The following is a 132,595-nucleotide window of genomic DNA, read 5'->3' on the forward strand; positions in this document are numbered from 1 at the left end:
CTTATTCATTCAAGGGTCACTTCTATTTGACTCTTGCCTTGAAAACCCTAGAGGATCGCCATAAATCAGCTGTTATTTGACAGCACTTTCTACCACCAATCAGGCCTGATTTTATGGCCAAGACACCCAAGCAACTTCTTGGGACAGCATACCATGGACAGCCAACAAGCACATGGCAGCCAAGATTCTGGTGAGCGCTGTATAAAATGTCCTGGTAGTCTATGTGCTGCACAATGTTTGTGCACAATTCATAACAATGTTCATGCATGTGCACTTATGCCCATGTGTGCTAGAGCCAAGATGCATCCATTCAGCGATTTAAATGCTATAAAGCTTGGAAAAAGAGCTAAATCCTGGAATACCACCATGCTATCACCTCACCCTAGGTAAACCAGATGAGAACAATGGACTCTCATCTGGAGAAACAGGCTTGATTCCCCACTCCTCCACATCAAGACTGATGGGTGATCTTGGGCCAGTTAGAATTCTCTCAGAGTTCTCTTAGCCCCACCAATCTTGCACGGCAACTGCTGTGGAAAGGGAAGGGTGGAGAAAAGCTGGGTATAAAAACCAACTCTTCTTCTTCTATTACTACTTCTTCTTCTCCCTAACAACCTTTTAACAAGGCATTTCAAAAAGGCCAAATGAGAAGGTTCCAGTTTCTTAGCAGAAGGGTTTTATCCAGGGTTGTTGTTTTTTTTAGCAGGAACACAATTCCGGCTGGCTTGGTGTCACGGGGTACAGCCTGATATGCAAATGAGTTCCTGCTGGGCTTTTTCTACCAAAAAAAGCCCTGGTTTTATCTAATTGCAGTCCAGCTCTTGATACATTCATAAACCTTAGTTCTACCCCTTATGGTATCCCCAGCTCTGGCTTGTGGAAGCGATTATGGACAATAATTTTCCAGGAACAGGGATAAGGAGGTAGGGACAGTTGTGCTGTACACCACCAGTTTCAAAACACCACTTTTTTTTCTGTATGTGTTTACTCACATTCACACACACACCTGGCCAAGGCCCTCTACTTTGATTCAGCTGTCCCATGTGATCTATCAGCAGGCAGTATTTCCGCTGCTCCCGATTAACACAAGATAGGCAAAAAATGTCAAATGTATGCTGAATGCAGGGCTCTAGGAAGCTTTTCCCATACTCCGTCTCTGCTTTTGCACTTTTGCAGGATGGTATCATCCTCCTTCCAAGGGCTGATAACAATTGCGCTCACTTGGCATTTAGGTGGGTAATCAGAGAGACACTCAGGCTGGGCTGTGGAATAACAGACAGGCCTTTAGCACAATCTGTTTTCTTACATGCTCTGGTAGCAGCCAGGAAAGATACACCCGTGATTCTCTAAAGAAACCTTCTGCATATTTTCTAGAGGGTTTCTTTTTTAATGGATCCTTTTTCTAAAGCCAGTGAAAGCTGTTATCTCCAAGTTCCTTCCTAGTCTTCCAAGTGGCGTCAATCCCTTTCGAACGTGTTCAGATAGGAAAGGAGATGGGGCCACAGCAAAGATAAAAATACTCATTTTTTTTAAATGGGACGATGCCACAGGCGCTGGCGGGAGACTCAAGTGTTTAAGAAAACCTGAGCTGCAACAAATCTTGGCGAGAGATTCTCGACCAAGAGCAATCTGTGTTAGGTTCCCAGTGTTTCTAATTATTGCGGTTGGTTTTAAGTTCTTTTTTTTGAGATTGCAAATATGTGGCAAGTGAATAATTAGCATTCTGGTTTTATTAGTAATGCCCCGTGGCGCAGAGTGGTAAAGCTGCAGTACTGCAGTCCTAACCCCTGCTCGCGACCTGAGTTCGATCCCGGCAGAAGCTGGGTTCAGGTAGCTGGCTCGAGGTTGACTCAGCCTTCCATCCTTCCGAGGATGGTAAAATGAGGATCCAGCTTGCTGGCGGGAAAGTGTAGATGACTGGGGAAGTCAATGGCAAACCACCCCGTAAAAAAGTCTGCCGTGAAAACGTTGTGAAAGCAACGTCATCCCAGAGTTGGAAACGACTGGTGCTTGCACAGGGTACTACCGTTACCTTTTTACCTTTTTAATGGGACATCAGATTTTGGCCTTCTGAAGCGATTCTCAGCTCTCAAAAGCCCTATTTAAAAGGAACTAAAACTTTTAGTAGTGTGAATTCTGAAATGCTGCCAGATCTTGCATTTTCAAAAGCAGTGGGGCACATCTATTGCAGTCATCTGTGACAGGAATTCCAGATGCCATTGTCGCAGCTTTTAAAATCATCTGACCCTTGCTTTTATTGCAATCTGGATTCCTTTCTGCAAGTAGCAGCCCTCCCAAGCTGTTGGTTTTTAGCCTGAGCTTTACTACTAGTAATATATTTTACTGGGAAAGAACAAGCAGAGATACTTGCGGCTGGAGTCAAGCAAGAGAGTTAAAACAGGTTTAGTAGAAAGGTTTCATTTCCTGTGGTGGATTTCAGTGGACATTGTGCACCTTTTGTTTTGGCTGCACTGTCATCTCTGGCCAAAAAGCCTTGGCTGGTTCTTAAAATCAATATAAAAGCCCATGAAAACCAGTTTATCAGAAGCAAAAGCTGGGATTGGTGCACATATTGTGACCAAGTTCCCTTTGAAAACGCCATTGTCTGCCTCCAAGCCTCACTCACCAAAAGACGCAGGACATGTTGTGCAGGAGTGCAAGCATGCATCAAACACAACACAAAAGTAATTGTGGTGCAGCCCTTATGAAACACCACACAGAGGCTGTTTTCGGGCAGCCTTTTATCAATGTGCTTGTGGGTACTGGGAGCTAATGGGTGATACAGATCTCTGCTCATGACCTGAGTTCAATCCCGGCAGAAGCTGGTTCAGGCAGCCGGCTCGAGGTTGACTCAGCCTTCCAAGGTCAGTAAAATGAGTACCCAGCTTGTTGGGGGGAGGTGTAGATGACTGGGGAAGGCAATGGCAAATCACCCCGTAAAAAGTCTGCCGTGAAAACGTTGTGAAAGCAGTGTCATCTCAGAGTTGGAAACGACTGGTGCTTGCACAGGGGACCTTTCCTTTCCTAAGATTGGAGGAAGAGCCCCGTGGCGCAGAGTGGTAAAGCTGCAGTACTGCAATCGGAGCCCTCTGCTCATGACCTGAGTTCGATCCCAGCAGAAGCTGGTTCAGGTAGCCGGCTCCAGGTTGACTCAGCCTTCCATCCTTCCGAGGTCAGTAAAACGAGTACCCAGCTTGCTGGGGGGGAAGTGTAGATGACTGGGGCAGTCAATGGCAAACCACCCCGTAAAAAGTCTGCCGTGAAAACATTGTGAAAGCAGTGTCACCTCAGAGTCGGAAACGACTGGTGCCTGCACAGGGGACTGCCTTGACCTTTTTTAAAGGCAGCAGCAAGCTGCATCTGCCCCAAACCAGCCTTGTACACATTCTCCTTGTTAAACTAGAATTGCAGAGGCTTCAGAAAAATTCTGGAGCATTAAAGAAATGGATAGAAATCCACTCAACCTTTGACTTTTCTTCAAAGAGCATGGCTGATCATTCAGTAGCAAACATCTCTGGGAGTAGAAAGGAAAGAATCAGTTCTGAAAAGCCTTTGGACGGGGTGTCCCTTTCCATCCCCTTTTCCATTACATGGGTCAGATATGCCATGCTCATTCCAAACTTCTCAATTATTCACTTCATGTGCACAAGGCCAGTGTGCATTCACAACCGAGAACGCCGTTTCCCAATATCCATCGTTCCTTTCCATAGACTGTAGTTTTAACTAAGACCACCAAGAGGAGCCATATGCTTCCTTTCGGTCTCCGAACAAAAGAGCTTTGTGCAAATGCAATCGCTCACAGACTTCTTTCCCCTTAATTTTGTTTTAGTCAATCATTTCGCTCAACAGGATCAGCACAATATCTGAGTGGCAACAAGGATGGACAATTGACAAAATAAACTGCCTAGCCCTAATCTTTTAACATTTTTACACAGAGAATAGGGTTGTAGTAAACAGACCAATTTCGCACTAGACTTTTAATCCTGGTTTAGGCCTGTCCCCGAGCTGACATTCTACACTAAAACCATAGAATTCTAGAATCATAGGATTGGTTTCTCTGATTCTTTGATTCTCGTGTAGAATGTCAGTTTGGGGACAGGCCTAAACCAGGATTAAAAGTCTAGTGTGAAATTGGTCAGAGTTGTTCTGTGCAGTAGTGGGAATGTCATTTATTCCACTGTTTATTATAACCACTGTCTTCTTTATAATGCAATGATTTCTAATGTTTGCAAGCTAATTCTTGTTTTGCTAATGGTGTGCCTTTTGCTGTTATCCTTTATTGCATTGTTTTTTCTAAGTTTGCAATCTGTCTTGAGTCTCAGCAAAAAAGCAGACCATAGGTAAAACGAGCAAACAAACTGGCTTGACGTGCAGGAAAGGGCTTTGAATAGCACGGGGAGAAACATTGCCACCTGCTAATCTCTGCAGAGCAACCTTCTACAGAAAAGCACAGCCACAGAGGCTGGTAAAGACACTGGCAACTCCGGTGGCTACGGACAGGCTTGGTTCATAATCAGCACATTGTAGTGGTTAGAGTGCCAAACAAGGGAGACCCAGGTTTGAATCCCCACTCTGCTATGGAAGTTTGCTGGGTGACCTTGGGCCAATCACTCTGTCTAGCCCAGGGGCATCAAACATACAGCCCAGGGGCCAAATTAGGACCCTGGAGGGCTCCTATCAGGCCCCCGAGCAACTGGCTGTCATTTGCTTCCTTCTCCCTCTCTCTTGCTTCCTTCTGCATCACAGCTTGCTTTCCCAGGCTTGCTCAATCGCACAGGAGCTATAGAGCAAAGCCTCTATTTTCTCCATTGGCCGAGGCTCTTCCCTCTCTTGGTCCCCTGAGGAAGGAAGGAACGAGCCAGAGCTTCCTTTACCCAATTCCCTGGATCCCACTGGAGAAATACAAGGAAGCACCTTTAAGACCAATGAATGCTAAAGTTTTAAGTTTGTTTTTTTTTAAAAAAAGATCTTTAATTATGTTTGTCTGTATTCTTTATAAAGTTTATATCTCTGCTATCTAATCTTAAATAGGTACACACATGGCCCAGCCCAAGGCCCTGCCCGAGAAGGTCTCATTTATGTCAGATCCAGCCCTCATAACAAATAAGTTCAACACCCCTGGTCTAGCCTAATCTACCTCACAGGGTTGTTGCTGTGAGACTAAACTGGTGGAGGGGATAGGGCTCCCATCCTCCCTGGGGGCAGGTGTTCCCTCGATTATGGGTCCTCCAATTCACCGGCACAGGATTGGCTGGTGAGGGAGCTTCTGCAAAGAGCTTCGTTGGTGTGCGACGTGCCCGGCGTGATTACATCACTTCCAGGTAACGTAGACAGTTACCTGGAAGGACAGTTCCCCCACCGGCAGCCAGGTAAGACCCGGCAACCCTAGAAGGGGAGAACAGTGTTGTCAGCCACCTCTGAGTCACTACTGGGGGGGTGGAATATGGGGTTTCGTTATCTAAATAAATAGAGTATGGCCTAAGGCAGCCTATAAATTAAATATTCAGGCAAAACGCAGCTGTTACATGCAGAGGCAATATAAATCAGCTACACCAAACTTCATACACAAAGTTTAGAAATGAAAACAGCATAGGGAATTCTTAATGCATCTCAATTCCGCTTCAGAAGCAAGACCAGAGAATTCAGAATACCAAGATCCAGGGAGAATTTAGAATTCCTGGCCTACAGCAGCCTTTCTCGGCAACTATCCTATTTAAAGAGCCCTTTTAAACAGTTACATGTGGCTAAGCCCGCCCTTTTGTCTGGGTGCAGCTCTGCTCAGGACAGCACTGACAGATTCTTTAAACAGGGCGGCCCTTCCAAGTAGCACCATTCCTAAGCATCATCAGCCTGAAGTCAGCCATTTTTTCTTCCAACCCCTTCCAACCCTCCCAGCAATTAACACAGAACAATGGTCACATTCAACAGCCAGTTTCCTTATCACTACCCTTCCAGGAAGCCCCACCAAACAATGGGCACATCCACAAACCAATTGCCCTTTCATCACACCCCCTCCAGCCTAGAAATAGCAGCTCTCCAGCAGCCCTGGCCCCACTCAATGCACAGCAGCCAAGAAGGTCTGAGCGCCTGCTCCGGCTGCAACGCCACTGAGGATGTTCTCCGCAGCTGAGAACGAAACGTCTGGAAGGAAAACTTTCTCCAGTAGAACACGGCACTTGATCCCGAAAGACTCTACAAACCCTAATCAGCCATTTTTTTGTTTTTATTGTTTTACCACCAAGAATTCAGATTCAGGATTGCAACCAGTTATCCTGCCAGAGAACGGCTTATAAGATGAGACATCAGAAATCCATTTTGATATTTCAACAGACTTATGTTTATTTGATTTATATCCCACCCTCCCCACTGAAGCAGGCTCAGGGCGGCTCACAATGCATAATAAAACAACAATAAAACATTTAAATTAAACATTAAAAGGTAAAGGTGGTCCCCTGTGCAAGCACCAGTCATTTTCGACTCTGGGGTGACGTTGCTTTCGCAACGTTTTCACGGCAGACTTTTTACGGGGTGGTTTGCCATTGCCTTCCCCAGTCATCTACACCTCCCCACAACAAGCTGGGTCCTCATTTTACTGACCTTGGAAGGATGGAAGGCTGAGTCAACCTTAGAGCCGGCTTCCTGAACCCAGCTTCCACCGGGATCCAACTCAGGTCGTGAGCAGGGAGCTCAGACTGCAGTACTGCAGCTTTACCACTCTGCGCCACGGGGCTCTAAATTAAACATTAGGTTAAAACAATTTGGTGCTAATTTCAGTACAGTTTAAGGATGACATTCAGTGATCTTAAACAACCATTTTTATCTAATATCTCAGCAGTGGCGGTCATTTCAGTTAAAGTATCGTCTTGCAGGCCTTGTGGAACTTGACTTCCAAGGAAGGGTAGAAAGGATCACAAACAACTTTCCTTGTAACTAACTGGACAAAGACCTAAAACAGGAGGCCGGCAAAATTACTCAGACTATGTTGGTTATGGCAGCTACAATGCGGTTTCTTTATTACAACGGATGCCTCCTCTCCAGGTGCTGCTGCTAATTCTGTTTATAAAGAGAGGCAAAGATTAGTTTTCCAAGGAAAGCAAAGAGCAAGGCAGAGGGCTTTAACCTTTCCCCTCGGGGCACAAGAAGGCACTCTCTCCTCCACCCAGGGGGATATCTGTGAAGTCAGCTCCAAGCCACCTTGAGTACACAATGGAATGCAGAAGGATGTATTTGCCTTGGGTACCAAATTCCAGAGGCAAAACCCATAAGCTTGTTACGGCTCTGCAGGGAACACACCATCAAACGGAACGGAACGGCTGGCTTCAGACTTAATGGAGCTCTTTGTTTCCAAGCAAGGGGGAAAAACATACATTTGTGGAAGAAAAACTTACACTTGGCAGCCATGCAGAAAAAAACGAGAGGAGAAACTGCTCATTCGATGTGGGGCCTCTCCAGATGGTTCTTTCACGGCAATGGCTGTGAAGATCATTGCAAGTCCTTTTCCCCCCCCCCACTCCTATCAAAGTTGAAAAAGTTGAACGCAAGAAGGCTGCGGTGTCCTCGCTCAAAAACAAACACATCTCGTTGCTGAGAAAACACAATTTCCCCATCGCTTACCAGCACACATCACAGTCGTGAATGGAGCCATCGGCTGGATTAGAACATTATTTACCAGGGCAAAGCTGTGCATTTCAGAGCTCAAATGAGTACTCTGCTTACTGTGGGAGCAATGTTCCCTCTCAGCTAAGTTAGAGTGAGCTAGCTCACAGATTTTTAGCCTCCAGCTCACACATTTTTGTCTTAGCTCAGGAAGGATGACCCCAGAGAGCACACTCATTTATGCATTGGCTCACAACCTTAATGCCAGTAGCTCACAAAGTAGAATTTTTGCCCACAAGACTCTGCTGCTTAGAAGGAACGTTGTGTGGGAGGAGCCATGGCTCAGTGATAGAATACAAGATTTGCAAGCGGGAGGTCCAAGATTTTCCAGTTAAAGGATTCCAGGTAGCAGGTGTTGGAAAGGTCCTTCTCTGCTGGAGAGTTGCTGCTGGTTAAAGTGGACAACATGGAGCTCAGGGTGGGGCCAGCCCCTCCATGGTAGTCCATGCGCTATGCATGCAGGAAGTCCCAGGTTCAATCCTCGACATCTACAGGTATTTCCAGAATCAGGTAGTAAGTGATGTGAAAGACCTCAACCTGAGACCCTGGAGAGCCACTACCAGTCAGAGTAGACAGTGGTGGCTTTGATGGGCCATTGGTTTGATTCAGTGTAAGGGGCTTCATGTGAGTTAGACCAATGGTTTGATTTAAGAAGAAGAATTGCAGATTTATACCCCGCCCTTCTCTCTGAATCAGAGACTCAGAGTGGCTTATAATCTCCTATATCTTCTCCCTGCACAACAGAAACCCTGTGAGGTGGGTGGGGCTGAGAACTCTCACAGCAGCTGCCCTTTCAAGGACAACCTCTGCCAGATCTATGGCTGACCCAAGGCCATTCCAGCAGCTGCAAGTGGAGGAGTGGAAAATCAAACCCGGTTCTCCCAGGTAAGAGTCTGCACACTTAAACACCACACTTAAACACCAGACTGGCTCTTGATTTAGTATGAGGGCCCGGTCACCCTTTTATCACGGACATCTCTGCATGGTGCATCTTTTTTGCTCCTCATGCCCACTGTTGGCAAAGTACTGGATGATGTGCACTAATTTTGGGTGCTCTGTGGGTAAAATATATGGTGGATCTGCCAGAGTTGGCATGCACAGTCCTCAGAGTCATTGTGTCCTCATGAACATATGAAGCTGCTTTATACTGAACCAGACTATTGGTCCATCCAGGTCAGTGCTGTTTATTCTGGCTGGCAGCAGCTTTCCAGGTCTCGGACTGAGGTCTTTCACATCACCTACTATCTGACCCTTTTCTCTGCTGGAGAGTTGCTGCTGGCCAGAGTTTGGCATAGTGGTTAAGTGCACGGGCTCTTATCTGGGGAGAACCGGGTTTGATTTCCCACTCCTCCACTTGCAGCTGCTGGAATGGCCTTGGGTCAGCCATAGCTTTCACAGAGCTGTCCTTCAAAGGGCAACTTCTGGGAGAGCTCTCAGTCCCACCTACCTCACCATTTGTCTGTTGTTGGGCAGGGGGGAGGTAAAGGAGGTTGTAAGTCACTCTGAGACCAACTTTGCACTCATCTTACACCGCTCTCACATTCGTCTTCTCAGCGCGGCTCCCTTCCAATTTCCCACTATCTGCACTGGGGCTGCAGCAAGCATCGGCGTTTTTGCGCAGCAAACTGGTTTTTAGAGGTTTCCGTTTGCTGCACGAAAACGCCGATGCTTGCTGCAGCCCCAGTGCGGATAGTGGGAAATCGGAAGGGAGCCGCGCTGAGAAGACGAACATGAGAGCGGCATAAGGTGAGCGTGAAATCAGTCTGAGATTCAGAGTGAAGGGCAGGGTATAAATCCAATGTCATCTTCTTCATCTTCTTCTTAACTGGACAGCCAGGACCCTTCGGTATGCAAAACAGATGCTGAGCCTCTGTCCTATGGATCTTTGTGTCTCCTATGCTTTGGTGGATTCTTCCCAGCCTGTTTCTCCACTTGAGCCTATTTCTCCACCGGAGACTAGCCCCAAGAAGCAGGGGTTGACTAAGAAGCTGAAATGGTCCAGGAGCAAATCAAACTGAGTGGCCCACATGGCACTACAAGTCACCACTACAGGGGGCCACTCGGCTCAGACCCGGACAGTGGTGCACATGAAGGGTGCTCACGAGTGTTGCCAACTCCAGGTTGGGAAATTCCTGGAGATTTGAGGGTGGAGCCTGGGGAGGGCCAGGTATAATGTCATAGAGTCCACTCTCCAGAGCAGCCATTTCCTCCAGGGTAACTGATCTCCGTTGTCTATAGGTCAGCCGTAATTCTAGAAGATCTCCAGGCCCCATCTGAATGTTAGGGATCCTAGTGCCCACTCAACCATGGCCTCTTCTGGTGCCACTAGCAGCTGGAAGTGGTACATGAAGAGGCAATGGTGTGGATCCGTTGGCTGAAGGACTTTGGCTATAATATAGAATTAGAAGAATGGGAAAAATTATGGAAGCAAAACCTAAGACTGATGAAACCAGCAGAATTGAAAGAAAACCTATATAAGATGATGTATAGATGGTACCTTACACCGGATAGGTTGGCTAAAATCTACCCTACATATTCTAACAAATGTTGGAAGTGCCTAGAAGCTAAAGGGTCCCTGTTTCATATATGGTGGCAATGTAAAGAGGTTAAAAAATACTGGTCACAAGTTAATATTTGGACCCAAAAAATTTTGAAAGTACAAATCAATCATGTACCGGAACTGTACTTGTTAAGCATTTGTAGACAAAACCTGACTCCTTCTAAATTGAAATTGTTATTGTACATAGTTACTACTGCTATAATATCGTATGCCAAGTATTGGAAGAGTGACAAAACCCCCAATAGAGATGAATTTATCAACAAATTGTTGGATGCCGCTGAATCTGACTTAATGTCCACAAGACTAAGAAATGGTAATGTGCAAAAATGTCAAGAGGACTGGGACCCTGTTTATAAATGGGTCAAAAGTAAAGGCTTTGGACTGGAGTAACTATGGTCTTTTATCTTTAGATTAATTAAACCTCTCCTTCTCCCAGTATGTATGACTGGGTTTTGTGGTATTGTATTTCTTGTGTTTCGTTTGGTATGTATGCTTTTGTGTATATGTGTATTATCTTTTCTCTCCTTTTTTGTTTGTGTAATCTTTCTAAATAAAAAAATTTTCTCCCTGAAGAGGCAATGGTGATCCAACACTTGTTGGTCCTGCTGGGCAGGTCTAAGCTGAGTGGGGTCCTCTAAGACAGGAGTGGCCGACGGTAGCTCTCCAGATGCTTTTGCCTACAACTCCCATCAGCCCCAGCCATTGGCCACGCTGGGTGGGGCTGATGGGAGTTGTAGGCAAAAAAATCTGGAGAGCTACCGTTGGCCACCCCTGCTGTAAGACATTGGCCATCTGGGAATGCCCCTGCAAGTTAAGTGGCCAGTTTGTCCCTTCCAGGAAGTCCCTGAATAGTGCATGTGGGGCAGAGTATGCTGGTGAAACAAGCTTTCCTTGCTAGGCTTCCGGCTTTTCCAGCAGAAAGTTTGGTGTGGTAAGAAAGGAAAAGTGAATTGTTGAAACTCCAGGGCTGCGTTAACAATGAACATAGCACAGATTTGTGTATATAGTTTCCTCTTCTTCAAAACAAGCCAGACATTCTTGCCTACTGTTTCGGGGGGAAATATATTTTAAAGATGAAACCAGCGTGTATGTGAGAGAGAGTAACCAATTTCCCACTCACCTTACACCGCTCTCATGTTCCTCTTCTCAGCGGGGCTTCCTTCCAATTTCACACTATCTGCCCCTGGGGTGTTTTCACATGGTAAACAGAAACTGGGTTTGAGCATTTTCTGCTTGCTGCGTGAAAAAGCAGCCCCAGGGCAGATAGTGTGAAATCAGAAGGAAGCCCTGATGAGGAGAGGAACGTGAAAGCGGCATAAGGTGAGTGGGAAATCGGTCAGTGTGTTCAATACATACAGATGGCTCAAAATGAGAGTTTGCACAGAGAAGCAGCTGCTGGAGTGTTGGGCTGGATATAGAATGCCACTATTTCTCAGCTAAGCCTCCCTCGCAGGGTTACTGTGAATATTGCAAGCAAGAACCCCACCTGAGAAAGTGAAAGAACAACTAGGAAGGAAACTTTGGCCCAGCACAGAGACCTTCCAAAATTCTGCAGAGGAATTTTTCAAAAGCACTTTCTGCGCGGAGATGGGACTGGTTTATACCTTGTATTTAAACATTGTGCCAAAAAAAAAATTGAAATCCCAAAGTGGTGATCACTTGTACACTACTTCACGTGGTCTGCTGCACAAGTAGAATTGTTGTAGATTCCACCTGGTGTAGTACTGCATGAACTCTTGTGCAATTGCTGTTTCTCTTCCACTTCTTTCAATACAGACCTTTATGTACATCTTGCTGTCCCAAATGCAAAGCATCTGCCTCTCTGAGGAAAGCTGATTTGGAAGGACTCATCCCTTTTTCTTGCACACACCATCTTCTTGAAGAAGAATGAAGATTTATACCCGCCCTTCTCTCTGAATCAGAGACTCAGAGCAGCTTACAATCTCCTATATCTTCTCCCCCCCACAACGGACACCCTGTGAAGTGGGTGGGACTGAGAGGGCTCTCAAAGCAGCTGCCCTTTCAAGGACAACTCCTGCGATAGCTACTGCTGACCCAAGGCCATTCCAGCAGCTGCAAGTGGAGGAGTGGGGAATCAAACCTGGTTCTCCCAGATAAGAGTCCAGGCACTTAATCACTATACCAAACTGACTCTCTTGGAATGAGATATCCTTTCAAGTTGTCATTCATGCAGGCAACCTCCTTTCCCATTACGGTGGAGAGCCAGTTTGGTGTGGAGAGCCAGTTTGGTGTAGTAGTTAAGTCTACGAACCAGATTTGATTCCCCACTCCTCCACTTGCACCTGCTGGAATGGCCCTGGGTCAGCCATAACTCTGGCAGAGGTTGTCCTTGAAAGGGCAGCTGCTGTGAGAGCCCTCTCAGCCCCACACACCTCACGGGGTGTCTGTTGTAGGGGGAGAAATAGGAGATTGTAAGCCGCTCTGATTCAGAGAGAAGGGCAGGGTATAAATCTGCAATTCTTCTTCTTCCCTCATGACAACATCAAAGTTTTCATGTCTGGAGGTTGCCGTGGATAGCCTCTGGAAGGAAGCTCTCTGTGGTGTAAAGTATTTTTTTTAGAATAACTTACTTTTAAGGAGGAACATGGCGAAGCTGCTCACTTAATCATTTAATTATCTGTGTTGGCTTTGGAGTCTGCCAGCCACAAAAGAGCCTTTGTCTGGGGAAGGTTTTTTTTTTTTCTTGTTTAAAAAAAATCTTTAAAGGATGGACTTTTTCTCATCCCTACAAGCAGATGTCAACATTTCTTGACTTGGTTCCGCAGGTTTCTAATGACATAATTAGGTACAAACAAGGTACATGCTCTCCTAAAAGGAGAGGGGGATGGTGGTTGGGTGGCGTGCCACACCTGGTTTTTCCATCCAAGACTTTTCCAGCAAATTTCAAGGGGAAAGAAGATCTCCCCCCATCTAAGAAATAAAGCAGTGTTTTGGCTACAGAGCAGGCAATGTCTCCTGCCTTTCAACATGAGACTTCCTGTCCTTGGAAGTGACATCAGTCAATCAATTTGATATCTATATAAAAAAAATGTGTCCAGGCTGCACAAAATTATTTGAACATTTTTTCCGTTGAAAGCAAAGTGGATCCTCTGTTAGTACAAGAACAGTCGTAGCATTTTTTTGCCATTGTGATGAGACGGGGAGCTGATCCGTCCACAGTTTTAATTCTGCCCCTTGTCTAAGGAGGTTCAGGGAATGTAGAACACCCTCCGTTTTACTTTCACAACAGCCATGCAGGGTAGGTTAAACTGAGATGGAGTGACTGTCACAAGCTCACCTGGGGAATCTCATGGTTCAGGAAGGATCTGAACCTCTCAGATCTCAGTCAGACGTAATGCATAAGTGGAAGCATAAACAAAATTAGTGCTGTTACTCGTAGACAGGATCTCATGCACACCACCTAGCATTTCTCTCCCTATACAATAGTGTCCAGAAATAAGTTGCACAAGATCTTGTGTTCTTCTCCAGGCCCTCTGAACCTCTTTCAAGGAAAGTTCCAGGAGTTGTCCCCAGCTCTGTCCTTGGGGAGACATGTCAACTGCATGCAAAGCTGCCATGATGTGCAACTCAGCACAAGCAGCTAACACAATCTTTCTCATTGGGCGTTTTCGCACTCACCTTCAAGTGGTGCGACCACCCTCCTCACGCCGGCGGATCTGCAGGGATTTCGCACCAGAAGCGCCGGCGCACCCAAAAGAGCCGGCGACTTCCGTCGCGAAACCAGCTCAAACGTTTTCCTGCTTCTTGGCGGTTTCCGTTTGAGCTGGTTTCGCGACGGAAGTCGCCGGCTCTTTTGGGTGCGCCGGCGCTTCTGGTGCGAAATCCCTGCAGATCCACCGGCGTGAGGAGGGTGGTCGCACCACTTGAAGGTCAGTGCGAAAACGCCCATTGTGTTTCCGCTTGTGCAAAAGCTCTGGTGCGGATGGAAATTTTTACACCAGATTCAGCCCTGTATATGGATTTCCTGGTTGCAGTGAGCTAGTGGATATCAGCATCTTTTTTAAAGAGAGAAATATTAATGTTTTAATTGAAAATTAGCCATCATTCATCTGAATGGGTAAAAAAAAAATGATTTTAAATCCTGGTTTGATTCCAAACTAACCATAGTTAGAGGCCTGGCCTAAATTCAGACAATAACCCTAGCTGTGCTCACAACCTGAGTTCAATCCTGGCAGAAGCTGGGTTCAGGTAGCCGGCCCCAGGTTGACTCAGCCTTCCATCCTTCCGAGGTCGGTGAAATGAGTACCCAGCTTGCTGGGGGGAAAGTGTAGATGACCGGGGAAGGCAATGGCAAACCACCCCGTAAAAAGTCTGCCAAGAAAACGTTGTGAAAGCAACGTCACCCCAGGGTCGGGAACGACTGGTGCTTGCACAGGGGACTACCTTTACTTTTTTTTTTTTTTACAGTTAGTTAGCCATGATTCTGTAATATGTCTGAGTCAACAAATCCCAACTGGAGGGCACAGAAGGAAGAAAAGAAGCTCAGTTGAGAGCATCTATCGTGCAGGAAGTTTCTTGGAGGTTTTAAAACAGAGGCTGGATGGCCATCTGACAGCAATGAAGATCCTGTGAATTTGGGGGTAGGTATTTATGGGTTTCCTGCATTGTGCAGGGGGTTGGTCTAGATCAGGGGTGGCCAATGGTAGCTGTCCAGATGTTTTTTGCCTACAACTCCCAACAGCCCCAGCCACTGGCCATGCTGGCTGGGGCTGATGGGAGTTGTAGGCAAAAAACATCTGGAGAGCTACCATTGGCCACCCCTGGACTAGATGACCCTGGGGGCCCCTTCCAACTCTATGATTCTAGGAAGACTCTGGCATCCACATTCCATCCTGGTTCCATAGTAAGGTGTATCAACTGCTTTCATTTCCATGGGTTTGCATCAACTTGAATATCATCACTGGGGACGCTAATAAGTTCCAGCTACCCGTCACAGCCAGTCACCTTGTGGGGGAAAGAAGTGGGTGGCTTCAAAGTGGCAGATCAGCTCAAACATTCTGCAAATAAAGTTGGCATCCCCCTGAAGCCTCAAGCACTCCTTTCTGTTCCCATTCATGTTCTTCTCCAGGCCCTCTGAACCTCTTTCAAGGAAAGTTCCAGGAGTTGTCCCCAGCTCTGTCCTTGGGGAGATGTGTCAACTGCATGCAAGATCTGCCATGATGTGCACGAGCTGCCAGTTTAGTTATTTCAAATCTGTCTGCTTTTCAGAACCTAGGGGACTTCCTCTTACTGGCATTGTAACTTATTTTTGATGGCAGATGGTATTAAAAAGAAAAAAAAAAGGAATGAGTGGAAATCCAAATAAGAAGAGCAGATGGAACTGCCACTTAACTTTACATGGAAGTTTTCCATATATCCATAAGAAAATAGCAGCTTTGCTGGATTGACCCATTAGCCCATCAAGTCCAACCTCTTCCTTTACAGAGCTACCAATCGGATGCCCACAGAAGGACACAAGCAGAGAGACTAAGGGTTCCCCATATTGTTGCCCCCAAGCCAGCATTCTGTCTCTGAATATGGAAGCTCCATTTAGTCAACATGGCCAACGGTGAACCTACCCTCCATGAATCTATCTAATCCCCCTTTAAAGTCATCACTTCTTATAAAATCAGCAGCCATTGCTATTTCCTATGGCAGTGAGTTCCGCAAGTTAATTGTGCATTGTGTGATGAAGCCGCTCATCGAGGTCACTTGAGAACTTTAATGCTTTATTCAATCTGACTCAGTGGTGATTTTTTTAAAAAATTGTTTTATAAAGCCACCACATACAAGTCTCATTCTTTGTTCTAGCATTGAATTCCAAAGAGGAAAAAGGTGGGTCTCTGCACTGAAAACTGGCAGGAAATGGAGCCATTTCCAATGGGACAATAACAAAATAATTAAGCCGCTAAAAACTTTCTCTCTCTCTCTCTCTAATAACAATGGGAAAATGTAACAATATTCTCTCTCACTAGACAGCAGGCGGTCAGCAATTAAGAACGGTACCTAAAGTTTAAACCTGCTTTCCAAGCCAAGAGAAACGCTGGTAAATTGCCCACAGCAGTATCAGTTAAGATTACGGATGGGCTGGATGCCTACAGCACTGCAGTACACAAGATGATTCTCTGGCCTTTCTTCAGAGCTGTCAACCCAAGAAGGATGGAGCAATAAATAGTAAAATGCCACAGAACTGGAGGAACCAGAGCAGCTGCACAGATACTTCAGTATCAGAACCGTTGCATACATAAGTTAACCCCTGAAAAGTGTCAGACCAACAAATACTTTTTTAGAGAGCTGGCATGAGAAGGGGGCTTTCTAGAGGGGCCTCTAAAACTCTCTTTCGCCCAGGGGTGTCAAGCATGCAGTTGGGGGTGGGGGTGAATCAGGCCCCCAGAGGGCTCCTATCAGGCCCACGAGCAACTGGCTGTCATCTGCTTCCTTCTCCCTCTCTGTCGCTTCCTTCTGCATCACGGCTTGCTTTGCAAGGCTTGCTGAGTTGCACAGGAGCTACAGAGCAAAACCTCTATTTTCTCCATTGGCTGAGGCTCCTCCCTTGGGGAGGAAAGGGGGAGGAATAGCTTGCTTTGCCAGGCTCTCTCAATTGCACAGTGGTGCTACTTAGCCAAGCCTCTCTCCCTTCAATTGGCTGAGGCTCCCCCCCACCGCCAGTACCCCTGGGAGAGGAAGAAAAGAGAAAGCGCTTCCCTTGCCCAGTTCCCTGGATCCCATGGGAGAAATACATAGAAACCATCTTTAAGACTAATGAGTGCTAATGTTTTAAGTTTTTTTAAAAAATATATTTGTGTTTGTCTGTGTTCTTTATAAAATTTGTATCTCTGTTACCTAATCTTAAAGAGGTACACACATGGCCCGGCCTGGCCCAACATGGTCTCATTTATGTCAGATCCGGCCCTCATAACAAATGAGTTCGACACCCCTGCTTTAGCCAATGTGTTTGGGGATTCTGAATTACTTGGGACTTGTTTCCAACATGGAACCCTTTGTGTTAAGTACCCTCCATGGTCTCTGTTATATTTCCAAATTTTACACACAACAACATATGTATGCTCAGTTTGTCAGACTTTCTACTTTCTAAAACAACTTCTGTCTTTTCTGCCCATGTTACCTAAGTACATAACACATTTGTCGACAGTATACAGTTCTTGATAACAACTGTACAAGCTGCTGTGCCATGTTTCTTCAACTGATGCCGAACAGCGCGTCTGCACATCAGTAAAATGTTATCCAAAATGAAAAGAGATGCAGTTATATGTAAGGTAGCTTTGTCTGCTCATTCCTAACTATTTCTAGACGCAGAGAAAAAGAGACAAAACAGGAATCAGGGAATGGGTCGCTTAATCAGTTCTGATACCAGCCAGAAATTGAATCCACTTATTTACTCTAGAGAAATACTGTTCATTTTTGCAATCAATGAGGTTTTGATTTGCAGCCAGAGTACCCTATTGCCTTTTCAGCAGGTAGGAACATATATTCATATCAGTTCTAGAGACTGAGATGATAATGGCGAAAGCAGCAATGGGTCCAATCCATTTTCCTGGGATGGAATGCATGTAAATACCTGCCATATTAGCATGAGTTACTGACCATAGGTTTTGCAAAACCCCTAGAGAAGACACATCTGCCCGGGATAGAGCAATTAAGCATAGCATGAAAATGTTTCCATGTGTAGAAATTTTGAGATTGCTGAGAGGCCCCTTTTTTGGAGGAAATGAAATCTAGGAGTTGGGGGGAGGAGGGGAATCAGATCAGCCAAGCCATCCCTAGGAGCACTGACTGCAAGCAGCAGCTGAGCTGAGAAGCCCTGATCAGATGAGCATAAGTGGGCAGAGAAAGAGACTTCAGGGTATGGGGGTCCCAGATTGCGAAAGATTTAAAAGGTAAGAAGTGGAACCTTAAAGTGTGCTTGGAAACATAGAGGCAACCAATTAAGTCTCTGCAGTGCAAGAGTAACTGTGTCACTAATGCCAGACAGTGAACAGTAGGGTTGCCAATCCCCAGGTGGGGGCAGGAGATCCCCCGGTTTGGAGGCCCTCCCCTCGCTTCAGGGTCGTCAGAAAGCAGGGGGAGGAGAGGGAAATGTCTGCTGGGAACTCTATTATTCCCTATGGACATTTATTCCCATAGAAAATCATGGAGAATTGATCCGCGGGTATCTGGGGCTCTGGGGGGGGGGCAGCTGTTGTTTGAGGTAGAGGCACCAAATTTTCAGTACAGCATCTAGTGCCTCTCCCCAAAATATCTCCCAAGTTTCAAAACGAGTGCCCCTAGCCTCCGTCCCTTTAAATGCGATGGCCAGAACTCCCTTTGGAGTTCAATCATGCTTGTCACAGCCTTGATCTTGGCTCCACCCCTAATGTCTCCTGGCTCCACCCCCAAAGTCCCCAGATATTTCTTCAATTGGACTTGGCAACCCTAGTGAATAGGCAGTTGTAGCTTGTACAAATTGAAGTTTTTGGATTACCTGCAAGACAGTAAAGGGTGCTGCAGTAGTCCAGTCACAAGAATACAGAGGCACAGATCAGCAGGGCCCATCATCTGAGTTTAGAATAAAAGAGAGCTGACAGATGAAATTGATAGAAAAGGGGCTTTTCGCAGTGCCACCAAACTGCTTCTCAAAATTAACACGCAAGACTGGATCCAGAAGCTTCTCCAAGATTTGCAAACGACAGTCCTGCCCCATGAAGGACAATCAGATTAAGGCTCTCCCTGATCTCACCTGCACGAACACTGGGCCAGGACCGGATCTACATGTTTTTTGAGGGGGTGGGCAAAATTAAAAAATGACGCCCCCTTTTGGGCCATTCTATCTTATGGTACCATAGAATACAATGGACTCCATACCCAATTTGGCCCTCCCCCTCCGTCAGCACCCGGGGCAAGCACCCCCCCTGCCCCTCCCCAGATCTGGCCCTGCACTGGGCAGGAAAGCAAGAGTGTGCCTCCTTCATTAAGTTCCTGCTGCACTTGCCCTACCACCACGTGTGTATACCCTTATACATACATAAGATCCAAGGCACACAGGCTCCTATTTTATCCAAAGAATCCATGTATGGATATTATTTGATCATGGAACTTTGGAGGGGGCACAGCAGTGCTTCCCTCACTCAGCATGCGCAGAAGATCAGGGGAGAGTATCATCCATACCCAGCGCGTGTCGCTGGCGGATAGTGATTCACTCAAAAAGAAAAAGATGAACTAGCAGAAGTTGCTGTGGATATCATTACAAAAATCTGCCATTTTGCCCAACTAAGCTCTTTGTAAGTCCTTTGAGGATCAAACAATAATTAGGAAATTGTACAATGCAAGCAAAGTGTTTGATTCTGGACCTTGAACCCTATTGGAACAAGCCACTGTTCCATCCACTCCAGCATCCTGCCTCACATAGCAGCCAAATAGCTACTTCAGAGAGCCAATGAACAGAACATAGTAGAAATTCCCTTTAGTGGAAGTTCCCTTTAGTCAACACGGCGGGTAGTCACTGATGGACTTCTCCTCCGTAAATCTAACCCCTTTTTACAGCTACAAGAGAGTCCATACCTTCAAGAGGAGGGACCTTGGTAAGCAGAAGGTCCCAGCTTTGATCCCCAGCATCTCCAACAAAAAACGGTCCAGGCAAGTAGGCATGAAAAACCTCAGCTTGAAACCCTGGAGAGGTGCTGCCAGTCTGAGTAGACAATACTGACTTTGAAGGACCGAGGGTTTGATTCAGTATAAGGCAGCTTCATATGTTCAGGAACTGGCCTAGGGTTGCCAATCTCAGGGGGCGGGGGGGACGTGGAGATCACCTGGAATTACAACTGATCTCCAGATTACAAGAGATGGCTGCTTTGGAGGCTGAACTGTGTGCCATTGTACCCCATTAAGGTTCCTCCCTCCCCCAAACCCCACCCTCTGTCACTTTTTTAATGGAAAATTTTCAGGATCCAGAACAGTCTAACATAAGATGCACTTATTAACTATTTACGTAGCTTAGAAATCAGTATTAGAAGGAACAGAACAGACTTGCTGCTTCAGCCTTGACTCTACTCATCTGCCCCCAACCTAGGATATGTATCATATTAAGCACCAGGGCTAGCCCTAGGCTGTCTGGCACCCTAGGCAAGGCTAACTTCTGGAGCCCCCTCCTGCACTGATGATGATGAAGAAGAAGAAGATATTGGATTTATATCCCGCCCTCCACTCCGAAGAGTCTCAGAGCGGCTCACATTCTCCTTTACCTTCCTCCCCCACAACAGACACCCTGTGAGGTGGGTGGGGCTGGAGAGGGCTCTCACAGCAGCTGCCCTTTCAAGGACAGAGGCTCAGAGCGGCCTACAATTTCCTTTACCTTCCTCCCCACACAACAGACACCCTGTGAGGTGGGTGGGGCTGAGAGGGCTCTCACAGCAGCTGCCCTTTCAAGGACAACCTCTGCCAGAGCTATGGCTGACCCAAGGCCATGCTAGCAGATGCAAGTGGAGGAGTGGGGAATCAAACCCAGTTCTCTCAGATAAGACTCTGCACACTTAACCACTACACCAAACTGGCTCTCCGCTCTCGCTGATGACATCACCGAGTCACATGGGGAGCACCCAATTCAGTGCCCCAGAAGGCCAGCGCCCTAGGCAATTGCCTAGTTTGCCGAGTGCCAGGCCCGGCCCTGTTAAGCACCACTCACTTAAACTCAGTGTACCCACAAGTTCCACCCCCAAATGTTAAGAAGACGAAGAAGAAGACAACTGCAGATTTATACCCCGCCCTTCTCCCTGAATCAGAGATTCAGAGCTACTTACAATCTCCTATATCTTCTTCCCCCACAACAGACATCCTGTGAGGTGGGTGGGGCTGAGAGGGCTCTCACAGCAGCTGCCCTTTCAAGGACTTCTGCAATAGCTATGGCTGACCCAAGGCCATTCCAGCAGCTGTAAGTGGAGGAGTGGGGGATCAAACCCAGTTCTCCCAGATAAGAGTCCATTACTACACCAAACTACACCAAACTGGCTCTCTTCCCAAGTTCCCAACCCTACCCTAGCCACTAAATCCAGTGCTTGATTCGCCCCCTGCTAAACATTCTCCTACAGCCATTTTTAATGCAGCACATAGGCTGTTTCCTCTTTCCCTGACATATAAAAAGAGTGATGGGTGTCTGGGGAAGCCCAAGCAGTTCCTCAGCAACCTGTTCCGCTCATTACTTCGGCATCCTCTGGACACCTTTCACAAAAGGAAGCTGTAAAGACCAAAGTCATAGGAGCCTCCCAAGTGCTCAGATCACACCTGCCAACCACTGATTAGTTTAATAGACTCTCCAGAGATAGGTCTGCACCTTGCAAATATCAATGAACCCTGCAAAGTAAAAATCCAGGAGAGGAAAGGAAAGATGACTCCCAGCTGGTGCCAGGCAGAAGCCTCTGGTTCCATATGTTTGGCATCCGTTAGGATAGTGAAACCAGAGACACCTCTGCTTCTTCAACAATTCAAAATAACAGTGCTGTAGCCACGGCCAGTGGCACCCTTCCCACAATCCATAGCACATTTTTTCTCCATTTTGGGGAGGGAAAGAACGAGGAAGGCAGCCATAGACCATGTATAATAAAAATAAATAGCAATCTTAGGGCAATTTAAAGACTGCTTTTATTTTAGCATAAGCTTCAATGGACTAGAGCAGCTTGTTGTATTTCTTCTGAAAATCAGAGCGCAATGGTCTTTTCACGTCTCTATCATTTCACACTCACAGCTTCCCTGGCCCTAGCAGTCAGCAGGCCATTGTTAAAACACATTGTTATCCAGGGTTTTTTTTTTAGCAGGAACGCACAGGAATGCAGTTCCGGCTACTTTGGTGTCAGGGAGTGTGGCCTAATAGGCAAATGAGATCCTGCTGGGCTTTTTCCACAAAAAAAAAGCCCTGTGCAAATCATTGGCGATGTCAGGAGGTGTGGCCTAATATGCAAAAAAAAGCCCTGAGCAAAGGGTTGGACTAGACGGCTTGTATGGCCCCTTCCAACTCTGTGGTTCTATGACAGCACACTGCTAAGTGAACTCAAGACCTCAGTCAAGCCTCCAGTTTGACACTGGTGCAGAAAGGGCACGAATTGTCTTCTGTCTCAAGACGCCATTTATCACTTGTATTTCATAACCGAGGACAGACAATCGGCAGAACATTGCTGGAGGCCTCAGCTTCCCTGCATAGCCGGTGCCAGCTGCTGGACCATTTACCCTGAAGCAGGAGTGCCGTTATCGCGGAACTCAATTTGGCTTGATATTGTTCAGAGTAAACACAGTTCAACAACCGCAAAGGAACTCAAGCAATTCTGGAATGCAGAGGGCTTCCAAAGCATTTGAATGGCATTCGAGGATGGAAGGAAAACTGTCCTCCCTGTTTCACACGCCCCTCATTAATTATATCGCTAAAACTTGGAGGGCTGTTGGGCCTTTCCAGAGTGCACATAATCACTAATTGAACTGGATTCTTGAACTGATATTATAAAGCTGTTGAAGCAATATAAAAGGGGGAATTTTGTTCTAATTAGATATCCCTTTCAGGTGGTTTTTTTAAAAAAAAGTCAAACGGCTTTGAGACGGACTGTGAATTATTTAAAATGTGCAAACATTTGGATGGTTGGTACTCTGCAGAGCACAGGGAATAAATCTAAATCCATTCTAGTCAATTCTGTTCTGTTATGCAGGAATGGAAGCTTTCAAGTCCTGCTTAAATTTTGCATAAACTTAACCTACGACAGAGGTGGCCAAACTGTGGCTTGGGAGCCACCTGTGGCTCTTTCACACATATTGTGTGGCTCTTGAAACTCCCACCACCCCATTGGCTGGCTTGGAGAAGGCATTTCTCTCTTGAAATCATTTCTGCAAGCCAATTGGAGGTTTGGATAATGCATTTAAAGTTAAAGCTGCTTTCTTTCCATCTCTCCCTCCCTCCTCCTGCCCCATCTATTTTCCTTCCTTCCTCCCTTCCCTTCCCGTCTTGAGGCTCTCAAATATTCATGTCTTGTGGCTCTCAAACATCTGATGTTTATTCTAGGTGGCTCTTAAGTTAAGCAAGTTTGGCCACCCCTCGTCTAGGACATGGAACGTTTAACGTGGAGTGAATTGTTTCCCATGCTAGCACATGGCATAAGCACAGCCTGTTTGTTATGCTCAAGGGTCCATCTTATTCAGCATCTCGCAGTGGTGAAACAGGAAATTCTCAAGAACAGCATGAAGACTAGCCCCGCAAGTTTGCCTACCATCAAATGGCAATCAGAAGCAGACTTCATTTCAGTAGGGTTGCCAAGTCCAATTCAAGAAATATCTGGGGACTTTGGGGGTGCAGCCAAGAGACAGGGGATGGAGCCAGGAGTAAGGGTGTGACGAGCATGATTGAACTCCAAAGGGAGTTCTGGCCATCACATTTAACGGGACTGCTCAACTTTTTAAATGCCTTCCTTCCATAGGAAATAATGAAAGATAGGGGCACCTTCTTCTGGGGCACACAGAATTGGACCCCCTGGTCCAATCTTTTTGAAACTTGGTGGGTATTTTGGAGAGAGGCACCAGATGCTACGCTGTGAATTTGGAGCCTCTACCTCAAAAGACAGCCTCCCCAGAGCCCCAGATACCCGTGGACCCATTCTCCATGATTTTCTATGGGAATACATCTCCATAGGGAATAATGGAGTGCCCAGCAGACATTCCCCTCCCCCCGCTTTCTGACGACCCTGAAGCGGGGGGAGGGCCTCCAAACCAAGGGATCCCCTGCCCCCACCTGGGGATTGGCAACCCTACATTTCAGTCTAGAGGTTCCACCGAGTTGACTAACTACATCCTTCTTAAATGGTCCAATCTTTTTGAAGCCATCACCAGGTTGCAGCAAGTTCTATAGTCTCATTATGTGTTACGTAGGTTGGATCTGTGGTTGCCATTGCCATTTTAAAGCTATTTTATAATGCAGTGAGAGCACCGTCCTGATCAGTCCCACAGCACAGTGGGCTGAAGCCTCCCTTTCCCACCGTTTCAAGTGCCTCCCCCAGTGACTGTTTTAGCACTTGAAAAGGCATAGTGGGGGGGACAAAAAGCACTTCAGCCAGCCATGCTGCTGGCCCAGCCCTTCTGGCATTCTTAAATTGCTTTAAAATGGGGGTGGCATCCACATGGGTGCTGCTGTCATGCCTGATGGGGCCCTCAGGTCAAGAGCTTTCACAACACCTACTACATCAAGGGTGTCAAACATGCAGCCCAGGGGCCAGATCAGGCCCCCCGAGCAATTGGCTATCATCTGCTTCCTTCTCCCTTTTTCTTGCTTCCTTGCGCATAACAGCTTGCTTTGCAAGGTTTGCTCAAACACACAGCAAAGCGCCTGAACCAAGCCTCTCTTCCTTCTGTTGGCTGAGGCTCCTCCCCCTCCTGATCCTCTGGGGAAGGAAGGAAAAGCCGGAGTTTCCTTTGCCCACTTTCCTGCATCCCATGGGAGAAATACCAAGAAAGCACTTTTAAGACCAGTGCTAATGTTTTAAGGATGTTTTTTTTTTAAATCTTTGTGCTTGTCTGTGTCCTTTATGAAGTTTATATTTCTGCTTCCTAATCTTAAATAGGTACACACATGGCCTGGCCTGACAAGGTCTTATTTATGTCAGATTCGGCCCTCATAACAAATGAGTCTGACACCCCTGTGCTACATGGTCCTTTTGTCTGTGCATGTCAGGAGACTGAACCTGGGACCTTCCACATATAAAGCAGATTCTCCCACAGTGAGCCGCGGTCCCTCATTCAGTTTTCCTCTTGACTCATACTGGGTTGCCTTTTAAAATAATTTTCCCTTTTACAACAAAGCCACTTTTGAGATATCTTAATAATAACAGTATCAGATTGCATGAGAATTGATGCATGCTGGAAACCATCCATTTTCTCTTCTAAGACACCACAGTCACCCCCAGTCAGAATTTTCCCTTACGTTTAATTACCCAGGAATTAGCACCAGCTCCCTGACTTGGTATCATATAGTTATAATTGCCAGTGGCCCTAAGAAACCAGCTAGTTGGCATAATCTCTGTGATTTCCCTTTTGACTTTATAGCTTCCAGAATCAGTCTCCTTTTGTCCACAGCAGTACTTCAGAGGTTCAGGATTAATTCTCTTCATTTGGCATCCATGCATCAAATTCTCCTTTATTGCCAATTACAGTAACAAAGGTTCCAAGAGATCCTGCTGGCAGGCTGGGTCGTAATTCTGTTGCTTCAGGAAATAACCTCATCGTCTCAGATCAGGAGCCTGCGACTCACCTCTGTGGTTCAGCTGCGGTTTTGACAGATGGTTTATGCGAAAGGAGATGCTTCAGGACAGCTCAGCCCTCACAATACTCTTGCAACCGTCACTGAAGCCAAAACGAAAACTTTCAATATGTACAGAAGTTTTGTGCAAGCCCAAAGCAGGTTTCTGCCAAAACCACCAGTGCCAAGTGACCCATGTTTCTTCAGCTCCGAGACACACAGCAAGAAGAAGAAAAAATCCTGACAAGTTTATTTTGCGGTGTGTGAAATGGGATCCATAGATATCAGAGGTTATCAGATTAGAGAGTATTACCTTCATATTTCTTTGTTGTTTACCTCTCCGTTCCTTTGAGGACTTCACTGTGAGCGTTTTCGCACTTACCTTAAGCCGGAGCGACGTCCCTCTTCACCGCGCAGCGTCTGCACGGTTTTCGCACTAATTGCTCCGCAGCACCTGGAAGAGCCGCAAAGTCCCGCGGCTTTTGCGTCGCAAATGTAAACTGCCAAAAACCAGTTTACATTTGCGACGCAAAAGCCATGAGACTTTGCGGCTCTTCCAGGTGCTGCGTTGCAATTAGTGCGAAAACCGTGCAGACGCTGCGCGGTGAAGAGGGACGTCGCTCCGGCTTAAGGTAAGTGCAAAAACGCTCTGTGTCTTCCCTGCCCTCTTTTATCATCACAACCAGGGCACTCCTTTGCATATTAGGCCACACACATCCCTGATGTAGCCAATCCTCTAAGAGCTTACAGGGCTCTTAGTACAGGGCCTACTGTAAGCTTTGGGAGGCTTGGCTACATCAAGGGGTGTGGCCTAATATGCAAAGGAGTTCCTGCTACAAAAAAAAGCCCTGAATTCACAACAGTCTTGTTGAGATGATGAGAGAAATTTCAATTAGAATCTCCCCAATTCTAACCTGGCACTCTATCAAGTACACAACACCAGCTGTTTGGAACGTTATTATCAGATGCATAACAATGGAACATATGAACATATGAAGCTGCCTTCTACTGAATCAGACCCTCTTTGATCCATCAAAGTATTGTCTACTCAGACTGGCAGCGGCTCTCCGGGGTCTTCAGCTGAGGTTTTTCACACCTATTTGCCTGGACCCTTTTGAGTTGGAGATGCCAGGGATTGAACCTGGGACCTTCTGCTTATGCTCTACCACTGAGCCACTGTTCCTCCTCTAAACTGTAATGAACTATAATGGCACAGCAGAAACAGTGAGATATAGTGGTTAGAGTGGCAACTTGGGACTGGAAGACCTTGGCTTGAATCTCCCGCTGGTGCCATGGAAGCTTGCTGTGTAACCTCAAGCTAGTCTTACACTCTCAGCCTAAGCTACCTACAGGGTTGTTGCGAGGATTAAATGGAGAAGCTGAGAATGATGTAAGAAGCTTTGGATCCCGACTGGAGAGAAAAGGTGGGGTATAAATGAAATAAGTAAATAAATACTTGGATCTTCAACATGGGTGACAATATACTGGGCAACATAAATGTCCATCTGGGTTTTCTTTTTTTTTTTACAAGGACACAAAAGCAGCATTCCAGACAAATCAATTTTATAGAGGTTTATTTGCAGCATTTGTATACTATATGTAGATCTCAGGCATCTATTCAATGAGAACTCTGCACCTGATAGCCATCAGCCAAGTCCTTAATGGTAGATTTTATTCTTGTTTATTATGTGTCAATTTTAAGGGCCTGGGGGAAAAGACCAGGATCTGAGGGGGGGGGGGGGGTTTGGGGGGGGAGGGTAAGCAAAAGCCATTGCAAGCAAGGTTTGTGAGAAGGGGCTGACTAAAGCCCCAGAAGTCCCCCATTTGCCTCCCAAAAGTTCTGAAGGCCCAAGATTTTTAGATCACCAGCCCCTCCCCATTAAGAACCACTGTCATAGACAGAAGATGGACAGTTTGCAGTACAGAAACATCTAAAGCAGGGGTGTTTAACTTTGCCCTCCTTTCTGCCTCCACAGGCTCCTCCTCCCATCTGCTTTCCCCCCATACAAAGTGAACATCTGCAACTCTGGTCTGGGGAAAGTTGGAGTTTTGCAATCAGAAACTGGGGGAAAGTTAGCCGTTCTCCTGTTCTTCCCTGACAGCATACCCTCCCACCTGAATTCTCATCTGCTGCTGAGCATCTTAGTTTGTCCTGAAGATTTTTTAAAGGAGGGGAGCAAGCAGGGGATATCACCCGAACACTCCCACTTCTTTCCCCCTGTTTGAACGCACTGACCAAACTTTCCCTTTAGAACTAAACAGCTTCTTGCAAGAATTTGGCTCCATGTCTACCTTCATCTCCTTCAAAGAGTCTGGCACTACCTGTTTGCCAGCTATTAAATGCCTCATATTTGGCTGAAGGACAAACAGATAGTTGGAAATAAAGTGGAGGTGTTGCTTCCTTCTTAAAACAAAAATTTTAAAAACCCTGGCAAAGTAAAAAAAAATAAGAATAAGAATAAGAAAGCAGATCCTAGAAGACTCAATGTGGGAACAGTGCTAACAAAAGAAAGATCGTGAAAGAAGAACATTCAATCAATTTAGTGATCACACAGTATTAACGTCATGTGTGCAAAAGCGTCCCATCGTCCATTTTGTATGAATTTCAGAAGCACAGTAATGCCCTGGTTAATTACATACATAAGTCGTTCATACAGAGAATACACACTCATGACACCCAAATCTCACATCACTTTACACGCATAAAATGCTTGCATCACAAAAATCAAACACCCATACAGTCTCTGTGCAGTCCCCCATCACTGCAACGCTTTAGGGTGCTCTGATATCTCCACTGGTAACAAATTCACAGCAACAGCCCAAGCAGACGGCTTTTCCTCCTCCTGTACTGAATGAACAGCCCAGAGAGAACCAGGGCAAAAACCTTTCCAGCTGAACAGTATGACAGGATTAAAATGAGAAACAGAGTCATTAGCCAATGGAGGGACAGGATGGACAGCGGCTCAGATGGGATGCAAATGAGGGCAGGGCAGTGAAAAAACAGACAAGGTTCCAATTTGGGAAACTTGGGAGTTCCTTGCATCAACTGTGCACCCGCCCATCACCTGCCCATCATACTGCCCACTGGAGTTTGCCAGTCTAAATGCAGCACATATGCCACAGACCAGTGTCCCCTGTAAACTGAGTCAGTATGAGCTAGCACACCCTTTTTTAGCCTCTAGCTCACCATTTTTGTCTTAGCTCAGGAAAAACGGCCCCAGAGCAAACTTATTTATGCAGTAGCTCACAACTTTAATGCCAGTAGCTCACAAAGTGGAATTTTTGCTCACAAGACTCCACCGCTTAAAGGGTGTATTGCCACAGACAGCCTTTTTGCAGATAAACCTAGGATGGAATGTTCTATTCCTGGCACAGCACACAGAGGAAGAACTTATTTTCTATTTATTCCGGTATAGGGAGAAAGTGGAAGAAGCAGGTTGGGCACATATCCAAGGGGCTGGAGAACAGCGAGAGACCTCCCCACTTCCATACCCCACTCACAACATCTCATAAGCTCTTAAGTAGTTATTAGCAAAATGGAACTGTGCGGAGAGCCTTTTTATAAGGAATATATCTTATTTTACCTTGTATGGTTTTTTACAAGTGTTACAGGTTTTAATGCCTGTGAAAATTGTCTTAGGTCGTTATATTGTGCCTGCATGTATAGTGAGGTGCCACTGCACATGACAGCGTACATCTCAAATAAAACTTTGTTGGGTCTTCAAGGTGCCGCTGAACTCTACCTTTGTTCTTTGGAGAACTCGCCCAGCCTTATGCCTGAGTCTGGTCCAGGAGGCCCAACAGAGATTCCATACATCAGTCTTTGTCAAGTGGCTTGCAATTTTCGCAATACCCTGACCTGGATGTCCCAGGCTAGCCTGATCTCATCAGAGTTTGCAAGCTAAGCAGGGATGGCCCTGATTAGTACTTGGATGGGAGATCGGCAAAGAAGTCCAGCGTTGCTACACAGAGGAGGGCAATGGCAAGCAACTGTGTTAGTCTCTTTCCTTGAAAACCCACAGGGTCATTATAAGTCAGCTGCAACTTGCCAGAGAGAGAGAGAGAGTTTTTGAAATCCACCTTGAGTTGCTGTGAGAAAGGCAGCCTATAAGATGAAGAAGTAGACTGCAGATTTATACCCTGCCCTTCTCTCTGAATCAGAGACTCAGAGCGGCTTACAATCTCCTTTATCTTCTCCCTCCACAACAGACACCCTGTAAGATGGGTGGGGCTGAGAGAGCTCTCCCAGCAGCTGCCCTTTCAAGGACAACTCCTGTGATAGCTATGGCTAACTCAAGGCCATTCCAGCAGCTGTAGGTGGAGGAATGGGGAATCAAACCCGGTTCTCCCAGATAAGAGTCCGCCCACTTAACCACTACACCAAACTATTATCAGGATTCATGAAACTTGTAGATGCATCTCACTTTCCATTCAAGGGCCGCAAAAAGTCTTGCGCCACCTTAAACTCATGATTCATTGCAGCAGAAGCTCTTGTGAAGTACAGCCCACTTTGCTAGATGCATGAAGTGTTTTCCTCAGTGGGCAGAGACTTAACAGAGCCTCACCCTTACATGTTACATCGGTATCCTGCCCTTCCTCAAAAGTATCTCCTCTTCCTCGCCTTTTACCCTCACAACACAGAGATGCACATAGCCATCTCTCTGTGTGTAAACAATGGCATTATAAATCCAGGTGAGCGGCCGTGTTGATCTGAAGCAGTAGAACAACACGGGAGTCAAGCAGCACCTTTAAGACCAACAAAGTTTTATTCAGAATGTATTCTTTTTTCGTAATGGCAAACTAGAATAATGTTTATGTGTGTGCTACATGTTTAAATTAAACCTCTGAGAAACTTATGCCCTCTTTTTAACCCAGAGCTAACATTACAACAGACTCTTATTTATCGCAGGCCACAGGATACCTAATGACATAGACATCTGCTATTCTGACGTATATTGCCTTGTTTTTGTTGTTTTAGCCCAGTCAGCCCTAACTAGCAATCACCAAACCCCAACTTGTGATTCTTTTAATCTGCTAAAAAAAAAACATTTCCATGATTTTGCATACTAATTCACTGCCCACTTTCTCTATATTAAGGACGGCTTGCCATTCCGTCCTATTGCCTGATGAAGTGTGCTTCTAGCACACGAAAGCTTCCATTCTGAATAAAACTTTAATGGTATTATAAGTCTAAGCAGGGCCTTTTTTGTAGAAAAAGCCCAGCAGGAACACCTTTACATATTAGGCCACACCCTCGGATGCCAAGCCAGCCAGAACTGCATCCCTGTGTGTTCCTGCACAAAAAAAAGCCCTGAGTCTAAGAGATGCAAGAGTCATAGTGAGTGTGTGGCATTTCTGTGTGGAGTCAAATGCATTCAAGGTAAGAGCTTCATCCTCCCACTATAGGCAATGTACGTATCAGCCTTTGGACACTAAGTGAACAGTACATGTGTCAACACTGGTGACAAGCCACACAGGCCTTCATCTCATGCATGCAGCAATTTTGCAACACTTTTATTATTAGCCTGCTGTTTCAGCTTTTTCAAAGTTAACTGACCCATACTGCTCAAAGGCAGGATTGCGATTTCCTTTTAAAGGAATACGGGATCCCCAAAAGACTGTCTCCTTCCCCAAAAGAACTCCCCCTCATCTACACACGCTCATCCTGTAGGACTGGGATATCACATGTCAACCCGTTGACAAGAGGTCTTGCGAAAGCAATGCAGAAGGAGAATCCCTCGTTTTAAAGATCACTTGGAACGAGACTTCTGCACCTGCACTGATGTAACTCTTAATTTTAACAGCTAGGGAAATCAGCTATTTCTGTCTGCACGTTTTAAGTAAATTGTTACGGCATGTGTGGAACGTCGGCCAGGAAAGCATATTGCATTCTGGCTCAGCCGCCCATTGTTCTTTTGTGCTCCAGCCCAGTCCAAGGGTGATTTTGATTCTTTCCCACTCTTGGTGTGAACATTTTAAATAAATCCCAACTCTATATCTAAGTCAGTGGTTTTGCAAACTTTCTTCCAAGGAAGTCTTTCCATAACTGTTTGACCTGCCAAGGAAGCCCTGTGCACTACACAGGGTTTGGGCCCAAGTTCTAGAACACAAGGGCATGGAGCTTGAGGAGGGACCTTGAACTTGTGTTATCCTAAGGCCAGAACTGCCCTGCTTTTCTTCTTCGGCAAGGTGATACTTTATCGATATCAAGCTGCAAATGACACCCAACCAAGCAGACCAGGGGCTGGGAAAGGTTAAAAAGGTAAAGGTAGTCCCCTGTGCAAGCACCAGTCGTTTCCGACTCTGGGGTGACGTCGTATCATGATGTTTTCACGGCAGACTTTTTACGGGGTGGTTTGCCTTTGCCTTCCCCAGTCATTTACACTTTCCGCCCAGCAAGCTGAGTACTCATTTTACTGACCTCGGAAGGATGCAAGGCTGAGTCAACCTTGAGCCGGCTTCCTGAACACCCAGGGCGTTTTCGCACTTACCTTTTACTGGCGCGACCACCCTCCTCACGCCGGCGGATCTGCAGGGATTTCCCACCAGAAGCGCCGGCGCAGCCAAAAGAGCCGGCAACTTCCGTCGCGGAGCCAGCTCAAACGTTTTTCTGCTTCTTGGCGGTTTCCGTTTGAGCTGGCTCTGCGACGGAAGTTGCCGGCTCTTTTGGCTACGCCGGCGCTTCTGGTGCGAAATCCCTGCAGATCCGCCGGCGTGAGGAGGGTGGTCGAGCCAGTAAAAGGTAAGTGCGAAAACGCCCCCAGCTTCTGCCGGGATCGAACTCAGATTGTGAGCAAAGAGTTCGGACTGCAGTACCGCAGCTTTACCACTCTGCGCCACAGGGAAAGATTACAGCTCCTGTTCTATCCAGGAAGGCTTCTAATATGTCTGCTGACACCACACGGGATTTACTTCTCCTAGTGGCAGACTCTTATGAATTTTATATGCAAGAGTCTTCAATCCTTACATCTCAAAATCGAGGACAATATCAGACTGCTGACTAATCTATGGGAATCAGGGAAACCCCAGTGGCAGTGGTGTGCCAAAATCGATCTCAAACAACAAATCTGCTGCTGCAGCCCAATGCCAACTGTTTCCCAATATATACCAGGATCTGACACCCTCAAGTCCCTGTAGTCTGCCAGAGCATCAATATAAAACAAAGTTACAAGACTCATGGCAACTAACCTGGCAAACACATCAAGTTTATGGGACTGTCTGTACGTAGACATAAAAGGGCTTATTATTCCTTGGAAAAGATTTTTTTTTGGGCCAAAAGGCATCTGAGAGAACTATATGGCCATCGCATTGGTGTGGGAAAGGCACAGCGATGTTGAGTTATGCATTCAACAACACAGAAGAAAGTTAGAACATGGGCAGGGGCAGGGCTGCTTTTCTAGCAGGAGCTCCTCTGCATATTAGGCTACGCCCCCCTGATGTAGCCAATCCTCCTAGAGCTTACAGTAGGCCCTGTACTAAGACCTGGACAGGGGGAGAGGAGATGTATCTTGCAGATCTGGTCTCAGTGCTGGCTCTACGGCACATGGTGCCCTAGGCAGGCTCCCCTCACCGCCGTCCCCCCACCCACCGTGCTCCGCTCACCTCCCCGCCACACTCTGCTCATCCTCCCCAGCTTGCTGCAACAATGCAGAGCCCTACTACCGGCTTCTCACAGTCGTTTTGTGAAGAGATGGGTGGAGGAAGCTTCTCCCTTCTCCTTTCCTGCACTGGAAGTGAGGGAGGGAGTGAAGTCTCCTCCATCCATCTCTTTACAAAACACACCGAAGTGACTGTGAGAAGCTGGTAGTAGGGTTCAGCATTGTCGCGGCGAGCTTTGGCGGCAGCAGAGGGGTGGCCGGAGTGTGGCGGAAGGGAGGGGGCTGGCAGCAGTGGTGGCAGCAGGGAGGCAAATTTAGGCAGTTGCCTTGAGCAGGGGGGGAGGAGCCCAATTAGGCACCCTCGGCAACCCCCTAGTTTGCCTAGTGGATGAGCTGGCGCTGTCTGGTCTGCCGGTAGAGGTGCTTTCCTCTAGCAGAAGGAGTCTTCCCCTTGCACAAGATACAACTCTTATGTTGAGGGAAACTCCTCCTTAATGGAGGAGGGAACCTCCACTGTTGGGATCTGAGCCATACGGGCAATCATGCAGCATCCATAATGTAGAAAGCTTGGAGAAGCTTCCTAAGAACTCCAGGTTTGCGCAGTTAAGCAGTAATAACATGTATTCCCACTCTCTCTACTGCCCAAGGGCAAGCTCCTATTTTCTGGTATCCGTCCCTTGACAGTTCCTTTGTGTCTCTGTTGTTGCCTTCTGCAGAAATTTCTTTTAAAAGTTATCAACCCAGGCTGTTAGAATGGTCATACTTTCAAGTTCAGCTCTTTCTTCCAGGGTGTCTAGAAATTACATTTCTGAGCAGGTTGACTGTAAGGATCAAAAGAAGGACTTTGAATGTTGAACTGGTTTGTGTTGGTTTTTGCAAAGCTGTGCATGTGCAAAGACACTATCAATTCAAACAAATCACCAGCGATTAGTACCACTTAGATGAACATCACCAAGAGCAGGTTTCATTAAAACACAGCACTGATTTACTACAGATTTATGGGATTTGTGACTGATTCAGTTGGCCAGGGGTGGCCAAACTGTGGCTCCGGAGCCACATGTGGCTCTTTCACACATATTTTGTGGCTCTAGAAGCCCCACCGCACTGTCAGCTGGCTTGAAGAAAGCATTTGTCTCTTTAAATCACTTCACCAAGCAAAGCCATCTGGCAGCTTGGAGAATGCAGTTAAAGTTACAGTTGGTTTCTTTCCACCTCTCCTCCCTCCCTCCATCTATCTGCCTTCCTTCCTTCCTTCCGGCTCTCAAACATCTGATGTTTATTCTGTGTGCTGTTATGTTAACCAAGTCTGGCCACCCCTGCAATTGGCTATTTAAAAAAACTGCCTGCTAAGCAGAGCAGTTATGAGGCAAGGACGGGGTAGTAGATCTCTGCAAGAACATGCATGTTAGAAAAGCTATTTATGAGGTACATTTAATTAATGACACAGTGAAACAGCCTGCCAAAGAGCCATGAAGGTCAATGTTCTAAAAATCATCTCCCTGTTCGCAACTGGCAAGTGAGCTGAACTGGCAGGTGGCTAAGAATCCATAATGTTTAAGCAGCACACTCTTTTTTTAAAATGACTGGTGTCACCCTTGATACCTTTCATTAGATTCCATCGCAGATGTGGAGTTTGCCCATAAAAATATTATATGCCTCAGAAAAATTGCCTAACCACCAAAGTTTTGCTAAAAGAAACTTCCATGTAGCGCCATGACACAAAAAGAGAAGGCGCCTGACAAATCCCAAAGCAGAAAAAAAAAATTCCTTACCTCTTCAGTCACCATCAAGAAAGCCCTAGGGCCCACGGAAGACGGAACATCCAAAGAAGGGCTACTCCGCAGATGTTGCCATGCAGTGTGATACTAGCAGATATGGTCTTTCAGCTATTCTGTGCCTATATTGCATACGGCTTTAGAAAGAAACTTGAAGTGTGCCCAGGAATAAAATTGGCAGCCAACGCAGGTCTTTCAACGCAGGAGTAATATGATCACTGAGGCTGTTAGAACTCTTACCAGTGTTTTGGATAAGGTTATTTCTAGATTGCTTTCCAGGATAGTTTCACATTTAGTTCGTTACAGTAATCAAGTCTATAGTACAGTAATCATTACAGTAATCAAGGATACAGATTACCAGGCCTCGGATTCAGTGGGAGCTCACAGGAGGAGCGCAGCTCCTGAACCTTTCTGAGAGTTCCACCTCCTCCTTTCCACCTTGTCCGTTGAATAGTAGGTGCAGCTGCATAACAATCCCTGAATGAGCTCCACCACCTATTTCTCTACAAAACGACCCCTGTAGATTACTGTAGCCAAGCCATGTATTTGTCTCATACAATATATATAGAGAGAGAAAGCACAGAATGCTAAATGTGTTTTTATTCTAACTGGAAGTAATTTAAACAAGCAAGGGAAGACTGAATTAGACACCTTCATTCAGGCACGGTGACTTTCCACAGGTGTGGGTATTCCTCCCCACCAACACATCACAAAGCATTTGCACACATAATCTAACAGCTGCCACCTGAAGTGACATAGTTCACTGAGAGCACACAATTCTGTCGATCGCGTAGCTCAGCTCAACAGCATATGTCTCATTGGAAGTGTTATTTCCTTCCAAGTGACTACATTAAGGAACATTTTTAAAGGTCACATAATCACCTCAGTATGAGGCAAACATTCCTACAGATACAGTAGTCTGCTTCTGAAGAGCAGGCACCAAGTGACAGGAAGGTCTCTGAAGTAGAGCACACCAGGAGTTCTCCAAAGGTCTTTCCAGAGAGAATCTCCACTGTCAAGAGCTAATTGCACAATTCCCAGCAGTTCTAAATCAATTAAATCTGACAAAAGGCAGCCTAGTTCCCACCTGCCTCCAAATATGGATGAAATACTCAAGGCCTATGCTGGAGACAGATCCATCCTTCTGTTTTCCTTTAATGGGGATTGCTAGAATGGTTTCTTTTTCCCCCAAACATTGTAGAATATGAGACCTTTTAGGAAAACAAAATGTCAGCTATCTTTTGATATAAGATTGCACAAGATACCAGTTTAGTTTTGGTAATGTTCACGTGAAGCAAAGAATGCGTAGGAAAAATTCCACAAAGTTACAGATTCTAGCCAATTTAAATTGTTTGAAAACATGAACTTTTGATTGAGCACAGACATAGTTAAGGAAATACACAGCCCTCTAGTTCCATAAGTTGTTCTGTCCAAAGAATAGGCATTTATATGTGGGCATGTTGTACACACAGCACTAGTTATGAAAGGCCAAGAGTATGGCTAAACCACAAACTCATTAATCACTTACATGGGCAGCTAGCTGTGACAGAGAATTATTTGTGTACACATGCCAAACTACAATTCCCAGGATTCTTTGGGGATGGGGAAGAGCCATGGTAAATGAATGGGTATAAAGTTGATACAGTTTGGTAGTGCAGACAGGGCATAAGGTAGGATTCCCATGTCCAATTCAAGAAATATCTGGGGACTTTGGGGGTGGAATCACGAGACTTTGGGGGTGGAGCCAGGAGACACTGATGGTGGAGCTAGGAGCAAGGTTGTGACAAGCATGATCGAACTCCAAAGGAAGTTCTGGCCATTACAGTTAAAGGGACTGCACCTTTTCAATGCCTTCCCTCCACTGGAAATAATGAAAGATAGGGGCACCTTCTTTCGGGGCTCATGGAATTGGACCCCCTAGTCCAATCTTTTTGAAACTTGCAGGGTGTTTTGAGGAAAGGCACAGAATGCTATGCTGAAAATGTGGTGCCTCTACCTCAAAGAACAGCCCCCCCAAAGCCCCAGATACCCATGGATCGATTCTCCATTATACCTTATGGGAATCGGTCTCCAGTGGGAATAATGAAGTGCCCAGCAGACATTTCCCTCCCCGCCCAAACTTTCTGATGGTCTTGAAGTGGGGGGAGGGCCTCCAAACCAGGGGATCCCCTGCCCCCATTTGGGGATTGGCAACCCTAGTATTAGCAACCCTAGGTCAGACACTGCACAGTACCGAGCATGTTAAAGAAATGTTTCTCATTCAAAAGAAATGGGCACAGGGAAAATGTAAAGAGAGTACTCACCATACTGGCAACAGGGACCTTGGAAACCAGCCGGGCAGTGGCAGATGTGCAGGGCTCCTTCCACGCAATTCCCACCATTGAAACATACACCAAAATTGCAGACAGCTAAAAGAGAGCAAAATATGTGAACACCGCACAAGATATTGCACATGCATTGTTAAAGGCCCGTGACATTTAACTGATGGATAAGGAAAATGAAAGGAAGACTCAGGATTCAAACCCAACATAAGAAGAGCCCTGGTGGATCAGACCATTGTTCCTTCTAGTCCAAGTTTCCTGTTTCACACAGCAGGCAAGCAGTTGCTCTGGAAAATTGACAAATAAGGTATAGAGGCCGAGGCCTTCCCCTGGCATTGCCGCCTACCATTAGTGCTCAGAGGTTTACTGCTTCTAAATATTGAGGCTCCCGTTATTCCCCATATCTAATAGCCACTGATGGACCACATGTTCATGAATCTGTCTGACCTCCTTTTAAAGCCATTATAATAATTTTTAATTTATATCCCGCCCTCCCCGCCGAAGCAGGCTCACATGTTGTGGCCATTACCACATCCACTGGCAATAAATGCCACAATTTTAATTACCTGTTGAGTGAAGAAGCACTTCCTTTTGTCAGTCCTTAATGCACTGCCCATAAGCTCCATTGGGTGCCCCCAAGTTCTAGTATCATGAGGCAGGAGCAAGGCTTTTTTTTTTTTTTAAAGCAGGAACGCAGTTCCGGCTGGCTTGGCATCAGGGGGTGTGGCCTAATATGCAAATGAGTTCCTCCTGAGCTTTCTCTACAAAAAAAGCCCAGTGTGAAACAAGGGTGACATCAGGCCTAATATGCAAATGAGTTCCTGCTGGGTTTTTTCTACAACATAAACCCTGGGCCGGAGTTTATTCCCAATCTGGAATTCTGGTTTGTAAGGAAAGTGCAAATCCCTGTTTCGACACATTGGTCAATTACAGTGTGCCACAAATGAGGAAACAATTAATTAAAATGGCCACTCCCGAGCAGCAAAGGTGGGAAGCCTGAACTGCATCCAGGTTTCCCTGTCACTTCCCATGTTGACCTACATTTTTTTTTCCTCAGAATTTTCTCATATCCTCATTTTCAATCTGCTGCCCTTATACTTTCCCTTTCTCAAATTGGATGAAAGGTATTTTGAGAAAGCATAGAAAAACCAAGAATCATCTAAGGAAAGACAACAAACGGAAAACAAGGATTTGATGAAGCTTGGAGGGGGAAAATCCCTGCAGGTCTTCACCCAAATTATAGCAAAACCTCCACATGAAAAGACCCCTGGTTGCCGTCCTGCCTCAGCTAAAGAAGAGATATGATCTCCTGCCTTGGAATTTTTCCAGACCTTCACATCTCTACTGAAGACACAAACCCAGGCCTAGCTGCTTTCCTTATAGTCAGTTGACCCCCATCTCAATTGCAAACAAGGCTACTCTTTTGTAATTAGCTTCAAGTATCACTTTACTAATTTTCATCCAGCCCATATCCCACAGAGAGGCTGACAGAACAGCCATATTGCGTTATGATACTGCAAGAAGAAAAAGATCTTTGACTCAAAGCTGTTGCTTACACAGTGAAATTGTAAAGAAAAGGCTAAAGATACAAGCTGGCTCTCTAACAAAGGCTCTGTTTGACTGGACGGGGACCAGAGCAGAAGACTTTGGCCCAGGTTTGGCTGGCTGCAGCGGAGACTTGCTATGCTGGACTTGGAGTCATTGACAGCAAATTACTCAAGAGTTATCTGCAGGAAATGCCCTGAATTCTCAGCAAAACAGCAAGCAGATATGAGCAATTAAGGCAAGCAAAATCTCTAAAATGGTGTGGCACTGCCACTCAAGAAGTCCCGCTTTTTAGGATGTCCTCCCCTTTGGTGTCAAAGTTAGGTGGCGAAAGGGCACAAGCTCAAAGATTACTTTGCACACAAGCGAGTAACACTCTCCTCCAGTGTAAGTGACCCATTCAAGCTGTCCCCAAACCTCCCCATTGCAAACAGGAAGGCTTGAAATCTGCCTTCCCCCCACCACGTGAACTGAAAGACTGCATTCCACTATCTACCCATCTACCCCTCTATCTATCCTCCCCCCACCCCATCCTTACCATAGCATCAGATCCAAGTAGGGTTGTCAATTCCAGAAATATCTGGGGACTTTGGGGGTGGAGCCAGAAGCAAGGTTGTGACAAGTATAACTGAACTCCAAAGAGAGTTCTGGCCATCACATTTAAAGGGACTGCACATCTTTTCAATGCCTTCCCTCCACTGGGGCTCATAGAATTGGACCCCCTGGTCCAATCCTTTTGAAACTTGGAGCGTATTTTGGGGAGAGGCACTGAGTGCTATGCTGCCAATTTGGTGCCTCTACCTCAAAAAACAGCCATCCCCACAGATACCCGTGGATCAATTCTCTATTATACCCTATGGGAATCAGTTTCCATAGGGAATAATGGAGTGCCCAGCAAATATTTTCCTCCCCCACCCCACTTTCTGAAGACCCTAAAGTGGGGGGAGGGCCTCCAAACCAGGGGATCCCCTGCCGCCACCTGGGGATTGTGCAACAAATAGAGAAACACAGCAAAGAGTGACAAGAGAAAACCCTAAGGTTCCGTGATAACCTGCCTCCAAAGAAGCAATAAGACAATTACGCAAATATACAAAACAAACATCTATAATATTCAAAACACTCAAACCATCTTATAAATATACCCTGGTAAAGGTAAAGCTAGTCCCCTGTGCAAGCACCAGTCATTTCCGACTCTGAGGTGACGTTGCTTTCACGTTTTCACAACAGACTTTTTACAGAATGGTTTGCTATTGTTTTCCCCAGTCATCTGCACTTTCCCCCCAGCAAGCTGGGTACTCATTTTACCGACCTCGGTAGAATGGAAGGCTGAGTCAACCTGGAGTTGGCTACCTGAACCAGCTTCTGCTGGGATCGAACTCAGGTCGTGAGCAGAGGGCTCTGACTGCAGTACTGCAGCTTTACCACTCTGCACCACAGGGCTCAGAAGACCTAAAGTGAAAATGAATAACAATGGTACCTTTAAGTCTCCTCTCCATCAGTTAGAATTTGCCCTCACTGATAAATCATCCTTGATCAAACATCAGTGGATTAATCCACCAAGGAAACCCCTTCAGTCGCAGCCAAAGTAAAGTGGGCTCTCCAACTGGGTGGGAGGCAGCTTTTATATATGTAAAATAAGTTGGCTGATCAAACAAAGAAAACTCGCAACCCTCTCCAAAGTCAAAGATGAAATATGCAACCCATTATTTGCCTCTCCCGAGTCGGTCCTCTCCAAATACAAAAGGTCTTTTACTTACAAGGTGTTGCTTTCCTCCAGCAAACACCAAGTGTTTATTTCAGAGCATGAACATCTTGATCAAGAGCGAAGTGCAAACTGATGGCGCTTGGTGTGCCTATTTACTGAGAAAACACAATGTTTGGGCAGAGAAAACAATGGGTCTTGGCTGCTTGTTGACTCAAGAATAAGCTACAAGGACCCCATGCCACATCTTGTTTCCTTATAGGGCATAACAACAGGAGAGGAAGGAAATCCACTAGTTATTTGCAGAAATCCTGCAGGGCATATGCAATCCAGGGAGCTCCCTGTTCTCAGCTGGGCAGATAAAGAAATAGAACACTCACCATGGGCTGTTCAAGGCTAGACACTAGAGATCTGTATTTGGCTCAGATGGGAAGAAGCATGTTCTATATGAATACTCAAGGGGGTGGGGGACTTGGGGGTGGGGGAGAGGAAGTCCATATCTCCCATTGGACTCTCCCTCAGAAGGGAGGGAGAGGCAAACTTCAAAGACAAATCCACCCTGGATTTTGCAAGCACCCTGAGCAGCAACCCTCAACTGACCTAAAAGACATTCTTCTGCCCAGATGTGACCAGGGCTTTTTTTGAGCTGAAGCACACCGGAGCACAGCTCCGGCTAGGCTCCTGCAGGGGTGTCAAACTCATGAGGGCCGGATCTGACATAAATGTGTCCTCGTCGGGCCAGGCCATCTGTGTTATAAAATGTAATGCCAGGTAGGGGAGATATAAACTTTAATAAAGGACACAGACAAACACACACACAGCCTACTCCACCTCAGTCAACAGAAGGAAGAGAAGCTTGGCTCAGTAGCTCTGCTGTGTGATGGAGAGAGTCTGGCAAAGTTAGCTCTCCTTCCCCCACTTCCTCTCCAAGGGAGGAGCTTTGCTCTGTTGCTTCAGTAGATTGAACAAACCTAGCAAACAAGTTGTGATGCAGAAGGACACAAGAGAGGGAAAAGAAAGCTGTAGACAGTGAGTTGTCCGCGGGCCTAATAAGAGCCCTCTGAGAGCCTGATTCGTCCCCTGGGCCACATGTTTGATACCCCTGCTCCAGCAAAAGAGAGCAGCCACATGTTCCCACATGCACTGTGGCAGCAACTTCCTGGAGCCCGGCTCACTGGGCAGGCTCAGGGGGCCATGCTGCACTGTAACAGTGGCTTCCTAGAACGCAGTTCCCGGTGACCTCTTAAGGAATGCTAATAGGTCTAGCTAGAGACCCCCTCCTCCTCCCTTCAAGCAAGGAACAGAGATTTGGAGTTGTTAAAGACTAGAGAGTCTTCAGGAAGGAAAAGTCCGGAGACAACAGGGAAAACTTCCTTGACCTGGCATAACCAGGTCAGTGGGAAGGGAAAGGGGGCTGATAAAAACTCCTTGAAGAAGGAAGGAGCACTCTTTCTCTTTTCCTTGGGTGTGAGAGGACACAGACTCTTCTCTGGGAAGGCTGCCTTGACCTTGTGTTCGCCTAAAGAGCTGGAGCAAGCTTGAAGGTAATGATTGCTCTATAGGAGTCTGTAACATAGTAGAAGAAGAAGAAGATATTGGATTTATATCCAGCCCTCCACTCCGAAGAGTCTCAGAGCAGCTCACAATCTCCTTTACCTTCCTCCCCCACAACAGACACCCTGTGAGGTGGGTGGGGCTGGAGAGGGCTCTCACAGCAGCTGCCCTTTCAAGGACAACCTCTGCCAGAGCTATGGCTGACCCAAGGCCATGCCAGCAGGTGCAAGTGGAGGAGTGGGGAATCAAACCCGGTTCTCCCAGATAAGAGTCCGCACACTTAACCACTACACCAAACTGGCTCTCCAAGATAAAAAGAGCCTGTACTATTTTAATACCTGCTAGGGTATGTATAGAGAGAGGGACAGAGGAATTGCATTTTTACCTTTCTTTTGTATCCCTTGTTCAGTCTGGTGCTGTGCTAAAAGTATGCTTGTCAGGGGTCATTTTGTAGAAAAATAGGTGGTGGAGCTCATCCAGGGATTGTTATGCAGCTGCACCTACTATTCAATGGACAAGGAGGTGGAACTCTCAGAAAGAGGAGGTGGAACTCTCAAAAAGGTTCAGGAGCTGAGCTGCTGTGAGCTCCCACTGAATCCGAGGCCTGATGCTTGTACACATTTTCTTTTTAATAAATATTTTATAACTTCTGACGCTGGTAGTGGTTCTCTGTCCTATATAGACCTTCACCATCTCAGACACACTATTTTCAAAGGAGTACCAGGTTGAACGCTGGCAGTTGGCAAGTGGTTATTCCTACAGGGGTGTGCAAGGCCATAAATTTTCCCTGTGGTGACTACGCACCGCGCAACAGGAGACACAAAGGCAAGGCCTCAGGACTTGGAAGAGAAGTTGGAAGTCCTGACCCTCCCAGTGGGCAATTCTGTACAAAGGTCAGGTGATGGTGGTGTACTACCCAAGAGGAGAAGAAAAACCCCACTGGGTACTGAGAAAGATCTATGCGAGCAGGGCAGAATAGTGTCTGCAGGCCAGAACAGGCATGTTTCACCACAGATGAACATATGAAGCTGCCTTATACTGAATCAGACCCTCGGTCTATCAAAGTCAGTATTGTCTCTACTCAGACTGGCAGTGGCTCTCCAGGGTCTCAAGCTGAGGTCTTTCACGCCTATTTGCCTGGACCCTTTTTAGTTGGAGATGCCGGGGACTGAACCTGCGACCTTCTGCTTCCTAAACAGATGCTCTACCACTGAGCCACCGTCCCTCCCCTAAGATGGCTTCTCACCTTGCGCAACCATTAGCTACTTCCTGATTTTTAGCAAACCATAGTTTGTCATTGCAAATTACGACTTGGACTAGACATCATGAAAAAAATACCCTGGTTCATTTAAATTAACTATGACCACTTAAACACTACCCTGACTATGGTTAGTTAGAGTCCATCCAACCAGGATATGAATGAAAGTTTTGAAGTTGATTTATTAACTACAGTAGCCTTAATAATAGTTTCATGTGGTATACGAACTTGAACATCTGAGCTTGCGCCCACGGAGCTGCACCTAGGGTTGCCAACCTCCAGGTGGGTAACACAACAAAAAATACAAGCTAGTGACCAATTAACTAAGAAATATATCTTGTGCAAGAAGCCTCATACTGAGCTGTAGCCAATGTGAAATTGCTGCTGGAGACGCTCTGCGTCCCCTTTTTAAAAAAATATGTAAAGAATCTATATAATTGAATCAATATTGGTCCCAGGTCTGATGAAGACTGGAAAGAAACAAGTACTTAATCACCACACTACTTGTCACCACACTACTTTGGGACTTGAATGTACATGTTTTGGACATTTGGACTGGTTTCTATATATTTCTTAGTAAATTGGTCACTAGCTTGCATTTTTTGTTGTGTTATCCATTATAGTGACCTCTCTCGGATTGTATTTTATTCCCTTCCCAACCTCCAGGTGGGGCCTGGTGTTCTGGAATTATAAATAATGCTCAGAGATTTGTCCCCCCAGAACAGGGGTGTCGAACTCATTTGTATTGAGGGATGACTCTGACATAAATGAGACTTAGTTAGGCTGGACCATGTTGAGTTGGGCCGAGCCATGTACCTATTTAGGATTAGGTAGCAGAGATATAAATTTTATAAAGAACACAGACAAATAAAAATATTTTTTAAACTTAAAATATGGTTAAAACATTAGCACATTGGTCTAAAAGATGCTTTTTTTGTATTTCTCCCATGGGATCCAGGGAACTGGGCAAAGGAAGCTCTGGCACTTTCCTTCCTTCTCCAAGGGACTTTGGGGGGAGCCTCAGCCAATAGAAGGAAGAGAAGCTTGGCTCAGTAGCTCTCCTGTGCAATTGAGAGAGCCTCACAAAGCGAGCTATTCCTTCCCCCTTCCTCCCCAAGGGAAGAGCCTCAGCCAATGGAGAAAATAGAGGTTTTGCTCTGTAGCTCCGGTGCAATTGAGCAAGCCTTGAAACGCAAGCTGTTTTTAGAAGGAAGCAAGAGAGAGCAAGAAGGAAGCAGATGACAGCCAGTTGCTCAGGGGCCTGATAGGAGCCCTCTGGGGGCCTGATTCGGTTCTCGAACTGCACGTTTGACACCCCTGCCCTACAGAAAATGGCAGGTTCAGGGGATAGGATTCTATGGCATTACATCCCTGCTGAGAGCTCGCTCCTCAAATTCTGTGCTCCTCAGGCTCCACAGTCAAAATTTCAGGAATTTCCCAGCCCAGAATTGGTGGTCCAAGTAGGGATGCCTGACCAAGGGGAAGGTGACAGAAGCCAGCATTTTTAAGCAAGCCAGGATTGAAAGAATCGTGCGGAAGCCAAATCCTTGCTTCACAGACTAACTGCAGTTATAACCAGCCGTGGTTTTGTGTTGAGCTGAACTTGCTGTGGATTCCAAGCCATAGTTTGCCAGCTCAGCTGTAATAGCAGCCAAGAGTTTGCCAAAACCCAAGAAGGAAGTAATTAGCAATAATTACAGAGGAGGGGGGATCGAAGCCCAAAGTCCTTTCCAGGCTTATACTTCTACTGCCAAACAATAATTTGTAAATATGGCTGAACCATGACAGAGGGAGAAGAGAGAATGAGATGTTAGACCACCAGATGTTATGAAGATCTACTCCGTTACACCCCCATCTACTCATCCCTACACATTCAGCCAGATCCAAGGGAAAAAAGGGGACTTTTTAGCTTGCTGGCAAAAGAGATTTAAAAAAAACAAAAGGGCTTTAGAAAAACCAATCAGTAGCATAAAGAAGATCAAAGCATATTTTGTGTGCCGACCCAGTCGCCAAAGAGGGATGGGCAAGGAGAACAAAAGCCCCGGAGTCTAAAGCAAAGATATATTTCTTCAGAGAGAAAGAGTAAACGGAGAAGAGAGAGAGCTTTTGTGTGCCTCAAGTACCTGAATTCAAAACACATGGCATTCACGTGCAGAATCTCTCCGATCTAGAGTGCCAGAAACGAAACCACAAAAAAACAAAAAGCCAGGGAAGAGGAACAAAAGACAGCGAGGAATACGCAGCTCTAGCTGCTGCTTCTCAGGTGAGCATTTTTGCAGCCGACTCGGAATTAATGAATAACTGTGGCAGGGTGCAGATAAGACTACGTCGACCCAAAGCATTAATCTGTGTTTTGCATTGTGTGACGATTTTCTTGGATCCTTTTGATAGCTGTTCTGCAGCTCAGCCCTTACCCCTCATTAATAGGAATGGGGTAGCTGGGACTGGGCTTTCATCTCCCAAATTATCCAATTGTTAAAGCCTTCCGTAGGTTTTTCTTATTAGCCACTAGGGGAGTCCTTCGGGGTTGGACACGGTACATGAATGCAATTTATTCATTAGATCTTCATCCTACCCTCCTTTCAAGGAGCTCAGGGCAGGGGCTGTAGCTCAGTGGCAGAGCATCTGCTTTGCATGAAGAAGATCCCAGGCTCAATCCCTGGCATGTCCAGTTTAAAAAGAACCAGGTATGAGAGACCCTGGAGAGCTGCTGCCAATCTGAGCAGAGCATATTGATCGAGCTGTGGTGCTGGAGAAGAATCTTGAGAGTCCCGCGGACTGCAAGAAGATCAAATCAATCAGTCCTAAGGGAAGTCAACCCTGACTGTTCCCTGGAAGTTCAGATACTGAAGCTGAAGCTCAAATACTTTGGCCACCAAATGAGAAGGGAACGGTCACTGGAGAAGATCCTGATGCTGGCAAAAGAAGAAGGGGATGGCAAAAGATGGCTGGACAGTGTTAGTGATATAATTAACATGAATCTGAGCAGACTTCAGAGGATGGCAAAAGAGAAGAGGGCCTGGCATGACTTGGTCCATGGGGTCGCAAAGAGTCAGACTCGACTGTGCGACTGAACAACAACAAAGTGGTCTAATTCAGGATAAGGCAGCTTCAATGTGTAGGATACACAGTACCTCCACAGTTTATCCTCACAACAACCAGGTTAGGTAGATTCTGCTGAAAGAGAATGACTGGCCCATAGTCAACCAGTAAAATTCATGGCAGAGGGCAAACTGGAACACAGATCTCCCACATCCTAGTCCAACTTTTGCACCTCATAAATTTGTACTAATTTATTCCTTGGAATAATATCATCTCCTCTACATTCTCCAAATGTATGCAGCAAGCATACATTTTCAACACATCTGGATCTCCTTGCATTGCTGCTTATTATTACAGAATCTCATACCCATGAGTAATTCAATCCAATCTAACCAGTAAAATTGTCTTATATTGTTATATTCCCCTCTTGCTCAAATAGTGAGAAATTCCAAGGGAAACACTTCTGGGTCAGGTTTCCTATGGAGGAGAGCAAACTGAAGACCTATGTGGAGTTTGTAGTCCTGTGCTGTATGATGCAGCCGCATCAGTTAAATTCGGTAAGTCTGTAGCTATACCAAGCCACAGATTTACAGCACCGTAAAGCCAAAAGTTGCAAAAGGCATCCAGACACTTCAAGATCACAGGGCCAGGTTCTGTATTGAGTCTGGAGTTCTGGTAAGGTATGTAGGAAAGCTCCAGCCCAAACACTCCTGGAATGCCATTCAGTGTGTTATTTTTAACATAAACATGATGGTAACCGTGATAATACTCATTGTTGGGCTTTTATCACACCACTGCTTGCAATAACTGGTAATAAAACAGACCATTAACACCATGACTGTATTTCCTGCTATTCTCTTCCTGCTGTTGAGAACAAAACTCATTCACTCTTAACTCTTGTAGAGAAACAGGGAGGACCCAGAGGTGAGGAGTGGAACATGCTTTGCAGAAGTTCAGTTCAGTTTAAAGATCTCACGTAGCAAAGCTTAAAAAAAATGGTGTGGTGCTGGCGAAGACTCTTGAGAGTCCCTTGGACTGCAAGAAGATCAAACCAGTCAGTCCTAAGGGAAATCAACCCTGACTGTTCCCTGGAAGGTCAGATGCTGAAGCTGAAGCTCAAATACTTTGGCCACCAAATGAGAAGGGAGCACTCACTGGAGAAGCCCCCGATGCTGGAAAGACAGAAGACAAAAGAAGAAGGGGATGGCAAAAGATGAGGTGGCTGGACAGCGTTACTGACGTGACTAACATGAATTTGTGCAGACTTCGGAGGATGGTGGAAGACAGGAGGGCCTGGCATGACTTGGTCCATGGAGTCGCAAAGAGTCGCACTCGACTGAGCGACTGAACAAGGGAAGCCTCAGCCTCATTTGATGCGGTATCAGGCAGCTGCATAAAGGAGGACAACCAATCTCGACAGGATGCCTTGCATCCACTGAGGTCCAGGTTCTGTGTTTTGTTACAAGCATTGCAGGCAGTAGAGTCAGCAAAGCCCTTTCTATCCCATTGCCAACGTAGGCATCACTGGGCTCGATGGCCTGATTCAATTTAAGGCAGCTATTGATCAATCTGTATTTTTTTTTAATTACTGGAGACTTGATTCCTCAGCCATCTGCCATCCTCTCTGGTATCCCCTAGCCCACATCTGATTCCAGGCATACTTTTGCTCTGACTACAAACAATACCTGAAACAGTTTGCATGCAAAAGCTTAATTCCAATCACTAACCACTGGTTAATGTGATGGTCTGAATGCAGGTCTCTCCACTAGCCATGATTAGTTAGGGTCTGTCACAGTAGAGCCAGAAACCGAAAAGTGGGTTTGTTAACCAGAATCTGAACTATGATATGCTTTGATGTCCGAACACAGATATCCTGGATTAAGCCTGTTTCTTTCTCAAGTGCTACAGTATATATTCCCGACAGTATACATTGCCAAGGCAAACCAGTGTTTGTTGTCTGTGAGCCAAATCCTGGTTTCACACAAGCTAACCACAGCTGAAATAAACCATGGTTTGATGTTATGTCTGTACAGAGCCTTAGATGGAAGCTACTTGGCCAATTTTGAAAAAAGAAATAGGAAGGTCGTAACATTTGCTGCACAGACATCAAAGTGGTGACCAAAAGGTACAAAATTGGGTGGTGGTCAATAAAGGACATATTATTCTGCAGAATATGTTGAAAATGTGACTAGACAAGAATCAAAACATCAAGAAATTCAAGAAGTAGTAGAATTCTACTACAGAAGATGATTTACGGAGGCAAATTTTGGACCATTGTTACCTTCCATGCAAATCTACTTTTGCAAAAAATAGGGTATATCCAGGGGTGGAATTCTAGCAGGAGCTCCTTTGCATATTAGGCCACACCCTCCTGGTGTAGCCAATCCTCCAAGAGCTTACAAAAAAGAGCCTTGTAAGCTCTTGGAGGATTGGCTACCTCAGGGGGTGTGGCCTAATATGCAAAGGAGCTCCTGCTAGAATTCCACCCCTGGGTATACCTAATTTTAATAAATACACTACAGACCTTACAAAGCAGAGAAAATGGGGTAGGTGCAACACCATATTTCCATCGGTGCAAAGACTTCTGCCCATGTAACGTGCCTTTCTCAGCTCCTCCTCCATGCCATCCTGAAATGCCCTCCCCCAAATACTGCTCTTGGAGGAACAGAAGTAGGATTTGAACCAGGCATTTTGAGCTGTCATAGGAGGAGAAAGCTGTGAAAGTCACGCTCCATGGGCAGAAGTCCTTGTGCCTGTAAAAATGCAGCACTGGATCTATCCCATCATAAGCTTCCATTCACCATCACCCAAGGCTTTTTTTTTACTGGACACCTTTTTTTTGGACACCTTGATCTCCAGCTTAAATCCCACTATGACCGAAGTCTGAACCCATTGTTACCTTGGACTTCGGCTGCATGAAAACAGTAGCCCTTAAGCTTTGTGTTGGCTTCAGTTAAGTTGTGGCTTAAGAGTCTTATTGAACATCCTTACCAATTGCTGCTTATGAATACAAAGGTAGCATTCAACTTGGACAGCCCAGATCTCCAAGGTAATGAGATAGTGTTGAAAAGGACCTTCAGAATTCTATTTAAGATACTATCAAGCGGAGGAGAACAACTGATTCGGGCCTCTGGAAATGCATCAAACACCAAAGGGTAGTTGACTGACTGGCATACTTTATTTGCATGCAGTCAACATCATATACAGATGAAGCTGCCTTTAGTCCATTGCTACTCAGACTGGCAGCGATTCTCCAGGGTCTCAGGCAAAGATCTTTCATATCCCCTACCTAAACTTTTAACTGGAGATGTTGGGGATTGAACCTAGGACCTTCTGCATGCCAAACAGATGTTCTACCACAGAGCCATGGCCCCCTCTATGTTTACCAATAATCCATTACCTAAAATCCATTTTCAGGTGATGGTATTGGCATACATGGCAGGAAGACATACAGTATGTGGGCTACAAGGTTGCCCACAGGTCAATGTCAGCCTTAGACCAGGGAAAGCCTTTAATACAAAACTGAGCTCATATTTCTCTCCTTGCCAGACTAGGCAGTGGCCCCAATGACAAGCACACTTTCCCTTAGAAAAATAGGCATGCAATCTGTACCTCTGGTATGCAAACAAATGCCATTGTTGGCTCCGGTTCATTACGGAAGTTGAGTGGCATCTCTCGATCCCTTGGTGACATCACCGTAGAGTAAACTCCATAGGCTACTTCCAAGGTTTCTGCTTGGCTAACAGTGGATTTCCACCAATGCAAAGAGCTTCCCACCAGTGCCACAAAAACTTCCACTGGCAGAGCATACCTCTGCTGCAGCAAGGGTCCTTTCATCAGTGGAAATGGAAAATAAACACTGGATCCAAGCCCATCCATTTTGGAAATGTACAGCAGAAAGGAACACAAGTTCAGTTTTAGACTGGAAATGTCTACAAGGGCTTGAATCCCTGGGTTGCATAAGCCTATGAGTTGAGCCTCCGTCTGCCTGTTTCTTATAGGTCAGTACAATCTCTCCCTTCATACCAAGCTCATGTCCTTCAAGACTAGAGGTAAGCTTCTAAGGAACACAGGACATATCCTGCTGGATCAGACCATAAGTCTTGCCCCTGACCCAGTACCTGAAAGTCTCATTGAGCTTGCATGGCTGTAGATACTCTTATCCCTCTATGAATATGTCTAACCACTTTTAGAATGCCCTTGTGTTCTCTAGACTGGACAAACAGGACGGTCCATATGACAAAGTATAACTGGTCAGGAATCTGACATTAAAACATTACAATATTCAGAAAACAGTAGGGAAAGATTTTAATCATCCAAAGAATGCTAATGATGATCTAAAGGTTACTGTTCTCCTAACAAAACGACTGCAGAGGGAGAATACAATGTGAAAGTGCCAAATTAGGATTCATCAACTAACCCTTCCCCATGTTTGAACAAGGACTTGGATTTCCTCACTCACTGTAGGTTCTAATAGCTCAGCATGACCCACCTTTTATGCACGTTAATTCATTCTGCTTATCTTATGTCACGATGTACCTTCCCCAGTTCGGCTTTTATGTTCCCCCAGGTCTGTCTACCTCGAGAGTGGTCCTCCTCACCTATACTGAATGGATTGTTTTCTCTTTGATTGGTTATTGTTTCAAAGTGGCCTCTCTTTATAACATCTCCCCACTCCCACCTTTCTGCTGCTTGTAACCTTAAGCATATCTTCTATGGATATAGACTTCATGCATCTGACTAAGTTAGTTAGTTTTGTAGCAGGAACTCCTTTGCATATTACGCCACATACCCCTGATGTAGCCAATCCGCCATGTGCTTACAGGGCTCTTAGTACAGGACCTACTGTAAGCTCCAGGAGGATTGGCTATATCAAGGGGGGTGCGGCCAAATATGCAAAGGAGTTCCTGTTACCAAAAGGCCATTTATGCCTTGTGGCAATGAGTCATCGTCTTCTTCCTATATGAATACTGCCAGACGTTTGCCCAGAAACTCATTAGAAGCTAAGATGGTTTTATTTAATTTCATTTGGGAGTGACACAAAGGATGGAACAACCACATCTAGAATCCAAAGGAATGGTGGAGGGGTGCAGCCAAAGAAAGTCACACATGAAAAAGCCTTTTTGCAAAAGAATTGGACCCAACATTTATGAAGTGTGATCTGACAGCACGGGAGGACATTATGAGTGGGGCAGACACAACCCCTTTTGATAAAAGGGGAGTTGCTAGGAAGTCTAGTGTTTCACAAGACAATTAACTGATCTCTGGTGGAAGAAGTTCAGTATACAGACCTCTCCCTACAGTGTAGCTTCACAGCATTTTCCATGACATTTCGCTATTTGTTTTCCAGCCTTCCTTTTTTGCAGAAGATACTCTGATTCTCAAAAGGGGCATTAAAAAGGGTGCTGATCTGACAGCGCCTAATTTAACAGGCAGTACAAAGCGATCAGTAAAATTTAACTGAGACATGGAGAGGGAGGGGTGTTTGTTGCTGATGGGTTACTGGTTACCCCAAACTGGTTGTGTGTTGAGCAGAAATAAATCCCCAATAAATTTAATTGCATCTAACAGAAGTCAATATGTGTGACAGCACACACTATACAGCACATATGAACACATGCACATTTGTGGTGTGTGTTTGTAACCCATGTGGACCAATGATAACCTATCAGTAATCAATGATAACCGTGTTTCTTTTAGAAAAGTAAAAATCCTACTGAAAATGGAACAACCAACCAATGCTCCCTCTAAGCTGTGAAGTTCTACTTTGTGAGCTACTGCATAAATTAAGTTTGCTCTGGGGTCATTTTTCCTGAGCTAAAATAAAAATGAGTAAGCTGGAGGTTTAAAATATGGTCAGCTAGCTCACACCAACAGTTTAAACTTCAACCAACCAACAAGTTTCTAAAGAAACTTAGCTGGGATAACGTTGAAGTCCAATACTTAACAATGGGACAGAGTACAATTTTACCCCAGTGGGAAAATCTTTTTTTTTTCCTGGAGAAAAATAAACAAAAAACGGTAGTTAATTTTCTAGTGGGGTGTCATACAACTAACAGTTGCTAACAACGTGTTCAAAGGCAAAGTGTTCGTGCCATTCACTTTTGAGTTTTTCGCATGAAACGTGCCCTTGGGATATGGGCTTAACGATGTCCAGAACAAGGATTTCAAATGTATTCACAGATATTCCTATGCACATTTAGACTCTCTTACTCTGAAGTAGATGCAAGTCGATGAAAGAGAAAAGATCAGGGATTGCCTGATGATGAGGTAATCCAAAGTAGGAGTCATGTTCGCCTTTAAGACCAACAAAGTTTTATTCAGAACGTAAGCTTTCATGTGCTCTAAGCACACTCCATCAGATGAGGATTCAAGTACAGTGAACAGGGCTATAGATAGCTGCTAGGCAACGGTTTAGAATGCAAAATGGTACAAATTTAAGATCCAATGACAGAATAGTGAAATTAACAAATTGAGCAAACCTTCGATCTGGGTAGCATGAGTATGAGAAAGCAATAAAATATTAATATGTCAAAATGTGAGAGTGTCTGTCAATCACTCTGTTATATAAGCCTGGGTCAAAAAGAGGGCATTGGTATCTCAGATGTTTTTCCCATCTAACTAGTTTGCCTTTTAACATGCAACATACATATAGTTTGCCATTAGAAGAAAAATACATTAAAATATAATGGAAGATGGGTTTAGTATACATAATGAGATAAAAAGCCAATATCCCTATTTAAGTATGTCAGTACAGCTAAAAGAGAAATACATTGGATAGCGATGTTCTTGTCCACCTAACTTACTATTTAACATGTGAACATCATTCAAGTTTGCCATCGGAAAAAAAGAATACAATAAAATATAGTAAAAATGGGTTAAGTATATGTAATAAGCTAAACAGCCAATATACCTAAGATTCTATCAGGAATGGTAAATTTCAGATGTATCTTGTCACTTACAGCTTATAGATAAAGCCACCCCAACATACCATTGATGATCCACTGACCCTCTTGGACAAGGAAATTGTCACTAGACAAAAGAGATAGGCCTGCCCTCACTAACCAATAGTCCCCTAATCTAAAACAGCTACTCAGCAACAGCCTACTTTTAGCGACAGAAAAAAAAGAATGAGGCCTTGCCACATATCCAGATGCCGTCTCTGTTCCCCATATTTACTCAGGGAATAACACCATGGAACCTAATACCACCATGGGGACTCATTCCTTTGCTTATCTTCCAACAAAACATATGCTTTCATTGCCAATAGCGCCTTGCTGCTACTTATTGTAAGGCAAACCGTTCGGTCTTCTTCACGAAAAAGAATAAAAAGACGTAAAAGAGATCAGGATCTGGGAAGGTTTAATCCCCCCCTCTGCAAGTCTTTCAGCCTCGCCCACCTCACTGGGCCGTGCTGAGGATAAAATGGAGGAGAGGGGAATGATCTAGGCCAGGGTGGCCAAACTTGCTTAATATAAGAGCCACGTAGAATAAATGTCAGAAGTCTGAAAGCCACAAGACAGGAAGGAAGGAAGGCAAATAGTTAGGGGATGGAGAGGTAGAAAGAAAGCAACTTTAAATGCATCCTCCAGACCAATGATTTAAAGTGACAAATGCCTTCTTCCAAGCCAACTGACAGGATGATAGGGACTTCAAGAGCAACAAAATATGTGTGAAAGAGCCGCATGTGGCTCCTGAGCCACAGTTTGGCCACCCCCGATCTCGGCCAGTTCAAGTCCCCATTGGGAAGAAAGGAGGGGTCATAATGGAAATATATAAACAAAATAAAAATGCATGCATGGCCTATTTCTTTGGGGGGGGGGAGACTGGATTCATACCCCACCCTTCACTTAGCTTACAATCTCCTTCCCCTTCCCCGTGAGGTAGATGGGGCTGAGAAAGCTCTCCCAGAACTGATCTTGAGCAGCACAGCTCTGAGAGAGCATTATGATTGACCCAAGGTCACACCAGCAGGTGCATGTGGAGGAATGGAGAATCATACTCAGTTCTCCCAGATAAGAGTCTGCGCATTTAACCAGAAGCACTAAATGCTCAGCAACATTGTCCTCAAAATGGACCCACCCTAGGGAAGCAACTCTAGGAAATCCACATGCAACATTCAGACTCAATGCCTAGCATGTCGAGCAAAAAGTTTATTGGGTGGCAGTTAGGGTTGCCAGTCTCCAGATGCGACCAGGAGGTCTCCCAGAGTTACAGCTTATCTTTAGATAGCAAAGAACAGTTCCTCTGGAGAAAACAGGCCCTTTGGAGGGTAGACTGAGGTGCCCAAACCCCTCCCTGCCCAGTGTCTCAGGCTCCAGCCCCAGTTCTCCAGGAATTTCCCAACCCAGAGTTGGCAACTCTACAGCAGGTGGTGGGAAAGGCAGTTGGAAAGTCACAGCCAGTTCAACAGCCAATATTGAGCTGGACAGACCAATAGCCTGACTCAGTAAAAAAAACAGTTTCATCAGTGGAGAGGAGGGGTTTCAACCCTTCCTCCTGTGACCTTTCCCAACATAAATCACTCCCCTGAAGCCATACTTTGTGGCTGGTAGGAAAAACAAATGATTCCTAGTTGTAAAAGCTTAAAGAGACAGGGACCAATTTCACACTAGACCTTTAATCCTGGTTTAGCCCTGTCACCAAGCTGACATTCTACACTAGAATCATAGAGTCATGGAGTTGGTTTCTCTGATTCTCTGGTTCTAGTGTAGAATGTCAGTTTGAGGGCAGAGCTAAACCAGGATTAAAGGTCTAGTGCAAAATTGGTTAGGCTCTCACCCTGTTTTGCCCATATCAGTTCTAAAGCACATTCCTAGCTTTGTTCTGCCTAAAAAAGTACACTTTTTTTTCATGAACAGAGATCATTGTTGTTCTTCACAGAACTCTTTCCTATCTGTGTCCCTACTCATTATCTCGCGCATGGCTTTTCCTTCTACAAACGATATGTTTCCTCCTTCCAACTCTGGTAGTTCAAATGACCAAGTTCAGATGTTTCTTTAGGCGGCCCCTTTCGCTTCTCCTCATGCAGCCTTCCTGAAGGCAATTATTCACTTCCTCGACAGGAAAACCTTGACAGTAATCAATTTGCTTTCTGAGTTGAGAGAAGGTCATATTGAGTTTTGTTTTGATCACCACATGGTCTTTTTTAATCTTTGCCCTGCTTCCCAAAGCTGGGGGGGGGGGGGGCGGTTGGCAGTCTCACCAATGAATAAAGGAATGCTGGGCTTGAGACACCAGTTAATGATGGAGAATAGATAGTAAACATGTGGCCTGAAATTGGGACACCTTCCTCCACACAGTTGTAGTGACATACTTAGGTCTCTACAGAAACCCTGCTCCACACAATCTAGGCTTGCCATTTCCCCAGGAGGGGGCAGAGGAAGACCTTCCCCCAGCTTCTGCTGCCTGACACTGCTTTGAGGCACTTCTGTTATCAGTCTGAGGCATTTTTGTTAGCTGAGGCATAACTTAGGCATTTTTGTTATCAGTCTGCTTTAATGGATTATGTTCCTTTAAGAACTTTACTACATAGAAGCTGACAGAAGCAGAGCTTGTGCTTTTTCTCCAGATCTCCTTCTGTGTGACTCTTCTAGTCGCTCACTGCTTTGAGTGGCGGCAGGATAAAAAAAAAAAAGTAGAATCCAGCAGCAGTGTCTGCACCATTATGTCACTTCTGTGGAAAACCTGGAAGTAGCATATGATAGCTCTAGGAATTGCTGGAAACATTATGGTTTTAGCATACAGCAGGGGTGTCAAACACATGGCTGGGGCCAAATCAGGCCCCCAGAAGGCTCCTATCAGGCCCCTGAGCAACTGGCTGTCATCTTCTTCCTTCTCCCTCTCTCTCGCTCCTTTCTGCATCACAGCTTGCTTTGCCAGGCTTGCTCAATTGTCCTTTATAAAGTCTGTATCTCTGCTACCTAATCTTAAATTAGATTTATCAAACAGAGACTCTTAGATCTAGAATTCCATAAACTGTGTCCTGTCTAGTTCTATACTTGCTCTCCTGCCTCACTTGGACTTGATTAGACGGCCAGGGAAATGGCCAAATATTTATCTGAACTAGATAACCCACAACAGCAGATAGCTTTTATGCTGGGTAGGATGAATGCATTTCCCTCCAACGTTCTCTATGGGAGATTTCTTCAAGTCCCCTTTAGCGAGAGACATTGTCTATGCGGGTCAAGCTCGCCTGATTCGATCCAGCGTATCTTATTGAACTGCCAACTGTGTTCTAATCTCCAGAAGGTTCTGTTAGATAGTCTTGCCTTACCATCCTATAATCAAGAAAACAGGAATGATTGCCATTTCCTACTAAATGACAGCGTAACTGATATCACAAGAGCTGTTGCCAAATTCTTGGCTGAAATTGTCAAAAATTATTCTAAGCGCTTCCTGGCTCTTTAAAAACAGTATTTAATTGTGTTTGTCTGTGTCCTATATAACATTTATATCTCTACTACCTAATTTTAAACAGGTACACACATGGCCCGGCCTGACATAGCTTGGCCCAACAAGGTCTCATTTATGTCTGATCCGGTCCTCATAACATATGCGTTTGACACCCCTGAGATAGACCATTCATCTGATCCAGCAGAGCTCTTCTTATGTTGTCTTCTTGTGGTCTTATGTAAAAAACAGAACATTTCAGAAAGCATGCTTGAGAGCTACTTAGCGGTAGGGCACCTGCTTTGCATGCAGAAGACCTCAGGTTTATTCCTTAGCATTTCCAGTAAAAAGAATCATTACAGAAAAACTGGCCAACTGAAAGAAACCACTGGGGCTGATCTGATTCTGAGACCAGAGTTTGTATGCACTGCTGAAGTAATTCACAAAAATAGACTGAATTTCCAACACCCGTACAAGTAATCATGTGCACCAATTCATTAAAGGATAAAAGTATCTTCAATAGACTATGGTACTTACGGTAACGGCAGCCTGACTCTCCTCCAAGTTGAGACCATCCTGAACAACATTTGTACACCGTCTGGTACTGCATACTGTATATTTGCTTGTTTTCCATGTAATACACTGTCCTGAAATAGAAAGCATGCAGATTATTATGTTGTACACACAGCTCAGTAATAGACACATCCAGGGCTTTTTTGAAACTCATTTGCATTTTAGGCCACACCCCCTGATGCCAAGCCAGCCGGAACTGCGTTCCTGTGCATTCCTGCTCAAAAAAAAAAGCCCTGGACACATCTGTGCTTAACCATAGCTGTTGACCAAATGTACCAGGCCGAAACTTAGAAAAACACAGTGTAAATCATAGGGTTAATCCTCAGTTAAGAATGTCAAGCCGAAACGTAAATCTTTCACTTCCATATCATGTTCTCTGCATTAAGGTACTCCAGGATTTAAATAAGGCCCGCTTGATTCCATCAGCCCCTTCTCCGATTTAAGACATCAAAGGTGCAGATCTTTCCAACCAAAAATATCATCTGCAATTAAAGTTCCATAAGGGTTTTTTTCAGGCAGAATGGATAGGCTTAGATTGATTGATTGATTTAATCAGGTTTTTGACAGCTCTTCCCAATGGCCAGGCTCAGGGTAGTTAACAACAAATTATATTTTACAAACAGATAAAATTCCGAATAATAATAATAAAAACTGTAAAACATTATAGTTCCCCCAAAAATGGCATCTGAATCCTGGTGGTGCTGCTATCAAGCAGAGGGGGAGTAAAGTGGGAGCGGAAGTGCCAAGATGAAAGCATAGTTGCCTTCAGCCAAATGCCCGGTGGAACATCTCTGCCTTACAGGACCTGTGGAATGGTAATGAGTCCTGCAGGGCCTGGATGGAATCTGGCAGAGAGTTCTACCAGGTTGGAGCCAAGGCAGAGAAGGCCCTGGCCAAGGACAGCTGGATGTCCCTCAGGCTTGGGACCACCAACAGATGTTGGTTGCCACCAGGGCTGGCACACCCACTAGGCAAACTAGGCAGTTGCCTAGGGTGCCAGCAGGGCAGGGGTGAAAAATTTAGCTTTCCTCCCCTTCCCCCTAGGCAAGTGCCTAGTTTGCCCACTCCTCAGCCTCCTCCTCCCTCCCTTCTCCACCCCAGGTCTATTTCAATGCCCGGAAGGGCAGTTGAGCACCACTCCTGGGCGATCTAAAGGGCCCCCCTGCCAATCAGCTGATCGGCTGGTAAAACAGCATGGCACTCACCATCTGTCGGGCCACAACAGGTAGGGGGCCAGCAGCCTGACTTGTCATAGTTGGTAAAATGCCAGCCTGGCAACATTGGAAACCTGGATCTCCATTGTCAGTGAGACATCCATGATGTCCCGAGTCAAATGTCTCTAGACTCTGGGCGTTTGGTGCCAGGAGTCAGAGCCCCGCACATATGAGCCTCAGTTGGCAGGGGCACTCAAAGCAAGGCCTCTGAAGATTACCATAGAGCAGGGGTGGCCAATGGTAGCTCTCCAGATTTTTTTTGCCTACAACTCCCATCAGCCCCAGCCAGCATGGGGAATGCAGTTCCGGCTGGCTTGGCATCAGGGATGTGGCCTAATATGCCAATGAGTTCCTGCTGGGCTTTTTCTACACAAAAAAAAAGCCCTGGATATGGTACATGGGTGAACACTACTGCTGAGAACAAAGCCAGGCTTGGAGCACGTCCAGATTAGCTTCTGGATGACAACCTCCCAGCAGACATTGATGGGGCCAGAAAGAGAGGCAGAAGCTGTCATCGTATCTGGATTGAGCTCCAGTCGTGATCTGCTATTATCCGTTCATTCATTTCAAAACTTTATAGGCTGCCTCTCCAGTGGACCCGCTTGAGGGGGCATACAAAACAAAACATGATAAAGGGATTAAAAAGCGTTAGCAAACTATGAAAATCCCAAACCATTACAAACAAAGCCAGAGCATTTTAAAAAGAGCACAAAACGTTTAAACAGTCAAAAAATGAGCCTCCCAAGACAGTCCTCAGGCTAAAAGACGGCAATTTAAAAGATAAACCACTTACCTGGGTAAAAAAAAAAAAAGAACCATCTAGGTTAAAAAGCACATTTTAGCCTGGTGCCTGAAAGAGGATTAGGGTCAGCACCACGTTTGAGGTTTGCAAACTGGGCAAAGTCCAGCCTGGACTTGGGCTCAGGTTCAGATCTGTGCTCATTTCTAAAAACCAGCACTTTTACACTTGAAGATTTCATACTTTTAGCTATTTAATATAAATTCCTTTGGTATCATTCCCTTGAAAAGTGGTACATCAATATTGCAAATAAAACAATACTACTCAGAGAGATGCTCCTCCAGCCCCATCAAGTTTTAGTATGGGTATTTTTCATAAAAGTTGCATGAGCAGCCAAAGCAGATGCAGGGCCTCTTCTACAGTGGCCCAAAGAAAATGTAGGTGCAAAAAAGTACTGAAATGCTGCCTAAGAAATTTCAGCTTTCCAGTTTCACCAGGCTTTTGAAAGTAGTTTAAAAATATCATTTTAGCTTCACTGCCACTTAAAAAAAAAAACTAATTTTCAAAATATCCCTTTGGCAGGACATTAAACTATTTGCTCCAGAAACAAGAGGAATGCAAGAGAGAGAGAGAGAGAACTTCCTGCACAACAAAGAATGCCAGGTGCATTCATAAAAAAAACCCAAATCTGCCTGCACAAACCCTGGCTACTAAATAAGGGCAATGTGTCTTCAGAAAAGTACAGGTCCCAAGCAAATTAAGAACTATAAGATAGTTTGCCCACTAACTTGCATAATTATCAAATGAATAATAGGGTTGCCAGGTCTGTGTTTGAAAACACCTGGAGACTTTGGGGGTGGATCCGAGAGAGGGGGGGTTGGGGGGGGAGGGGCCTCAGCATGGTATAATGCTATAGAGTCCATCCTTCAAAGGAGCCATTTTCTCCAGGGGAGCTGATCTCTGCCTGCTGGAGATCAGTTGTAAAAGCAGGAGATCTCCAGGCCCCACCTGGAGGCTGGCAAGTTGGCACCCCTAGCTTTAAATCAATACTGATTAAATTTAAGTGGGTTGGCATGATGGTCTGAAGTAACAGAACAAACTCTGTGCACCTGATGAAACAAACACATGAAGCTTATACCTAGAATTACACTTTGTTGTCTTAAAAGTGCAACTGGACTCAAATTTAAGTACATCTACCTGCTAACCCAATCCTCAAAACTGACGCTTAAGAGTGAAGGGTGAGCTACCTCAGGGCAACATTTAAAATCTGCAGTTGCATCTCCAATACCTTTATATGCATAGCATGAGTGAGGAGAGGTGTCTGTTTATCTGGTCAATAAGCGCTGCAAGGTGGAAGGGGACAATTTGGACTGAAACTGGGATGGGAGACAAGCAGAAAACCCTCCCACAATGAAGCACTCCAAATTCTCCCACACTCACATACAGAAAACTGTTCCTTCTGGCAAATCCCAACCACCACTCACCAAAATCTTGGCTAATTACACCCTCAGTTGCAGAAACAACTAAGATATACCAATCAACACATATACAAGCAAAGAGACTGCCTTATACTGAATCAGGCCATTGATCTTAGCAAGGTCAATATGGTCTATTCCAGGGGTCGCCAAATTGTAGCTCAGGAGCCACATGTGGCTCTTTCACACATGTTATGTGGCTCTCAAAGCCCCCACTGCCCCACTGGCTGGCGTGAAGCAAGCATTTTTCTCTTTAAATCACTTCTCCAGCTGGCAGCTTAGAGAATGCATTTAAAGTTGCTTTCTTTCTACCTCTCCCTTCCCCATCTTCCTTCCTTCCTTCCACCTCTGATGTTCATGTCTTGCAGCTTTCAAACATCTGACATTTATTCTATGTGGCTCTTATGTCAAGCAAGTTTGGCCACCCCTGGTCTATTCTCATTGGCAGTTGGCTCTCTAGGGTCTGAGGCTGAGATCATTCATATCACCTGAACCTGATCCATCTAACTGGGGATCAAAACTGGCAAGCAAATGTTCTACCCCTGAGCCATGGCCCCACCTCAATTATTCCTAGGCGCTCTCTCATTTTTAGAAAGCTGTTATGACAGTAAACACACCAGAATCAAAATATACTCTTAACAGACATAATTTCCAATCACACCAAAAAAAAAACTGCCCCCCCTCCCTGCCCCAGTTAAAGCTTTAGTTGTTCTGTTCATCTATGAAGCCTCGCTAAAAGATAATAACGCATCCTTTGGTTTCATTCATATTGTGCATATACGTCTAACCCCTTTGCAAGGAAAAGAAAGAGGGCGAAGTGAAAAATAAAAGGCATTCTGCCCATATGAGTACAAGCGGTTAAAACATGGAGAGAGAGAAAGACACGTCTGGAAAAGCAATATCTAGTCATTAAAACGGCAAAACAGCTAGTAAAGTGGGGAAAACCCATCTGGATCTCCTGCTGCTGAAATCTCCATTGCGCTCTGTTCTAAGCTCAACAAAAGACTGTTTTTAACATCCCAGAATCCACTTTAAAATGTGCAAGTTAGTGCAGGGAACTCAAAAGATGCCTCAGAGAGAAAAGTTTGCTGGCTAGATTAAATGCATCTTTGCTACCTGTTCTATTCTCCCACCTATCACAAAGGGAGCTACAGTGTCTGGTTTCCATACTTTTTGCCTGTGATGTTCTCATTTGTTGGGTAGCAAAGTATGAAGGAGACCCTTAGCAACAGACTGAAGGCCATAATGCTGACCACTTTAGGTGGTCTTCCTTTGCAGTGTGCAGATGTAGCAGTACATCCCAATATATATTTGGAGCATGTAAAGCAATGCCATACTAGTAGGACGGGTAGGTTCTCAGCTCAAACTTGATTATCTTGAATCTTCCCCTGTACCCCATTAAGAACATAAAAAGAGCCCTCCTGGATCAGACCAATGGTCCATCTAGTCCAGCATCCTGTCTCACACAGTGGCCAACCAGTTCCTCTGGAGAGCCAACAACAGGGCAGAGAGGCTGAGGCCTTCATTAGAGCATCAGAAGAACCCTGCTGGATCAGACCAGTAGTCCATCTAGTCCAGCATCCTGCCTCACACAGTGGCCAATCAGTTCCTCTGGAGAGCCAACAACAAGGCAGAGAGGCTGAGGCCTTCATTAGAGCATCAGAAGAACCCTGCTGGATCAGACCAGTAGTCCATCTAGTCCAGCATCCTGCCTCACACAGTGGCCAACCAGTTCCTCTGGAGAGCTAACAACAAGGCAGAGAGGCTGAGGCCTTCATTAGAGCATCAGAAGAACCCTGCTGGATCAGACCAGTAGTCCATCTAGTCCAGCATCCTGCCTCACACAGTGGCCAATCAGTTCTTCTGGAGAGCCAACAACAGGGCAGAGAGGCTGAGGCCTTCATTAGAGCATCAGAAGAACCCTGCTGGATCAGACCAGTGGTCCATCTAGTCCAGCATCCTGCCTCACACAGTGGGCAACCAGTTCCTCTAGATGGCCAACAACTGGGCACAGAGGCCAAGGCCTGATGTTGCCTCTTGGCTCTGGGATGCAGAGGCATATTGCCTCTGAATGTGGAGGTTCCCCTCAGCAGCCATTGTTAGACTTCTCCTCCATGAATCTATCTAATCCCCCTTTAAAGCTGCTTATTCCTGTGACCATCACTGCATCCTCTGGCAGCAAATTCTACATTTGAATCACTGTGTGTTAAGCAGTATTCCCTTTTGTCTGTCCAATTTACTTTCTGTCAGAGGGGGGAAAGAATACAGGTGGCTGCATGCCCACTTATTTGCACAGGCTCGCTGGAGGGAGGAAACGGTGGCTAGATGTAGAAGCTCCTATATAAGCTCATTGTATACAGTCACGTCAACACTTCTTTTTTTCTTCAGTGTTTTATCAATGTAACCATTGGAGAGGAAAAGATATAGAGGAAATGAAAGCTGCAACAACAATGGTGGACCAGAAACCCAACCAATCCTGGAGAGATGCCGGCCCCCCAGGCCACTGGCCCACTGGGATGCAAATGGCACATGCCCACCATGATGCGCAAAAACCAGGAATCAAACAACAGAAGATTCTAAATGCATTGGTTCCACTTGGGAACCACTTTGCTCCTAAAACACAACGGCTAGCTAGGCCTCATTGTGGAGTTTCACTGGCTACCAGAAGTCAGAGGTTAGAAAATGTTAAATGTTGCAGGATGCATTTCACACATCCCTAACAAGGCTGAAGGAGCCGAGTCATTGCCTCACATGAAATGAGTGCATTGTGGTCCATGCCCCAAGATCTTCTGCAAGGCAGCAAGGTTCCATGGCAAGACACAGCAGGCTGGAAGCTGGACAACTACTGAACTACACTAATACCAAACAGGACTTCCAATAAAAGCTTATAAAGCAGGGGGAAGGGGAATCTCATTATACTGTGGTCTGCCATAATACCACATAAAAAGATAAACTGCTCAATATTCCATCTGTACCAAAGGCTGGACAAAATAGCCTGCTTACCAAGGCCCAGATGAGTGGAAAGGAGAGCAGAGGAGTGCAGGATGACAGAACAGCTCAGTTGTCTTTCTAATTTGACCCTGTCACTCTTGGTCTGAGCTCGAAATGCCAGACTGGCTCACACATCTCCCGCTGCCCCAGGAGGCACCGGTCATGCAGAGTTCTCACCTGCCCAACGGTACGTGGCCCAGAAAAACATCAAGCGCTCACAGAGTCTGACAACCCCTCCAGTCCTGCCTGAGCTCCTTGTTACATTGAGGATTATCTGGTTGGGCAGATTTCGAAATGGAGCTATTTGCTGCCACTTGAAAAAGGTGAATTCTGGAAGTGTGTAGTATAGACGTCTGAAGATTCCTACAGATCCCCTCAATACACAAGGGGAACGGCTGTGATTCTTTCTTTTTGCATCTGAGTGAACTTGGCACCCCTCTAGAGAGAGAGAGAGAGAGCCAGTTTGGTGTAGTGGTTAAGTGTGCGGACTCTTATCTGGAAGAACCAGGTTTGATTCCTTACTCCGCCACTTACCGCTGCTGGAATGGCCTTGGGTTAGCCATAGCTACTGCAGGAGTTGTCCTTGAAAGGGTAACTGCTGTGAGAGCCCTCTCAGCCCCACCCACCTCACAGGGTGTCTGTTGTGCGGGGGGAAGATATAGGAGATTGTAAGCTACTCTGAGTCTCTGATTCAGAGAGAAGGTAAAAATCTGCAGTCTTCTTCTTCCCTCTACCTTTTCTTCTTAAATGATACACATTGCTGTCCTGAATCCAACTTTGATTTCCTCTTTCTCTATACGTTTCTTACAGTGAGTTGTCTATTACAAAAAAGAAACAAAACTAAGAACTGTTCATATATGTTCCTTTTAAAAATAATTTGGGGTATTATTGCTCCAAGGCAGAGGGTGGAAAGATGATGATGATATTGCATTTATATCTTGCCCTGTACTCTGAATCTCAGAGTGACCACAATCTCCATTACCTTCCCCCCCACCCAACAACAGACACCCTGTGAGCTAGGCGGGACTGAGAGAGCTCTTACAGCAGTTGCCCTTTCAAGGACAACTCCTGCGAGAGCTATGGCTGACCCAAGATCATTCCAGCAGCTGCAAGTGGAGGAGTGGGGAATCAAACCCACTCCCAGATAAGAGTCCGCACACTTAACCACTACACCAAACTGGCTCTCTTGAAAGCAGCTCATGTTTATCACAAGGGCCACCGAATCACATGTACACAAGAGAAACCACCCCTGTGGATGCACAAAGGAGGAACTGGTTTCCTTTGCATTCAATCCAGGAGAGATTGCGGGCTCACCACAATAGGGCAAATGCACTTCTACAGCAGGCTTACTGCTAAAATTATATATACTGGACACAACCAGCGGATGCCTTATGTATACCAACCTACCCTGGCCATAGGGTTGCCAACCTCCAGATGAGGCCTGGGGATCTCCCAGAATCACAGCTGATCTCAACAGCTCAGGTCTCTAGAGAAAACAGCTACTTTGAAGGGTGAACTCCGTGGAGAATTTGGTGTAATAGTTAAGAGCAGCGGACTCCAATCTGGAGAACGGGGTCTGATTCTTCACTCCTCCACATGTAGCCAGCCGGGAGACCTTGTGCCAGTCACGGTTCGCTCAGACCTGTACTCTCAAGAGCAGTTCTCTCAGAGCTCTCCCACCCCCACTGACCTTAAAAGGTGCCTGCTGAGGGGAGAGGAATGGAAGGAGATTGTAAACTCCCCTGAGACCCTGAGTGAAGGGCAGGGTATAAATCCAAACTCTTCTTCTTCTTCATTATACCCTTCAGAGGTCCCTCCTCTCCTCTGCCCTCCCCAAACTCAACCCCCAAATTTCCAGGAATTTCCCAACTTGGAGTTGGCAACCCAAGACCCTGTCCGTTTTGTGCTTGTTCAGCAAGGCAGCCTTGGCTAAAGGAATTCAATACCAAAAAAGAAAAAATCGTACGGTATACATTCTTTTGACAATTGACAGTGGTCTTCCGATGCCCATTTTCCACCACTGCCCAGGACAGGATGCCCCCTGTTGCCCCATAGTTGTTACAAACAGAAGTTTAAATAGCCAGCTGGGGAAAGAAGAGCAGCTGTTGCGCTTCTCCTATTACAAAAAGGAAACTTGGCAGCCCAAGGTCAGGCCCAGCCCAGGGTGTGCCCCTTCCAGAGTTTGTGAAGATACTCTAGAATGATCCCTGCAGCGGCCAGTTGATTCAACTCCAGATGGAAGCTGTGGGAAATCTGTCAGCCCCACACCACACCAGTAGGAGCGATCAGCCGGGAAGTATTCTTAATAGTCTACCAATTAAACCTTAGGTGGGTTCAATTGGTAGATTAATCCACTAGCATTTCATATGATTTATCAGTTAGGGAAAGTTTTTCATTGTGCAGTATGTTTTATTTGCCCACGGCTGTTTTAAGTTCTAGTTTGCAACTTTTGCAAGGAGCATAAAAGAAAATACTAAAAGGCAGCCCTGCTATCGGTGGTTGGTAGGCATTTGGTTGTCAGTCTGCAAGTTCTATCAAAATGGCACCTATCCCTAGGGCAGCACGGTGCTTTCAGCCAATCAACTACAGCCGCAAGTCTATGTGTACTTCACTGCCGTGAGGAAGCAGCAGGCAGAATCTGTGAAAAGCATTTCATCACTTTCGTCATTTACAAAAAATACCCAGGGCAAAACTTACGACTGAAACAGTCAGATAACAACACATTTATTGTATTCCATGTTGTCTTTTGGGCCTAGCTCCTCTTCTGTCCTTTGGATGAAAAAGCAACACACGGCTCCTGCCCATGCTGTTAGAATCCCGATAAATCCTAGAGCATCTCTCCAATGCAGTAAGATTGTTTCCACTTTTGCACCTGAAGTGACATCATGTATTGGTGCAAAGGCAGCAGCAGCAGCCTTCGCAATATGCCAGGCCACTATCAGGAGGTCCCCTGGCTCCCCCCTCCCCTACAAAGTAAACAAAATATAACTCAGTGAGATTTAGTTCCAATTATGCCTGATCCTTTAATTGAGAAGCCTTTTTAGACAGATCCCTCAGCTAACACAGAATTTTCCCCTCCCTTTTCCTTCATCAACTTTTCCCCTTTTGACCACAAAAAGACTATGTCAGGAATCATGGGATCTGTGTGGACAAAACCCAAGTGTGACAGGGGCTGCAGAAGAATTGGGTAAGATCGGGGCTTTTTTTTTTTTTTAGCAGGAACTCACAGGAACGCAGTTCCGGCTGTGTCAGGGGGTGTGGCCTAATATGCAGATAAGTCCCTGTTTGGCTTTTTCAACAAAAAATCCCCTGTGTGAAATAATGGCAATTCAGGGGTGTGGCCTAATATGCAAATAAGTTCCTGCTGGGCTTTTCTTCCAAAAAAAGCCCTGCATAAGATAGAATCTAACCCTACAGTTGTAATCCCACATGGGGAAAAACCATGCTCATCACTGGAGTTTTGCCAGAAGGATTTTCCACAGAAGCCCAACTGCTGAAAAGAACGAGCCAAGTTTAAAATATATATATATATATATATATATATATATATATATATATATATATATATATATATATATGAATGACAGTGGATGCTGTTGCAGCAAAAATGCATTTTAAAGCCTTTTAAAAAAGCCAAAGAAATGAAACTGAAACTTCTAGATTTTGTGCGATTGTTATAAATCCCAGATGATTTAGAGTTAGGTCAACTGCTAAGAGACAGAAAGCTTATGATCTTGAAGCACGGCCTGTCTGCTGGTTCCATTATATTCAACCTTTTCGCAAGCACCTGCTCATAAACCATGAATAGTTTGTACAGTTAGGTCTGCACAGTTAGGTCTCTTGTCTCACACTAGTGGTCCAATTTGAAGAAGCCGTGAGCTTTCTGAAGTTCAGCAGCAAGACACAGGCAGAAGAGAGTGATCACTACAGACCCCAAAGCTGCAATGCTCCACAAAGAACACACCCTGCCCGCACAGAAGACAGGCACGCCATTGAAATGGAGGGCCCAATGTGACAAGGAGATCCTTTAACACAGTGGCGGACTGGGTCTAAAAATATTGGTTGCCAGGAGACAAAGGGGGCCCCACCCACAACCATAAGGCTATCATTTAATTTTTATAAGAAATAAGTAAAATTTTCAAAAAATACATAAGTGGGAAAAAGGTACAATTAAAACTTTTGTGAAATAAGTGTGTGTGTGTGTGTGTGTGTATATTAGCAATTACAGTGTACATATATGCTACATTTTACTGGCAGTATGCAGTAGATATTAAATGTAAATCCAGGTTGCATTTTCTCCAGGGGAGCTGATCTCTGCCAGCTGGAGATCAGTTGTAAAAGCGGGAGATCCCCAGGCCCCACATGGAGGCTGGAAACCCTAAGTACAATGTAAATTTTAGTTGCATTGCAGTAATAATACTGGAACTTCTATTATATTTTCAAGCTACTAAAAGGCCATTAACATTTTTAATATATTGTCTAATGTTTAAGGGGGCCCACTTCATCAGGGGCTCACTTGCCATCAGGCAAGCTGACACCCTGACCAGTCCGCCACTGCTTTAACAATATATCACATGGCGTTTGTGTAGGAAAACTGCAGTCACAGAGTGGAGAGGAGAAACCTAGGGCAAGAACAGGAAGAACTGACTCCAGAGGTGGGGGCATTATATGTACTCAGAGATTATAGGTAAATTTGCCCAGTGAGGTTAAGTAGAAGCTCCCTGGGGTCATTTCAGGTTTACAAATGGCATGGGTGGAGCCTTCTGCCCCCATATGTTGGCCACTATATGCTTTGAAGTTAAGTTTCAGTGCAGAAATCCCAGTGCACACCTGGTTCAACAGGACCCAGGCTGGACCCAAAAAAGTCAGCCCTTTAAGCAAATCTCTACGCACATGGCAAGCAATGCATATAGAGGGGGAGTGGGCACAAGTGGAAACTGACACCACCTCCTACCTACAAACAACCTCTGGCTCAAGAGAACATGCATAGTCTCAGGGCTTTTTTTGTAGAAAAAGTTCAGCAAGAACTTATTTGCATATTAGGCCACACCCACTGACACCAAGCCAGCCGGAACTGCGTTCCTGTGCGTTCCTGCTTTTAAAAAAAAGCCTTGCATAGGCTGAAAATGTTTGGTCACGGAGACGGAGCTTGCAGACATTACATTGTATTTAGGGTCGCCAGCCTCCAGGTGGGGCCTGGGAATTGCCTGCTTTTCCAACTGATCTCCAGCTGGCAGAAATCAGCTCCCTTGGAGAAAATAAATAAATATAAATAAAATAAATAAATTCCTCTGCGCACAGATGCTGTTTGTCATTGGCTGGTGATTGCATGGGGTAAAGCCAACATGCTCTGCCTTTATCCACTCGGATTTCAACATGCATAGTGCCACATGCAGAGGGCTAGTATAGCATGCAGGTCTGCCCTCCGTTTGTTAACGCTTTGCTCACAATTTAGATTGCAGAGAGCTGCTTCTTCCTTTATTAACTCCGTGGTTTTTTTGGTAGAAAAAGCTCAGTGGGAACTCATTTGCATATTAGGCCACACCCCCTGATGTCAAGCCAGCCGGAACTGCATTCCTGTGCGTTCCTGCTCAAAAAAAGACCTGATTAATTCTGTAAAATACCATGTGAATTGGTGGCTCTCTATAGAAACCACAGTTATATCCCAGTTTACTCTCTCTTGACTCTGTTGTATGAGCCTCTCTACAATGATTTGCTATTAGTACAAACCATGCCACTTTCTTGTCTTTTGAACAGAAAAAGAGCAACTACTTCCCAATAGAGAAAGGAATTGTTATGTTTGTGCTCCTTGCTTACAACATATAAAGAAAAAGAAAGGACAGTTGCAAAGGAAGAATTCAGATCCTTTGAAGTCCGGAGACAGCAGACAAGGCCCCTCACATTTCAAAGCATTTCCCCTTCTAGACAAAGACCCAGACTTCAAGACAAAATATGTCAGCATGTATCAGAGGTTCAGTTTGCTACCTATTCTTACTGATGGGCAGATCTCATCAACAAGCTAATTGTCGACAATTATAGGGTGCTTGGGATTCCTTAAATACAAGGCAAGCCTTAAAAGCCATGTTTCTTCTTCCAGGACATTTTTTTTTAAGTATTGCCATTTTAATCAGACCTGGCTTTCTTGCAAAGTTTGGGACGGGTTAAAGCTCAAATGAAGCCAAGCTATAGAATTTGGTAGTCAACAAGAGGCCCAGATTCTCTAATTGCTCACTCACCCAATTACACCCTTTCAGAAAACACATGATACTCTGCTGTACCCCTCGTTTTGAAGAGTATACAAAACTATGCTCATAGGCTTTGTATATGCTACCATACAAGCAAACCCATGTGCATGCAGTGGACATATGCACAGACTCTGCTTGCATGTACACACTGTTAAGCACATGAAGTTTTCTTATGAACATATGAAGCTGCCTTATACTGAATCAGACCCTCAGTCCATCAAAGTCAGTTTTGTCTACTCAGGCTGGCAGCGGCTCGCGAAGGTCTCAAGCTGAGGTTTTTCATGTCTATTTGCCTGGACCCTTTTTAGTTGGAGATGCCAGGGATTGAACCTGGGACCTTCTGCTTACCAAGCGGATGCTCCACCACTGAGCCACTGTCCGACCCCTAATTTTGAATCAGACCACTGCTCTGTCATAGTCAGTATTTTCGATTCCGACTAGTGGCAGCTCTCTGGGGTCTTGAGTAAAGGTCTTCCACATTGCCTGCTTACCTGGTTATTTTAACTGGAGATGTCAGGGACTGAACTTGGGACTTTCTGCATGCAAAGCAGATGCTTTACCAGTGATGCCTGCTCAATGGCATGCATACTGACTCAGCTTGCATGCATGTATATTAGGCATGCTATACATTCCTATAATTTGTGTGCATGTATACAATCTTACTGAATACATATAGGCTGGGTGTGGGACTTGCCACTATAACCTTATTCACCACTACCACCCAATATGCGTCCAATAACCAGATATTCCTCCTCTGAAAGAGGCTAATGAGTAAGTCTGCTTCCTTTGGCTCTCTGATATCCACCAAGCATTTTATACAGTATCAAACTTCTGGATGTTGCAATGACAACCAGCAGCTCAGGCAGGAGACCCTCTCAGCTCAATGACAGAGCCAGGCACACAATTTGCACGTGGAATAACCCAGCATCTCCATTCAAAAGGATCTCACACCAAACGGCTCAAAGCCTTGAAGAGCCAGACCGATATCCCACTAACCTTATGCCGCTCTCACTCTCCTCTTCTCCACGGGGCTTCCGTCAGATTTCACACTAGCTGCCCCGGGGCTGCAACTTGCTTTGCCTCTTTTGCGCAGCAAACAAGAGCCTCTAAAAACCAGTTTGTTTGCCACATGGAAAAGGTGGAGCAAATTGCAGCCCTGGGGCAGATAGTGTGAAATCCAACGGAAGCCCTGCGGAGAAGAGGAGCGTGAGGGCGGCATAAGGTTAGTGGGAAATCAATCCCGGTGCTGGTAAGAGCAGAATCTACTGGGCTAAACTGGTCAAAGCAAGATTGCTTTATAGGTTCAATGCCATAGCTTCCCATGCAGGGAGGATGTCTATTAGCCACAATAGCTAAATGAACTCCACACGTGCACAAACAACCTATCTCGGACTACTACATGCTGGGGCACATAAGAGACATCTGGTCAACTATTGCTAAGAATAGAACACGAAGACTAAGGTGGACCTTTGGCACAATCCTCTTACATTCAGTTTGCTTTATTTTTTATATTCACCACCCAGGGCACTGCCTGCTTTCTCCACCAGTGCCCCAAAAGATCACTGGAGCGTCTCTGCTGTTAACAAACTCCACAGGAGAGTGGCAGCAGCAGCCGAAACTGAGCAGTTTGGCTGTCAACAGCACCCTGCTCTAATCTGAAGCACAAGCTGTTACATTTGAAGGGGAAAAAAAAGTATGGAATAAACTTATTCCCCCTCAGCCACACACGTACAGATGACTTCCATGTAGGAAAATGTCATGGTGCAAAGCAGACCTAAACTTATCAAGTACAGCGATAAGCAATGTTTTTTTGGCCCAAGGACCTGTGCAAAAAATGCAGCGCCTACCTGTAAAGATATTGTGTGTCGGCAAATAAAGGGTGGGGGGAAGAGTTGTACCTGGCCAAATATGGAGCAAGTAAAGCTCCATCTCAGGGATTTGCCTTGAATGTAGGCGGTGGTTGTGTAGATCTGGAGGGCACAGAGGGGTGGTGGCTCCCGGGTAGAGCAACTGCTTGAAATGCAGAAGGTCCCAGGTTCTATCCCCAGCATTTCCAGTGAAAGGATCTGGCAGTAGGTGATGTGAAAGGCCTGAGACACTGACTTTGATGGACCAGGTACATTCAGGGAGGATGTCTATTAGCCGCAATAGCTAAATGGGCTCCACATGTGCAGAAGCAACATATATCTGATTCAATAGGAGACAGCTTCAGGTGTTAAAGCATAATTCATGCCTACTGCCTTCTTCTGCATGGCTGGTCCCAGCAATGTCTTGGTTGTTGGGGCAAGCAAAAGGGACTGGTGTGCCACCATCAGCAAGCATGCCATGCGCAGCCGACCCTCATCTAGCATTAATCTGCAGGAGGAGGAGAATTGGTTTTTATACCTCACTCTTTACTCCAAAGAAGTCTTGGAGTGGCTAACAATCTCCTTCCCTTCCTCTCCCCACAACAGACACCCCATGAGGTAGGTGGGGCTGAGAGAGCTCTGAGAGAATTGTGACTGACCTAAGGTCACCCAGCCAGCTTCATGTGGAGGAGAATCAAACCCGGTTCTCCAGCTTAAGAGTTTGCTGCTCTTAACCACTACACCAAACTGGCTCTTAAGGGTTCCAAAATCATTCGTCATTTATTTAGAGGATTTTTAGCCTTTCTGCTAATGAAAGTCCACAAGGAGGCTAACAAGATAGAAATAGAAATTGTTTTATATTATATAACACACCAATGCCACAACAGCAGGAGTCTCAACAACAGCCTCTCTAGCCCTTTTATTTGCAAAGGCAGTGTATTAAGAACATAAGAGAAGCCATGTTGGATCAGGCCAATGGCCCATCCAGTCCAACACTCTGTATCACACAGTGGCCAAAAATTTATATATATATATATATATACACACACACACACACACACACTGTGGCTAATAGCCACTGATGGACCTCTGCTCCATATTTTTATCTAACTCCCTCTTGAAACTGGCTATGCTTGTAGCCGCCACCACCTCCTGTGGCAGTGAATTCCACATGTTAATCACTTTTTGGGTGATTCTCCCTGCCCCCACCTTCTTAATAAAAAGCAAATCTGCTCCTGCCTTCCAGTCTTTTGGTCAAGGAGTCCGACCAAAGTTTGAGTCCAGTGGCACCTTTAAGACCAACAAAGTTTTATTGAAGATACCTTGTTGGGTTTCAAGGTGCCACTTTGTTCTGGTACTTCAGACCAACCCAGCTACCTAGCTGATTTTAGACAACCTGTTGTTAGGCTCTGTGTTTTGTGCATTGACACAGTCCGTACGACAACATTTCTGGCCATGGATCTACATTTGCATCATACCTGTGTTGTGAGGTGAGTGCAGGATCAGTGATATACCATAATGCAGAAGCGCTTTATCAAGCGACATTATCAATTAGGACGGTTTTCAGAATACGAAGGATATTATCTTGAACATTCACAGAGAAAGCATATCTCCTTTGAGTAGAACCCAACTTGAGTCCTCTGAGTGTTTCTAGTCAGAAAGAGGACTAGAAAGAGGAGAGACGATGGCTCAGCGGTAGAGCATCTGCTTGATAAGCAGAAGGTCCCAGGTTCAATCCCCGGCATCTCCAACTAAAAAGGGTGCAGGCAAGTGGGCATAAAAAACCTCAGCTTGAGATCCTGGAGAGCCATGAATGGGGCTGTGGCTCAGTGGCAGAGCATCTGCTGTTTAGCAGAAGGTCCCAGGTTCAATCCCTGGCTTCTCCAACTAAAAAGGGGCCAGGCAAATAGGCATGAAAAACCTCAGCTTGAGACCCTGGAGAGCCGCTGCCAGTCTGAGTAGACAATACTGACTTTGATGGACCGAGGGGGGTCTGATTCAGTAGAAGGCAGCTTCATATGTTCAAAGATGAAGCCATTTCCATTCTGCAGGTATGACTAGAACACAGAACGGTATTGGCCCAACATCTTCTACAGATGGCCTGTTCCCACGCACTCCCTCATCATCCATTGAAGGCATTCTCTCATTTTTATGACACTATGTGTTGCATCCAGGGAGCAAGGGCATAGAAAGAAGTATTCTCCTCCAATTTATAATGGTCTCTCCCCACTGGAGACTCCGTAAAGTGTAAGGCTGCGGACAACTATCGAACCCTACCTGTTTGGGTGGGCTTTGGGAGCTCAGAGTTAAGCCACAGAATAGGAGGAGGGGAACGGAAGTGTCAATCTGAATTCTGCAGGGAGAGAGCAGGTCTGCTGTGTTTCCCCCCCCCCACCCAACCCCCAGAGTCTTCTAAGCAATCTAAGTCAGTCATAAACTCATGGGCGTGTGGACACCTACCTCCGCTCATAGCCCATGCACCAGGGCTGCCCTCCACATCCCGGCTTCCATACTTTGACCAATCGGGAAAAGGCTTGGACACGTGGCTGCCACCGGCCCACCATGGCGAGTTCTTGCTCGGCACAGACGTTTGGCCTGTAAAGAGTGGGTTGCAGGGGAAGAAAGAAAACACATGGGTACATTTGTCTCAGGTCCTTCCTTGGATTTTCAGGGGGAGGGGTTCTCCAAGAAAAAGCAAATGTGTTGCCCATCTAGTTCCAGAGATAAGGACTATCAAGGCTTATGTATCCTTGATAAGATATAAATCTGTCCCCACACTCTATATGCTGCTGACCATCAAGTGGCTTGAGAACAATTTTGATACTGACCATGACATGAATGGCCCAGGCTAACCTCAGATCTCAGAAGCTAAGCAGGGTCAGCCCAGGGTGATACTTGGGTGAGAGACTCCCAAGGAAGTCCAGGGTTGCTATGCTAGGGTTGCCAACTCTGGGTTGGGGAATACCTGAAAATTTGGGGGGCAAAGCTTGAGGAGGGTGGGGTTTGGGGAGGGGAGAGACTTTAATGGAGTAGAATGCCATAGAGTCCACCTTCCAAAGCAGCCATTTGCTCCAGGAGAGCCGATCTCTGTTGCCTGAAGATGAGTTGGAATAGCGGGAGATCTCCAGCCCCCACCTGGAGGCTGGCAACCCTATGCTATGCAGAGCCAGGCAATGGCAAACCACCTCTGCTTCATCTCTTGCCTTGAAAACCCTACAGGGTCACCATAAGCCAGCTGCAGTTTGACAGGACTCCACACACACACAGCTTGGGTCCACATACACATGCACTGACACCCACCCTACCTGTATCAGTATTCCTCTAGACCCATGCACCACAACATTTCTCGTTATAGATTGGCATTTGAGCAAAGAATAATACACACACACACACACACACAACTTTCAAGGTGAGTACCCAGCTTGCTGGGGGGGAAGTGTAGATGACCGGGGAAGGCAATGGCAAACCACCCCGTATGTCTGCCGTGAAAACGTTGTGATGCAACGTCACCCCAGAGTTGGAAACGACTGGTGCTTGCACAGGGGACTACCTTTACCTTAATAGATAGATATATCTTCTGAAATTCTCCTTCTCCAAATACCTGCTCAGATTTTCACAAGGATTAAATAATATAAGAGACAAAGGATTTATTCCCATGGTTTCATTTGGCGCCTATGAAGCCCCCTTCACCAGATCAGTAAAGCACTTTTGTTGAAGTGTAAAGTATATTTTGTGCTTCATTAAAATGCACCAATTTTAAAAGATGGCTGAAGGACAAGAACAAAACAGATGTCCAGACTGTCCAGCACCTTAGAGACTAACAATGTTTATTCCTTAGGGTTTGTAGAATCTTTCGGGATCAACAGTAGAACACGGCACTTGATCCCGAAAGATTCTACAAACCCTAATGATGTTACCAGCCGTGAAAACCTGAAATCTTTAATAATGTTTATTCCAGTACAAGATTTTGTAAACCAGAGGCTGAGCGGACTGCCTCACATACAATGGAAAGAAAGAAAATTACTTCCCTCATTGTTGGTACACAGAAAATTACATAAGGGTAAGGGAAAGAGCAAAGAGAGGCCTGGTATAGTAAATCAGGAAGGACTCTCTTTGTTGGAGACTTGAACTGCTTGGTAGTTTTAACAGATGATGAGAGAGGTCAGAGGTTCCAACCTCTCTTACATGCTGTGAAGATAAATACACGTAATAAACTAATTAAGGAAGAGGCTGTTTGAAGCATGTGAGAATTGACCAAGATCAATAAAATGTTATGGTATGAACAAACATGTTAAGAACAGTTTCTAAAAAAGGGGTCCTGTTGGATTATTAGAAATTATAACAAGTGAGGAAACCCAAGTCTTAATCTAAACAAGAACAACAGAAAGTGTTTAATTTCTTGATCTAATTCAGTCTTTGCACACTGTATATTCCTTTTGAAGTCTGTTTGTAAAACAGTGCCCTTCAGATCTCCAAAAACAAAATCATGTTAGCCTTTAAGGTGCTACTGGACTCTTAGTCTTTTCTACTGCTGCAGACAGATTAACACAGCTGCCCATCTTGATCTCTTTCCCTTATGCTAGATTTGTAGATAGCAGAAGGCCACTGATGGCAGATATTAAATTGGCTGATGTGCCAGTGGAAAAGAACACAGCCTAAGTTTCTGCAAACTGATCCAAAGGGTTTTAAAAGGTTTTTTGTTTTTAATGGCCAGGTTGCTTTTTCCAGATCTCCCGATCAGGTAACAATCCTAATAGTAGCCCAAATGACCAGGTAGAGTACCAATATTTTTAAGGGATGCTCTTGACACCATGCATAAACATCCTCTGCACACATGGCAAAGGATTCTGGGATACACCACTCAGTTCTGCACCCTGCTGTAGACAGAGCACACACAACATTGTACTGGTCACGTTTGACGACCAGTTGGCTCTCAGAGCCTCTCTGCATGAAAACAGAATTGTTTGTTTATTGTCAAGTTATTTTTTTCATTAAACTAAACCTGTTTGGTGAGCGCTATCTATTGTCTTTGGAAAGTTGGGAAAGGGAGGTTCAAGGAGGCAGGATGTGCCAAAATAAATCCAGCAAAAGGTCTGTCACAGAAGCAGTTCCAGTCATTGATGATAACGAAAATTAACAGATTGAAAGGGCACAAGGTAGCTTTGGAACAAACCATACAGCAGAGGCCTTATGCATTTTAGCCAGCCAAACTAGGGTTGCCAAGTCCAATTCAAGAAATATCTGAGGACTTTGGGGGTGGAGCCAGGAGCAAGGTTGTGACAAGCACAATTGCACTCCAAAGGGAGTTCTGGCCATCACATTTAAAGGGACCGCACACCACACATTGGAAATAATGGATAGGGGTACCTACTTTTGGGGCTCATAGAATTGAACCCGCTGGTCCAATCTTTTTGAAACTTGGAGGGTCTTTTGAGGAGAGGCATCAGATGCTATATTGCAAATGTGGTTCCTCTACCTCAAAAAACAGCCCCCACAGAGCCCCAGATACCTGCAGATCAAGTCTCCATTATTCCCTATGGGAATCGGTCTCCATAGGGAATAATGAGTTCCCAGCAGACATTTCCCTCCCCTCCCCCCCCACTTTTTGATGACCCTGAAGTGGGGGGAGGGCTTCCAAACTGGGGGATCCCCTGTCCCAACCTGGGGATTGGCAACCCTAAGCTACACAGACACACACGATTGTGGGCTACCAAACGGATGCGCCGTCGAGCTGTTCTAAAATTGTATATTTGACAACCAACAATTGGAGACAATATGTGGATTATGAACATTCATCATCCTGAGCTTTTTGTTTAGGAGAGAGGGTGTCTGCAGGAATTTGCAACTCCTGGCTGGCACGCACTGACAAGCTCCCCAATATGCAGTGCCAACAATTTCCATCTGTGCGCACACAAAAAAGTGTTCTGGCGAATATCAAAGGCTACTGAATGCCAAGACAACTTTGAAATCTGGGTTGTCAGATATTCAAGGGGAAGAAAACATGACGAAAATATGGGAACTCCTTTTATTCCCACGCTAAGCAAACATTGCTTTGGGGACCTACAATTTTTCTGCCTTCCATTGGCTTCATGTGTGTTCTATAGAACTGAATGCAAACAGTAACTTGAAGGAAGACTTCGCCTTTCTGTGCTGGGGGAAGCATAGATCATCATCTGTTTCATACTCAGTTGTACTGGTCTTCAACTCATGGTCTTCAACCCAGTAGGTCACGGAGTCCCACCTGCTGGGTTCTGAGCCACTATATGGTCTCCACTTTCTGCTTTGCTGTTTCTTGGGAAAGCCCTGCTGATAGTTCACATGCAGGATGAGCAAGGGCAACACACTTCCTGCCTCTTCTTTGCACGCATTCAGAGAAGAACAGCAAAACAACAAGACAAGATCACTCCAAGAGGGGGAAGATTCATTTGTGGCTCATTTCTTCATGCAACGAACTTTCTGGCACTCCTGTTGCATTTCCTCTCCCCGGCTCTTGCATTCTGCACCTCTGGGATGTTCCTCACTAGGGTACACGTCCCGGTGCTTGGTTTGTGTTTTCTGTCCCTCACCCTTTTTGGCTACTACCCACAGTCCTAGCCTTGACACCAGTGATATTATAACTTTGGCTCCCTCTTTTCCTGTCACATGACCAAATGCCTTCTCCAAGACGGCTGATAGGGCAGTGGGGGCTTCGAAAGAGCCACATGCGGCTCCCAAGCCACAGTTTGGCCACCCCTGCTCTATAGTGGAGGTGGGGGGGAAGACGGGGGGGGGGGGGTAGATATCCAAACAAAGAGTTTACACCACCTTCATCAACCAGCAGTTCCCAAAATTCTCCCGGGATGTCATGACTGGTATAAAACCAGTATAAGTTTGTAGTGCATATATAATCTATGTTTTGGTAACTGTATACAGAGCACTTCATTGCTCTTCTGTACATAACTTATAGTTTCAAGCGTTGGGGGCCTGGCTCCTACAAGGAAACCCTCCATAATCTTCCTGTATTTTTATTTTTTAAAAAGAGCAATCCTGTTAAATACAGGGTTTGATGTATGAGGAGGCTCTTGCATAGTGATTAAATGTTTACCCACCCTTCCTCCACAGAGGTCAGAGAGGAATATGCTGTGTTCCCCTTTTAGCCAAACAACTGTTAGGAGGTAGGCCAAGCTGTGAGAGATCAAGGTTAGTTCCAGATGGGCAGTTTAAGGCAAACCAGGGATGGCTCAGAAACGTGCACATCTGCCCCCCACCCTGGTCCTGCACTCACCTCATCCTCCAGCATCCTCAAAGCGGCTCAGAAAGCTACCACTTTTGAAGTGGTAGCAAATTTCTGAGCTGCGCGCCATTCACTTCTTTGGTGTCTGGATGCAGAAGTGTGTAAGCGAGGAAGATTGGTGGTGTGAATCTGCCAATCCGCTCTAGGCGCTCACCGGTATTTTTTTTTTTCAACTGCCCAGAGCACGCAAGCGTATGAGTGCATATGTACATTACCACTAAAAATGTATGGGGGGGGGGTGGAAAGAAACCCAAACTACATCAAGGGGATGGTGCGCTACAGCCGTCTGACCGTACCAAAGCGCCTGTCGTGCAGGATACGGGCACTTAGCAGGGGAGTGTGTGGATGGGCTCCTGGCTGCTCCATTTTGAGCCAGCCCAATCTGAGACACCTCCCATACGTCCCAAGCTGCCAGTCCAGAACCAGCCTGAGAGACCCACAGTCACCCAGTGAGTTTTATGATAAGCAAGAATTTGAACCCAAGTCTTCCCAGGCCTAGTCCAATGCTCTAACCACCACGCCACCCTCTCTAGTTCTTTTATTAGTCCAAGAAACAAATAATAGCACGCTGCTCCATTTGAAATTCAGCCGCTCCCATGTTCTCAGTCTTGAAATCCAGCAGCTCCTATGTTCCAGCAAAAGCACTGGGCGAAAATTAAATCTGAGCTGATTAACATTTTTATCAAACTATTAAGCTATTTGTCTTCACGTTTTTACGATGTGCAAGGTTGAAAAGGGGGGGGGGGTGCTGACTAAGAGTACTCATCCAAACACTGCACCATAAAGGTGCATCTTACAACCCAATCATGGATTTTCCATCAGTTTTTTTGATCTTTTTAAGCAGTTGCAGTGGAATCCAATTTGAAATGGTCCTGTGGTGTCTGTATGTGTGCAGGGTGGGGGGGGGGGGGAGTTTAACTCATTTATTCACAGATCCTCAAGACTTCTATGGCACCCAGTAAAGAGGAAAACCAGGTATAATATGGATAACTCTGCTTTGGCTGAACTAACAGCACTGGGGCGGGGGGGGGGGGAGGATGCTATCAAATAAATAACCAAAAGGTTATACCAGAAGTAACCGCCCCTCTCCTCTTCAGCACTGTGATCTCAATCCAGATTCCACTCCTATATTGCTGTGACTACTTTTTAAAAAGTTACATGAAAGTCAGAAGATCAGATCAAGATCCTCATGCACAATGTCCAGGCTTTAGGTTACCCACACCAAAAGAAATTGTTCTGGGTGGGGGCCTAAAAGAAACTGACATTGACAGTTTCCAAATGCTGCATCCTGCCCCCCAACAACCCCATTAACCTGGAATGTGGCTCATTGGCTAGTGAATTCCATGAGGTCAAAATAGGCTTAAACCCAAGTGTTCTGGCTTTTGACTGGGTTGCAAGACTCATATATCCAGCCCTTGGCATTCTCAAAAGATACCAGAATTCAACCATTCCAAATGATCCTTCCCTTAAACTTCTAGGCTTATAAAACTAATGAGTTTTCCAGGAACAAGGAAATTCTGGTGGAGTTTTTCAAAGCACACACACGAACAGATGCCCGGGCTGCCATAACAACATATGGAAATGATGGTTTTGCATTTAATGCATTGTTCAGTGCTAGCTGGGTTTTACAAAGAAAAACAGGGGGGGGAGAAATGCTGAGTAGAGGACGTCTGTCCTGGCAGGAACTCAGACTTGTACGGAAACTTTCCAAAGATCCGCACGGTATGTCAAGCTAAACCCATAATCTTTAATTGCAATACAAAATGCTTTTAATGCTAACACGAAAAAGGGAAGGAGGAAGAAGCAGGAAGTGAATACAGCTTCCATAAAGATTAATAGTCTTTTCAATTAGAGAGTTACTAGCTTCTTCCCCCTGTTTTTTCCCATGGGGGAAATAAAAAGTACAAAGCTTTAGCTGCTGAATTTCTGCTGGTCCGAAAGCTTTGCATGGGCAGGAGCCTGACCAGAGGGAAAATGCTGGCAATTAAAATATTTCACAGGCTGAAGAAGACACAAAGATAATTTTTTTTTCCAAGATTTTTAATATTAACTCTTACCCTACCCTCAGCACTGACATGCGGTACAGAAAATCTGGAGTTAAGCCTCATAATTCAGTATAATTGAGCGTCAGACCAAGTACATGATCAGAGCTCAGCATGGATAATTTTAGTGATAAATATGCATCTTGGGGGAAATTGGATTGGGGCTCCAATTGGGAGTGGGGCTTAACTCTTTTTCCTTTCACATATTCCAGGTTTCAAGTGGTCTGTGCATTTTACCTAACGGAAGAGGTATGAGGGAAGGAGACCGGATCTTACAAATGGGAAGAGTTTTTAGAAACCTTCCTCTTCACCAATCAATTATGGTTCCCCCCCACTGCTGTTTAGCAATGAAATAACATCAAGACTCATTCACAGCTCTATCAGCACCTACCTTGGTTTGACTTTCAGTGGAAGTTTGTTGAATTTGGACCAGAAATGGGATTCCAATCCCATTTTGGCAACACATCTTTTCCCTTACCAATGTAAACCAGTTCTACCTTTCACTTTTCCCAGCTGAGGAAATCTGGGGACTGCATTTCTGTGAGACGGTTTTGCCATCCTGACAAAAGAATTTCAGCACTCTTAAAAAACAACTGCGTCTAGAACACTTTGAGAAAGTTCAAGCAGGCTTCAAACTAGTTTGCATTTTTAATTTGCCAGCAGGCAATCACTCCCTGGTTTTAGGTAACAGCCTCAGTGAACATATGAACATATGAAGCTGCCTTATACTGAATCAGACCCTTGGTCCATCAAAGTCAGTATTGTCTTCTCAGACTGGCAGCGGCTCTCCAGGGTCTCAAGCTGAGGTTTTTCACACCTATTTGCCTGGACCCTTTTTTGGAGATGCCAGGGATTGAACCTGGGACCTTCTGCTTCCCAAGCAGATGCTCTACCACTGAGCCACCATCCCTCCTACATATGAAGCTGCCTTATACTGAATCAGACCCTGGGTCCATCAAAGTCAGTATTGTCTTCTCAGACTGGCAGCAGCTCTCCAGGGTCTCAAGCTGAGGTTTTCCACACCTATTTGCCTGGACCCTTTTTTGGAGATGCCAGGGATCGAACCTGGGACCTTCTGCTTTCCAAGCAGATGCTCTACCACTGAGCTACCATCCCATCTGTCTAATAGTAATAACACCAAATGGTGCAGCAAATGAAGGAGAAAGGCTGAGGCAACTGAAGGGTTAATCGGAGAGGTTTTCAAGAAAGGAAATTAAAGGAACTGCTTTTTTATATACCCTCTACCCAATCTATATAATCTTTACCCACTCTTTCCACCATTAAAGGCAGCTCACAGGCAGCTAATAATGACAATAACCACATACAGACACCCAACGTGCCATAATGGTTAGAGTGCCGGACTAGAGTTTGGGAAACCCAGATTCAAATCCCCACCTGCTGCGGAAGCTTACTGGGAGACCTTGGGCCAGTCATATCCTCTCAGCCTAACATACCTCACAGGGTTGCTGTGAGGATAAAATGGAGAAGAACAAGAACATAAGAGAAGCCATGTTGGATCAGGCCAATGGCCCATCCAGTCCAACACTCTGTGCCACACAGTGGCCAAAAACCCCCAAGTGCCATGAGGAGGTCCACCAGTGGGGCTAGAAGCCCACCCACTGTGCCCCCCCCCAAGAACCAGGAATACAGAGCATCACTGCCCCAGATAGAGAGTTCCAACTATACGCTGTGGCTAATAGTCACTGATGGACCTCTGCCCCATATGCTAGCCAATCCCCTCCTGAAGCTGTCTTGAATCCCCTCTTGAAGGTGAAGGATGCCGTGCCCTTCTGGGCAGACTTAGCCATCTAGATCTTCTGAAGCAGAAGTTAAACCAGGCAGCGTCATTCATCTCCCCACTACCACCTTTGGGAAAGTGTCATGGGTTAAACGGCTGCGTGAAGATAAAAGGACAGGAACCAGGAACGTGTGGCTTGTCCCCCTCCCAGGCGCCTGGGATCTTACCAATTGTACGACAAGGAGATATACTGCTGACATTAATAAACATTACACATAAGAGCATTTTAGAACAATCAAAGCGTCCTACATACGTTATCCCACATCTTTTACAACACCCTTGCCGTGGAGGCTAGTACTGCAAAAAATGCAGTCCCCTGTGCAAACACCAGTCGTTTCCGATAATCACCCTCATATTCCGAGGCAGGGGTGAGGAGGAACTGCAAGGGTGAGATTTTACCTTACCTAAGACCAGGGTGGGGTTTTTTTTGGTAGAATAAGCCCAGCAGGAACTCATTTGCATATTAGGCCACACACCCCTGACGCCAAGCCAGCCGCAACTGCATCCCTGCTCAAAAAAAGCCCTGCCTAAGACCATCTACAACACAATCCTATGCTCAAAGGTAAGTCTCTCTAGATTCACGGGAACGATCTGTAAACACGCTGAAGCATGCAGCCAAGACAAGATTTGAACCCAGGACTTTTTGGTCCATCCTTTTGTCTCGTTAGCAGTAAAAACTACACTAGGACTCCCGAAGAGGACCAGGAAACTGTTGCTGAGTTAACAAAACCATCCCAAAGCAAAGAGAAGTTTGCATACTCACATATGTGGTAACAGCTTGTTCCCATAGGCGGCCGACGGTAGCTTCAGTGCAAAGATGAAGGACAAGGTGAGAGCGTGGAACTCCATCGCATCCAGGATTACCCAGGGTGGCACCAGCAAGCCCCCCACAAAGTATCCCTGTTTTCCCGAGCGAGTGGCTATTCTGGCAAATCACTGCTCTTCAGAGAGAGAGAGAGAGAAAAGAAGCTCATTGCTGCTTTTTGACCCAGCCAGCCCCCCCCCCCCCCCTTTACAGAGAACAAATTTTGGAAGTCACACCGTTTTCCCCCTTGCTGAGAGATGTATTGGTCACCCTGGGATACTTCCTCCTGGCGCTCAGTACAGGCAACCCCCCCTCTGGGTTCTCACATCCGTGGAAAAAATGTGATGGGGGGGGGGTCACAGAGATGGAACCCAAGCCAGGGCTGGCTCCTTAAGGTTGCAGGTCAACATTTGGCACAGCTGCTTTCTTATTTGGCTTTTGCAAGGGGTCCGAGAATGCCTCGAGGGCTGGCAGTCTGCAAAAACCAGGCTCCATCTGGGGTCTCTCCAGCTCTGCTCCACTTTCTCAAGGTAGTTGCAAATCCGACCCTCCCAGCAGAAGGAAAACCCCACCTCCAACAGGACACAATGAATTCCACTGCTCCTTTGCACAATAGGGAGAGATTTCCATTAACCCTCCCTTTGCACCACCCTGCGCTCTGCAGAAGTATCCTCTCTCTCTGTCTCTCTCTCTCTCTCTCTCTCTCTCTCTGGCTTCCCCCAACCCCTTCTCCACCAAGCGACTGAAATCTCAGGTCAGTGACAAAACTTCCCTCCTGTTCTTCCCACAGCCTGTTTCATTCACATGCCCTCCCATTTCTTCTGCTGACAGCCAGAAATCCCTCCCACCGGCTCTCAGGTCTGGAGGAGGGGACCCGTTGAAAAGAAAAACAGAAATGGTTGGCTGAGGCCAAATGCGTTTTTGCAAGACCCACATACCAAGGTGAGGGCTTTACACTTTCTCCCGCTTTATCTTCACCCGGTGCCCAAAGAGAAGTTTGACTCAGACAAAAAGATCCAGCCTCATCTGAATGCCTGTAGCCTGTTCCTATGCCTACGTTAACTCAGAAACTGTCCCCTTGGCTTTTCTCATTACCCAGTGAGTGTGTTTAGGAGGGCAGCCAGCTAAACCATTCCAAGAGAAATTCCAATATGTACCTTTAGAGCTGATGACAGAAAAAGTACAGGGAAAGGATGGGGGAGGGGTTTTTAATATGCCAGTTTTGCCTTAAGAAAGGCATATTTTAAACATCTCTTCCCCCCCCCCCATCCTAATCTTCTAAAAATTGAAAACGAAACAGATTGAGAAGTCCTTGGTGGGGAAAAGTGCTGACAAGTTGCAGCTGACTTATGGCCACACTAGAGGGGTTTCAAGGTAAGAGTCAAAGAGGGGAGGGCGTTGCCATGCTTGCCTCTGTGTGGCAACCCTGCACTTCCTTGCTAGCCTCCCATTCAAGTCCGAACCAGTACTGGCAAGATTGAGCTAGCCCTTTAGGGCAAACTTTGGTGTAGTGGTTAAGTGTGTGGACTCTTACCTGGGAGAACAGGGTTTGATTCCCCACTCCTCCGCTTGCACCTGCTGGAATGGCCTGGGGTCAGCCATAGCTCTGGCAGAGGTTGTCCTTGAAAGGGCAGCTGCTGTGAGAGCCCTCTCAGCTCCACCCACCTCACAGGGTGTCTGTTGTAGGGGGGAGAAGTTATAGGAGATTGTAAGCCGCTCTGAGTCATTGATTCAGAGAGAAGGGCGGGGTATAAAGCTGCAGTCGTCTTCTTCTTCGCCTCCTCTGCCCCAATAAAGGGGGGGGGGTGTCTCCAAAACACTGCAGAAGCAAGCATATTACACGGGCAAGATCCCTAACCTTTCTGAGGTAGCTTGGCAATTGTTTCTGCACTCTTTTGTGACTTCCTGCGTTTTCTAGCAGGATGCTTTGCAGCAGCAAGACACTTTTCAGTTGATAGCCTATCACTGTTTTGATTTTAAAGGACACAGAAGTTTTCTCTGAAACGAACTACCTAGAAACAGAATGAAGCTCTGTAGTTGCACAGTCCAGGATTTCCCCTGGATGCTTTGTATAGTTTTGTAAATAAATAGCTCCTCTTTAAGCACAGGCTTTGTTCTAGCTCCATTTTTTTACATGACCCACAGCTGACATCCACATTGAAATTAGCAGCTGGGAAACCAAGAGAACAATCTTGCAAGTAGGTTTACTCAGGATCCTTCTTAGGCCTACTCAGTGGGAATTACTCCCAGGAAAGTGTTCTTAGGACTATAGTGTAATAGTACAATCCTGTAAAGAGTTACAGAGTGACACAGCATAGGATAACACAACAAATGCACACAAATGTCTTTTAAATATCCAGCAGACATAAGTTAAAGGGCTGGGAAAACAGCAGTTTTATCAGGCACCTAAAGCATAGGAGGGTCAGCAGCAACCAAATCTTTCTATGGAAGAGCGCTCCATAATTGGGGTACCACCACAGAGTAGGCCCTGCCTCTCAAAGGGAAGAGTACTTTAGCTGATGAATGATCTCAGCTGTCTGTTTGGCAGGTTCCCACCTGGGCCAACTTTATGGAGATTCACAGCAGTGCCCAGCCCAATTTCAGAATAACTTCAGAGGGTGCAAGAATAATTCAATAACCACCTCCAGATAGCAGGGGCCAGCCCAACGTTTATCTGCTTAGCTTGGTCCTCACTTCTCAGCTTACCTTCCTCAACTTGGGTCCTTACCTGAACCTAGGCTTGGGAAATTCCTGAAGATTTGGGAATGATCCCACTCCCTGGGAATGGACTTAAGTTTCTCCTTGGCTCTACAGTATACCATACAGTCCACCCTCTAAAGCTGCCATTTTCTCCAGGTGAACTGATCTTTGAAGCCCAGAGATCAGCTGTAATTGAACTCCAGGCCCCACCTGAAGGCTGTTAACCCTACCTCAGCCGAAGTAGACCATATAATGAGAGCAAGTGAAATAGAACCAGGGCTTCTTTTTGCAGCAGGAACTCCTTTGCTTATTAGGCCACATACCCCTGATGTAGCCAATCCTCCAGGAGCTTACAACAGGCCCTCTTCTAAGAGCCCTATAAGCCCCAGGAGGACTGGCTACATCTGGGATGTGTGGCCTAATAGGCAAAGGATTCCTGCTACAAAAAAAGCCCTGAACTTGAGAAGAAATAAAAATATATTTGTTACTGCTACAGCATCTCTGCTTTTCTGGCATACTGAGAGTAATGACCTCTTTCACAAGCAGCTATTGAACACAGTGAATGGGGATCGGAAGTGCTATTATGTCACAGCCAACGGATGACAATAGACCAGGGGTGCCAAACATGTGGCCCGGGGGCCGCATGAGGCCCCCAGAAGGTTCCTATCAGGCCCACGAGCAACTCACTGCCATCTGCTTCCTTCTGCATCACAACTTGCTTTGCCAGGCTTGCTCAATCACACAGGAATTACAGAGCAAAACTCTTCCCTTGGGGAGGAAGTGGGGGAAGGAGAGCTAGCTTTGCCAGGCTCTCCCAATTGCACAGCAGAGCCACTGAACCAAGCCTCTCTTCCTTCTGTGGGCTGAGGCTCAGCAAGCCCGTGAGGTGGATTAGGCGGAGTGTGTGTGTGTTTGTATCCTTTATAAAGTTTATATCTCCCTGACCTGGCATTACATTTTATGACACAAATGGCCCGGCCCAACAAGGTCAAGAGCCGTCCCTCATAGCAAATGAGTTTGACACCCCTGCCTTAGGGTTTTCAATGCAAGAGACTTCAGAGGTGGTTTGGCATTGGGTGCCTCTTGTTAGCAGCCCTGGTCTTCCTTGGAGGGCTCCCATCCAAGTACTAACTAGGGATGACCACCACCACCCCCAACACACAAACTTAGCTTCTGATGAGATAGCCCAGGCCAGGGGTGGCCAACAGTAGCTCTCCAGATGTTTTTTGCCTACAACTCCCATCAGCCCCAGCCAGCATGGCTAATGGCTGGGGCTGATGGGATTTGTAGGCAAAAAAACATCTGGAGAGCTACCGTTGGCCACCCCTGGCCTGGGCCATTAAGGTCAGACCATACAATCAGCGAATGGATGCACCTGATCATCCTACCACTGAGCACACCCTCAGGCTAAGTTTGCCATTCAGTTTCCCAACAGAAGATATCTACTTCCCTAAGAACATAAAATGAGCCCTGCTGGATTAGACCAGTGGTCCATGTAGTCCAACATCCTGTCTCATACTGTGGTCAACCAGTTGCTCTGGAAGGCCAGCAGATAGGACAGGCAGGGGTGGAATTCTAGCAGGAGCTCCTTTGCATATTAGGCCACACACCCCTGATGTAGCCAATCCTCCAAGAGCTTACAAAAAAGAGCCTTGTAAGCTCTTGGAGGATTGGCTACATCAGGAGTCTGTGGCCTAATATGCAAAGGAGCTCCTGCTAGAATTTCACTCCTGCATATAGGTCAAAGACTTCCCCTGATGGTGGTTCCTAGTGCTGGTATTTAGAGGTTTACTGCCTCTCACTATGGAGCTGTCCTTAATTCACCATGGCTCAATAGCCCTATGGCATGTAGAAAATTCACCCCGTGGTGGCAGAAGAACACAAGAAGAATTCTGTTGAATTTTCACTTGGTATGCAATACATAAGCTCATAGGAAAGAAAGAGGTCATGTGAATTCTGATACCGGTGACCTTTAAAGACATCATCTTTTTATAGATATCTTAAGAACTGGTCAGAGAAAGTGTGGAGAAAGATTGCTAACTGACTGAGGGGAAGAGGTGAGACTAACAAGGTACTATTTATTTACACAACCTGCTTGGAAGATACACAGCAAAATTTAGACTGCTGCAATTGACAAAAAACCTTCTTCTCGACCGTTTGGATGAAAACAGTAGTAGATTGCTCCTCAAAGCAGTGTGTATCTTGCTAGCTTAAAACTCTGCAAACCGGTTATGCTTGAGGAAACTGGAGGACTGTGAGATGCCACAGCACACCATAGTACTGCTAGGAAGCACACCACAAAACCATGTATAAAACACAATTGCCCCACCACCTGGGGCTTTTAACAGCCCATTTTATATGCTGAGATCAGTAGGCGAAGCAGCAATATCCTCAGCTAACTACTGCAATATGGTGATTGCTTAAGTTGGGGTACACCAGAACAGTGGCTTAAAAAATAACATCCCCTGGGAGATACTGTTTGTAGTTACTTAAGAGAAGGCGTAGGTGCAATGCTTACTGGACCTGACTACCACCAATGGCAAACAGTTTGGAGGTTCAAAGAAAGGCTCACATGCAGAGTGTTTTAAGTCGCACAAACATAGACTTGCTAGCGTAGAAAGCCCTTTTAAGTCAATAGACTGTTGGTGCTCTTACCTCACATACCAAGAATGTGCACTACACACAATACACAGAGTTGCCACTTTGTGTGAACTGGTCAACATGCATATTTTCTTGCTTTGGTAGATATGATTGGTAACCCTGAACCTGCCATGGATACATATTTGTACTCTGAAGAAATAATGCAGTAGATCAGGAATGTCAAACATGTGGCCCGGGGGCCAAATCAGGCCCCCGAGCAACTGGCTGTCATCTGCTTCCTTCTCCCTATCTCTTGCTTTCTTCAGCACAACAGCTTGCTTTGCAAGGCTTGCTCAATCACACAGGAGCTACAGAGCAAAACCTCTATTTTCTCCATTGGCTGAGGCTCCTCCATTGGGGAGGAAGGGGGAAAGGCAGAGCTTGCTTTGCCAGGTTCTCAATCGCACAGCAGAGCTACTGACCCAAGTCTCTTCTAGTGGCTGAGGCTCCTCCCCCCAGTCCCCTGGAGAAGGAAGGAAAGAGCCAGAGCTTTCTTTACCCAGTTCCCTGGATCCCATGGGAGAAATACAAAGAAAGCACCTTTAAGACCAACGAGTGCTAACATTTTAATCATGTTTTAAGTTTTTTAAAAATATATCATTGTGTTTGTTTGTGTCCTTTATAAAGTTTATATCTCTGCTACCTAATCTTAAATAGGGATACACATGGCTTGGCTCAACCTGACATAGCCCGGCCCAACAAGGTCTCATTTAAGTTAGATCCAGCCCTCATAGCAAATGAGTTCGACACCCCTGCAAAATGAATCCACATCTGAAGTGCCTTGACAAAAGACTGCTGCATAAGACTGTGAAGAGGGCTCACGCTTGGGAAAGGAATGAAGAAAAACGACACCAATTAAAGGAAAATCAAGTGCGGTTTTGGTTTACAGCTGAATGGAACCGAAAAACAATTTCATCTGAACCTGCAATCATTGGAAAGATGCTGAAGGGCAATATTTGTATTCAGGGTGTCCAGATGTGGAGGAGGGGGGAAATGCTGAACAACAGTGTAGCAATGCCATTATACAAATTAGTAAACTTAAGAATAATAACCACCCACTGTCTCTGCAAGAGGTTGGGGCTTGCTACTAATTTCTTCACAAACATGACTCCTTAGACCAACGGTCCAAAGAATTCATTCTTAAAGAAAAATCATACTTGGAGAGCACAAAACATTCTCCACCTGCAAGAGACATTAAGAGTTTGGCTAGAAAAGGAAAGTTGTAGCCAAAGCTATAAGCACTTCTTATTTATTTACTTTGGAACCATTTTTGCAAGAAAGAGTGCCTGGTTCAGGAAGTGGAATTGAGAGGCTTTAGTTTCTGTATTGTTAGAATTCAAGACACAAGGGATGAAAAGCTGCGGTCGTCCAATGTCTGTTAAGTGAGCAAGTATGAAGTGGGACCGATCTGTTTCTAAACAAGGATTAGTGCTTTACAAAATGAGAAAGCGTTGTTTCAGCCCACTGCTGCAAATGGGAGGCCTCTTCTTCTGGGAATAGTTTCCTTCAGTCTTACTAAAGAACTCAGTAACAGATGATCAAAACGAAGACATAATTCATACAATCAGCACAAATGAAGCAGGCAAACTTTTCCTTGATTGTACTACCATTGCTACATTACATCATTCCAATTACGTCTTTGAACAATTCATGGTAATAAAATATAAGCTTCAAGAATGAGGAGAGGATGGGAAGTCGCCCTCCATTGAAAAGTTTGGGAATTATCTGGGAAATATTTTTTCTGCTCAACTAAAGGCCATTTTAAATTAAACTTATCCTACCTTTTTTTTGGGGGGGGGTGTGCTAAAATGACTCCTACTTCTAATGACGTGTGTGCAAGATAAGAAGCCATCATCAGTGTGGTTCTCAAGAGAGTTCCAGGTAATGGAGAGCCAACCAGCTAAAGTAATACAAGGACCAGTCCTGGATGACCAGATATACAATTTAGCTATTCCACTAGCTAAACGCAGCACTAGGATGAGCGAATTTAAGATGCTCGGAAAACAAAACTCTCCAAGAAACTGGGCACAAACACACATGCACATCCCAGTCTTTTCTAGTCGTGGCCCTACATGTAAGTGATTTTGGCTAAAAGAAATATGATTTGACTTTAGTGCACAATAGCATTTAAACAAATGCTACAAGTATTTTGATAGTGGAAGAATTTTAGAAAATTATCAGGGAAACAAATTACTTTAACAGGCAAATCTAGAACAAAGGTGTTCCCTCAGGGCACCCTCCCGTGAAACTATTTAGCAGCTAGCTCCCCCTTGTGTATCGAGAATAGACAGCTAATCAGAGAACTTCAGACAAGACAAAATTTTCTGAGAGGAACAAGGTACAAAATTGTATGAGTTGTATGAACATCTGTGCATGTATATTTGCAGTGCAACTGCTTTCTCCTTACTTGCAGGACTTTCGCCCACTTGCATGAACTAAGGTAGCAAGCAGCCACGCTGGTCCAAAGAAAATCCTAAAACAAAAGTCACGGAAGATCTTTTATTCACGAAAATGACACCAAACAGTGCACAAAATGGCTGGACTATTAGTTATGAGCGCAACGGAACCATTTTAGCTTTGGGAAGTGTGTCTACAAAAAGTCTCACCATAAAGTTCTGCATTATATGCTGCATTTCTAAATTTTGCACCCAGTAAGGGTGGAGGGTTGAGATGTAACAGAAAACAGTAACGGTAGTAGGTGGAATCAAATGTGCATGCTACAACAGCTTGCCACTTGTAAATGCTTTAGGTTTCTCATCTCATCTTATTTATTTATTTCTATTTGGTTCACTTATATTCTGCCCTTTCCCAGACGGGCTCAGGGCGGATCACATACAGATAAAAACCAGTCAAATATAATAAAACCAATAAATACAATTTAAAACAACAGCATTACATCAACATTAAATAGCAGAGGCGGGCGGCACATAGTGCAACTTTAGGTGTAATCATTCAGTGGCCCGAATATAAAGGTTCAGATGATAGATCACTGGGGGGGGGGGGGCAGCCGATGGTATAGGCAACAGAGTGGAGGACGCCCGCCTGCCTGCCTCAACTGAACGCCTTGCGGAACAGCTCTGTCTTGCAGGCCCTGCAGAAGGGTAACAAATCCGGCAGGGCCTGCACCTCCACCAGGAACTGATTCCACCAGGTTGGGGCCAGGGCCGAAAAGGCCCTGGCTCTAGTTGAGGCAAGTCGGACGACTTTGGGACCAGGGATGACCAGAAGGTGTTGGTTGGCCGATTGCAACACCCTTTGGGGCTCATATGGGTTGAGGCGGTCCCGCAGGTATGTCAGTCCCAGGCCGCGTAAGGCTTTGAATGTCAATACTAAAACCCTGAAACGGATCCAGTACTTAACCGGTAACCAGTGCAGTGCATACAGCATTGGTCGACTGCTTGCCCATATAGCCGCGCTGCCGCATTTTGCACCAGTTGAAGTTTACAGATCAGCCTCAAGGGCAAGCCTGCATAGAGCAAGTTACAGTAGCCCAACCTGGAAGTGACCGTTGCATGGATCACTGTAGCTAGGTCTTGGGATGTCAGACAGGGCATCAGCTGTTTGGCCTGCCGCAGATGGTGAAAGGCAGATCGTGCAACTGTTGTGACCTGGGCCTCCGTAGAGAGGGAGGCATCCAGTGTCACCCCCAGACTCCTCACCTTCTGAGCTGGCACCAAAGGGGTGCCATCTAGGGTGGGTAGTCGGATGCCCGATCCTGGTCCCCCCCGACCCAGGTACAGGACCTCCATCTTAGTTGGATTTAGCTTCAGCTGGCTTAACTGCAACCAACCTGCCACGGCTTCTAACGCCCTGGTTAGATGGTCTGGGGCGGCGTCTGGATGCCCGTCCATCAGCAGATGGAGCTGGGTGTCATCTGCATACTGGTGACAATCCAGCCCAAAATCTCAGGCAATCTGGGTAAGGGGGCGCATGTAGATGTTAAACATCATTGGTGAGAGAATAGCTTCCTGCGGCACACCAAATTCAAGTGGGTGCTGCCGAGAGGTCTGCTCACCAATCGCCACCCTTTGTCCCCGACCATAGAGAAAGGAGGAAAGCCACTGTGAGGCGACCCCTTGAACTCCGACGTCGGCAAGGCGGTGGGTCATAAGATCATAATTGACCGTGTCAAATGCTGCTGAGAGATCTAATAATAGCAACGCTGACCCGCCTCGATCCAGATGCCTTCTAAGGTCATCAGTGAGGGCGACCAAAGCAGTCTCCATCCCATGACCAGGGCAGAAGCCGAACTGGAAGGATCGAGGGTAGACGTATCCTCCAGGAAACCTTGAAACTGCTCTGCCACGGCTTTCTCAATTACCTTACCCAGGAACGGTGAGTTCGAGACTGGGTAGTAATTGGCCAGGACCATCGGGTCGAAAGATGGCTTTTTCAAAAGCAGATGGACCACTGCCTCTTTAAGTTTAGCTGGAAAAGTCCCTGTTTCCAAGGGACTTAAAGTCTTTGCTTCGCAATAAGCATGTGAAACTGCCTTATACTGAGTCAGGCTGTTGGTCCATTGAAGTCAGTATTGTCTGCTCATAATGGAAGCAGCTCTCCAGGGTCTCAGGGTGTTTCCAGGGTTGGCCCTAGAATGTCTGGCATCCTAGGCAAGGCTAACTTCTGGCACACACACCCTGCACTTATAACGTCACTGAGTCACCAAGGGGGGGCACCCAATTCAGTGCCCCCAAAAGGCCAGCACCCTAGGTAATCACCCAGTTTGCCTAGTGGCAGGGTCGACCCTCAATGTTTCACCTGGATATATGAACATATGAAGCTGCCTTACACTGAATCAGACCCTCGGTCCATCAAAGTCAGTATTGTCTACTCAGACTGGCAGCGGCTCTCCAGGGTCTCAAGCTTAGGGTTTTCACGCCTATTTGTCTGGACCCTTTTTAGTTGGAGATGCTGGGGATTGAACCTGGAACCTTCTGCTTACCAAGCAGATGCTCTACCACTGAGCCACTATCCCTCCCTTTTTTTAACTGGGGATGCCAGGGATTGAATTCTGCATGCTAAGCAGATGCTCTACCACTGAGCCATAGCCCCTTTTCCATCATGGGTTCCCTACACTGCCAAGCAAGTTACTGAAAACACTGGATTTAGTTAAAAAAAAAAACCACAACCAAATGCTTCATTAAGACAAGCACTAATAAGATTTGGGCTTTCTTTCAGAATTTGTTGTCCCCATAGCCTAACTTGAGAACTCTCGCTTCTAGCCCCACTTGTGAACCTCCTTTTTTTTTTGGCCACTGTGTGACACAGAGTGTTGGACTGGATGGGCCATTGGCCTGATCCAACATGGCTTCTCTTATGTTCTCTATTGTGATTTGTAACAGCAATTGTAGTTGAGGCCAAAGGGTAAGCTAGGGTTGCCAGGTCCCCCCTTGCCACTGGTGGTGGACACTAACATGGGGTTGGCAGCTCCAAGTTGGGTGATTCCTGGAGATTCGGAGGAGGATCCTGGAGAGGTACATATGGTAAATATGGTACAAATGTGGTACCATAGAGTCCACCCTCCAAAACATGCATTTTCTCCAAGGGAACTGATCTTCGTAGTCTGGAGAGATCTCCAGGTCCCACCTGGAACCTGATAACCCTTAAGTGAAGCCCAATGCAATTGTCTTTTGTTGTTTCTCAAAGAAAACCAATATGTTAGGCATCTCTAAATATATCAGATCTAAAGGTAGCACCCGTCTCTAATTCACCCAACAGCCAGTCCATATACAGACCTCCTTTTCTGTATTTGCAGGCATGCCCTAGTAAATAATTCTGAAAAGCAGCCTTGGGGCTGGAAATGTGTAGTCCCAGTGTATTGTAAACATTTTTGCGCTGCAAGATCATATCACCTACAGATTGCAAATCACACTGTAGATGCTGTTTTATAGAGCCTTTGCCATGCTCGAAATGTTGAATCTCAGTCAGAATGTTGAAAACTCATCACTAGGTGGCAGCAACTTGTTTGATGTCTTCTTTTTTTTTTAATGCCATTTAGCTGGTACAATTTTCAGTCTTCAGCTCTCTCCCCCACCGCATAGCAAAATCCATCTTTGTGGGTGCACATAAAACATTAAAGATATGTTTCTATTGGTATGATTTTTTTCATTGTCTGCTTGGCTTTGTTTTATTGTTGTAAGCTGCTTTGATCAGCCTTCAGAGGCAGCATATATTTTTTATAAATAAATACATGCACATGCATGAACATTAAGGCATCCTGTAGTGCACAGTCAGCCATTTTACATACTAGTGGGATCCATTCTGAACTGTCAATAATGTATCCAAAGACTGCAAGCGATAGCCGCTGGCCTGCTTGCCCACCTGCTACCTGGTTCTTCAATGAAACATATTTGGCTCATGCTGGAAGTTGATCTTTGTTGTTGTTCTGTTGCACTGTCGATTCCAACTCTTTGCGACCCCATGGATTAAGTCACGCCAGGCACTCCTGTCTTCCACCATCCTCCGAAGCCTGCTCAAATGCATGTTAGTTACATCAGTGATGCTATCCAGCCATTTCATCTTTTGCCATCCCTCTTCTTTTGCCTTCTCTTTCCCAGCATCAGGATCTTCTCCAGGGAGTGCTCCCTTCTCATTTGGTGGCCAAAGTATTTGAGCTTCAGCTTCAGCATCGACCTTCCAGGGAACACTCTGGGTTGATTTCTCTTAGGACTGGCTGATTGGATCTTCTTGCAGCCCAAGGGACTCTCAAGAGTCTTCTCTAGCACCACAAAGTATTTGAGCTTCAGCTTCAGCATCTGACCTTCCAGGGAACAGTCTGGGTTGATATTCCTTAGGACTGACTGGTTTGATCTTCTTGCAGTCCAAGGGACTCTCAAGATTCTTCTCCAGCACCACAACTCGAAAGCATCTATTCTGTGCTCAGCCTTCCTTATGGTCCAGCTCTCACAGCCATACATTACCACCGTCTTAGTTGGTCTTAGACCACAGGAAAAATTAAGGAGGCAGAAGTGGACGCAAAGGGTTTTCCTGCCTTCTTTCTACTGCCTTTCTACTGCATATAAAGGGCTTTCCTGCTTTCCTTCTACTGTGCTTTTACCGAATATATATATTCTACAACTTCTTTACTCATTTTTATTCTACCCAAGTGCTTTCAATGAGCTAGAAAGGCAGAATATACCTCTTTTATTAAACACAGTACTACTGGACTTTCTAGCCTATCCGTTCACCAATTTATCCTTTTTTTTAAAAAAAAGCCTTTTATTGATTATTTGGAAGCCAAGTGAAGAGCTACCTTTTTCTATTTTGACCTTTGCTATCCTTTGCTTGTTTTTTTAAAGTGTGTGTGCAGCCTCCTTATCCAACTAAGCAATCTAGAAAAAGGTAATTCATAAATTTAACAAGCCTTCATCCCGCCCTCTCTGACGAAACTTTATAGGGGTTGGTCTTAAAGGTGCTGCTTGACTCCTACTTTGCTGTATTGGGAAGTAGGGTTGCCAATCCCCAGGTGGGGGGCGGGCAGGGGATCCCCCGGTTTGGAGGCCCTCCCCCGGCTTCAGGGTCGTCAGAAAGTGGGGGGAGGGGAAGGAAATGTCTGCTGGGAACTCTGTTATTCCCTATGGAGATTTAGTCCCATGGAAAATAATGGAGAATTGATTCACGGGTATCTGGGGCTCTGGGGGGACTGTTTTTTGGGGTAGAGGCACCAAATTTTCAGTACAGCATCTACTGCCTCTCCCCAAAATATCCCTCCAAGTTTCTAAACGATTGGACCAGGAAGTCCAATTCTATGAGCCCCCAAAGAAGGTGCCCCTATCCTTCATTATTTCTTATGGAAAGAAGGCATTGAAGAGGTGTGCCGTCCCTTTCAATGTGATGGCCAGAACTCCCTTTGGAGTTCAATGATGCTTGTCACAGCCTTGATCTTGGCTCCACCCCACAGTCTCCTGGCTCCACCCCCAAAATCCCCAGATATTTCTTAAATTGAACTTGGCAACCCTAGGGGGAAGATGCCATCTGAAACGTGCCACGCCACTCGAGGAAAGGCAACGTCCACCAAAGCAGTCAAAAAGCATCCGCCTGACATTTCTCCTCAGGTCCCCGCCCCGCCCCGCCCCGCCCCCTCGACGCACAACCCTTGGGCGTTGCGCGAGCTCTCTTTCCCCTCCCGCCTTTTTTTGGCCCCGCCTCCTGCCTCCCCCCCTCAAGGCGGAACGGCGGGCGGTCCTTCGAATCCCGTCCCGCCTTTCCCCCAGGCTCCGCCCTCTGCCTCTAGCCCCTCCCTCAAGGGTTGGGCGTCGGCGCGGCCTAGCGAGCGCTGAGGGAGGGAGGGAGAGCGGAGGGGAAGGGAAGGGAAGGAGGCGGGGCAGAGAGGGGAGGCGGCTGGTCGGCCGGCCTGAGGGGCCACAACACCGGCGGCTGACGGCAGCGAGAGCCGTCGTGGGTCCCCCCGCGATGTTGCAGTTGCGGGACTCGGTGGAAGGCTCCGGCGAGGCGGCGTTGATGGTCCCGGCGGCCGAGGCCGACGTCCCCTTCACCCCTCCGGGGGACCTGCCTTCGTCGTCATCCCTGCCGCCCAGGCAGACCCTGCGGCCCCTCAGCGTGCACAACCCGACCCGCGGAGGACGCCTCAAGGAGTACTTCGTCTTCCGGGTACGGAGGAACCGCCGGGCCTCCCTCGTTAGTCTGTTCCTGCTTTTGGGACTGGGCGGGAGGGGGGAAGAGAGCTTGGAAATGCACACACCCCCCCCCCCCCCAGAGAGGAGGTGAAACCTTTGCAAGAATTAAAAGCAGAGAGCCTCACCTGTAGAACCTGCATGCGCGAGGGCATTCTATCCCTGGGGAAGGGGAGATAAGCCTTTTTGCCTTATCTGGGACAATCTGAGTGGCCACTATGGGGATGATGGGGGGTCGGCGGTTCATGATGGATTCCTTCGCCCTGGTCCAACAGAGCTCTTTCTAATCCTTTATAGAATGTAGATCGATCACTGTCTGATCGCCAAGACGCCTAAATGTTGCTTCCACTGTCAGTAGACTGGCCAAAAATGCCAATTGCTAAGGAGGAAATATTAGAAAAAGGTTGTCATTATCCTGCACTACTTTTTGGGGTGTTAGCAGCTGGAGGCGTCTCTGCTCTGATCCACTGCGGTTGTGTGATCCTGGATGGCCTCTCACCCATCAGGTGTCTTGAGTGTATCAGTTGCCCCTCCAAGCTGAGTTTTGGAGCATGCCTAAACTCCGCTATCTGTTTTGTGAAATTTCCATTGCCTCTTCTAGTTCTCAGAAGAAAGGGGATGCCCAGTTTGGGAATCCTAAATAGCCATGTCTCTGCAGTTGCACCTGGCATTGCCTATTCACTTTACCTAAGTACTGGCTTTCTAAAGCAGGGGTCCCCAACCCCCGGTCCATGGACTGGTTCTGGTCTGTGGCCTGTTAGCAACTGGGCCGTGGAGTGAGGCAGAGATCTTCGCCTACTCCTTATTTAAAGACCCCCATGGTGGGCAGCCAAAACCCCAGCACCCCCACCAGTCCATGGAAAAATTGTCTTCCACAAAACCGGTCCCCGGTGCCAAAAAGATTGGGGGCCACTGTTCTAAAGGGAAGAGGGTCCAGGGCTCTTAGGAAGCTTAATTGCACAGCTGGTAGCAGATAAAATTGATTTCCAGAGGTAGGCCTGTTAGTCTGTTGCAGCAAGTGCAGAAAACTATCCTTTGGTATCTGAAAGAAATGTATAAGCTGTCACAAAACTCTTAAAAAAAAAAGACAAGTTCAGATTGTGAATCACTCTTTTTAAAGAGACCACTTAGGCACCATAATCTGTTTTTCAATTTTCTGCCTGTCATTGGAATACAAAATGGAAATTATTTTCAGCACATTTCCAACCCCAACCAAGATTTTTTCCCCCCATTTTGATTTAGCCAGGAACAATAGAACAGGCTGTCAATGAGATACGTGTGGTCGTGTTGCCCACTGAAGATGGAGAAGTGCAAAGTGTATGGCTGCTAACTGAGTAAGTAACAGACCTGCCAGCCAGATTCAGAAATACACACTGCTTTCCTGCGTCATATTTTTCAACAGAACAAGGACATTGTTATATTAGAATTGTATACTGTGCTTTGATGGTTAATAAACAGCAAACATGGAGGTACTGATTACTTTCATGGGACACTAGGAAAAATTGTCAGTTTCCTTGAAGAGGAAGCTGACTACCTATCAAAGCATAGCCTGTAAGATGTAAAATAACTGTTATTTAAGCATCCTGTTTTCATGGAATGCCCACTTTAAGAACTGCCATTTTTGGAGTAAGCCAGTTAAAGGTTTAAACAAGCCCAGCAATGGTCACTTAAAACATCCTACAGAATCATTTTGTTTACTGCAAAACACCACCATGGCCAGTTAGTCTTAGCCCTGTTGTGTTTTTGTTGTTTGCGTGACAGAGTAGCCCATCATTTACACTGGAGATTTAGCAAACAGTACTATGACAGCTGTTTTCTCTTGGGTGCTTGCAAAATGCAGCCCATGGTGACTTTAGCCTAAGGCACAAATATAATCTTATCCTTTGTTCCATTATTCTGTAGGATCTGATTTTTTTTTGTAGTACAATAACTGAAGCACGAACAGTTTTACTATGTGTACATGCTGAAACAGAATAAGCATGTGTCTAAAGTTGGGGTGGGTATGCATAGTATTATCAGACCTAAATAAAACAAGTAGTTTTCTATCCAAGTAGCAGTGCGATTACCTGCTTGTATTGAGATTACGATAGAAGCAATACACCATAGATGATCTCTTTTTCTTCCTCAGAATTGATCATTGGAACAATGAAAAGGAGCGATTGGTTCTTATCACTGATTGGTCCCTTCTGATCTGTAAATATGACTTCATCAGCCTGCAGTGTCAACAAGTGACCAGAATATTACTTAATGCAGTTGATACAATTTCAATTGGAGAATTTGAGTTTCCTCCAAAGTCACTGAATAAGTACGTTCTCAGTTTTGGAGGGAGGGGAAGAATGTCTTGTGCAAAGTATAAGACTTGTAATCCTAGTCAGACACGGATAGTGAGGATATAAACCGTTTGCTTTCTACACTGTTCTGATTACTGCCAGTGCTTTCCAGATTTAACCACCAGCTTACCTGTATTTTAATTATAGTACTACATGAAACTGGCCTGTAAATTGTTTGCAGTAGGTTTTACATAGTACAGTTGTGGCTGTTCTTAACTGTTGCTTTCAAACTGCATGAAATCTGTTGCCAGCATTCAAGCACTTTCAGCAGCTACACATGAAACCTCTCCCTATTTCAGGCGGGAAGGCATCGGAATTAGAGTTCAATGGGATAAGCAAAGTCGTGCTTCCTTCATCAATAGATGGAACCCCTGGTCTTCAAACGTGCCATATGCTACTTTTACAGAACATCCAATGGCTGATGCAGATGAGAAGATAGCCTCTCTTTGCCAAGTCAGTTGTCATTGTATACATAACCTTTGGGTAACTTGGGCTGAAGTAAACTATTTTTTTCACTTAGCTGTAGAAATTCCCTGAGTCAGGGCATTTCAAGATAGAAAATTATGTGTATAGTATTACATATTACGTTATGTTTAAAGTGTATGTATGTATAGACATCCTAAACATAGTCACACTTCACTTTTTACCATGGTGGAGGTGAAACCAGCATCGTACAATTTTCCCCTCAAGATTGTAAGCAGAGCTTTAAGACTATATAGTAGAGCAGTCATGATTCTTCTTTTGGCCTTTTCCACCTAGTCATGATTCTCTACTTCTGTAAAAATGTACTTTTACCCCAGATCACAGAACTTGTTTCCTTTACAAAAAATTCATACAGTCCCAAGCATAAATGCAGCTTCAACGCTTCACTGGCTTTAATTGTCCTTCCTTGGAAGACATCATGGTATAAACTCGTCTTTCAGATAGAGAGAAGAGTTCCCTCAGACCCATCCCAGAGCTTGTTTATACAGTGGGCTCAGGCTCACATATCCAAGTTACGTATTTCACACACACTTTTTGCAAAAATTATTTGCTATGTGGCATGCATTGATTTTTATTTTATTGAAAAACAAATCTAGGCCTAAGACCCCTTGGTAATGTTGCATGACTCTTTAGAGCTCCTGTTAGCACCACCCCCCCAGCTGAAGGGTAAAAAACTAGAATTTCTCACCAATTTCATAATTGGTAGGGACAATATGGGGCTGATGCTTTTACTAAGGCAGAATGACTTAAGAAGCTCAGTAATCTTGAAAAGAAAACATGTGACTCATAGTTAACAGATACGTATAACTTTTCTCCCTTTAAAGTTAGAGAACTTCAAGACACAACTGATTCAAGCTGTGAAGAAGGCCCATAAGGAGCGCCCTCTGCCCGGGAGAGCGAATGGAGTTCTGGTGCTGGAACGACCTCTTCTCATTGAGACCTACCTGGGGTTGATGTCTTTCATCAACAATGAGGCCAAGCTCGGCTATTCAATGACAAGAGGAAAAATTGGATTTTAGCTGCCACTAAAAAGATAGCTTGCTTCCCCAAAGAAAAGCGGGGAGACATCACTGCCTAGCAACTTCTTGGATAAAGAAGGTGGGAGAAAAGCATGTTGGTGGGTTTGGTTAGTTTTAGGTTCACTCAACTTGCTTTGTCATAAAATTTATGCATTGTTGGCCACTTTCTCAGGTGTATCAATTTATTTCATAACCGGATCTCTTCCTTCGTCCTGCACCTCACCAGCCCTCTCATCCATCCAGGGAATGATATCACCACCCTACACTATTCTAGCTGAGATTCTTCCTTCCTAAATGTGTCGTATGATTGGAAGCATGTTCATGATGTTTTCCCCTGTTATTGCAAAGTCTTATTTCTGTATACTTGAGATCTTTTTTGTAAGGTAAATGCTGCTCTCTCTGATTAAAGGGATGATTCTGGTCAGTGTGAAAAGGGTTAATGAACTATTTAGCCAAATACAACTCATTTTGATTGCATCCAAGTTAACCTTTAAATTTGAGGCTGCATGTTTGTGGTGAATTGAAAAATGAGGTTGAGTGGTTGTATTTGTCTTTAAGTACCGTATACAGTTCTAATGCAGACTTGTCTCATCTGGAAATTCTCACCATAAACACATGTGCAACACGGTCTGCTTTCATAAGAATTTTTGCCACATGGGATCAAGTTTTTCTATCTATAGAAAAGGGAATTTTTGATTAGCTGTATATTTTTTTTTATCTAAAACCAGATTAATAGCACCAAAGCATGTGTGTAACAAATGGCCATGGGAGAGCCCATACAGTTACTCAGATTTGTACATAGCTACACCTCTGTTAAAGTGAAGTATATTAAAGTGACATTGTGCTCTACTACATGATACACAGGACTACATGGGACTTCCAGGAGCTGTGCTTACAACCTCCAAAAACCTGCATACAGATGTTAAAGAGCCTCTCTTAGAGGGACATTCCATGCAGGGTACTAAGAGGGTAGGGGGATGCATCTTCCCACTTTGCCTATATGAGTTGCTTTGTAGAAAGATGTAATGAGCTGTCACTGTATTAAAAATATGTTTAATAAGAGATTGCTAACAGTGGTACTGGTAAGCATACATATTTTACAACGTTAGACTCTGAAACTGCAAAATGATAATGGTGCTGGAATGCAACGATCACATGTCATTTTGTTTTAAGCCATTGATGTTTAAGCTTATTAAACTTGGAAATAAATGTGACTCTTAAATTTTACTGATAAATCTGCATTTGATAGCAAGGAAAGGGTTACTGGTTTAAATTAGGGTGAGACGTTAAGGCATGGCTGATTTTTATATTCACTCAAGGTCAAACTAAGGAAAAGCATTTTGACGATACTTCTTCCCTGAGCTTGTTCTTCCTGTGCTCTTTCCAGCCTGTCTCGCTTCTATAGTTACCCTGCATGCACAACACTCACTCCATCACATATTTCATAATTCCATCTGGTGCTTGTATTTTTCCATTTCCCTACAGAAGCAGGTCTCTGAAATCTCCCTGTTCTCTTTGGTCTTTATATCTGAGTTGCTCGCTCCGCCCACAGGCATGCAAGGGTCCATAACAAAGATATGAAATCCATACAGAAACCTCAGTATAGTCAGCAAGTGTCCAGGACTCAAAAACAGAATTCTCCCTACCCCAAAAGAATACATCAGCAAAAGCAGACTGCAACCTGCTTACAAGAAAGATCAACTCAAAGCAGTCTTTGCAGGGGGCAGTATGATGACAAGCAAAAGATTTTGAATCTAATAATTTCATCCTTAACATCTGGCAAAGACCCAATGAAAGAAAGCGTCTTACCTGCTGAGTCCCATTCTCCCAACAGTTCACATGCCGAGAAAGCAGTCTTAGATGTGGCTGTACTGTGCCGTACAACTAAACAGGAAAAGGATCACTCGATTGCTCTGCTCGCCTCTGAACCCAGGGAGAAAAGGAGTGACATTCACTTGCAAGCAGGGCTGTGAGGCGGCAAATGTTTCCACGGGTCAGCTGGAATGATCCACAAACAGGTCTTAGAATCATCCACCTCTAGCGCAGGGGCACAACTGACCTGTGGCCCTTATGTTGTCCAGACCTGGCTTAATGGGCCAAAGGAAAGGGACCCAAGCTCAGCGATATATGTAATGGTCAGAACTGAAATTGGTGAAACGTATGACCCTGGGCAATGGTAACAGCAAATCCTCAGTAAATGAACCAGTACCAAAATCTAAGCATCACCATTTCCTGGCCGCATGAGAAGTGCAATAGTTCTCTAACCTGTATTTCCCCCTCACTCATATTGTAGATGGTTCTACATATGTCAAAAGTTTTACCTTAAGAAAGTTACAGCTTTGACCACAACTCCCCTCCATCTATACAACTGGTTCCTTCTCAATATTTAATGATCAAACATGGGAGATCTACAAAGCAGCCTTTTTGTGTCTCGTAGCTTCTCCAGTTGTCTGTAAAGAAGCTGAAAACTTAAAATATATCCAGATTACAGGAAGAAAACTTCTTTCCCTTTATTTCCAGAAGCCCATTTTAACTCGTTTACTACAGTTAAGCGCCAAAGTTTCTTTAGGCTGCTCATAATCCAAGTCTGTCTCTGCAAACCAAATAGATTCGCTTTGTGACTTGTATGTATGTGGTAGCACTAAAACAACCGAGAACACTCTTGACCACTGCAACACAAGATGAATGACTTACAAAAATCAGACTATTGAGTTTATTTGTTTAGACTGGCAGCGGCCCTGCAGGATTCCACAGAAGAGCATTTCACGTTACTTCCCCGCTGATATGTTCAGCTAGAGACTGAAACTGGTGTAGGACCTTCTTTGCAAAGCAGATGCTTTCTATCACTAAACCACAGCTGCACCCCAGTTGCCACACCCAGGATTAAATGGTACACGAATGGGTGCTTTACCCAGGCAGCTTTGCATTTTGCAAGTCAGGCACCAGGTTTTTCCGTGCAAGAATTTATGGCTTTTTAAGTTAGATCTGGAAGTGCATGACAATGTGAAGGAAAAGATGACCTAGGCCACTGATGCTCCACTCCATAAACGACTGGTCAGGTACTTACCTCATTCTTAGCAGTCTTCCCCAAATACGTCACATCCCCCAGAATTCAGCACTCCGCTATTCAACTTGCAGGTAATTTGCTTCACAGGAACACAACGGTGCTTACTGCTGTTCAAAACGATGCAAAACCAGCAGGCAGAATACCAAGTGTGCTACTTAGGCCTTTGGCTTGAACAAAAGAGTTTCTTCTATAATCAAATTGTTTATTGAAGTTTCAAGACAACTAAATGATTTAAACACTGTAAAAATAGACACTGTATTAAAAAGTAATGGCCACTATCTTTTAGTCTCCTTGGCTACATTAATTTAAACAAAGCATTATCACACAGTAACAGATTAGTGCTGCCACATCTATATATACAGGCTTAAATTACACCATTTCCCCACGCTAAACAGAGTTCACTGCAAATCTAGCAGGGGGTTCCCTCCCCCAAATGTTGCAGAATGCATTAGCCAGCATCCCATTTTCACTTTGAGCTTTCATGGAGCGCTGCTATTTCACCTCCTCTGCCTCTCTTTCCAGGTAACACACGCAGAAGTTTTCCTTAGTCATGACAGCCATAGAATCCCCACTGGAGTGCCAGCACAAAGAAACCACCTGGAAGTCACCTGCAAACAAAGCAGTTTCATTAACAAATCCCTCAGATCTTAATGAGCCATCACTTTATGCCTTTAATCTTCATATAAAAGACATTTCCACAACATACCATAATATGAAGCCTACACCATTCAGAGCTTCTTCCTAGTGCGTATTAAAATTAGTAGAAAGTGTTACATCAGCATCTTTTCATAATGGAGTTTAGAGTTACTTGTATGTTTTCTTAAGCATCTAAAGCAGGGCTTTTTTTGTAGCAGGAACTCCTTTGCATATTAGGCGAAACCCCTCTTATGTAGCCAATTCTTTAAGAGTTTACAGGGCTCTTCTTACAGGGCCTACTGTAAGCTCCAGGAAGATTAGCTACATCAGGGGTGTGTGGCTTAATATGCAAAGGAATTCCTGCTACAAAAAAAGCCCTGATCTAAAGTATGGAGGGTACAACATGTGCTGGAACTTGCTTGGCTATCAGTGACTAAGGAAGGACCACTTGACATGCCCGGTTTCTGAATGGTAAAATCATTCCACATGTTAACCTGCACCTCTTGTCAATTCAACACATCATGTTGCCAAGTGCCACAATGTCTTCCTCAGATACAGCTTTGGATCCTACGCCTTGTTTTTCTATCAGGAGATTTCCATGGATTCTAATCTCCCACTGCAGAACCTTCCAGCTATTCCTAAAATCCTGCCCCCTCCCCCAATGAAGAACAGTATTTTAGAAAGCAGAGCAGGAGGTGGGAAAGTTCCTTTCTGCAGGTGCACAGCATCCAGCCCCCAGGTTTGAATCCAAAATAATATTATGCAGGCACAAGCCATCTTCGGTCACAGAAGGGCTATTTTACCCTTTGTGCCAGAACACTGTGCAAAACTAAATCCAAATACAACCTTCTGCTTGAGTTACCTTTTGTACAAGTGGAAGCGCAAGAACAGCTATGGAACCCACGCATTGTATCATGGCATAAATTTATTTTCTTTTTCTTTTTCATTTGCATTTACCGCACTCATTCTTCTGCTCATGGCTCTTTGAAGCCAACAAACACATTGAAACGTTTTACCAAAAAAACATTTTGGTTGACTTCCCCAAATTAAAAAAAAAAAGCTGAATATTTGTGTGAACTGTCACTAGGTCTGGCTCAGCAGCTACAGGATGCCTTACCTTCCATTGGCACCTGTACGGACACACATCCTGCCGGAGACCACAGGTACACTCTGCTGTTTGCGGTGCAGATGGCAAGTCGGGACCGGCAGGGATCCCACTGGAACAGTTGAACAGTACACAGCTGCTCCAAGACCACAAACAGTTTCATCTTTTGCATGTCCCAGATCCAGACAGCACTGGGAATGTTATCTATTAAAAATGAACAGCAGGAGCATTTCAAGTTCCCAGCTTACAACTGGACAAGTAGAAGACCCCAGGATACATGAGCTGCTTGCGGCATTGAGGCAGAAAGGACCTGCAACACCAGCAGTGAAAATCTAGTGCATTTCCACTGAAATGTCCCTAAGTGATAGAGGACAATCGTGTGCATGTATTAATTGAGTCAGTAATATACTCAGCTTTTACAAGCAGATAATTCTTATTTTTTTTGGGGGGGGGGGAGGGAGAATGATTGAAGGGCAAGAACAACTTCCAAAGTATTAACTTGGTCTCCCTCACAAAAGGTATGCCATGTTACGCAACAGCAAGGGAATTCAAGCAGCAATCCTGTAACCCTTTCACTTCTCCACCCCCAAACACAAGAATGGCTCCACTGAATGAGACACATGAGGCCATCCCGCCCGCTGCTACTTTGGTCCCTAGAAACTAACCATTTCTGGTTGCCAGGAAACTGTTATCTGAGCTGAAAGCCAACATTCCAACTCCAATTCTAGGATTTGCTCGATCAATTGCAGGTTTGACATGATGCAAAGAAACAGGGAGTTGGCCAATTTCATCTGAAATGTACAGGGGGGATGGGGAGAAATATACTGTCAGTTGAAATGCTGAACAATTCTAGTCTCTCAATGAACAAATAAGCATGCTGTATCTCGATGGGTTCATTTAGGAAAGTCAGAGATCTCTCCCTGCAGATACCTGCTTGTCTCAGCTAACAAAGCAGAAAAAGAAAAAAGTGTACAATGCAAAAACCATCTTAACATTTTTGCTAAAACCCCTGTGAAGGGGCATAAGACAACTTAACCATAAAAACATCAGCAGATCATTCCCAATGTTATAGAAAAGGAGCTGTAAAACAGAAGTAATCATAAACATAGCAATAAGAGCACTAAAGCAAGGATGCAAGGCACTGGGGAAGAAGCTAAAAAGAGATGACATGAAACAAAGCCTGGGTGAAGAGAAATCTGTGGAGTTGGCTCCTGAAAGGCAGTACGGTAGACACCAGGCAAGCCTCAGAGGGAAGGCAGTTCTAATGGCCAAGTGCCACCATAAAGAAGCCCCATCTCCAATGGCCAGTCCCCTCACTTCTGTGTGCAGCGGAACAGAAGGCAAGGCCAGGCAGCAGACGGGACAGGGACATTCCTGTTTACAGCTGTGTCAGCCCTAAAGTAAAATCCTAAAAGAACACAATCTATGTGAATACCTTTGATTAGGACCAGCCTGATCACTCATAACAGCGACCAAGCATCTGAGCAGACCAAAACCTGTTAAGGAACAGTCAACTGCTGTGAAAATCACAAAGATCTCTCAGTCACAACACAGCAAGTCTTCCCCTTCTGATTTCTAGAGGAAGCGTGTTATATGATGACGCTGTGAACTCCCAACCACCTGAGATTTAGAGGGCCGCAACACAAGACTGAGCCTGCTTCGGCAGGGAGGGCAGGGTATAAATGCGAGGAATAAATAATAAATAAATAAATTCTCAGTAGCATCCAAAGCTATGGAATGACCTCCCAAGGAAGACCCAAAAACGGCCTTTTTGTAAGCATTCAAAAAATTGCTTTCAGTGGGTTTCTGCATCTTAAAATTTATTTTTGGCTTGCTCTTTTTTGGCTGACATCTAACTGACCTGCAGTGCAATCCTAGGAGCATTAATCTAGTCTGAACCCATGGTTTTAAAATGGAGTTGTTCTGCATAGGATTGCAGCATTGCTGTCTTATTTCACCGTCGTGATCTTAAATTATATATTGCTGTCAGTGTTTTAAGGATCTGTTTTGTTGAAACGCTCCTAACAGCTAAGGCTCTGTACTTCCGCACAGTTGGATAGTTCCGCTAGTGAGATTAAGAACACTGGGTTCTCTGAAACAGTTGCAAGACCTGTTTTTTTAAGGTTAAAGATGCATAAATGCAAGAGGACAATAAAAAGATTAAGAACTGTGCTCCGTTCGGTGTTCCCTTCCGAACAAACTTGATTCAAAAATGAACACTGGATTTAACACGAGTGAGGCTCACCTTACAATCTGCTAAAAGCATAACTCATGACCCTCTAACAGACTGCATTAAACCAGCCCCTAAGGAAAAAGGAGGCACCTCACCATGCTGCTTTTACTTACATTTACTCTTTGTACTGAAGAGAGAGCTTGCAGCTGTCTTGGAAGGAGGGAAGAGAAGTTTGTCCATTTCCACTGCTGGAGATTTCTCTGTTTCTTTATAGACGACCTAGAGGGGAAAAAACAAGCCAGTCTTTTCAAGTAAGAGCATTACCAGGCTGGAAAGGAGATGTGGACAGAGACAGACCTATAGACAACTACAGGAGTTGAGTATCAAAGTACTCGATGAAGACAGAGGGTATGACTTAAACCAGCCAGCTGGTGATTTGGAAGAGAAGTTTTCATCCCTCAACTATTATTGCAACAGAATATCAGAACTAGGTTGTGTGATTTAAAGGGAAATGGCGCTAGCAGACCAAGAGTGCATTGCTCATATCTGAAGGGAGCAGGGTGTCCGTATTTTTGAAACAGGGCCCACGCAAGTCACAAAACATGACTACATTAACACCACCTGCTTCAAACACTTCTAATCTGACTTGCAAGTCATTCCATTTCCCAGCCAATCTGAGTCTACACACACAACCTTTGTGAGACACAGGGCTTTTTTTGTAGCAGGAATGCCTTTGCATATTAAGCCACACACCTCTGATGTAGCCAATCCTCCAAGAGCTTACAGGGCTGTTAGTACAGGGCCTACTGTAAGCTCCAGGAGGATTGGCTACATCAGGCGTATGTGGCCTAATATGCAAAGAAGCTCCTGATGCAAAAAAAGCCCTGGCGAGACACAACCAAAGGTATCAGCACCCTCCACTCACTGTAAACTGGAATGGCTTGAGGGTGCAACTTGTGAAAAGTCAGTCCCTGGTTCCAATTGCACCTCAGTCACAAGCTCTTTTTTTCAGTCTGTAACACTGGAGGCAATACTAAATGACTGGATAATGCAATAATGTAATGGAAGATTTGGGACACTCCAAAGTGATACACAAATGCAAGAATTACTGCTGGCCTCTATTCTTCTCACACGTTCCCCCGCCCCACGGGCAGATTCCCATTTCTCTACTTACTATCCTTGGGCTAGCAACAGTTATAGGGTGTTCAAACTCAGCAATCTTCTTCCACGTCACATGGTTCAAAACGCGCACCTGATTGAACCGACAAGGGGAGTAATTACACACTGTTTTCTCTCTCGCTACCTCGCTTTCCCACCAGGGTGAGGGATTATAGCACTTTTTACCTTTTCATCATAACTGCCAATTGCCAAGAACTGGCTGCTGGGGCTCCAAGAGACCGATTTAATACCAAGTGACCATTCATAGGCACAGTAAGTGGACAGCAGACGGCCATCGAGGGAATACAGCAAGATTTTATACTGAAAGAGAAGTTTGAATCTTTAAACTCACAGGTACTTAGATTTTAAGCCTGCTGCACTTCTGGGCACAAAACAGGTAACAATTAACACACTCAGAGTGCATTCGCACTACACTAAGTAACATGTTTTGCAACTGGAGTTTTGCTATTCTTACACAGTAAAAATTCAGTTGCAAAACACATTGTTTAGTGTACTGTTAACACACCCTCGGACTGTCCTCAACCCAAAGCATTTCACCACTAATGTCCTCTTCAAAATTTTGAACAAAGAAAGCATCACAAGCCTTCAGAGGAAGAGGGGCTGTAGCTTTGTAGCAGAGCATTTGCTTGGCATGCAGAAGGTCCCAGGTTCAATCCACAGCACTGCCAGTTAAAAGATCTGGCAGTGGGTGATGTGAAAGACCTTTGCCTGAGACCCTGGAGAGCTGCTGCCAGTCCGAGTAGAAGATACTGACTCTGATGGACGAAGGGTCTGATTCAGTATAAGGCAGCTTCATGTGTTCAAGAGTGAGATCCAAACAACAGACTTCTTAAGTTGGCAAGGCATTCTCACCATAAAGTCAGGCATCCTTGTTTTTATACGAGGCTGTCAGCCTGTTTTTAGCCTTGACCTTGACGGCTCAGGCTAGCCTGAAATTGTCAGATCTCAAAAGCCTACGCAGGGTTGTTCTTGGATGGGAGACCAGGGCAGCTATGCAAAGGCAGGCAATAGCAAAAGTTACCTCTGCTCATGTCTTGTTTTGAAAACCCTCCAAGATTGCCATAAATCAGCTGCAACCTTTTTTTATACATCACTTCTCTGAAAAAGGTTTTAAAAGATTGGTGAAAGGTTCACCCGTACATGTCCCTCACCTCAAGGCAGGTGTCCCACACTGCCAACACGCAACCATTAGGAGCCCATTCGATCCCAGCCATGTCCTGTGTCTCAGTGTCAAAATGCTTCCAAAACAAAGACAAGGGGGGAAAAATCATTATTGCTTTCCCAGGAGTTTGAAGGCAGTCAGCCCTCAATAATAATAATAATAAATTTTTATTAGGGTTTGTAGAATCTTTCGGGCTCAAGTGCCATGTTCTACTGGAGAAAGTTTTTCTTCCAGTAGAAAGTTTTTCTTCCAGTAGAACATGGCACTTGAGCCCGAAAGATTCTACAAACCCTAATGATGATGCCAGCCGTGAAAACCTGAAATCTTTGATAATATATTTTATTTATATCCCACCCTCCCCGCTGAAGCAGGCTTAGGGCGGCTCACAACATGTAAAACTTACAATTTACAATATAAAACATTTTCCAAAACAATATATGTAATTAGGCCATAGTTCAAAGCTAACCATTGAAAATGCAAGGAGAGAGGTGTCAGTTGGGTGAAGACAGGCTCCATTCCAATTTTGGAGAAGCATGATTCTAATGTATGATAAAAGGTGTGCCAGAGCCCCGACTACAGAACTCAGAGTGGATCTCTTTTTGTTTACCCTCAGAAGTTGCCAGTCGCTGCAAACAAAGAGGCTGATGTAATCCTTACAGTCCCTCCGCTCTGCCAAGGCCATGTAGCGGCCATCTTTCGTGAATGCTATTCCTGCCAGGAAAAAAAAGAAGGGGGGAGCGTTCAGAGAAGTGAAGTGAAAGCAGAATAACTGATACCACGTTCCCAGCATTTCATGGAAAGGAAAAGCAGTAAAAGGGCAAAGAGAAGGAAAACAAAGCCCGGACAGAAAAAGACATTGTTTCTTGGGTGCCATTCAAAGCAGTTTTTGTTATCCCTTGGCTCGCAGTTATCTCGAGTGGTCTTGCATAATAAGGCCTCTATATTTGCTCTCAAGTGGCAGCCAAAAGGCTTGCTCAACTCTTCGAGGTTCTAAGTGCCACTATTGTAACTCCAGTACTGTCAAGTTTTCAAAAGCAGAAAGCCTGTGCGCATGAGCCTGTGAAAGTAAAACAAAACCATGACCCCAGACACTCTGTTCCCAGGTGCTCCAGTCATGGGTAAATAGCATAAAATGCATTTTTGGAAGACCACAAAAGCCACGGCTTTGTTTTAAGTACCATTCCGGCATGACTGGTTCAATGAGCAGGGAAGGGGGGGGGGGACGACACACTTCCTCAAACTGTGATGTTTGTAAACTACATGTGAGAACGTTTCCCCATTGGATCTCGACTAAAGTACTACTGACTGGCCAATCCAGGTAGTTACAAATAGAGGACCGAACTTTCTGAAAGTACAGCAGCCATTAACAGTGTATTCAGAGAAATGAGCTTCTGGAAACCAGAAGGGTAGAGCAACCAAGCGCTTAGATGCCCGGATCAGACCAGTGATCCATGTAGTCCAGCATCCTACCTCACAGTGGCCAACCAGTTGCTCTGGATGGCCAACAACAGAACATAAGAGGCCGAGGCCCTAATCTTGCTTGCTGGCTCTGGGATGCAGAGGTTTAGTGCCTCCAAACATGGTGTTCCCCCTCAGTCACCATGGCTAGTAGCCACTGACAGACCTATTGTTCATCATGAACCCTCCATGAATCTGTCTAATCCCCTTTTAAAGCCATTTATTCCTGTGGTCATCACTATATCCTCCGGCAGCAAATTCCACATTTTAAGAGCCAGTGTGGTGTAGTGGTTAAGTGTGCAGACTCTTATCTGGGAGAACCCACTCCTCCACTTGCACCTGCTGGAATGGCCTTGGGTCAGCCACAGCTCTGGCAGAGGTTGTCCTTGAAAGGGCAGCCGCTGTGAGAGCCCTCTCCAGCCTCACCCACCTCACAGGGTGCCTGTTGTGTGGGGAGAAGATATAGGAGATTGTAAGCCACTCGGAGTCTCTGATACAGAGAGATGGACGGGGTATAAATCTGCAGTCTTCTTCTTAATCGCTCACTGTGTAAAGAAGTATTTCCTTTTGTCCTTCCTAAATTTACTGCCCATCAGTTTCATCTGATGCCCTCGAGTTCCAGTATTTAAATATACTTGGGAGATACCAGGCAGCAGTTCTGTGAGCTGTATTTTTATTTTGCAGATGCTCACTGCTTGGGCAGGTGTCTGAATCTGAGACAACAGAAGTCACTCAGATTGAACAGGATGGATTAATTACTGTTTTGCAAACAAAGGCCCTCTGGATCAAATTTGTACTGCAATGACCCTTCTGCAGAGGCTTCGGTTAGAAAGGATTTCGACGTACACAGAAAATGGCAACAATGATACAGGGAGGGGACTTCCCCTCGTGTATTCGGGTAGCTCCACTTACCCTGCTGACAGGCCTTCGGATATTTGATATAAGACACAGATTTGGTACACAAGGACCAGACAGTGATCCGCAGCTGTTGGAAAGAGCGAAGAGAGACACAGGAAGCATTTGTTTATCTTTGCAGATGAAATAGAGGAGGACTCTTGTTCAAAAACCCCTTGCATATGGGCATGGTTTTGATGGAGATAAAAATCCTTGGAAATAATTTAACTGGTTGAATAGTCAAAGTATCAAACACAAATTATTTGTGTTTTGAATATCTCCTCCACACACACACAAAAAAGGCTACCAAAATAAACACAGTAGTAAACCTTTGGAGTTAGTTTGGTGTAGTGGTTAAGTGTGCAGACTCTCATCTGGGAGAACCGGGTTTGATTCCCCACTCCTCCACTTGCAGCTGCTAGAATGGCCCTGGGTTAGTCACAGCTATTGCAGGAGTTGTCCTTGAAAGGGCAGCTGCTGTGAGAGCCCTCTCAGTCCCACCCACCTCGCAGGGTGTCTGTTGCGGGGGGAGAAGATAAAGGAGATTGTAAACTGCTCAGAGAGAAGGGCGGGGTATAAATCTGCAGTCGTCTTCTTCTTTGATCTGGATGGCCAAGTCCAACTAGACCTTGTCAGTTCTTGGAAGCTAAGGAAGGTTGCCCCTGGTTAATAACTGGGTGGGAGACCGCCAAGGAAGCCCAGGATTGCTACCCATAAGCAGAAAATGGCAAACCACTTCTCTTCGTCTCTTGCCACAGAAATCCCAAGGGCCACCATAAATCAGGCTCAACAGCACTCTCCTACACCCCAGCTGCACGACAAAAATTCCTGTACTGCCCAGCTGCACTACAAAAATCCCAAACTGGTTTGTTGCAAAACATGCAAGCTTTCTAAGTTTACTCCCAGTCACCTATTTCCTAGGACAACAGACAGATGCTAAATTTGCAACCCGCTCCACGCCTAAGGCACCACTCGCCAAGCCCCTGATGCAACTGGCAGCACACCTAGAAAAAGGAACGAAATACAACACCTGACACCCCCCCCCCTCCCAAAACGAAGCTCAGGGAAACATCTTTATGGCAAAATAGAAGCTCTTCTTCAGCTCTTTCCAGTTTGGTGTAGTGGTTAAGTGTGCGGACACTTATCTGGCAGAACCGGGTTTAATTCCCCACCCCTCCACTTGCACCTGCTAGCATGGCCTTGGTTCAGCCATAGCTCTGGCAGAGGTTGGCCTTGAAAGGGCAGCTTCTGTGAGAGTCCTCTCAGCCCCACCCACCTCACAGGGTGTCTGTTGTGGGGGAGGAAGATAAAGGAGATTGTGAGCTGCTCTGAGACTCTTCGGAGTGGAGGGCGGGATATAAATCAAATATCTTCTTCTCTTTCCCTCCTGAAATTAGGTTGAGACAGTTCTTCACCAGCTACAGCAATAGATGCACTCAATGGAATTCAACTTCTGCATTTAACTGCACTCAATTCCACTCAAGTGTCATTCACCTATTTTACACACACTTCCAACTGTTCAGCTCCTAAGTCCATGAAATGTTAAGTTCTGGGCTGCAGTTCCAAGAAGGTTCTGGAGCAGTATCAGGCACAAAGTGTGGGATGTAGGGAGGGTCTTTTAATATCAGGGATACAAGCTTTAAGGATTTATTGAGGTGTGTGTTGAAAACAAGAGGCCAATAACTGCAAAGATGTAAGGTGGGTATGTGTACCCCCTACTACATTCCAAACAAGCCAGGGGGAATGCAAGCTATTTCCTGAACTTATACGCAGTAGTGTTTGGAGGATCTCAAACCATGAGTGGAAATTGTAGGTCTGTGTGCAAATAAGCTCAAGGACACATTTGGAGCAAGACTAGCCACTTCAGGGATATTTAAGACCACTTCCTAAAAGCAGGCAGGATTTTATTTGATTGCTCAGTGAATAGTCTATTTCTATTTTCTGGAACACTAACTGAGCACAGCAGGAAAACTGATGCACTGTTAGGCATCTCTCGCCTCCTACCAAAGAATCATAGGGTTGGGAAGGGACCTCCAAGGTCATCTAGTCCAACCCCTTGCACAATAAAGGAAACTCACATATACTTCCCTCCCACATACACCCAGTGGCCCCTGTTGCATGCCCAGAAGATGGCAAAAAACTTCCAGGATCCCTGGCCAAACTGGCCTGGAGAAAAACAATGTTTTCTGGCCCCGAAGTGGCAAACAGCATTTCCATGGGAACGTAAGAAAGGGCCACAAGAACTAAGCACTGGTGCAATGCAACCCTTCCTGCCCTCCTCTTATAATCTGCCTAAATTCACAGAATCAGCATTGCTGTCAGATGACCATCTAGCCCCTGTTTAAAAACCTCCAAAAAAGGAGAGCCCACCACCTCCCAAGAAGGTGTACCACAAGGCTTCTAGATGTTGTGGTGTTATGAGAGAACAGATGCATTGTGGTATACACTTTAGCAAACTAAAGCCCACCGCATTAGAGGCATGGGGCTTCTGGTCTCTGCTTTCTAAACATATAAAAGCAAAAATGTGAGAATGTTTTGGGGGATTTAAACTGCAATTTATGTTCCATGTTACAGCCTGGAGGAAGGCAGCATAAGAGAGCATGCACAAAAAGTACAATAAAATCACAGAAGAGCTAGATTCAACCCCAGTAGCATCTTCAACAACAGTATTTCAAGGATAGAAGCTTTTGAGAGTCAAAGCTTCCTACTTGCATCTGATGAAAGGAGTTCTGACTATTGACAGCTTAGGTATATCCTAGAAACACTGTTGGGTCTTGGATTTGAATCTAGCGCTTCTATCGGAACGATAAAGTCACAGTAAGATTCTATCAATTGCCGAAGCTTCTAACCAACCCTCCTGAAACAGACCTCCTTCCTTGGCATGAGATATTGGCTTAATTAAAATTTTCAAACCCACATCCTCCCGACGAGTGTACAGCTGTTGTTTTGCAGTGAGGTGCAAGGCAGGGTGGGAGGCAATTCAGGAGCATTTTTTAAATAGCCTAAAAACAGCTGAGAAATAAGAAGCGTTTAGACAGGAACGCGATAAACAAGTCTGAAGGGCCGGGCTAAGAAATTTCCCCAAAAAACTTTTGACATCCCTGGGCAGGTGGCAAGACTGGCGACTTCGACGCACAAAACCCACGCCTGAACAACCTTGTGTCTCAAGTGACTGTCAACTTTTGTCCCAGACTTGACTAGGTCACTGGGCTTCCTTGCATAGCTGCGTCTGTCAGCACAGGATTTCGGAGGATTACGGGGCGCATTCCTCGACAGAAAGTATTTTTCAACCAATATAGACATTTACGGTTAGTAAAGGTAAGAGCCTCTGCGCCCCCCCACCCCCGCAAAAGTCCAGCTACGAGTTCTCATACACGCTGCTTTAGCATCTTCGCTGGCCATTGGAACAGAAGTGTTGCTCCAAGAGATGTTCACAAGTATAAATCTACTTGTGTTCCCACGTGCATTTTTTTACTAAACAAAACCTTTTGAAACCCCTGTGCCACATGCAGCCTTGAGGGAGACAGTCAGCCTGGAATAACAGCTGGTGATGGACACAGTCATGGCGAGGACAGCAGTACCAAAAATCTGCATAAAAATATTCTCGCAACCTTCACGACTTTTGATGCTAACGACTGATCCTGGGTCTGCACCCACGAACAGGGATGCGGCTTTGTCAACGTGAGGCGCCTGTGGAAAGAATATCACTGCGACCCGGGAATCAGCTGCAGTAGAGAGTCAGTTTGATGTAGTGGTTAAGAGCGCAGGCTCTAATCTGGGAGAACCGGGTCTGATTCCCCACTCCTCCTCCACATGCAGTTGCTGGGTACCCTTGGTTCAGTTACAGTTCTCTCACAGTTGCTCTCTCGAGGGCAATGTTCAAACAAGCTTGCTCAGCCCCACCTGCCTCACAGGATGCCTGTTGTGGGGAGGGAAGGGAAAGGAGATGGTAAGATGCTCCAAGACTCCGAGCAAAGGATGGAGTATAAATCTAATCTTTTAGTCTTCCGTAAGGCCTGCCAATCACGTTTTCTTTAGCCGTGCCTCAATTAAATGTATTGGCTTGCCCACATCCAATTATTATTGCCTCCTTCTCCAAACCCTCAAGTCCAGACAAAACAGATATCACAGTGTATAATAACCTGCCATTCAAATCACTCTAAATCCAAGAATCCCTGCTACCCATGGCTCACCCAACAAGCATAAGCACGAATATGAAAGAAATGGGAAGAACTACAGCCAAGATGGAGAAAAAAATATATATTTTCTTTATTTATATTCCACCTATCTCCCCAAATGAGGTCTCAAAGCAGTCCATATCATTCTCCTCTCCTGTTTTGTCCTCACAGTAACCCCACGAGGCACGGCAGGCTGTGACTGGCCCAAGGTCACCCAGCAAGCTTCCATTGCAGAGTGGGGATTTGAATCTGCATTTAGCTAGAATCCTAATCTGACTCTTTAACCACTACACTTCACTGGCTCTCTTAGCACACTACGATTAGGACTTGCGTCAGTAAGAGGCCATACAAATACAACCATAATATTGATGGGAAAGGGGTGGGGGAGAACGTTCCTAAAATAATTAAACTGAGTAGACTGAAATATCCGATAATTTATGCCCACAGAATGCAATATAAAGTACAGTTAAAGTACTTAGTGCAAAAAAAAAAAAAAGAGCCATGTGAAAAACCATGTTTCGTTTGAAATAAAACAGCTGCAGAAGACTTGCAAACTCTAAGCCCAATTCTGCGTCCCTGTCTCAGCTTCTAGGAGTTTACCTGGTCATGCACACCCATCAGGAGAGAGATCTTTGGAAGAGGAACCTGTCAGATATGAAAACTGCAAAACCAGAGCCATGAAAGGGTTTTATACCTAGCTGCCACTGGGGGGGGGGGCGGGATCAGTGTTTTAAAAGATGCACTTCCTGTTTAAAGATAGCACCTGAAAGGAATCATATGGGTAAGTAAATAAGTCAGCCAAACTGGGTGCAACTTTACTTTATGCTAGTGATAGAAAAATATAACCTAAGGCAGGGGTGTTGAACGCATTTGTTACGAGGGCCAGTTCTTTCATAAACGTGACCTTGTCAGGCCTGGCTGGGCCGTGTCGGGCCGGGCCATGTGTGTCCCTATTTAAGATTAAGTAGTAGAGATATAATTTTTTTAAGCCAGTTTGGTGTAGTGGTTAAGTGTGCGGACTCTTATCTGGGAGAACTGGGTTTGATTCCCCACTCCTCCACTTGCACCTGCTGGAATGGCCTTGGGTCAGCCATAGCTTTGACAGAGGTTGTCCTTGAAAGGGCAGCTGCTGTGAGAGCCCTCTCCAGCCCCACCCACCTCACAGGGTGTCTGTTGTGGGGGAGGAAGGGAAAGGAGATTGTGAGCCGCTCTGAGACTCTTCGGAGTGGAGGGCGGGATATAAATCCAATATCTTCTAAATGACACAGACAAACATGACTAGAGATTTTTTTTAAAAAAAAACCTTAAAATAAAACATGCTCAAAACATTAGCGCTTGTGGTCTTAAAGGTGCTTTCTTTGTATCTCTCCCATGAGATCCAGGGAACTGAGCAAAGGAAGCTCTGGCTCTTTCCCTCCCTCCCCAGGGGACCAGGAGGGGAAGGAGCCTCAACCAATGGAGAAAATAGAGGCTTTGCTTTGTAGCTCCTGTGTGATTGAGCAAGCCTTGCAAAGGTAGGTGAGATGGAGAAGGAAGCAGACAAGAGCCAGTAGCTCGGGGGCCTGATAGGAGCTCTCCGGGGGCCTGATTCGGCCCTCGAGCCACATGTTTGACACCCCTGACCTAAGGGTTGTACAGAAACTTGAGGTAAGCACACGTGTTCTGACAAAACCAAAGCAGTAAAGAATTACCATTGAAACCAGGATGTGCAAGAGCCCAGTGGGAGGCTTCTGAAAAAATTCTGAGACAGAACTGCATTCACACAGATTGTACAGATACATCTTGCACAATGAAGGTCAATCATGCCTCGTGCCAGGACACAATGATCCGAAAACTTTACATGTTATCAGCAAAGCCTGGCCTCCACTCTAGGCTCAATTCTGGAACCCCCAAGGGCTGCCCTGTCAACCACAATTCGAACCCAATCTTGACATTTTGATGGATTTGTTAACATCTCTAGCACAGAACCATGCAGCACCACCTGTCACACTGCCCCCCCCAAAAAAGCTAGCAAGAAACCTATTTCAGAATTTGCACAGCAACACAAAGAATCACAAGCATGGGAAAGAATTACATGGTGCTTTGTAAAGAGTCAAGCTTCCAAATCTATGTAGCAGCAGCAGTTGAGAGTGAATCTTTTAACCTTTCGAACGATCCTGGAAATGGACAAAGCACCTAATGCTGTGGATATTAAGTATCCTGAAAGGGCCTGTTCCAAAACACTAGTCCGCTGTCTGCTGTGGTAGCTGGTGGATTTAGGGGACCTGAGCGTAGACACAGCTCAGATACCGGCATATCCCAGCCAGCTGTCTGCCACAAGTTAATTTAGCAGCCCTGTTTTACAACTGGAGAGAAAGTCTATCCGAAACACACATGCCAACTTGGCAAAGGCTTAATGAAAGCGCGGCAGGGTCAAATGGAGTTCTGCTGGTTGGTAATAAATACTCATCCACCCGCCCCCACATACATGTGCCATTTGGAAGCAGCACATGGTATGCAAAAGCAGCAGCCTCCATGTCAGCAGGATGACCACAGGAGACTCTGTGGCTGAGCTCTGTTTTGCAGTCTAACTGACTGCATATTTGATGGAGCTAAGGACCACCTTCCAGACTAGGTGAGGCAGTAAGCCTGAATTTTTGGTATGGCAAAGGTAGATACCTTTCCTAGTATACACAGTGTTATGAACATATGAAGCTGCCTTATACTGAATCAGACCCTCGGTCCATCAAAGTCAGTATTGTCTACTCAGACTGGCAGCGGCTCTCCAGGGTCTCAAGCTGAGGTTTTTCACGGCTACTTCCCTGGACCCTTTTTAGTTGGAGATGCCAGGGATTGAACCTGGGACCTTCTGCTTACCAAGCAGATGCTCTGCCACTGAGCCACCGTCCCTCCCCTGCTCTCCAGGGTTTCAAGTGAAGGTTTCTTACGCCTACTTGCCTGGACTCTTTTTAGTTGGAGAAGCCAGGGATTGAACCTGGGACCTTCTGCTTACCAAGCAGATGCTCTGCCACTGAGCCACCGTCCCTCCCCTGCTCTCCAGGGTCTCAAGTGAAGGTTTCTTACGCCTACTTGCCTGGACTCTTTTTAGTTGGAGATGCCAGGGATTGAACCTGGGACCTTCTGCTTACCAAGCAGATGCTCTACCACTGAGCCGCTGTCCTTCCCACTTTGGACTGATCATACATATCGCACCTCAGTAACCCACACAACGCCCTCTTTGTGTAAATCAGAACTACATGGGGGGGGGGGGGGAGAGGGGAGAGAGACACTAAGAGATAGTGAATTGCCTAAGTCTGCTAATTTAAAGCCAGCCTTTTCAAACTTGCATACCCAAACCTTCCACACCCAAACCTGCAAAGCCGACTACAAAGAAATAACTAATGGAGCAGATGTTAAATAAGAAATGCTCTGCAAGTGCATCCCGCTGCAGCCTTTGAGTGCTTCAGGCTATTTTAGGGATGAGGGCACAGGCGGTAACATTTGATATCTTGAAGGAGCAGCCCCAACTTCACACTTACGTGGAATTCCGTGGTGTTGAGAATGTGACGGCCGTCCGGACTCCAGCAAGAAGCCACCAGACCCGCTGAGCCTTCATCGATCTTGCAGTGCCAGTCGGGCTGCTCCAGGGACCAGACCTGAGCCGACACAGGAGGAACGGTCGTCACAGGGCAGAACAGATAAAACCTCTGTCCTCTCAACAGACCACTCTGCGGCTCGGAAAAATCCAAGGAAAACACTGAAGACCATGAAAGACTGGCAATGGATCCCTTTACAGCGGTAAGACACTTTCAGCTTTAGAAGTCAAAGAGTCCCATGGCACTGCTAAAAGCGATAGTATTTGTTGTTGCTACAACTTTCCTAGGCCTTCAACAGAAACCTCAGAAGGAGGAGGCCTAAGGGGAGGGGGGGAGATGATGCTTACAATAAATTACTTAGTCTTTAAGGGTGTCACAGGACTCTTCTTTACTAAACCTCTAATGTACTTTAAAAGTGAAATCTGAAAAGGTTTATTAATTGTTTATGCAACACTTTTCTCACCTGGAAAACACTTTATTAAAAAGTTTTTAAACAGCAGCATTCTTACTCAGGAAAGTAAACACTGTTTCCAAGCAACCCAGCAAGGCAGCCTTATGGTTATCTCGTTCATTTGGGGCCACAAATGAGTGAACCAGGTATATGCTACAGGTAGCAACGATACAGTCTTCTTTTCAAATCTGCTTTACAATTATTACCTTGACGGACCTCAAGACCACCCTGAGAACAAGGTCACTCTAATATTCCTAATTCGCATATAAAAGTACTGATGTAAAACAATACAGTGGGTTGGATCATCATCTTTCTAGCGTTTCTACTCATGCAAGACAGAAGGTGCCTCGTCTTGACTTCGGTATAGACTTTCTGGAGACTGTGGGATTGCTGAAGACAAAAATCAGTGTGGAATTGGGCTGCAGTGAGAAAGGGCATTTCAGGAGATCACCCCCTGTCCTCTTGTGACAGCAGAAGAGCTGGTACCATTCAACCCAGTGATTTTGCCAAGGATATCAGGCAAACTTAGAACAGCTGGATTCGGAAGCCAGTCTGTGTCGACACACTGTGTTAGCCCTATTTCCTTCCGACAGGACATCAACGCAGTGCTGTTCGAAATGACTAGATTTTTTAAATAAACGTGTTATCAACATTTAATAATTTTCAAATAACCCAACTTTTTTCTCCTGCTCCCACCTCAAATGAAAGTTTTAGCTTTCTCAGCCATAGACAGAGATCCCTGTTGTTTAAGAGAAACCACACCTGCACAATCCCTCGTTTGTACATTGCGCATAATATAAACAGCGAATCTGAAGACCACTCAATGTACTGGATTTGATCCAGGCAGGTGAAGAGCTGCAGGATTTGGAGGGTGTCTGTGCTGCGGACCACCAGACGGTATTGCACACCTGAGGCCTGGACAGAAACAAACAAAAAAATTAATAGCTTGCTTTTGACATGCAGTGAGCCTTCGCTCAGTGGTAAGCCTCAGAATCTCTAGTATTACCACAACTGAAAACTTCTGCCTGAAACCCCGAAGAACAAGACCATTCTGTTTAATACTGTATATTAGGGTAGCCAATAGGTAAACATTTTGATCCGTAGTCCGCCAATTAAATTTATCTGCTGACCAGGATTCACTCCTTGGAATGTATCCTGTGTGCGTGTGAAACACCGTCAAGTCATTTCCAGCTTAATGGTGACCCTGTGAATGAATGGCCTTCAAAAAGTCCTATTGGCCAGTAAGAACCTTGCTCAGGTCTTGAGAACTGAGGACCACGGCTTCTTCTATTGAGTCAATCCATCTCATGTAGCCTGGGCCATCCAGTTGGAATGTATCTTACCAGTCTTAAAAATACCTCCAGTAGCTGCTAGTGCAATTCAAAGAGTTACTTCTCACTCATAAAGCCCAGGTAGCTTGGAACCAAGGCAGCCAGAGAACCACCTGTCCCCATATGAACCTGCCCGGTTTTAAGGTCCCCATATGAACCTGCCCGGTTTTAAGGTCATCTTTGTCCACATCCTTCTGCCTTCAGAGACTGTGGACAGGGAACAGGAACTTGGTTATGGGGGCACCCTCCACAGACAAGCCCACCAGGAACCTGCCCAACTGAGTTTTAAGTGCCAGGCCAAAGCAGCTTTTATTTTCTCAAGTTTCTAACTGAAGATGCCTGCGTCTGCTGTTTTTTTAATGATCCTTCCTACTCAAAAGGCAACTAGCTGAAGGCTGACCCCCCCACACACAACCCCCGTTTTTGACCTACACCCAGACTGTCATCTTTTAAACCTGTATTTTATCTGTAATTGTTCACCTGGCATTTGATGACCAGGACTACATTACATTTTTACTGTTACTGGAAGCTACCTTAGCAAATTTAAATAAAGACAAAACCTCAGCAGATTCTTGAAATGCTGGAGAAACTGTATGGCAATTTATGCTTCAACAAAAGGCCGAGACCGTCTTTAGTTGTATATTTTTTTCTTCATTCTTTGCTATGGTTAACATAGCAGAACTAAAACTGCCTCAGAAGTCATCCCATCAACTAATCAGTCAGAGCTTTTGCTCAATAATCTCCACAATTACCTCAGAAACACAGATTTCAAAGATAACATTCCACTGAAAGGCAAACACATTTTAACCTGGTATTGTTTATCATTTACTTGCAAACTGTTGCTTCCACCCCTTTCAGTGATATCGCTTTTACGCTCATATCAGGCTTCGCAAAAATTAAAATGTAACTACAACCAGCACATACTTAAATAGATAAAGCAGCACAATGTTTAACAGGTAAGGGGCAATTACAGCATCTGCAAGGTGCTACAAGCTGATACCTTGTTTTAATAGCCGCCTTTACAGGCTGGAAAACTATTTTAGATGAACATAAACACATTTTATACAACCAAAATGATGGATTTTTATCCTGCCCTTCCTACAAGAAACTCAAGGTGGCGTGCATACCCTCCCCTTTTTATAATCCTCAGGACAGCAGGAGGTTAGGCCAAAAGCCACGGTCATCCCAGTCACCCAGCAAGCTTTGTGGCAGAACAAGGATCTGAATTTGTTTTTCTACAGACTCTACTTCCATTCAGCACTCTTTCTAGTACACCACTCTGACCCGTCTGCCAAGTGAAGGTTAAAACCTCACCACAGTGGAGACCAACTTCACCCTCACTAACACTAAGTCTCCAACCTGAGCACTTTATATCTTCCAACCAGGCCTCATTTTGGGCAGCAGCCACAAGAGCAGAGCTCCAGAACCTCTAAATTTTATTGTGCTCTTCCTTTCTCCCCCCCCCCCCCCCCACTTTCCCCAAATACATTATTCTGGGCTCTTCTGTCCAAACCCCCTGTGAGAATTTTGCTGAACTGTAAGATTTGACAAACTTTCTAATAGTTTGTCCCCACAAAAAGAAAATGGGGAAATAACCAAAACATATAAAGCAGACAGATGGAAATCTTTGAGAAAGTAATTTTAAAAGTATGATGGGAGTAAGGTTTTCTTATGACAATTATAATTCAAGAAGCGTTTTAAGGTAGATGCTGAGCTGACAAAATTACACCCTCCAGTGATGTCAGGGGTGTGCGGCATATGCAAATATTATGCAAATGAGCTCTGGCAGGTCTTTTTCTACAAAATGGCCCCTGCCTCTAACCTTTACCCAAGAATTACCCTGCCCACCACTTCCATGTGTGCAGCTACCATGCAGGCAGTTAATCCAAACACAAACTACTGCCAGTTTTTCCCTTTCAGTGAACAGTCAGTAAGTTCTACAGACCAACATTTTTACTCAGTTCTACTGAAGTAGATGGAACCAACCTAGACTGCAGACCACACCAGTTCTACAAACTAAACACCAAGCAAAAGTTAGATACCTTCAACAGATTAAAGGAAAGGGGCGGGGGTATCATTCTAACCCAGGGGTCCCCAACCTTTTTGAGCCGGTGAGCGCATTTTGAATTCTGACATAACGTGGCCGGCACAGCAACAAAACTGTTGCCACAGGAGGCAGAGCCAGTGACAACATGGCGACTACAGCTTAATTTCCAAAACAAGGCGTAGATCTTCATGCTGTGGTGGCAGTTGCTGCCAAAGCGACGTTTTTAAAAATCAAATCTCCAACAGTTAATCAGACGTGTTCCCAGACACAAGCCGTACCTTGCCCCATGGCACATGGGAATCACACTGGGGACCCTGTTCTAAACTGTTGTGAATTCCCTTGTAAATTATTTTACTCGGTTCAGATTAAATCATTCAATAGGAAAATATATTACAGGGCAGATATTTCACATCACCAAACACAGCACTGATTAAAAACTACTGTATTAGACATTTAAAAAAAAATGAATTCTGGCAAAATTCATTTTTTCTGGAATTCTGGAAACAAGGTTTTAAAAGGTATGTCTACCTCGTAAGGCAGTTTTTGGTTTTTTGCAGATTGCTTTCCCTTCCAAGTAACACTTCGGTTGACTAACAGCCCTGCAGAAAAACCAAAAACAAACAACCCACTGAACAAAAACTAGAACCTGTATTACTCTTCTAGACGCCACAGCCATATCCACCCCAGCTGTCATATACAGCATAAGACTCTTTGAACGCTTCTGAAATCACTGCTGCAAGGCTGAAATACCCCATCATTGGAATCAAGGTTCAAATCCTCCCTCAGCCGCAAACTCACACCTAATTTCCTGCTTATACATCCCTCCCCCGCACCCCCCCCCTCTATACCCACCCACAAAATGCTGCAACACACAGCCGGCCGTCGCTCACCAGGCAGTTTCCATCCGGAGAGAACTTGCACAACTGGCCGGAGAGTTTAAAACACTCTGAAAAATTCATGCTGCCCAAACGAGGGGGGGGGGAGGGGGGGAGAAAAGCAGACTAGCGGGACTGCCGAGCTCAGTCAAACAGCAGGGCCAAAAGCCATTCCCGCCACCGGGGAGGTGCGCATCGCCTTCCCACGACCCGGCCCTGGTCGTAGCAAACAGGTGCTACTGGGTGCATTCAAAGTCACGCATCCCAAAAGTAGGAGGGGAAAGATGTTGAGAAAGCAAAAGGGGAAAGTCCTGCAAGAAACTTTTAGGAATACCCCATCTCCCCTTAACATACACAGGGAGCTTATTAGGGGCACTACTTTTTTAAAAAATGGGGGACGTGGGGAAATAGTGATCCCCCCCCCCCTTTTCTTGGAAAATGTATAACTTTATCCCCAGTTAGAAAAAATGTACTAAAAAAATCAGGCAGAGTTCTAAGAAGAATGAAGAGCCTCAATTAAGACAGATGCGCGCACCGCCCCCCCCCCCTTCAAAAAGAATGTGCTGCTGTCCCCTGAAGGCCTGGGAGGGGATTAATAGGGGGAGAAGTCTAACGGGCGAGAGAATAAGTCTCCCAACCACGCTTCACTAAAGAGGCGAAGCTATTAGCCACGCCCCCTCCCCCCGCCCCGGAGGGACAATGAGTGGCCCCCGACTAGGCCTCGTAGGGCGGGAAGGAGCAGCGGGTCAAGCGGCCGCCTGAGGCCAACTCCGGCCGCCTCCTCCCACCGGCTTCAAAGGCGCCCGCCAATCAACTACCTCTTTCCCGGGCCGGAAAAGCCTGAACCGGAAAAAGGAGGGGAGAGCCGACGGCATCTTGGGAGATGTAGTTCAATAGAAAAAAATGCGTTCAGCGGCGCGTTTAAGACCAACGAAGGTTTATGCAAGGCATGAACTTGAAATGGGAGGTCACGGTTCGTTGAGAGATGTAGAGGGTGAACAGCAAATCAACACACAACATAATGATGACGATTTATACCGTGGCTAATAGCCACTGATGGACCTCTGCTCCATATTTTTATCCAATCCCCTCTTAAAGCTGGCTATGCTTGTAGCCGCCACCACCTCCTGTGGCAGTGAATTCCACATGTTAATCACCCTTTGGGTGAAGAAGTACTTCCTTTTATCCATTTTAACCTGACTGCTGAGCAATTTCATTGAATGCCCACGAGTTCTTGTATTGTGAGAAAGGGAGAAAAGTACTTCTTTCTCTACTTTCTCCATCCCATGCATAATCTTGTAAACCTCTACCATGTCACCCCGCAGTCGACGTTTCTCCAAGCTAAAGAGCCCCAAGTGTTTTAACCTTCCTTCATAGGGAAAGTGTTCCAACCTTTTAATCATTCTAGTTGCCCTTTTCTGCACTTTTTCCAATGCTATAATATCCTTTTTGAGGTGCGGTGACCAGAATTGTACCCAGTATTCCAAATGAGACCGCACCATCGATTTATACAGGGGCATTATGATACTGGCTGATTTGTTTTCAAATCCCTTCCTAATAATTCCCAGCATGGCGTTGGCCTTTTTTTATTGCCATCGCACACTGTCTTGACATTTTCAGTGAGTTATCTACCATGACCCCAAGATGGCCAGTCTCTGCCAGTTCTGGATGGCCAGCTGATGGCCAGACTACATGATTGTCAGACTACGTAAATTCACTTATTATTTCTTATTTAAAACTTTTATTCTACTTCTGGAGAAAATGGTTGCTTTTGGACGGTGGACTGCATGGGATTATACCCTCCCAAGGTCCCTCTCCTCCCTAAACCCCACCCTCCCAAATTCCAGCCCCAAATCTCCAGATTCGTCCTGTCCTGGAGTTGGCAATCCTGCCCCCTCACCGCCACCGCCACTTCCTTTGTCTTTTTCTCTTTCATTTGTCTGCTTAGTAAGAACTGGCGAAGAACCAAAAGCGTCCTTTTTAAGCTTAGGCAATGGATTGACCTGCGGGACTCGCTGTCACATCCGTGGTGGAGATCCTGCCCGCTCCTCATGATCGAAGTGTCTAAAATAAGGCAGAGATGTCTCCCATCACCACATTTGGGTGACACATAATGGGATAAGGCAGTAGATTCAGGGCAAATGGCATAACTGCTTCACAAAAGGGCTCCTACCTGCCACAAGGTGAGGGACGGTGGCTCAGCGGTAGAGCATCTGCTTGGTAAGCAGAAGGTCCCAGGTTCAATCCCCGGCATCTCCAACTAAAAAGGGTCCAGGCAAAGAGGCGTGAAAAACCTCAGCTTGAGACCCTGGAGAGCCGCTGCCAGTCTGAGTAGACAATACTAACTTCGATGGACCGAGGGTCTGATTCAGTAGAAGGCAGCTTCATATGTTCATATATATGTTCAAGGTGTAGTGTTGCTGTCCGGTGGGTTACATGGATGGGGCGAGGAGGAGGGTGTTTTGACGGATGAATGAAGGAGACTATCAGCAGCTCAATGGAACCTCTAGGGCCGGAGGCAGGCAGTGGTAGCCCAATAGAACCCCCATGGTCAGAGGACGTTGACCTGTTTGGGGGGGAGCGTCAGAAAGTATGCAGTGCCCACTGGCTTCATGAGGCGCCCGGAGGCCACTGGGAAACAAAACCCTGGAGTTCTTGCTTAGCTACAAAAGGCACGCCGTTGGGCTGTTGATGCATGAAAATAAATGTATTGATGTCATAAATCACCATCATTGGATATGATGGGTGACGGTCCTGTCTGAGGTATCTTTAAACGGTATTCGATACATTCATGGAGGAGAAGTTCCCCGAGGGCTGTTGTCGTCGGCCGAGTTAGCTAAAACAGAACCTCCATGTTCAAAGGCAGCGTAGCTTGAAACTCGCGTCCCGCCGGTTGCCGCCTGAAGACTGCAGATTTATACCCCTCCCTTCTCTCTGAATCAGAGCCACAGAGCTGTTTACAATCTCCTATTTCTTCTCCCCCCACAACAGACACCCTGTGAGGTGGGTGGGGCTGAGAGGGCTCTCACAGCAGCTGCCCTTTCAAGGACAACCTCTGCCAGGGCTATGGCTGACCCAAGGCCATGCTAGCAGGTGCAAGTGGAGGAGTGGGGAATCAAACCCGGTTCTCCCAGATAAGAGAGCTATGGCTGACCCAAGGCCATTCCAGGAGCTGCAAGCGGAGGAGTGGGGAATCAAACCCGGGTCTCCCAGATCCCAGAGTCCACACACTTAACCACTACACCAAACTGGAGGTCAAACAACAGGCTGCAAGGCGATCCTGCCCAGCTTCCTTCTTTGCACGTTGGGACAGCATCCACTTGGGTGGCGAAGGGCTTTCAGAGCAACGCTCCGGTTTATAGCGGATTCCCCGCGGAGGTGCAACTGCACGCCCTCCCCTTTGCAGCAGCCGAGCGAGAAATTCCCGGGGAAGCGCGCGCCACGCTCGAAGCGATCATCTGGGCAGACAGACCCGCCCCGCCCACCGCGACAGTCGCCCCGCCCACTCCCTTAACCCTTCCCTGTCCAACTGCAATCAGAGCGTGACGATTCTCTCTCGCTCTCGCCAACAAATACGGTAGTACACTGCGGCTCCAGGAGACCAGCAGCCTGATGTAGGGGAAGAACAAGATAGAGTCCAGTGGCACCTTTAAGACCAACGAAGTTTAACCCTGGGTGTAAGCGTTCCTGTGAATTAAACTTTCTTGGTCTTAAAGGTGCCAATGGAGTCAAACGTTGTTGCTTCAGACCAATAAGGCTCCCCACCTGGATCTAGCCCGGTGTAGTGGTTAGAGTGTCGGACTAGAATCCACCCCCCCCCCCCCACGCAGCCATAGAAGCGAGCTGGGTGACTTTGGGAAGGCCCGCTTAAAGGCCCGCTTCACTTCCGTCTTTTGCCCCTTAGCCGTAATAACAATACTTAAAATAAGGCATCAAACAAGAATTAGGGTAGCGCTGACCTGGATAATCCAGGCAATATCGATTTGGTCAGATCTCCGGAGTTCAGCAGGGTCGACCTTGGCAAATACTTGGATGGGAGACCTCTAAGGAATACCAGGGCCGGGACGCAGAGGCAGGCACTTGAAGCCACCTCTCTGAACGTCCAAGCCCCGTAGGGGACGCCAGAAGTCAACCATGACTCCAGCCATATGCACACGTACACTAACAACCTCCCCCCCCCCCCCAAAAAAACCCCCCAAACCTGTGAGGAGCAATGTTCCCTCTAAGTTGCAGAGTCACAAAGCAAAAATTCTACTTTGTGACCTACTGGCCCTAAAGTTGTGAGCCACTACATAAATTAGTGCGCTCTAGCTAGGGTCATCCTTCCTGAGCTAAGACAAAAATGTGTGAGCTGGAGGCTAAAAAATCTGTGAGCTAGCTCACAGTAACGCAGCTTAGAGGGAACGCTGGAGACGAGCTGCAAAATTTGCCAAAACGTTTAAAACACTGGAAGCCTCTTTGGGGCTTTGGTCTCTAGTCTAGACAAATGGCTCTCCCATTGGATCCTGAGCCAGCCACTCTCTTTCAGCCGATCGACGCCTTTTCCCCCGAGAAGTCCCCTTGTTTTATTTCCTTTATTGGCCTTCCTCCTCGCGGAGACTCGAGGCGAGCCAGGCAGCGTCGGATGAATGAGATCGATAGGATGGCTGAGCCGTTTCGAAGCTACGGTCACCCGACTGGGGCTGCAGAAATGTGAAACAAAGCAAAAAAAAAAAAGTGTGAAACGTGCAGAAAATAGATTCTGGTGTTGGCCTGAAGCAGTAGAGCGAAGTGTGAATCCAGTGGCACTTTTCAGACCAATAAAGCTTAATTCTGGGTACAAGCTTTCCCGTGCATGCAGCTGAAGAAGTGTGCCCGCACCAGAATTGAACTTTGTTGGTCTGAAAGGTGGCACAAAGAAAGCACAAAAGCTGAGGGAGCCAGCCTCTGGAAGGAGGGATGGAATTAAAGAGGGCAATGCAGGGTTCCCCTTTAGTCTCACAGCTCTGGTATGAGCTGTATTTACTAACCTGGGTGTCCAGATAGAGAGGGATGCAGAGAGCCAGTTTGGTGTAGTGGTTAAGTGTGCGGACTCTTATCTGGGAGAACCGGGTTTGATTCCCCACTCCTCCACTTGCACCTGCTGGCATGGCCTTGGGTCAGCCATAGCCCTGGCAGAGGTTGTCCTTGAAAGGGCAGCTGCTGTGAGAGCCCTCTCCAGCCCCACCCACCTCACAGGGTGTCTGTTGTGGGGGAGGAAGGTAAAGGAGATTGTGAGCCAATCTGAGACTCTTCGGAGTGGAGGACGGGATATAAATCCAATATCTTCTTCAATATCTTCAATAATGATGCAAACGGTGATGGGTGATTTATACGGTGCATGTGTGTTTCTTCTCCCACAGGTGCAAAAAAAAATAATAATTCCCTAACCTTTCCCTATGCTGGTTTTATGGGAACTGTTATTCCCAGTTTTTGTTTTTGGAAAAAAAAAAATCTCCTAGAATGATCATGCTGCAAAGTGGACTCAAACTTTGCTCTAATGCAGAAAATGGTATTACTTAAGTAGAAAGCCATGTGGATGAGGAGGGGGCGGGATAATACGTCCGCCAGTTCAGAGGGGTTGTTCTCTGGCAGCTTTATGTCCTTCGACATACCTACAACAGCCCTGCAAAGTAGGGAGGGCCTACATTCAGCGGCTTCTTAAAGACAGTCGTAAGAATCCCTCAGACCAAGAAAGTTGCCCCCCCCCCCAATCACTCTCCTTGCCAGCTCCCTAAACGTGTTTGCTCAGAAGTAAATCTCATTTTGTCCAGTGGGGCTTTCTTCCAGGAAGCGGGAAGGACTGGCGCTTCTATTCTTGGGGCAGCAGGAATATCGAACCAAAGGGAAGGATACCCCTGCGAAATCTAGCTGGAGAGCTAGTAAAACAGATGCTCCTCCAGTTGTAACTATCCGAGTTTGGAATTGCTGATATTTGACCGGATCTGCCCTCCGGCTTAAGACTCCAGCGGATGCTGGTCTTCAAACCACTCAGCGAGTCACACCTTTCCAGCCCCAAAGCGCAGCCCCAATCCCTAAGGAACACAATATGGTGCAATCTTATTATTATTATTTTTTATTAAGAAGCAAGTCCGATTTAATCCATTGAGTCTTCAAGATCCAGATAAAACTTTTTTTTTTTTTTTTTGCAGCGTCAGGGGCAAAGGGAAAGTTCTCTGTGCATGGTCAGGGGCTTTCTTCCTTTATAGGTTTCAGGGCTTCATCCAGTCCTGTACAAACAGATTCCAGGGCATCCAAGATTTAAAACAAACCAACCTACTATCAAATTCAGGTAGATAGCAGCCGTGTATATCTGAAGGCTGCGTGCGCACCAAAGCTTGTGCTCGGAATAAAACTTGGTTGGTCTTAAAGGTGCCGCTGGACTTTTAACTTTTGTGACACCTGCTAGCATCAGGGAGCAAATCCTAACCAGGCCTACTTAGAAGTGAATCCCATGTTATTCAGTGGGGCTTATTCCCAGGAAAGTGTTTGCAGAACTTGCACCCTTCTTCAGCTTTATTCTCGCGGCGAATTTCCGCACAAGCATTTCTATTCTCCGTCCAACGGCTGGTCTGTTGGTTTGGTTGTAGTGCGTTCTGTTTATTGATTTTTATTTTTCATTATTATTATTTAAAAAAACAAAAACACCTTTCCCCTGAACGGTTCTTGCCGTGGGTTTCAAGGATGGCCTGTTTTGTTTTATTTATTGCTTGAAGTGTCGGGAACGGCCTGGGAAACTCGAGGGCGGGATACAAATCTATTCAAGAATGAAAGCGAAGAGATCTAGTTGCCGCATCTCACGTTTTATGTCTTTTTTAAGCAACTGAACCGGCCCTTGGTAGCAGGCTCCCACCCCTAATGGGTTGAGGACGCCTGGATTTAGAAGGGGCTGGAATTGGTTTTCTGAAGATTTGCAGCGCGCGTTGTTGTCAGCCGTTCCGAGTCCTTTCTGAGAGGCAAGGGAAAAGGGAAAGGTCCCC

General features: G+C 45.6%; 3 protein-coding genes and 1 non-coding gene across 8 annotated transcripts; 1 reads left to right on the plus strand and 3 right to left on the minus strand.

The window, feature by feature from the left end:
* Positions 1-966: 966 nt before the first annotated feature.
* On the minus strand, positions 967-86,621 carry LOC132586940 (multiple epidermal growth factor-like domains protein 6). 4 transcript variants are annotated; one of them, XM_060259099.1, is made up of 6 exons: positions 86,390-86,503; positions 83,620-83,797; positions 74,204-74,338; positions 57,197-57,306; positions 37,149-37,253; positions 967-1,262 (listed from the first exon to the last, which is right to left on the minus strand). In XM_060259099.1, exons 2-6 carry the CDS (start codon positions 83,703-83,705, stop codon positions 1,105-1,107), a joined length of 594 nt encoding a protein of 197 aa, XP_060115082.1. In that variant the 5' UTR covers positions 83,706-83,797; positions 86,390-86,503; the 3' UTR covers positions 967-1,104. The 4 variants fall into 4 exon arrangements, with proteins under 4 accessions (XP_060115082.1, XP_060115084.1, XP_060115083.1 ...); XM_060259102.1 differs by lacking the exon at positions 967-1,262 and adding an exon at positions 35,482-36,056 and having other exon boundaries at positions 86,390-86,562; XM_060259101.1 differs by lacking the exon at positions 83,620-83,797 and having other exon boundaries at positions 86,390-86,621.
* TRNAS-GGA (transfer RNA serine (anticodon GGA)) lies at positions 82,103-82,169 on the minus strand. Its single transcript has one exon. It is a non-coding gene; the product is annotated as a tRNA-Ser (tRNA).
* A 10,574-nt stretch (positions 86,622-97,195) lies between the features above and the next one.
* TPRG1L (tumor protein p63 regulated 1 like) lies at positions 97,196-102,693 on the plus strand. The gene is made up of 5 exons (XM_060259728.1): positions 97,196-97,611; positions 98,877-98,968; positions 99,763-99,939; positions 100,264-100,417; positions 101,272-102,693. Exons 1-5 carry the CDS (start codon positions 97,414-97,416, stop codon positions 101,464-101,466), a joined length of 816 nt encoding a protein of 271 aa, XP_060115711.1. The 5' UTR covers positions 97,196-97,413; the 3' UTR covers positions 101,467-102,693.
* A 2,021-nt stretch (positions 102,694-104,714) lies between these two features.
* Positions 104,715-126,386, minus strand: WRAP73 (WD repeat containing, antisense to TP73). 2 transcript variants are annotated; one of them, XM_060259726.1, is made up of 12 exons: positions 125,613-126,386; positions 122,107-122,259; positions 120,837-120,953; positions 113,159-113,231; positions 111,396-111,499; positions 110,778-110,864; positions 109,792-109,926; positions 109,622-109,699; positions 108,621-108,726; positions 106,940-107,065; positions 106,287-106,478; positions 104,715-105,141 (listed from the first exon to the last, which is right to left on the minus strand). In XM_060259726.1, the coding sequence occupies exons 1-12, from the start codon at positions 125,679-125,681 to the stop codon at positions 105,026-105,028; spliced, it is 1,356 nt and encodes a 451-aa protein (XP_060115709.1). In that variant the 5' UTR covers positions 125,682-126,386; the 3' UTR covers positions 104,715-105,025. The 2 variants fall into 2 exon arrangements, with proteins under 2 accessions (XP_060115709.1, XP_060115710.1); XM_060259727.1 differs by lacking the exon at positions 125,613-126,386 and adding an exon at positions 125,369-125,520.
* Between the last annotated feature and the right edge of the window lie 6,209 nt (positions 126,387-132,595).

The sequence above is a fragment of the Heteronotia binoei genome, chromosome 18 (assembly GCF_032191835.1).
Source record: "Heteronotia binoei isolate CCM8104 ecotype False Entrance Well chromosome 18, APGP_CSIRO_Hbin_v1, whole genome shotgun sequence".
Classification (NCBI taxonomy): Eukaryota; Metazoa; Chordata; class Lepidosauria; order Squamata; family Gekkonidae; genus Heteronotia; species Heteronotia binoei.

Excerpts from the sequence above, each read along its gene's own strand:
- LOC132586940 (XM_060259099.1), bottom strand. The coding sequence starts at position 83,705 with ATGGAGTTCCACGCTCTCACCTTGTCCTTCATCTTTGCACTGAAGCTA. Across the intron at positions 37,254-57,196 it reads AGAGTCAGGCTGCCGTTACC|CTGTCTGCAATTTTGGTGTA; the intron begins GTAAGTACCATA and ends GCTCTCTTTTAG. Across the intron at positions 1,263-37,148 it reads AGGTCCCTGTTGCCAGTATG|CCCAGCCTGAGTGTCTCTCT; the intron begins GTGAGTACTCTC and ends GTTATTCCACAG.
- TPRG1L (XM_060259728.1), top strand. The coding sequence starts at position 97,414 with ATGTTGCAGTTGCGGGACTCGGTGGAAGGCTCCGGCGAGGCGGCGTTG. Across the intron at positions 97,612-98,876 it reads AGGAGTACTTCGTCTTCCGG|CCAGGAACAATAGAACAGGC; the intron begins GTACGGAGGAAC and ends ATTTTGATTTAG. Across the intron at positions 98,969-99,762 it reads AGTGTATGGCTGCTAACTGA|AATTGATCATTGGAACAATG; the intron begins GTAAGTAACAGA and ends TTTCTTCCTCAG.
- WRAP73 (XM_060259726.1), bottom strand. The coding sequence starts at position 125,681 with ATGAATTTTTCAGAGTGTTTTAAACTCTCCGGCCAGTTGTGCAAGTTC. Across the intron at positions 122,260-125,612 it reads CTCCGGATGGAAACTGCCTG|GCCTCAGGTGTGCAATACCG; the intron begins GTGAGCGACGGC and ends GTTTCTGTCCAG. Across the intron at positions 110,865-111,395 it reads GCGACTGGCAACTTCTGAGG|CATTTTGACACTGAGACACA; the intron begins GTAAACAAAAAG and ends TTGTTTTGGAAG.